At 47.6% G+C, this 142,808-nt stretch overlaps 6 protein-coding genes across 8 annotated transcripts in view; 1 reads left to right on the forward strand and 5 right to left on the reverse strand.

Annotated features, from left to right (window-relative positions):
• Positions 1–1,673: 1,673 nt before the first annotated feature.
• Positions 1,674–45,581, reverse strand: LOC144119543 (kinesin-like protein KIF12). The gene is made up of 17 exons (XM_077652126.1): positions 45,556–45,581; positions 22,572–22,655; positions 21,414–21,486; positions 20,155–20,282; positions 19,483–19,552; positions 18,432–18,566; positions 17,800–17,932; positions 17,254–17,496; positions 14,918–15,036; positions 14,034–14,138; positions 13,614–13,694; positions 9,852–9,997; positions 9,100–9,207; positions 8,484–8,571; positions 7,987–8,108; positions 6,884–7,053; positions 1,674–3,008 (listed from the first exon to the last, which is right to left on the reverse strand). The coding sequence occupies exons 1-17, from the start codon at positions 45,579–45,581 to the stop codon at positions 2,968–2,970; spliced, it is 1,872 nt and encodes a 623-aa protein (XP_077508252.1). The 3' UTR covers positions 1,674–2,967.
• Positions 45,582–48,200: 2,619 nt separating this feature from the next.
• On the reverse strand, positions 48,201–73,163 carry LOC144120615 (uncharacterized). The gene is made up of 2 exons (XM_077653211.1): positions 72,451–73,163; positions 48,201–50,984 (listed from the first exon to the last, which is right to left on the reverse strand). The coding sequence occupies exons 1-2, from the start codon at positions 73,128–73,130 to the stop codon at positions 50,792–50,794; spliced, it is 873 nt and encodes a 290-aa protein (XP_077509337.1). The 5' UTR covers positions 73,131–73,163; the 3' UTR covers positions 48,201–50,791.
• An 11,239-nt stretch (positions 73,164–84,402) lies between these two features.
• LOC144118344 (uncharacterized) lies at positions 84,403–102,411 on the reverse strand. Of its 3 annotated transcripts, none has more exons than XM_077651293.1 (5): positions 102,280–102,411; positions 89,217–89,368; positions 89,053–89,135; positions 87,641–87,730; positions 84,403–84,651 (listed from the first exon to the last, which is right to left on the reverse strand). In XM_077651293.1, exons 1-5 carry the CDS (start codon positions 102,397–102,399, stop codon positions 84,425–84,427), a joined length of 672 nt encoding a protein of 223 aa, XP_077507419.1. In that variant the 5' UTR covers positions 102,400–102,411; the 3' UTR covers positions 84,403–84,424. The 3 variants fall into 3 exon arrangements, with proteins under 3 accessions (XP_077507419.1, XP_077507420.1, XP_077507421.1); XM_077651294.1 differs by lacking the exon at positions 102,280–102,411 and adding an exon at positions 90,837–91,028; XM_077651295.1 differs by lacking the exon at positions 87,641–87,730.
• A 10,274-nt stretch (positions 102,412–112,685) lies between these two features.
• Positions 112,686–137,972, reverse strand: LOC144119544 (Na(+)/dicarboxylate cotransporter 3-like). Its single transcript, XM_077652127.1, has 11 exons — positions 137,863–137,972; positions 135,471–135,610; positions 131,680–131,770; positions 129,852–129,983; positions 127,207–127,326; positions 124,524–124,610; positions 121,694–121,801; positions 120,813–121,011; positions 118,278–118,439; positions 116,710–116,847; positions 112,686–113,110 (listed from the first exon to the last, which is right to left on the reverse strand). Exons 1-11 carry the CDS (start codon positions 137,949–137,951, stop codon positions 112,961–112,963), a joined length of 1,416 nt encoding a protein of 471 aa, XP_077508253.1. The 5' UTR covers positions 137,952–137,972; the 3' UTR covers positions 112,686–112,960.
• A 2,649-nt stretch (positions 137,973–140,621) lies between these two features.
• On the reverse strand, positions 140,622–142,534 carry LOC144119545 (Na(+)/citrate cotransporter-like). The gene is made up of 3 exons (XM_077652128.1): positions 142,458–142,534; positions 141,399–141,579; positions 140,622–140,840 (listed from the first exon to the last, which is right to left on the reverse strand). The coding sequence occupies exons 1-3, from the start codon at positions 142,532–142,534 to the stop codon at positions 140,622–140,624; spliced, it is 477 nt and encodes a 158-aa protein (XP_077508254.1).
• Positions 142,535–142,744: 210 nt separating this feature from the next.
• Positions 142,745–142,808, forward strand: part of LOC144119546 (Na(+)/citrate cotransporter-like) — a 45,493-nt gene continuing 45,429 nt past the window's right edge. The window contains exon 1 of the mRNA XM_077652129.1: positions 142,745–142,808. This exon is cut by the window's right edge and continues 16 nt beyond it. Within this exon, the coding sequence (XP_077508255.1) occupies positions 142,745–142,808 (64 nt within the window).

Genomic DNA, 142,808 nt, shown 5'->3' on the forward strand with positions numbered 1-142,808 from the left:
TACTATGTTCCATTATAAAACTCCATTCTTACTCTCCACGTTGTGGAAATTACATCATTTTAATGGAGAGTTTTCTACTATTTGTCTAGACACGGGAACCACGTCACGCGCGCGTCGTCGTCTGCACATGCGCACACGCGGCGATCAAAATCATCAAAATTATAGCCCGTGACAGCCGCATGAACTGCCAGTGCGAAAAAGCACAGGAGACGTGAGGGTAAAGACGTCGGCTTTATTGTGTACAAATAGAACGAAGCTTTATTTTCCGACGAACATTTTCCTTTGGCACTTTGGTCTGTGGGCAGACCCCACAGCGACTTGTCACAGGTGTGCTTTTTTTCCCTGGCGAAACGCGTAAGGAGAATCCTGTCCGTAGCGGATGATGGAACAGCACTATCACCCGCTACTAGGGAATTTAATTGCACAAACATTTCTTCGACGGGCAGTCGCTTTGTCTCAAAACGCGGCCACCAGAACGTGTGCAAGGCGGGCTTCCTTGAAAGAAAACCGGAGGGACATGTCTAACCGCGCCCATCTTTCCAGAGTGTGTATACAGCGATAACGCTTGCCACTCGGGATGTTAGACGCCTTTTCATAATTTTTTTGTATTTTTTAAACGTCGTATGTGTGGACTCCTCCGCTAGACAGATGCATTTCAAGTTGTGGACGAAGCACTCTGAAGAGGTTACTTCTTGGGTTCTACGATATTTTGTGGATGATCCTGCTGCTTGCCGGCATCCTAATCCTAAACCGTAAAATATTTTGCGGACTCTTAATTGCTCGTTCCAAAATACGTTTGATAGAAAGCTTTAGCCACCTTGCCCCGCAAACGTCTTTCCCGCATGTGGCGGGGCCAGTGATTTGGCCCAAATCAGGGATTCCCAAAAGACCACTGGGCATAACCCAGAGTGCTGACTGAGTGCTGAGTAATAAAAATGCAGCTTTCGTCACAGCGCAAGCCACCTGCGCTTCGCGTATGTGGTGTGGTACCAGGAGAAAGAGGCAAGCAAGGTCACGTGTCTTTCGTACTTTTTTGTCTTTCGTGCCGTGTCTTTCGTGCACGGGCTTTCGCTTAGCAACAACAGCTACTTAACAGAGCAGTGACAGAATCTAACGAAGGTAAGCATCTCGCCACGATGCCATCGTCGCTTTCAAGGATAATCATGTACATCTCGGGTAACAATACGCGGGTTTTCAAGTCAGATTGACTTCACCCAGCCTCAATAAAACTTGTTGCTGGGCGAGTTGGTGGCACATACTTGAAAAAAGGTGTAGCGAAAAAGAGACGAGCACGGGAGGGAGACACGACAAGGACGTCCTTGTGTCTTCCTCCCGTGCTCGTCTCTTTTGCGCTGCACCTTTTTTCAAGTATTTCACCCAGCCTGGTAAGCGTTCTGGCGACTTTGTCTTGAGGCTGCGCGTAAGCAACTGCCCGTGGAGCGAACGTTTCCCGCGGCTAACCTCGGAGTAAGCTCTTGTGCAGTCCTCTGCTTTTACCATTACTTTCCTCAACAGCGCAGGTAACTGGCAATGAGTACTCCTAAATCACAGGCAGCACTACAACCTCAGCGATTAAAACAAATTGAGCTGGCAGTATTTCTCCTAATCAACCAGCTGAAAAAATATTGGTTTCATGTGTGCCTTTGGTAAGGCAATTTTGACGGACGCACGTGCGTATCTTCCAAGTGTAGGTACAGTAAAAATGAGTTAACGAATTGATTGATTGATTGCCAACGTCGTTCTTGACATGCATCATAGCGCTGAAGCAGGGCACAGCGCAGCCCAGTTTGCTTTGTTTGCCCTCCCTTGAAAGCCGTCCATGCTGCCAGCCGGCTTCAATCACTCTTCGTGTCTCAAGTGGAAAAGGTCGCTAGTTAACAAATGGTACACGCATACAGCTCGGCAAAGTTCAAGCAGGTGCCAACAGTAGCCTAGAATTTACACGCAACCGTACAGTCGAATCTTGATGACCCGCAATATGCGCGCTAGAACGGGAGATGAAGTCTTTAGCGCAGAAACGGCGTTGTCACAAGTGACCAGAAAGCGCGACATGCGGTCGGGTGACCAAAAAATCCAAAGAACTCGGTGCTAAAGCACACGCGTTCGACGCCGGAGTCCTTGCGGGGTCGGAGCATCGTGCCATCCTCCACGCCTTCGCCGCTTTGCAGTGTGCTCGGCAAGGAATGACAGGAGGGCTGGATTTAACGCGCTCCGACAAATTTACGGCTGGGGTGACTCTCAAGGGCTCCAAAGTGACACCGATAAGTGTAATAATTCCTTAGTTTCATATTCAGGCTATCACTTATTTTTGACCGCAGCTATATTCTGCGGCGTTTGGGGAACTTCGCGTTATCAAGATTCAACTGCATAATCACGGCAGAGCGAGCCTTCTAACAGTGCGGTTAATTAACGTTGTGCCCTGAACGCAGCCTACAGGATGTCCCAAGTTACTCGAGCGGACAGAGGCGCTGGCCTACACAAATGTGTACGTCTCGTTATAGAGGCGTCTGGCATTTATGGCTGCATGCTGCCGCCGTGCATAATTAACGCACTTACCAGCATGCAGGAGCAACGCTGGCAAGCGTCAACCAATACAGAGCCCAAGTCCGCGAGTTTCCTCTGCACGGAAGTAAGTTACCTCATTGCAATCTTCTGTAGACATCCCACTACCGATCCAAACGGCTCGGCTCAGCTGCCTTTACTATTTCTCTTTGTACCAATTCTTTCTTAGCATCACTTAACTGCTTACGGTCCTGACATACAGCTGTCTGGCTGGCTGACTTTACAGTGGACCCGAGTCGAAGAATTTGGTCTGTTCATTTTATCTTGAACTGTCCTATGGCGCGCAGAGAGATGTTTGCGAGCCATCGACACCTGGTCGTATAGCCAACGTGGGACGTCCTGTGCCCGACGCAACTCTAGGCGAACTTTGGTGACGCGTCCCGCTGCACGATGATTCTCGACTTCTCAGTTCATTCCCGTCTGCGACGAGCTACTCCTCTTCATATCTGAAAGTGGAGCAAAGAAAAGGTTTGAATCAGTGCGCGAAGTTTCAAAACAAGTGCTCTTATCATTGGCGCCGGCTGCGACCTCCAGCGGAGATTGAGTGACGCATTCGTTTTCAGACAAACAGCCCGCACGCCGAGAGCCTACATCACGATAGGCCATTGCGTCCGTGCGCACATATATGAGAACTCTCTGCCAGTCACACGCCGGAGCTGGGGACACCTATGAAATCTGCACAAAAGGACGGACAGCCACTGGACTAATAACTTAATATAATCATCATTATCAGCCTAACTACGTCTATTGCAGGAGAGAGATTTTTTTATATCCTTCCGACTAAATCTCTCCTTTGCATGCTGCGGCCGCCTTATCCCCGCAAACCTCATAGTCTCATCCGCCCATCTGACTCTGACGCTTCCTGCTACGCTTGCCTTCTCTTAGAATCTACTCCGTTAGACTAAGCGACAATCGCTTAACGTCCCTTCGCATTACAAGCGCTGCCCGTGTCCATTTCCCCTAGGTTGCAACTAGTACGTCAACAACTTCTGAGGTATATCAAGTGAAATCATTTGCAGCTGTTAGTCCAGCGGTTGTCTTTTCAAAAGCACCGAAGTTTGGGCCAGTTGGTATTGATCCACCTTGAAAAAGGTAGCAGCACGAAAAAACGCAGACGAAATAGACACGCATGCGACAGGACGAATGCTGCATCCGAATTTTTGACGCTACTCGCAAGTGATACCAGGTGAAGATCCTGCAGCAACTTGAGCGCTGTAGCCTTCTGTAGTCTCTTTTTAAATTTAGTCTTAGTCTATTCAAGCCATCGAGAAAAATTTCAAGAAGTCTATATTTAAGAAGAGACTACAGAAGGCTACAGCGCTCAAGTTGCTGCATGATCTTCACCTGGAATCACTTGCGAGTAGCGTCGAAAATTCGGATGCAGCATTCGTCCTGTCGTATGCGTGTCTACTTCGTCCCCGTTTTTTCGCGCTACTATCTTTTTTAAAGTTGTCTTTCGTCCGGTCTCTGCCTGAGTTCGCTCCGTTGCGATAATTTTTTACCTATGCTCCACTGCGCGTCCACTTATCGCTTTCTTCAACGAGTGTGGCTCGTCGTATACTCTGCTGCACTGCGTAGAGGAAACAGTGCAGGGAGGAAGAGGGGTATTTTTACACACGTGCCAATGCACTTCTTGAACACTTTTAGAGAAAGGGTTTAGGGGTTTATCTGCGAGGTTTATGTTAACAATTGTGTACGATCTACTTGATATGACATTAAAGCTCTTGCAGTAAATGGTACAGTCGGTAACCAGAGAAGTAAAAAAGCAATGACACGCGCATATGCATTGAAGCGCGTCTCGTGGATGTGGAAGGATCGACAGTTTGATGAAATATACCTCTCTATATCCCTATCCTTTTCTGCGGCGCCTTTTGCGTTGCTCAAACGAGCCTCGGTTTCTTCGGTTTCGGTTTCTGCAGAAACAATTAAACATTTCGGACGCAATGAAGAGCTACGGAACGCCACCTGTGTGCGGAGGACCTCGTCATCTCGCGAGGCGCTTTAATTATTTCAAGTCAGCGGAACAGCAAGACAGCGATGCCTTACTGCCTCTGTAAGCAATCGCAATTCCTCTTGAACCGCATTCTAGGGTTTAGGAACCTAATGCTACCCTGCTTGGGCAACTTAAGCGTGAAGTGTACATCGAATACTCCTTAAGCCTTGCTATAAAACATATTTTACGAGGGAGTCGAAGTTATCTGACGTCGCATCTAAGAGGGCCAAAAAAGTCATCAACGAATCGGAGCATATACCTTTAAAACATTGGAACCCGCTTAGCGTGCAGTGAGAGCCTTATCGCGTTCTACTTAAAACAAGTCTCTCAGAGTCGGATAGGCGACCCGATGTAGACACCATTTTTCTGGGGGCAAATGTCACTGCTAAAAGCCCCAAACGTGGAAGCAAGGTGGAACGATAACAATTGTAAACAAGGGGCCGTGCTCTAACGTCCGAAGTACTGAGAATCGATAGCGTCGCCATTCGCGACTGCCAATGCCGGCCTGGAAGCAGGGTAGTAGGTAAATCTTTCTACAGGAAACGAACAAGACAAACATTTCATATCGACAGAAAAATACGACGATACTCCTACCGTCATTAGTGTTTTAATTACAGCTGTACAGTAGCTGGTAGGGGGACGGGTGGTCTATATTTAACGGTTTCTGGCGACGGTGTCACGTTCATCGGAAACAGTTCTTTCCTCTCAAGACATTGTCACTTTGTCTTCTTGCGTTTTTTCTTGGCTGTGTATCTGCCCGCTAAAGAAAAAAAACGCTAGCCGACAGTAAGTGCTTGTGTGGGCGAATTTCATTCGTCCTGCGTCTTTCTGAGCGCTAGTAAGGCCTCAAGGTGGAAAAAAGTTGTTGCGCTCAAAAGGAAATCTAAATTGCACTGAGAGAATTGACAGTACGATGTTTATTTAGGCCATCTGTTGCCAAATTTGAAGATTTCAGTATTTAATTTCACTGCGTCGAACTCATCAGAACAGATATAAAAACTAGGCGAACTGATATTGTTAAAACACCTAAAGAAAACAAGAGATTTTAATATCGTGTCTTGCGCCTTTATAGAACTCGCGAGGCGCATGCTAAACGCCAATGAAAGACGTAACAGTTTAACGAACGTTGTAATTCAATGGACCTATTAGTCCGCTTTAAAGGGACTGAAAACGCTATGCAAACCGTTCAAGGCGAGCAGGTTCATTGGTTGTGTCCCAAAAATTGTCGTTGAGCAACAACAAAACTCGGACCCTAACAAAAGTAGGTATTCTATGACATGAGCAGGTTCTATCTTTCTACAGCGTTTTAAGATTAACAGGGTGCAGAACGTAGAGGATAGAAAAGGCGAAAAAAAATAGAAAGTCCCCGTTAAGCCGTCACATCCGTGACATCATTGAAGTAAGGAAAAAGAAAGTTTTAAATTGTCAGGTTCAACGTCAAAAGGCGACGAATTCAGACGTTGACTGCTCCGGCATGAAATAGTAATCGCTTTTTCATTTGCAATTTTCTCGGCTGAAGAAAGAAAAACAGCCTTTTGTACCAAACAAATGAGCTGCGAAGAGTCCGATTTTGGACTGCACTAAACAAAATGAAGCGTTGAGAAGTTAGTTCGTTTACATGAGCTGAAGAGCGCAGTCTTCACATTGGCGGTGTGCGTTTGTTTTTACGATGCTAGAGCGTTACAAAAGTGACTTATAAATTGTATAATTTCGCCATTTCCGACATTTTTTCTTTTCGGGTGATGATGATGATGATGGATTTTTATGGCGCTAGGTCATCTGTGGCCAAAGAGCGCCTTGGCACAAGCTATTCTCTTCTACTAGAGGTGGGGCCAGAGACCCATTTTCCAAGCATTTCACCCTAAATAAGGCGAGCACCAGGCCAGGCTTGTACCCATTGTATCACCGATGGGTACCCGGCGGCACTGGGGATCAAGCCCCGCACCTCCCGCATGCGAGGCGGATGCTCACCATTGCAGAGACATATATATATATAGTGTAGAGTGAAGACTAAAGTCAAAAGTAGGCTTCGATCAGTCACTAGATCATGACTCTTCTTTTCAATATTTTTCTTGGGCAGCAAAAAAGAAAATTAGGTTGGTGTTGTTCTTGAACACGAAATTTCTGACTCTTTCTTTCAACACATCCGCCCAGGCCTGTGCAAAGGTATATGACTATAATGACAACATTTCTGCGCAGCGTAATAGTTTGAGCGGAGAAACCAGACTGCGACGGGCACTACAGCAGGTGCAGGCAAGCAGGCAGGCAGGCAGGCAACGTGTGATGTCTGTTACGAGCAATCCCTGCAACGCAGCGAGGCTGACGCACCGGCGGGTGAGACCCTGTTGGAGGCGGTTCTCCGGATGCGCCGTGGCGCCAGTGCTGCCACCAGCGGGTGTGCCGACAGCTTCTGGCGCAGCCGGACTGGAATGCCGCTGGTGCCCCACGAGTTGCGCCGATGCTCGTCCTGATCGGGCTGCGGCACCACGTCGTTCAGGCTGCGCAAGTGTGCACAAGTGTAATATCAAGGGGCGCTTTACACAAGTGCGCAGCGCAAGGCAGCCACTAGGATGGTCAGTGAACTAATGCGTGCGTAGTTCGTGCCACTGCGCTTAGAGGGCGTGACACTTCGGCACGGCGAACGGCGCATTCAGGAGTGCGGTTGTCTGCCGCTGAATCTCGACTTACGCGAGCGTAGTAACCCACTGTAAGTTTTTGGAAAGAACCCTCCCGACATGTGCCAGCGAGGTGGCTTTCGTGCGGCCCCGTTTCTCGAGGCCGGCCATCTTCACGCCGCTCACAAATTGCGCACGAAAGTCGTGGTCAATTAAGTGTCCGCTATGTTTCGGAGTGTGGGTCTTTTGATGCACGCATATGGAAGTAAGTGGCCATTTTGTATGCAATGCCGTCAGACATAGTACACACAGCGTGGTGCGGCTGGCAGTATGCGGACTTCGCGTTCTTTTACAACACTGAACAAGCGACGAACACGGCATCCATCGAAATATGCATTTTTCTAATGGACTCGTTTCGAAGTAAGCACAGCACGTGATGAAGGTCGGGCCGTGCACCCAAGAGCATACATATTCCTTGCGTTCCCTCTGCCATCAAAGCTGTACAAATCTGAGGCGACAGAGGCGCTTAGACTGCAACCTAAACTCTGCACGTCGGCGTTGCTCGCCATTGAAAGTGCGTCAAATGAGCGCGCGTTTGCTGCGCTCTGGCAACAAGAAAATTCAAACAGCGCTAGACAACAGGACCAGAAAGAGTAGGAGACAAACACGGCGCTGAACTGCCGCTGAAGCGCCGTGTTGGTCTCCTCGTCTTTCTGGTCCTGTTGTTTAGCGCTGTTTGAGTTTTCTTGTCACCATGGAACACCAACCAACTCGCCCAATCTGCCGTCCTTCTGCTGTGCTCTTCTGTCGTCCTACCTGCTGCCAATCTTGCGTACGGTCGGTGAAAGTTTGGGCGACTCCCTCGTCGACTGGATGGTTCTGTCCGAAGCCGCGCTGCTCTTGGCCGCCTTGGATTCACCACCGCGGCTCCTTCCCGTCTGCGGCGGTGTGGGGAGCAGGATAGCGATGAGCGCGATGACAGTGCAGGATACTACTCCCATGTGCGTCGTCGATTAACCTTGGGAACTTAGTACAGCAAGAGACGGCTAAACAGGTGCTAGCCCACGGGTGATTCATTCATGCAAAAGGCGTACAATAAATAGTGACATGTATGCCTTTTTTTTCGTGAATAAATCAGCTCCTTATATCCTCCATGAAATTGTTCATTCATTCATTCATTCATTCATTCATTCATTCATTCATTCATTCATTCATTCATTCATTCATTCATTCATTCATTCATTCAATGTGTCTCCCTGCCCCTGGCTTGCGGAACAAGGTGTATCCCGGTGTGGGGTGCCAGAAAGCCGTACCTGCGGTTTGGCGGACTTCTCGACTGTGACCGGCCGCTGCTGCTGTTGCTGCTGCTGTTGCTGCTGCTGTTCCGGCTGCGACTGGGACCTGCGCGAGTGGCGTCGTGCCTCAGTCGGGTCGTGCCTAGCGTATGCACGGACGGAGGAAGATAAACGCGGTACTGGTGTTTATTTGCGATCAGAATGATTTTCACGTGTGAGCTTGCCTTCGATTGAAACGCACTGTCCCGCACCATCTCAATGACAACTGGCTGGACATGAGTGACATAGAGAAGGGGACGGCTTCTTCGACTAAAAGGCGGAACGAGACGAGAACAGAAAAGTCAAGATTGCTTACTCCAAACTTTTAACCTGATTACTGATTGCTATTGGTGCCTGATAATGCCCTTTTTTCTTAAACTTTCTAGCAACAATTATCTTATTGGGGAATAGCCAGAGGCACTGTAAAATGCTTCCATGTACTGTTGACGATGCCGGTGACATTGGTATCGGCGTGCTCGTGGTGGCTCCTGACGACACCCATGGCAACATCAAAACACAGGGGAAACACGGAGCTGGAGTAAGAATGACTGACTGGGGTTCCACGCATGCGTGTGCGAGCGAATCCAGCACTCACTTCTCCAGGGCGTCCACTTTCTTGATGAGCCGCTCGTTCTCCCGGCAGACGAGCTCGTGGTCCCTCACCAGCATCTCCCGCATGTGGTGCATCGTGGCGTTCTCGATCCTGCGAGCGAAGGCGCCCCATCGTCAGGTAATAGTTTTAAAAGTACCAACTTTTGTGCAGGGTGCGAGAAACAAACATCTCCTCCACTTGTCACCGCATGCGCGTCTATGACACCACTGCCTATGTCACGTGACACTTGTTGAACCCGTCGCAATCAGACTGACTGATCATCGTTTGCCTGCACCAGTGAAAAACTGCGTGATTTCTGTTTCACAATTATTGGCGAGGCACAGCCGCCTAGCGGCAAAAAGGAGTAATTTCATGGGATACATAACAGCACACGACGAAACGCTGTGGAACAGTAGGATAACGCTGGTTCTTTGGAAATGCAAAACAGCAGTTCGGGATCCTTTGCTGAAAACAATGCTTTACTTTTCACGTTCAAAGTTAGCACCGTGAAAATTATTTACGATCTCCAATGTGTGTGTTTACCTTTTAGTTTAGCTATTGGGGTGCTTCTGAGCCAAAGCTGTCGTGTAGGACGATAAGAATTGCGTTGGAAAACCACCTCTGCTGAGCAGCACGAGTTATTTTAACCACGAATTGAAAGTCCGCAAGCAGCGGAGAGTGGCTCCGTCCGAAGGAAGCTAGGTGCAGCGCGTTCGACGATAATCGGATCTGGCAGTCCGCAGCATGCCACTCGCCTGAGCGCCTCGTTCTCGGCCATGTACTTGTGTAGCAGCGCCTTCTCGTCGCGGCTGTCTCCCGGCTCGACGACGTCGGTCTCCGGCTGCTCGCCGCCCACGGCCAGGACGTTGCTAAGCTGCAGTTGGCCTCCGCCATTCAGCATCTGCAAGAAGTCGTGCGACGAAGTGCATGCTCAAACGGAGAACTTCGATTTGGACGTTCTCATTTCGTTCGCTAATGGTTTCAGCTGATCTCTTGGGAGGCTTTGGTGGGGTAAAGAAAAAAAAGTGCAACTTTCGTTACTTTCAAAGACCCCGCAAACGCACCGCGAAAGAGAAAAGAATTCAGGTTAGCGACTACACTTAGTGGCACGGGCAGGGACACTTTATCTTTCGTTCTGTTTATTGTCCCACAATAATTTTTGTGCTCAGGGGGCACCGTGTCCACCCGTTTTAGATTGGGAGAGGAGAAATGGAAAACTACGAGTAGAGGTCAGTTCGTACGCCGCTCACGAACAGAATAGGGCCCCAACAGACAGCCATTAAAACCCGTTCCAGCTATACTTCCTGCACAGTTTATGAATAACTTTATGAATAATTAACGTTATGCTTAACTGGGCGCCGACGTACGATGGCGTAACGGGCTTTCTCGTTCATTTTCTGCTGAAGAGGAGGAGGCGGAGAAGGGACTTTAATGGAACAGGAGAGGTCTGCCTTTCCGCAGAAGAGGTACGATGCGAGACGAGTTTGCGAGATAGCGCTTGTCTGCGTCGTTCCCTTTCCGTCCCTGGTCTTCCTTTTGAGCTATTTTCTCATCATTCAGGTGACCGTTTTACATCGATGGCGCCTGTGCTGCCACGCTGGCTTTTTTACTGCCTCGGTTTCTCCAAGAGGTGTCGCGTAATTGACAAGATATCGAAGCCGTCTTCTTCAGAGTAAAATGAAGCGTGGTTAAGATGCGTGCTTTGCTAATCAACTACATCAGCAAAGGAAGGACGGAAGCTGATTTCCACTTACGTCATGATTTGTGCTTTCAGCTCTAATATCCACAAATGTGTGCGTGTGCACAAACGTTTGATTCTCAAGTTTAACTCTTCTTGGAGGATTGCAACAAGCCGTTTCATCCAGCAAATTGTGTAGCGTTCGAGGTCCGATAGGCTTACCCCTGCAACAGATGCTTTCACAAAAAAAGCGCGATGAATGGTAACAGGCAATGACGCTTTCGTACAATTATAAAAGCAGTTTTGCTTAGATTTAGGTAGGCTTCTACTTTACATTTTCTCAACTCGCACTGGATTGTACCAAACTGTATTTGCCGACAGCTTTTCTTGGCAATGAAAGGGACGCTACATCGGTGGAGCGTCCGTAACTGTGTCATTCCGACAAATAGTTCGACCGCGCGACGGTCCCGTCTGGCGCGCTGCCTTCCCCGCGGTAACTATACATTCCATCGCTGGGAAACCTGGCGCTATTTATTGTTTCTTGTAACTAGACGTGCTTAGCAAATTTGTTGTAATCTAGAAAAGTGTTTTTTATTTGATACTAAACGTTAGAAGTTGGAAGCTGTGTTAGAAATATGCCTTAAATAACGAATATTGGCGATGTAGTATGTTTTAAGAGAAAGCGTCCACATACAAGGATGCCGTGCCTCAAAAGGGTAACCAAGTCTGCCTGTAAAGCGTGCACTGCCACAGCACTTTGTGTTATGCGGAGAAGCTATACTTTGTTACTTGATTTTTTTTTTTTTTTTTTTTGCAGTGGGGCGGAAAGTACGGAGGCCAAACACGCCGTCTCTCCCTACGAAGCGGTATATACTCCCAAGCTATATACCGCTTCGTAGGGAGAGACGACACGTGTTTTGGCTCCCTATCTGCCGCTCCACTGCCCCCCCCCAAAAAAAAGGGGGGGGGGGGGTCGCAAAGTACAGCTGCCTCGCATAACAGTGTGCTGTGGCGGTGCACGCTTTACAAGCAGAAATGGTTATAAAAGCATTGTGCTCGCCATCGGAAGTGGATAAACTGTCCACAGTCGCGTTACTAAGTTCACAATATGCGTGACGCCCTTAGAGGTGAAGAAATAATGAGCAAGCGTCACATCTACTGATGGAGGTTTTTGGGCTAGTTACTACCATGTATCTGCGCACATAAAATTTTGAAATGCACGAAGAGGAAAGCAGCTCTACTTGCATATTGATTGATTGAGTAAACGTTTATTGATGAGGGTGGTAGCTGGAGCGCTTGTGGTTGGGCCCTCAGTTCAGTGCGTAGCATTCTCTGGTCGTCGGAAAACCACCTCACTGCTTGTGCAACGAATGCAAAAAGTGATACTTATTCACAGAACGTGACAGGCACCCATTAGTGGCCACAGACCCTCAGCAGTGTTTCCGCTCATCTGTACCGTGTCTAGTGTGCATTAGTTTTGTATCGTGATACGTTGGTATTCATCCTTCATTTTAATGCGATAGCATTTAGGCTGTCGTTATGAAGTTTCGTATTTTTCCGTAACGAAATTCCTTGATGACGGACCCCAACTGGCCAATCAGAGAGCACCGCGAAATTATAAATTCCCGAAGACGTTCCGTGATTAATTGAGAGTTCAAGTGACCTTGTGACGTTATCACAACGTGCCCATCGCGGAAAGTGACAACCATCCCAGAAGACTGTGAGCAAACTGCCCACCGTCGCCAAATTCAATGCAGTTGCCACCTGCCCACTGCGACGCTGCGCATGAGCTTTACGGGAACTCGGCAAGAGCAGCATGCGTCACCCAAGCCCCACCGGCGACTGTGCTTGAAACACACCATCTGCCAGGGCAGTGGCGCATTGCTTAACTACTGCACCACTACGCCAGCAGTGAGTGGTACGAGGACTCCCCTTGATCTATGAATGCGACTGAGAGGGCCGTGACGCCATTAACACCACGTGACCACCGGTGGACCAATCAAAGGGCACCGCGAAAGCTGGAAATGTGAAGACCCCAAAAGTTTGGAAGTTGGCCAACCCTAGCAAAATACATTAAGGTGGATTAGTGGGTCCGATTAGCATAAGTCCATATGATAATCGAATGGAAGGTAGTAAACATTCCACAAACATGCCACTCTTGCATGCCAATAAGGGCAATAGAACCGGTTCCAACTGGAGTTTTGGCGGGAAGATCGCAAAAAGAACATTAGACACGCATTACATATTAGAGAAAAATAGAGTAAATCCTATGGCATTTTATTCCTTCAGAACTGACTTAAGAATGTCTTCAAATTTTTATGACATTTGAAGGAATTAGGGCGTTATTTTAGAGTATCAAATCTGCTAAGATGCATTTTTTTTGCCGCTGATAGGTGCCCCGGGGAGACTATAGTCGTCATTTTCTATTCACGCGATGTAAGCTGCTATTTTAATTATCATTAAAATAGTGATTTGAATTATACTCCAGAGAAAGGTGCTTCAGGGAGTTTAAGATTAAGTTTCCAGTGCATAGTATGGTAGACTTTGTTTCACAATGCGAACAGCAGTCAGCGACAGGGAGCTGTAAATTCTCACTCAGTGTAAGCAATCTCTCATGTTATTTCCGCCTGCTAATCTTAAAGTATAAAAGTTAAGACAGCTGCTGCAGTGCTACAGATCACTCGAAATGAATAAATGATTACGGGAGGCCTTTTTCGAAGGCCAGATTTAAGTGTTAGTCGCAGATAAAATCAGAGTTGATGTGTCGCTTCGTTTTCCTTGCCCATGAGTAAGACAAGGCACGCGTGTCATAATTAAGACGAAAAATGTCCGTACAAACCTGTTGACGCAAGTAGCTGTTCTCCATGCGCAGTAGCCGCACCTCCCGGCGCAAGCTTAGGATGAGCAGTTCCCGAGGGTCCTGCAAGCGGACACAGTGCCTTCGCTTCAGGCCGACGCAGAGAGAGGCACATACTCCAGGTGACCGAATAAATGGCCTAAGGCACGTCTAACAAGTGATTCCCCCTAAAAGTACTTTGCCACACGCTTTTCGTATATTCGCCAAAAAACTGCGAAACGTTCTTCATGAAATACCTAAACATTATTTATGAAATATTTTTAAAATCTCTATAATTTCTATTGCTATATGGCGCTCTAGGCGGCAGCGAGGAAAACAGGCACGCCGCTGTGCCTATATCTGCCTGCTTTTTAAGCAAGCGGAATGCGCGCTAAGAACGCTGGGATGCACATGCTGGCTTACCATCCGCACCATGGGCTTTGTTTTCACCCTCTTAGCTCTGGATGCGTAGCGTAGCGTGTTGATTGTCTCGTGAGCGTTGGAAGCGCTTGGAGAAACGCAGGCGATCTGCGTAAAGAGGCAAGGGACAGTACGCTTCGCAATGTGCAGTGAAGTTGTAAATGGTGGGTTGGGGGAAGGTGTTGAGTAAGGTAAACAATAAGTAAGAAGGATCGGTTTATTGAGAAAAATCAAAAGACGTTCTGCACAGCGCCGCACGGGACTCACGAAGTACGTGTCTATGGTGCCTGCACAAGAGAAACATTATTCTTGCGTTTTTTTTTTCAGCGATTATCTAGTTCAATTTTTTTTTTTACATACACGCACGGGCTTTGGAACTTCGCTGTTCTGACATGGAGTACGGTTATTTCAGACCTGCTTTGGTTGCCGTAATTTGGGTGACAGATCTCTATTACCAAATCTGAGCACACAACAAACGAGTCGCTTTAAACAGCGGTAAGAAGGAAAATCAAAATCACGGAAGCGTCTTAGAAGACTGCCATATCATTCCTCTCTGCCAGTAAGGTTGGTAAGGGCTCAATGACGCTGCAGGTGAAATTCAGGGGCAGCTATATCGTATAATGCCCGGGGCAGAACGCGCGGTGATTACGTGACACAGGAATGATTGCCAGCACATATGCGAAGCTCTGTGAGATGCTCGTAGGAAATAGGAAGAAGGACGACTATTTATAAAGGCGTAAAAGTAACGTTCCACGTGCAAACAACCGTTCAGCTATCTTAGGAAGGCAAAGTGTTTAGGCAACATGAAAAGACAACAGCTTTCACGGCCACCATCGTAACCTGACGCGATGCGGCGATGGAGATCCCACTGGACGTTTGTTACTCACAATGAGGGCCATGCCGCTGCCTCCGAGACTGTCGGCTAGAAGCTTGGTGAGCGTGCTGTCCCGGTACGGTATGTGGCCTGTCCTCTTTTTGGGATCTGCCAGGCACGATATGCAGTTCCCTGCCGAGAAGGAATGCACAGCAAAGTGAATGCGTTATTCGCTGCTTTGCACTAACTTTCCGGAGAATCTCCCCGAGTGCTTTTTTGGAGCTTACGCTAGTAACGCTGGCAGCGGTTTCCTTTGGGATGAACCGACACACGTCAGCGACATCTCTGCCGTGCGAACGCCGGGCTCATGGGGTGCGCGAAGAAAACGGGTGTGCACACATAATCGATATGACAGAGTACGCTCACTTTGCCCCACCCAAAAACTAAGATGACTCTCTCTCATTCTCGCTGCATTCGACGTGAAAAGGCATGATGGAGATCGTTCGCCCCCAAAGAAAAATTGCCTGAAGTGAATATTTGCTCTCACTTGAATTCAAAGAAGCGAAAAAAAATGTTGCAGCCATGTCCGTGACGACCGGGTGATGCCAGGAGAAGGATGCATTGTGTGCCGCGATTTACGAACTCTAGCACGCGCTCTGTCTCTCTCCTTAGTTGACGGCCATTCTGCTGCAGATTAACTCAGCAGTGCTTCACAAACACGTACTACCTGACTTTAGCTGCCTCTACGAGGGATTTAAGGCAGAAACTTGGCTAGTTGCTGTTTAGAGAGGACATAGTAGTAGCGCTAAAAAAACAGGGGCGAAGGGAGAGAAGACAACACAACAAACTTGTTATCCCTTCGTTTCTGTTAGTTAGCGCTACTACTATGTCCTCTCTATCTACGAGGGAAAGGCAACGCAGCAGACAGGAACGGCGACAAAACAAGCACTGACTTTCTTTGGCAACCTGGCAGAGTTGCTTCTTTTAGAAGTACCCAAAGGGAAGGCCAAGCGTGAGTATGTTCAGCAATTGAAGGCGACAACCGCCGTCATTTCCAATGTGCATTCCGAGTCACAACGGTTGAAGAGGGCTGCAAATCGTGCTGACGTCCGGGTTGTCTTCTAGGTGCCAAATAAGCTGAACGGTCTTTGCTGGAAAGTGAATTCAGAAGGAGCCAAGCGCGCATCCTGTGCTAGTAAACATGATGCATGCTACGCTGAATGCCAGTCCGGTCTGTTTTATGAGGCACTGCTCGACACTTGCGGACGCACATGTGTCGGCCAAACGGGACGCTGCCTCGATTCGCGGCTGTGTGAGCATGCAAATTGTACGAAGGCATTAACGGGGAGCAACTTTGTATTGCAAGCAACAAGTGCCGACCGCAGCTCGCCCAGACACCTGTCCTGAGAAGTTATGAAGAAGGTAAAAAGCCAGGAAATAGTTGGAGGCCCACAATTCTTAAGAAAGAAAAACAAATGGTCAAGCACACCGTCGGTCCTGCTCATGAAAAAAGAACTGTCATACTTGCGCTCATAGACTTTCCACGAGACGCAAAAGCCGCCTGAACTATTACTTTGGTTTTACCTTAGTGACCACATGGTGTTTTTAATCTCGTTGGTCTTTCCCTCCTTAGTTGGTATATGTTGCTCCCGCCATCACCAGAAATTCGGGAGAGTTCCCAGCCAGAGTCGCTGAGCCAAGCTGCCTGTCACGCTCTGTTCTGCAGAGCCACTCAGTCATTCTCTTTCTTTCTTACGTCACGGATGATGTCAAAACACTATTTTCGCCTGGACAGTGCCATGCGCCACCTGGCGGCAGCCAAGAAAAGTAGAAGTGCTTGTCCATAATTCCTTGTAATGAAATGGAACGGTACAGTAGGCACTGGTCACAGCTCGTGTTGTCGTCTGTTACACCGTCCTTGTTTTTGTTACGCTGTTTTTCTCTCGAATAAAAATGGTACAATTAGCCCAGACCACTGCCCTGACCTAGTCGGCTGTCTCCTCCATGCTGTTTCCAGCCCCTACATCCACCGTCGTTTCTTGCTACACGCAAGTAAGCAACCCTCCTGACTTAAGTTTTTCTTTTTTATGATCTCCATCGGCCAGACTCTCCTTGCCAAACCCTTATATAGCCTTCGTGACGTCACCACAACAGCAAGGGAAAGCAATGGACTCGGCTGATGGATAGAGCAGGTGTCTGCGTGGATGATGGATCGAGTGACAGGTACTATTTATGCGCTTGGAGTGAATGTGCCGAGTATTCGACGGGACATCTGCGAAAGCACGTCGGGCACTGAGCCGATCGTTCCTATGACGTATGCTCCTGCAGCCATAGCGGGCGTCAGCTAAAGACTACAACTACCGGCGCCCTCTGCGGCAGCGGTGAAAACTCGTCGGCGCCGCCACGTACCGAGCACGAGCAGCGACTTGTTGATGTTGTTGGCCTCGACGAGCGTGTTGCCCCGACTGCGCGTCTTCTTGGTCTTCTCCGAGCCGGCGAGATCGACGAGCGACAGCCTCCCTTGGCGCCGGATGAAGGTGTTCGGGTCGTCCGGGTCGCGCATCTCGGAGGCCAAGCAGACGGTCAGGATGCTGTGGCTGCGGCTCGAGTGCTCGTTCATCTCGTGGCTGCGCACCTGGCGGTTCTTGCGGCCTGCAAGGAGGTGGTGCGGTGAATTACTGGCGCGACGGCTGCCAACGTCTGCGAGGGCACTGCAACCAAGATCGATCACTCAAAAGTACATGCTATAGCGAGCGCATGGTTCTTTCGCATGATGTGTTCACGTGTCAGGTCACCCAGCGGTCAAAAAGAGCGGCTGCTGGGCATCTTGTGGCAGCGTGCCGGGGCCCCGAGGCCGTGAACCCAGCGATGTGCCGTGGGGAGCTTCTCCGCTTTAACTGTGAACGCTCATGTGCGCTCATGCTCAAGTGCGGAGGAGTGGCTGGTAGAACGCACCTTCTTGCAGCACTCCGTCCAGGTCGCCGAGGTCCTCGCACTCGACGACGAACAGGTTCTCCGCGTAGAAGCCCTTGTCCTTGGACCACCTCACGGGAAGCGTCTTGTGCGACGGGTTGAGCAGGTCCAGCACCTGTCCCCGGAAACGAGAGCATCACGGCAGGCTTTGACGAGACGACAGGCTGGCTATATACACTAAATTGAAAGTACTTAATTTAATTGCGCGGCTAACTACCCAACAGACATATACTGCCCGTGAACGCAGGGAACGTGTCAGATGAACACGCTACACTATGCACAAATGTTAGTAATTAACAATTCATTTCTTGATTCATTTTTTGCTCCTCTGTCATTGAAAGCTGCGCCTACGACGTCAGTGATAATAGACAGCAATCAATGCCGCTTTCCCGCTTTGGTAATGAATGCGGAACTGATCAACAAAAAGAAAAGAGGGAAAAGAACGCAGCGGAACATAAATCGCAATATTGCCTCAGGCTTTATTTTCGCACGCCAAACATTATGCAGTCCTAACTAAAAGTGCGGCCAAGAGTTTCTTTCAAGCTCGCTGATGAAAAATAAAAAAAATATCTTCTTCCTAAATTCGCAACAGGAAGAGAGAGAGGGGGGCGTACGTGCTCCTTGTAGATCTCCAGGTAGGAGGCCTGCACCACGTACTCGACGCCCCTGCGTTGCGCGATCTCACCGAAGAGGTAGCCGAACGCCAGCTGCATGATGCCCGGCTCGCTGGCCTGCCCGTCCGGCGACTCCTGCGCGGTGACGTTCGGGGCAAATGCGCTGACTGCCCAGCATGCGAGCCCCTCAACCTCCCCCAGTGACTAACCAAGGCTCTCCGAACGCTTTGTTACTCTACCACATTTTGTTCCGCTTTAGCTAGCCTACCTGTAAGAGTGCTGCCACTGTGGCAACGCTGGGTTAGAGCTGAGGGTAGCTGTGTGAGCGAGTTGGTTGCTCACGAGTCATGACAAAACTTGTAGAGCTTGAAACACAAGAACGAAACGAAGGGACTTGTACGTGCGATGAATAAAAATTGAAAGTTAAATAAAAATTAAAACCTAAATAAAACATGAAACTAAAAGTTAAATAAAAGTTGAAAGTTAGTACATGTGTTGTCCACTTCGTTCTGTATTTATGTTTCAAACACTAAAAGTTTTGTATACCTTAGAGGTTCCCACTGTGGGCCGCTGCAAGCTTGCCGAGGAGCCAAGCTTCTCCCCTCGCACTTGCTACTGGGGAGTGTACAGGGCACACCTCTCCTCACTGGTTACGCCGTAGCATGCAAGGTAGATTACTGGCACACAGCTGCAGGTACAGCTGCCCTCCCTATGAAAAATGTCGCATAGAATACCATGAATCTGGCGTCGAAGTCCATCGCTGTTTTCAAAAGGACCATGAGACCATGCCTCACGAGAACCATTTGGTTGAAGAATGGCATCACGTGAGACCTGTGCCAATAGCATGGTTCGCTAAAAGCCAGCGAAACGAAGGAAAATTATTAGCCACGTGAAACGCGGCCTGGGGAACTTCGGCGCGGCGATACGGCTGTGCCACAGAGCTGCCGTATTCCATGCAGCGAGGAAAACGCAGAAACAGTTGTAGGGCCAAAGCCAGTTCACAAATACGCCTGCAGGCATGTGGCCACGAGTACGACCTTCCTCAACGTACCGGTGGTCCGGTCAGGGTGTACGTCTTGCCGGCGCCTGTCTGGCCGTACGCCATGATTGTGCTGGCGAACCTGTGGTGGAAAGCGATGCGCCTTAGCACCGTTATGCCACAGGCGCCGGAAGTGACAGCCGTCACCGCGGGCTGTACACATTACGCATAGGCGCGCAGATGCATGTGCCTGTTCTTCACGTGTACAAGAATCGCGCCTATGGAGAGAGCAATACAACACAAGCTCTATGCATGACCTCATAGTGAATCTCCCAACTCTACTCTGCTTGCAAGTGTTATAGCTTACGAGTATACTGGCTTTCTCATATACACGCTCATTGCACGAAAATCCGTGCCAATTTTGATATGAAACAAACGCGTGCAAGGGAAGGCCTTGCACTTAGCTGCGAACAACCACAAAAAAAAGGTGGCAGCAAAAATGACGCCACCACTGTAGTGCTTCAGTGCAGGCCAACTTTACCTGAAAAGCACCGTCACCATGGCACAGTGCCCGGGTATCATTGTACGATGGAACATAAGACGGAAATAAAAGAATCCACACGTTAACTTGTGACTCTGACTAGGCCAGCCTAGGCGCAACGAATTAAGACGACACGCAGCATGCGAACGCAACTATTCGGCAAAAAGGCACCCCCAATGGAGCTCCAGGGAGGTTTGGCTCACCCGTCGAGCGCCATGTCGATGAGCCGCTTGATGCCGCAGTGCTCGAAGACGTCCTCCTGCGTCGCCTCCGGCTCGAAGACCACGGTGAAAGTGAACAGCTTGGTCTGGCCGCTCACGGGCTCCGTCACCTGCGTCAATCGCTCTTTCGTTCAGCTCCGACAGAGCAGACGCGACGGTTGGTTGGATAGCCGGGGCGACAGACCGCATTCGCACGGCGTTAAGGAAAACCGCCAAGGCAACTTGGTGACAATACATGTTCCACAACACGTTGGAAGAACAAAACTTTGCACAGATCTTGCCCCTGACCCCAGTAGCCGTATATTCCTAGACACTCATTCATAGAGAATCGAAAGCCGTCCCGGGAGGGGCGCGGGAGGAGGGATTGGCTTAGTAAAGCTGTATACCACCTTCCATCATTGGCCCTTGACGGCAAGCTGCACTAAAGCTGGCACGGCGCGTGCAGAAGATGGAGCACAATCGAGCGAAATGCTCATATTACTCCATCCCGGAGAGGAGAGACCCGTGTCACTATTGTACCGGTGCAAGCATTTCTGTATGCATGGCAAGTGGCGCAATCCCGCTTATGATAGTCCGTGGGGAACGCAAGGGTTCCCGGGAAGCAGGAATGCTGCATATGCATTGACTTTTTCGTTCATTGACGACAGCATTAGAAGTGCCGTGAAGGCGAAAATTTTCCGGCCTCGGTGTCTTTGTGAGGCCCCCACCTGCCAACCATGACGGGTGATGTTTGGGGGATTTTCCTCTATCTGCCTGCTGGCTGCCATGGTTGGCAGGTGGAGTTTGGCAGATGACAGGCGCAGAGAGGAAAATCCCTCTCTCCCCATGTAAAGGAGAGGAGGGAGAGGTCTGATAAGAGTGACCAGGCCAAAATTAAATGACTAAGAATGACTGACAGGCGAATGCTATGGCATTTCCTCCAGATAAATCCAACTAATCGCCCTTAATTTTTTTAGAGAACTGGCCACATTCGCAAGCGTGCCCACAAGAAAGAAGGATGGATCGGAATCCATAGATGTTACGATTGTCCGATGAGTGCACGGCCCACTCCCGCTCAGCACACCGGATAGGTGAGACGGGGGGTGCGTGGAGCGGTAGTTTGGTGGCCGCTACCCAACAGTGCCAGTGCAGCCACGGGTTGCAGAGACTGGGCAGATTGGCACGAGCTGACAGAAGATCATTCCACAGCTCTTCACGGCACTTGAATTTTGGCAGGGGCCGTAGGCAAAAGGAGTACTCACGAGCACCTGCCCTTCCCCAGGGTAGTTGAGCGCCTGAGTTCTCGCGTTCTCGTGGGGCGTCAGCGGCCGCACCCTGGTGGCGGCGGAGGGAGAGAGAAAGAGGGGGGGGGGGGGGACAAAGAGAGAGAAAGAGACTGCGCTATTTGAGGCTGCGACAAACAGTGCGAACACACCGCGCTCCATTTGCCGAAAAAGCGTAAAAAGAGTATCGTTTGCTGTGAGCTTGTGAGGAACGTAGCATTGTATGACTGAAAAGATATGTCCTTTGTGGAAAATTAGGGACGTTTCATCATGTATTTGATGTTGTTTGCTTGTACTGTCTTGTGATACTTCCTTTTCCTTTTTTCTTCAAATGTGTTTTACTTTCAAGACGTTCATTTTTGCTGTTGTTTTCGAGGTTAAATTTGTTGGAAGAAGAATCACTGCCCTGTCGTTTGTTTTATTCTTTTGGTGCTGATTTTAATTGTGCTTCTATCGACTATGAATGCAGTATGTGCGTCTCATTTCATGGGTCTGTCTCTGTTGTTACGCCGAGTTGCTTTTCAAGAAGGCAAGTGAGCAAACAAGGCTGTTTTCATTGAGTTAGGAGACTTAATAGTCTGCCATAACAGGTCTTTCGGCGTCTGCTAACTAATAGATAAAAATACAGTTAGCATGCATCAACAACGGAAGGTGTACGCCCAAGAAAGAAAAAGTCTTCTGCGTGCGTCAGATAGAAGCGATCTCTACTACCATTTCTTGCTACGTCCGGTCAAAGTGCGACCGAGATACTGTTTTAGTGGACGCAGCTCTGTATTACGATTGATCGCTGAGATGTCAACCATACCTTTCTTTTAATGCGCCGGTGTTTGTACTAAGAGATGCCATACATATCAGCGCAGTGAGCAGCTAACATGTTCGTCAGTTGTACACTGCTTACGCTTAAGCGAAAATAAAAGTCCCACACAGGTTAGTCTTCAGGGCCTAAGCTGTCACATTAATTAGTGCCTCAGAAGACCAATCATTACTCCCCAGAAACTGATATGTAGGGAGATGACCAGGCGTAGTTAGTTTCTGCACGAAGTATGCCTGTTTGTTATGAGGCCTAAATGCCGAAGCTACTCCTATCTTACTCGTTTCTGGCTCGGAGTGCAGATGCACACGCGGTCATGCGCTCACCTGACGACGACGTTGATGTTGTCCCCTCCGGATTCATCCGGGTTCAGGGTCATCAAAGAGTCCTGGGACGAAGCCGTGCTGGGCCTACGGAGCAGACACGCGAAGACAAAAGTTTTTCCTCTTAAATTACACTTAGGATGTCACTAATCAGCGACGCCCTTTTCAGGCCTCACTTTCGATGTGTGAACGCTGCAGCGCATGCATTTTACGGCTTCTGCCCAGTGCGCCGGTCCTGACAGCAGGAGGGCTTCGTCAGATGGCGTCCCCCACCATGAAGAACGGCAAGCTTTGGGACAATGTACAGTCTTGCCCAAGACTGTACATTTCAATGGGCGCGAAATATGACGTCATCGTCGTGGCAGCCATAAACGTTCAGTGTATGCCTGCACTTTTTTTGGCCATAGCCAGATAATTAATGACTGCAACTCATTTATTTTCTTCCTGGCGTCATTCCTTTAGACGACCTTGGAAAAAGGTAGGAAGCAAGCTGCAGACAAAGTGGACGATGCTTTACTCTCTGATAAATGAATGCCTTCCAGGTCGTTGCAAATAGAAGAAAGGGCGCAAAGTCTGCGACTACATTTGGTCCCAAGTCCCGCCCTACTTTCACAGGCATATACCTTGGTAACAACAGCTCGCCTTTGTGTATGCCAAAACAATACGTGCGTTTGGCTAGCCGAGTGAAATGAAGGCGCGCCAAGGCTGAAAAGTGGCAACAGCTTTGTAGCAAGCGCCACTGCTGTCGTAACGACAAAAGAGAGAGTCTTCTATATCGCTATCTGTTTCTCGGCATCCCACCTGCGAGCTTTGTCCTACCTACAATATGCACACATGGCCCGCATTGACTTCGATCGCTATTCCTCCTTTCAGCCGCGCACGTCTAGAAAAATCACAGGAACAAACAAACAAAAAAAGCAAAGCGTAAAAGCTTCCAGCCCTCTGCGTTATGCAAAAATGCCACAGTTCGCGCGGGAGGCCTGAATATTAGAAGCCCGCGCATCACGCGATTCCGCGCATATGATCAGCGTTATGGATTGTCCGCGCCAGCAGTGTGACATCGATTCGGCGGCAGGGGCCGGCCATGGTTGTATCATTCGAAGGCTTCGAGAACGGCGTGTCCGATAAGCGTGCCGTCGAGCGGACAGTCATGAACACCGATGAAAGTTGCGCTCGAAGCGCTCCCTTTTTATCTGAGTTATTAGCTGGGCACAGTTTTCTGGGAAACAGGATGTTTTTTCTTTACTTTCCTTCCCTCCTCTTGCAGCAACACATGTATAGGCGTTGTTCGGCGAAATCATGTCACCGTAGTCATCGTCGGTGCCGCCCACGCCTACCGCACCCCTACACCTCAACCTCCGCCCCATGACTGCTTACTGTACCCCAGTGCTCCAACACTGTCAACCCCGTACTCGCACACGTGCGTCGTCACGCGTGGGAGTGCGCACGCCTATCTGCCTACACCTGTCTTGTCCGGTTGTTGCACCGGGCTTCTCCCAGAGCTCTTTGATATTACCAGTCACGAAACTTCCCATAGGGCCCATGTTTCAAAGAAAATTGGCGGTGGTTTAGCTCTGGTTAAACCTGGAGTGACGCATTAGCTACAGCTGGCCGAGTGGAACTTGGTCACGTGATCAACCACGTGAAGAACCGCGTGATCAGCCACGGCGCCGCGCCGCCGGCAGCTGCTTCGCACCACGTGACCAACCACGTGACAGCATGGTGGCGCAGCCACAGTGTGGCACGCCGCCAAGCTGAAGGCTCGAAATGCTACCGTAATGTATCTATCGCTACAAAACAACGGTCCGAGTGGGCTGCGGGTTTGCCGATTGTTGTGACATCCATCGTCAGTAATATACAACCGCCCGCGCACTTAACACGAATGGCGGACATCGTGGCTTAGACTGGCGCCAGCGCCATAAAGCGTTAGCCGCTGGGTACGAGATTATCCCCTCAGAAGTCCGAGCTGCTGCTCATCCGAGGTCAACCCGGCCTCCACGGCCATCCTCCCATCTGCATTACCGCTTGTGGCCAACCGATACGCGAAGTATCCACCATTAGGGTATTGGAGCTTCTCATCCAGAGCAATCGGAAAAACACCGACACTCTGGCTAAACTCACAGTCTCTGTCTCGCAGACCATTCGTCTCATTCGTCGCATTACTAATAAACATAGAGGCATGCGAGAGGCTGACCTCCGACGTCTTGTTCAGGCGTTTGTTATCAGTCGCCTCACATATACCCTCCCTTACCTCTACCTTAGCTGCCAGGAACGGGACCGCGTTGACTGCCTTATTAGACAGGCATACAAGGCGGCTCTCCATCTCCCCCACCGGACCTCCAAGTATAAACTACTGGCATTAGGGGTCTGCACAACTGTGACGGAGCTCTCGGAACCTCATCTCACCTCTCAGTACGAGCGTCTCACCCACACTTCCACGGGACGTCACATATTCGACAAGCTTGGAATAAGCTTCGAAATGACCGTCGCCGACAAGGCCCAGCTTCCGTCCCATATCCACAGCAACCTTATCGTTAACTCTCTCCCGAAAAACATGCACCCAGAGTATCATGTCGGTCGCCGCAAGTACAGGGCTATGTCTTTGCATAAAAAGTATTTAACGGATCAGACAGCGGTCTACGTCGACGCCGCCGAATACTCCTATCGCGATGCTTTTTCGCTCGCGGTTGTAAACTACTGTGGATGGCCGTTGGTTGCGTGCTCCATTCCCGTCAGATCGTCTGAAGAGGCCGAGGAGGCGACCATAGCCTTGACGATGGTCTCCACCTCTGCAGAAACCATCTTCAGCGACTCTAAATCTGCGATTCGAAATTTCGCCAAAGGCCGAATCTCCCCCGTCACCCTCTCTCTCCTCCACTCCACCAAGGACCAACTCCGCCCGATCCAGTTGATCTGCGTCCGTGCGCACTCATCCCATCCAGGGAACGAGGCGGCCCACAGTCATGCCCGAGGATTCGTCGACCGGGATGCGGTGTCGTCCGTCCTGCGGACGACAAGAGATCGTATGGCTACATTTCATGACATAACCATGCACTACCGCTTAGGTAGACTTCTATATTTCCCCGCACATATTTCTCTAACCAAACCCCAAGAGGTAGCGTGGGGGCAACTCCAAACACCTTCCCCAACCCCGCGATATATGCCCGCATATACCCTGGGGTCTACTCTCCCGCCTGTCAATTATGTGGCCAACATGCCACTTTATCTCACATACTCTGGGCTTGCCCTCAGGACTCCACTCCGCGAGGTTTGTAGCTCTGGAATCCAGACCAGTGGGAAGCCGCATTGCTCAGCTCCGACTCGGACACACAGATTCGGGTTGCGACAAGAGCCCTAGAAGTCGCCGAACGCCACAGGCTCAAGGCCACTTGATGGGGCTATAACCCCACACCATCTGCTAATTTTGTCGATGAAAATAACCTTTATCGTCCTCCTCCTCTCAGTATGTTTGTGCCGGATGACGATAGGTGGTGCACAGTTCGATTTGACTGCTTTTCCGCTTTTGTCCGATCGCCACGTATATACAGCGCGCTCGAGAAGTGGGGTTTTTTAAGCGTTTCGCTCGCGGCTGCGGTCTCGCGCGACCAGGCAACGTGTTCCAGATTTTTTTTTTTATAGCGCGAATCCAACATTGCGCGCGAAGTTTCCGAAGCTCGCGCGTCTTTCTAGTTTAGTTCCAAGGCTGCCGGTCTTACACAATAAATGTTATGAGCAGTGCGCTGCGCTTAAGGCAAGAAAAAAGCAAGCAGCAGGGCTAACACGAGTTCGTGCAGCTGGTAAGGTTTGATAGTAAATAAATCTGCTGCATGAAATCGTTGGGTTCGTCCTTATTTATTCAGCCTCCGACAGCGCGCACCGGTTTGTTAGGGTTAATAAGAGAGACATGGGAGAGGCATTTGCACTGCAGAGGGTGTAGTCAGGCTGGTGATGATGATGATGATGATGATGATGATGATGATCTCGGCTTCGCACTTCGTCTGCACTGCTCTGGAGAGCAACCATTCTGACGAAGCGTGGCAAAAGGCTTACGGGTTTCCTGAGCAAGAAAAACATTGGGATGCGATTCATTACAACTAAGCTTGTGATGTCTAGGTAATAGCGAAAAGCGATAACATGTGCCCTGAAAAACAAATACAAACACACAAATTTTATACTGTTAGTCTAACCAGGAACACACTAGCCACCGATGCAACGTGTCGAATGGTTAGTGCTGATGAACTGTCAACTCGACGCATCGTTTGTGTTTTGATTGCGTTAATATCTCGTTCCCCGTCTCATTCAGAAATGCTACTTTCGATTAGTGGAGAGTAGCTTAGTAAAAATGTACCAATGAGTCTAATTGAATATTATGTATTTGAGACCAATTGCTCCAAAATCAGTTGCGTATTCGCTACCCATTGGACTCTACCAGTTGAGCCCAACTGGTGTTTCAGGTTGAAAAGAAATGGTCAGCCAAGTGGAACAAATTGCGAGCCAGTTGAACTCGAATGATACGACCCTTGTTTCTAAATGGTTGCCCAATTGGTTTGCCAAAAAGGAAACGAAGTGTGAATCACATTTCGAACTTTTTTTGTATAGAATTTTACCAGGGAACGAAAATTTAAAGAACTCCTCGCTTCCTTGGAAAACATGGCAGGGCGTATAATGCGAATACACGACAACCGCGGGACCTCAAAGTGAGAGAATGGATTCCAAGTGAAGAAAAGCGCAACTTATGGTACCAGAGTGAGATGGGTGAAAGGGATTTGGGAGTTTGTGGGAGTGAACCATGAGCAGCTGGCACAGGGCACTGTTAACTAAAGGAAGATGAGATAGGCCTTTGTCCTACAGTGGACGCAGTTAAGATGGATCACGTTGGTGATGAAAGAAAATCTATTCCCAAACATTAGTATTTCTCATGGATGTATTGATAAGAAAACGGACATAGGCATAAAGGAGGCAACTAGAAAATTTTAAAATCCTCTTTCTGTCATTTTGCTGCTCCGCTAGTATATTTTATTCAAAACTATAGCGAACAACTAAAGTGGCGTATTTACAGACGCAGACGGAATAGTTAGTAGCTGCGCGCTTTCCTTTCATGCTGGAAGCTTCGAAGAGAAGACGATTCTAAACAAGCTGAATCTACGCGTACGCGCGCACACGTACACACACACACCAAAAAAATCAGTCCGGCTTCTCAACACGGAGAAAAAAAAAAGAGTAAGAACGTCTGTCGCCCGCTGAAGGAACACGAAGACATAAAATGAAAAATATAGATGATATCAACAAGCATTTCATTAAACGTGAATTGAATGTGACCTCTTGTTAGCCCTGCTGTTTGCTTTTTGCTTGCCCTAAGCGCAGCGCACTGCTCATAACATTTATTTTGTTGGACCAGCAGCCTTAGGACCACACGGGAAAGGTTCGTGAGCTATGACAACTTCGCCAGTTACCGCGACAAGAAAACCGCAATGCGTTGCCTGGGCGCGCGGGGCAGCAACCGCGTTCCCACTGGCGGCAAGTGGTTGTTTGCAGGGCGAAAGCGCTACTTCACTAGCAATTCCGAAAAAGGTCATGGGTCTCTGAAGCCTCGACCCTTGACCTTTTACCTTTGGCCTTTGAAACGAAATGACTTGGATACGGTGCGGCTAGTGGAAGGTCGTATGGTACAAAAGTTTAAAAGAAATTGTCTTGGAGATGTGATGGCTATTGTATGCTCGCGTGGTACGAAAAGTTTAAATAAAATTGGGGACTGTGTGGGTACTGCGAGGTCACGTTGTATGTAAGTTTTATGAAATAGTCTAGTGTCGGTGATGACAATGTAGTGGCCTCGTGGTATGAAAGTTGCCTTGTATACTGTGTGCATACTGTAACGGTAACATGGTATGAAAATTTAATAACTGTGTTGCTTCTTGAATGGTCACATGATGTGACAATCCCAATGGATAGTATCGTCTCGAAAGTCATACCCGGTTTAACAGCGCTAGAACTGTTATATTTTTCTTTTATTTTCCAATCAATTATCTTTCACAAAACGATGCGCTACTAACTTTCAATTGATCAAACAACACAAATAAAAAATTAATTTTTCTATGCTTTTTATTGGCTTCAGCGACTGCTGGCTTCTTTCAGTACAGTGTCAAAACGAGCTCCTCATTTTCTTACTGTTGTCTGCTCAGGGGTCCACCCAGTGACGACTGCTCCGCCGAGAAAAATTCGCTCTCACAATCATCTCGGGTCGCTGTCACTTAAACAACGCGTATATTATTCCCGACGCTACGCCGACTGCCTTATATGGTCTCCACGTGCCTCTGTTTATTTTTGTTTTTTTCGTGTCCCTGATCCGGCGACGGGAACGGGAATGACAGAGCGCCACCACCGACAGTGGCAGCTACGCCTGCAGGGAGCGACTTTCTATATTTTTCTCAGAACAAACACTATACACCACTATCACCGAAAAACATGCGGATTTCCCTCCGTCCCAGGAATGGCGCACAGATCGATGGCCGTGGGGCGACGTAGGACATCGACAGGGAAAATATGAACGCGTTGCTATAGTTGCCGCAGGCGCCGGAGCAAGGTCACGCACCTCCCCTTTTTCGAGCAAATCTGCATCCTTGGCTCGGCCACCTCCTGGTTCGATTTCCGGTACGGCGCAGTATCGGATTCGCGTTTCTTGAGTGCGACGTTTCTTTGGAGGCGAGTGAGAGAGTGTTCTGGAAAAGGAGGCGGGGGAAACAGCGCGTTCCCCTACAACGGGGTCAGCCGCGTGTGTCTTGGACCGCGATTGGCCACAACGATCGGTCAGGGCATGGAACCGCCCTTTTTTAGGATGACGGGTAGAAGCGACATTGGGGGTGTGCAATAAAAGATACATGACGGCAAAGACTGAGGTCTCAAAGGACTTCGCGGGTTGGGTGCTATAGAATGCCAACTTGAATTATGAACTTCTGGAAGAGAGACGCCTTTTTTTTTTCTTAGTGAAAATGAAAAACTTTCCGAAAACCTAAGAGAACTAGACAAAAAAAAAAAGCTTGGAGAAGTGTGGTTTGATGGTTTCAGTCGATCGCTGCGTAGAAAAGACTGCGTGTGTCCTATTTTTATGTGTTTTTTTTTGCACAGCAATGTCTACAGGTGTAAGTAAAAAAAATAGCACTAGTGACGTGCCACATGAGCGGTAGATAGCAACGCTGGGCGCTGCGATTACGAACACGCCGATACCGAATGTGACAGGTGTGTTCGCAAAGCACGGCGCCGCGCCAACCGCGCGTTGCGATTTTCACCACTTTGTTGACGTCATTATGCTAATTTTTTTTACTCGCGAATAGTACTAATAAGCGTCAAAAATATTTCTTCAGCGGTCGTTGTTTCGCCTTCCCCTTAATCTACTAATAAATCGAGGAATATAATTGATACGAAATGCTGGCGATTCCTCTCTCTATTTTTATTCTTTTTTAGCAATCTGCAAGCAATGCTTAGAAGGAAAGCTCGCCAGCGGTGGTTTGCAGCATATCTATTTGGGTTCGTACGCGTCTTTTCTTTCTCTTTCTTCATTATTCAGCACCCACCCGCCATGAATGTAGTTAAAATACTACCATTACTGACACTACCGCCTGCAGGCCGTCCACGCTGCCAGGAGGGAGCGCCTGTTACAGTATAGAGACACATATCGGTATGCCCTTCCGCTTCTCAGTAACTACACATGAACCTTCTTCCGCTCAATGTCACCGATTCCTGGAAGCGCTAGGAGGAGGAGGAGAACTTTAATGAAACAGAAGAGGTCTGCCTGGTTGTCGGCCTGGCACGCTACTTCAGCTGGAAGCGCTAGGTCGTTCCATCTGCTGCACTTCGCCCAACACTGTGGCGGTTCCTCGATCGTGGTCCTCATGAGGCATGTTCTGGACAGCCTTCATGTGCTCCCGAACCCCGCTTATACAATCTGCGACCCGGACATGGGTGGTTCAATAAAGCTTTCTTTCTCTTCCAATCAGCTCAAGAAAGCGGAGCAACAAGGTCAACGTGGAAATCACAAGCGAGCCTGCGGGGACAGAAACGTGCACCGAAGGCACTCGGGCATACGCCGGTAAACGTTAGCTTGATGGCATCTGAAGCGAGCCCGAGATTGCCACCGGAAGTAGATGTCAATATAGAGGACCAGAGGAAACGTGAAGCGATCGGGATCTTAGCGCAGAGTGCGACAAATGGTGATACTAGAGGGACACTGGCCTCCAAAGCTAGTGCGATACCATAGATACGACGGCTGGTGCAGGTGCGGCACGTGGTAGAACGTAGCAGCAGAGCAACGCACTCGGCGTACCCAAAGACGAACCAGCTGGAAATCGTGGTAAGTTGCAAAAGCTCGGCCAGCAACTACGCTTGCCTAATCGACAGGTTTCGATAGCGTGCGATTACGTCACTGCGGGAGAGGGTGTCAGCAGAATCGATCCTTGGCATTGACGTTCGGCACGTCGCTCGTATGCACATCGAAAGGCAGGCGCGTTGGCGATGCTCGCAAGCAATACTGAGCAGAAAAGTTGGACGTGATTGTGTATGTACAGTCTTGGTCAAAAGTCGTAAGGCCACAACGTTCAGCTGCAGCGAAATGAATGTTCCTAGAATGCTTCGTGTATAGCGGATCATTCAAAACACAAGTAAAGCAGGAAGCTTCTCTACCGCAAGAAGAAACCTTCTGCTAGCATTTCAAGGTCATTCGGTCTTTAATAGCGCCGTAATGGCTCTGTTATGCGGCCGAAGCGAAAAGCCTTTGACATTAGGACTTTTGACCAAGACCGTGCTATCGGCGTCAAATGAAATGCGAACAGCGCAGCGCGTGGCCAAAGGTCCAGTTTACTTCGTCTGCCTGTCGTAATCAGGGACAGGAGCGGTCATCCGGTTTGCGATAGTTTTGCTCTTGTTTTCTTTGACGTTCATTACCTGTTCTTTGCCACTGGAGCACCACGTTCACACTTTCCACCAACCTCAACTTGTTCGGGGCGGTTTGGCTGGCGGCACCGGCCGTGGTCCGCGTAGGTGAAGTGAGCGATCTCCCTGGCCTGCAGCGCTTTGATTATGCTTCCATCATCGTCGTGTTATCAGCGTCTGGCTACGATATGCGAGCCGTGAAAAAGGCCGAGCGGGTTGCGGTCGGTGCCCAACGCGACTTCTCCTGAATCACTTGTTTCTGGTAGTGAGCACAACTTTATCGCCACCTGGAAACCTCGAATACCCTGTAATTGAACATTCATGCGTCAGCGTGCGGCCCGAAAAGAGAGCGTGAATCGCTTCTCTTAACCTTCACGGTGTGCAGCAACGCGCCATAGCAAAGAAACGGGTCCACTACATTTTACAAGAATTTTCCAGGCATTCTGTGGTGACGGACGGCTCGGAAACTTTCTTTGTGTGCACAGAGAGCGGGTTTCCGGCGACGATCAGGCCCTACTTACTGTGGCCGCTGCAGCAGACACACCCACATATCGAGAGGTAAATAACAGTTTATAGTTGTGTGGCAGCACGTCAACCATTAGAGGTCGTCTACACGAGGCTGCTTTACGAAGCCATGTACCGTAGCAGAAGCCAGCGGTATCAGAAGCAAATAGGAAAGCAAGGCTTTTGTCTGCACAATGCCGTGCATCATGAACTACGGAGGACTGGCGTTGCGTGATGTTCCCTAACGAGTCAACCTCTTCAACTCCTTGGGACCAGCGTCAGCGAATCTGGAAAGCCGACACCAGGCGTGCCTTTCCTGCCATATGCGCATGTTCACCCTGCCATATATGAGGTAAGATTTCTTTAATCCAATGGCCATGATATCGAGTATTGCGATACGAAAATAGCCTTTCGTTTTTTTTTCTTAATTCACGCAACCGGTCGACCTTTATTTGTTCATAGCTCAGTCAGACGCTGATAACGCGTAGATGATGGAAGCAAAATGAAAGGGTTGCAGACCGGCGAGCTAAGAGCGCTCGCTTAACCCACGCAGTCCACGGCCGTGGTCCACGCCAGCGATGCCGCGATGTTCAAGTTGACGAGATCGGTGGAAAGTACGAATGCGGCGCTCCAGTTGTGGCAAAGCTGTCGCAAACCGGATGAACGCGCCAGCCTGATGGCGACAGACAGGTGGCTTTGAAAGGTTATTTGGCCACACGCTCCGCTGTTCACATTTTATTTGAAGCTGGCAGTACCTACATCTGGCTTCTTCTTTCCTGGTAGAAAGACCATAGAACTCGCGACATTCCATATACGCGTAAGGGTGGAAACGTTCAAATGCGATGTAGCAAGTCCCAGCAATCCCCGACAGAAAGTCCTGTATAGCGTCTTTCCTGCGAGGTCATCATTTGGTGACGATGGTGATTTAGAAAAAATTACGAGCTGCCAAGTTCTTTAGATGAGCTGCAGTGCAGTGCTGGCCGCATCGCAAAATCCGTGAACATGACGGAAGCTGGGGTGTCATATACTCCGTATACGTGCGAGCAGCGTCGCGTTGTAGTAGCGACGGCTTCTTTGGTGGTGTGCAACACATTCGCGGCAGTGTCATTCCAGAAAAAGAGGACTTTGTCAGGGCCGTGATCATTTCATGTTGTGGGACCAGGATATCCGCGCGCAACAGGACCCAGGTGCCGCGTCTTCTTCATCGGGTATGGCTCGCTCCACATTCGCTCGAATGGGTACCCCTGTTTCTGGCAGCCGAATATTGCTTTGCCCACAAATTTTTGGTGAAGTGAAGGTAGTGCCTTTGTAGCAAAATGGTGGTTTGAGCTAGTTGGTACATATTCACAATTTCACCAGCGCTGCGACTAGGAACAAGAACAGAGAAGGAAGACAAGCGCTTGTCCTTGTCTTCCTTCTCTGTTCTTGTTCCTAGTCGCAGTGCCTTTGTAGGTCGACAACGCTTACTTTCAAATCCCCCAAAAGAAAAATATACCGCCCCAAAACCCCAATACAATTAAAAACGAGAGCGTCGTATTAGAGCCGGTTGCGCGTCCTTTGATCTTTCGTCTTGTTTTACTATGACTGAGAAAAAAGCCCACACTCGTGTTCTAGAGAACCAACTTGAAGCATCGTGCAAACAAGATGCAATGATATACTTAGAGAGACCTATGTGCAACCGCTTTTCGCGAATATACGTTCTCATCGCACCAACCTCTGGCCACGCCCTGAGCATCTTCGCGCAAACATTGTAGTTTTATACACAACACATAATTCACCTGTTGGCCTCTTCAGCATATACAGTGTCATGGATATGATCTCAAACTTGCAAAAAGAATCTCTCTGAAACATAGATATAGAAACCTGCCCACCTTGACCAAGTAGAAGGGAAAAAAATAAATGACGCACTACAGAGACACAACGCTTAAAAACTACCGCAAGACCATCCACTCCGTCTATTCCGCAGTGACACGTTTTCTACCGAAATGCGTGGGTTTGCAAATTAGCACCCTGGAATATTCGTGACATAGGTTTTACGACACGCTGATGAATATCGGGTCCCCACAAAGACAAACAGATCTACCAAAGGCACCGGTTTCAACGGCACCTGTTTCGCTAAGGAAGACAATGAGCCAGAGCACTGCGATCGAACCTGTGCGTACAACAAAAATTGAGCCTCATTTGCATAGCAGATGGACAATTTACAGCCAGTTTTTCCTTGATGGCGCCCAAATGAACGACGGAGGGGCGCGGCTCACTAGTAAACCCAATCGTATTTCAATAGGGCCGACGGGGTTTTTATTTTCCTTGAGAAAACGCGCCAATCTTCACTGCAGTGGCGAAATGCAGGGTTGGTGTTGACATTCTTCAGCACGCTGAGATGTGGAGGCACGACAGTCCGGCGAGTAAAGTGATCCTCAGATGTGCTTCCTCTCACCTCGCAAAGAAGTACAGCGACGTCTGTACCGCTACCCTGACTACACAATTAGAGAGTAATTTACTCATTACAATCCAAATGATCGGAGATTTCTCACAGTTTTCTCAGAGGCTTTGCAACTGAATAAAAATTCATCCTAATCCGGGGATCGAACCTGGGACCACCGCCTGTCCGGGCAGCTGCCTAACCAGCTCAGCTAACCATGCAGGGCGGCTAGCAGATGGTATAGGGTGGGGGCAGATTTGATCAACTCGTAGCGGTAACAACGTATGCCATTTCACTTGTTTATAACGTTGACACGGGTGTATTACCCTGTCACTGTATTCAGAGGAAACCCTCTAAACACATTTTAGACCTCTAATCTGTGCTTAGAGTACTAACCTTGGCTATATACCTCCTCCCACTAAGTGCTTACGCATTCTCAGACCGATCTAAATCGCAGATCACAAATTGCACATTATAAATGAAGATCACAAACTGTTGATCACAAAAGGAGAGAGAAGCATTTCTCTATATCCCGCTTGGAAGGTTTACATGTGTTTGACGCACAAAGGTGCTCGCGTTCTGAGATTCAGGTGGACGGTAAACAGCCTTACGGGATCAAAATCGACCTGAACCCATCGCAAGCGCTGATTTGGGATGAAAGATGTTTAAATCACTCCTGTTGCTAAGTTTTCGCTCTCTTGGGGAGGGAGGTTGAAGGCTTCGCTTGCCGAGGCATCACACGACGACACCGGCTTTTTCGCCGAGTGCCACTGGTACTGCTATAGCAGCAATAATAAATAAATAAATAAAGCCGTGACTGACGCCAACGTATGTGGACAACCCTTTACCAACAAACGCAAAACAGACTCGTCAGACACATTTACCATGCACATATGAAAGCCACTGCCTCGAAACCGGCAAGGATAAGCCGTGAACAACACTGCGAGGGCACCTGTGTTCAAGCGACCCTGAAGCTTACCGTTCATCCGGATCACCCTCCAAGACAAGCTCGCTGTTAATGTTCTTGTCTCAGCGTAGAGATAAGCGGTCGTCAGGAATCTCGACAATGGAGCCCTGTTCAAGGCCATTACATGTAGCTTCACTTAAAAAATAATCGAAAAAACGGTTCCTCCTGCACAGCAGCCGATATGGTTGCCTGGCCACCAAAAAACCATTAGCAACGTGTTTGCTCTCAGAGCCGACGACCCAGCGAAGGCTGCACCGGGAACGTTCGATCATCTTTCGGCCCTTACATGACGCAAAAACAACTTCACAGAGGTCGAACGAAACCGCTGTATCCGGGAAGGCAACAGTGCTAAGCCACACCAAAGGCGATGCGGTCTTCATTAGAGGCGGAGCAGCTGCGTTTTTGTGCCAGTGTCGCAAGGACACCTCGACCACCTTTGAACGGATAACCGCACTGGCTGTTGAAAGCACACCAGTTGCGCAGAGCATGGGACAAGCGGGGCCCCTCAGTGAAGACTCACGCTTGTCAGCGAACAGCTGCGCCGTTTATTACATCACAACTTCAATGGAAACACCTCCAAGTCGACGTGTATGATTTGCGGTCGTTACAACACTCACTATCCCCATTCTAGAGCCCCGAGGATTCTGAATCGCCAACACGCTGCATGTAGCGAGAAGTGGGTCATATTAGACAAACTCATTCTCACGTGGCAAAATTCTCTGCTTCTAGTCATTTCTCACTCACTGTGCAAGGGACCTAACATCGCCTACTCCAGATCTCCTTGTTTTTGGCGCTCAAAATGAGGCGCTGTGCACAGCGCCGCTTCAAGAATTCTCAGGGAACACATCCACGGTGCAAATGAAAAAAAAAAAGTGCGCGAAATATGCTCGCAATGCTCATATGGACGTTATAAGCACTTTATAAAAATGTTATAACTCCCGCTGCTATCGCATTTTATTTTATTCCTTTCGTTTACTCTTTCAAGGCCAGAACAGGCTTCTCGTAGTTTCAGCGGGACGGAATCTTTGACGTACTATAGCACTGCTTATTCATCTTCAGTTTGTGGCCAACACATGAACGTAGCATTGTACGCAGACTTTCGGTGCCTCTACTTCATCACTGTTGGCCGACATTTCAGTTGCACGCTCGTCACGAGCAAGGTGACTTACTAGAGCGCATCCGCTCCTCTGAGAGCTAGAGGAACGCGCAAGGCGCAACTGGTGGTCGCATCTCGAGCGGTAGTTAACCGGGAACCTCGCGCACGCTACGATGTTGTACATGGGAAATGTCCTCATGTATCAGCGCATTCTGCTCTTGTGCTGTGAGGTCGGCGGGCATTAGAGGTATGTGCACGCCACGTAGCAGATTTGATTGCCCAAGGAGGCATCGTTCACCATGATCGCTTTGCCTGCTCTGCTCAGCCCAGATGTGCACCGTCTGTGTTCCAGACCCGCAGAGAATGGAATAGCGGGAGTTGGAACCCTGCCCGCCGCTTGTCTTCAACAGAACAGGTTCACCATCTTGTCCAGCTCCGCAAAGTGTTAGGCGGCAGTCATTCGCGCACGACCAGCGGTGCGTGGCACGATGGTTATGTCGTTTAGCTATTGTGCAGGAGGTCCCGGGTTCGAACCCGGCCGTGATGGCCCTAATTCGATGAAGGCGAAATGCAAAAATGTCCATCTGCTGTGCAATCTCAGCGCACGCTAAGTAATCCAAGATAACGGCAATTCGTCAAGAGACCTCCATTAAGGAGCGCACTATCTCTCTACCTCTTTTCAACTCTTTTCTTCTTCGACAGCATGGTTCGGGTGTCGAGATCGACAAAGACAACTACTGCTCTTCCCTTTCCTCACAGTCTACTATTACTATTGTGTCACTGGCAGATCACTATCGCGTACAGCCCGCTGTCGTCGCGACAAGGTATGTGCACGCGTTCAGTGCAAGTGTCGGGCGGACACTGTTCGGGTGGTGAGCGGGACTGAGGTGGCCACGTCCTGCCCTGTTTGACCAGACGCGGAGTGTGCCAGGCGTGATTATCACGTGACCAGGGGGGTGGCAGTCGCGGGTGCACATGGTGCGACGACAGTGTGTACTCACGCGGCCGTCTGCATCGCTGCGGCACTCCACACGAGCGGCACGCCATCGACTCGTCGAAACGCGCGCTCGCCGCCACGCACGGAGGTGCTACCGTGACATGCCACGCCATCTGTCGAGCGCTGTCGTCAGCGCAGCGACATCGCGCGGAGCGCGTCGATTCTCGAACGTGCCTTGGGGCGCCGCGACTGCCGCCAGACGAAAGATGGTGTGTATATAAAACCAGCTTGTTAATGTTTTTTTTTTGCTTATTGTTTCTCTGCCACTATCACCCGGAAGCTCAAAATGGCCTCCTTTCTAGCTGCTAATGATACCCAAGGTCGCAGGTTCAATCCCGGCAGCAGTGAATGCATTGAAATCTAGGCGAAATCCAATTAAGCGCCTGCACTGTGATTCTAGTGCACATCAAATGATTCGAAGTGTCTAAAATTATTCGAAGAACTCCGCCACGGCATCCTTCATAGCCGTGTTGCTCTGGCACTAAAAATATATATTAACATCTATTAACTCATTCTATTATCTATGAACTCTGTTAACTATTAATTGATTTGTTAAATAAATCAACCAGCCAACCCACCAATCAATCAATCAATCAATCAATCAATCTGTAAGCGCGCGTGATTGCGTCTGAGTGTGCATGAGGAGTCAATCAGCGCGCGTTATTGCTCTTGAGGACGTATAAGAGGTCACTCCATCAGCGAATGCCAGTGCATTTGAGCGTACGTGAGATTGATTGATTGATTGATTGACTGATTGATTGATTGATTGATTGATTGATTGATTGATTGACGAAATAAACCAATCTCACGCGCACTCAAATGCACTCGAACGCGCCCCTGTGCTTGGAGGCCGCACGAAAAGCACAAGCAGTGTTTTAGCCGAATGTTGCCCAAAACCCGCATTAAATTTGCAGAAGTCATCTTATATCGGAACAATTCATCTCGTAGCCACCGCGCTTTGTATTTTGTGCGCAAAGTCAGCCATTTCGTTACTTGATGAACGTATGACTGCCGGTCAGTGGGGCTTTCAAAGCGCGCCTCCTTTCGATTTCAATATTTGCTTGGAATCTGGCATCGAGCTGAGCATCGCGTGCCATGGTCTTTCGGTCCCTTTCTTATTTGAACAACCCGATACACTGGGCTCTTTTCTTTTGTTTTGTTTTATATTTCCCGATCCCTTGACGAGCAAAATTCAACGCACTGACATGGCTTGAAGGCTACCATGGCTAGGCCGGATGAGTGCGCACAAAAAGGATTTTTAAAGCCTGCTTTCGTCTCTCTGTTCCACTGTTTCGAAGCGCAAACGCTCACAGTTCGACGCAAAGAAATCAGGGGATATGAGTGCATTAGCCCCTCTGTCGTCCCGTGCGTTCGCGCTGCAGAAACACCGTAAACTCCTACTGCAGTAGTTTCTGTTGATCGCCAGAGATGGCGCCACGTACACTCAATCCAGAAGGGAGTTAAAGGGACACTGAGGGTAAATTGAAGTTGGCCTCTAAGGACACAGTACCGCATTTTAATGGCAAAATAAAGACACTACATTCACTGAAAAGTGCTTTTATATACTAGAAAAGGTCAAAAAGTGAAATGCAGGTGACGCCACCGCCTGCCGATTTCACTAGTGAATTCTCTGCATCGGCGTAGTTTTTCTTGCGTAGATTCCAGAGACTATAGGCTACACAAGTCATGCACTTCAAAACGCAAGGAGTCCTTTTCTTGCGCAGATCCCAGAGGCTAGCAGTAAGTTCAAAACGGCGATCGCAAAGTCACCTGGCGATCACGTGGAGGTTGCAAGTTTGAATCCTTTGTCGGGAAATTTATAAATATACTTTGCTGGGCAATAAAGGCGTCTTTTGCTGTCGGAGAAACATGGACACACAGAGAAAGGTCCATGGAATCGATTTTTTAGATTTTTACTGCGAAAAAAAATGCATGATAGTATCCTTAGTGTACCTCTTCAACGTGCAGCAGGAGTTAGTTAGTACTTCAGAAAATGTTTGCGTTTTCACCGGCGCACGTTTTTGAAAAAGCAGCCATTGCTTCCTTAGAGACTAACAGCAAAGGGACAGTCAGCCATATACTTTGTCCTCCCAAGGAATAATGATTGGCCACACGGACTACTGCTGCAGTCAGTACAGCTTTACATATTTTTGTCTTGCAGTTACTGAAAGTCTGCGATTTCACGCAGAATTCAACGCCCCGAGTGCCGAGTTGTCTCTAGTTCGTCAGGAAAAGTTCCATAAAGCGTCGCTGGTGTTTTTAAGTTCTTGATTACTGTCTTGTCAAAAAAAAAAAAAATGGCTCGTCATGTGCTCTCGGTACATGTCATACCACCCTTGCGCACTGCTCCAACATCCGACACACGTATATAGCTCTTCCCGGCTTAAGTAGTTGTGCAGTGGAACCAAATACGGTACGGGAGCGGAATAGAAAGAAAAGGCGCGAGAAAAAAATTAACGGTAATTATACAGCTTGTCATGCAGAATACCAGCGGCAGCTGGCATTCGATAATGATGATGCACAGAAAACGCAGCCCATGGGGGTTCTCTTCTCTCGTGTTGCCCACCCTCCTGCCCCGCTCGGCTGCACGCACGCTGTTTGGCGGCGACGACGACAAACATGATTTGCCCTGAAACCTTCGCATTAACAGCTGGCGCTGTAAGACAGGTCATACATGGGAACTTAGATGGTAATGCGGCTAATAATAATAATAATAATAATAATAATAATAATAATAATAATAATAATAATAATAATAATAATAATAATAATAATAATAATAATAATAATAGTTTATTTCCATCACCATGCAGTGTTGGAGGGGATGGGGATAAAAGCGGTTAACGCTTGACAAGGTCCCCACCCCCGTACAGCAAGTGGGCAGTGGCATGCGACGGCACTCCAGTGAAAAAAAATACACAATCACCAATGTGTGTATAAAATCAATAAGGGTTAAAGCAATAACAATAAAAGCAAAAAACGTTCGAAGTATGAATACTAGGAAAATGTGGCATTAAAAATAAAGTAGTCGGGGAGGTCAGAGCTGCTAATGTTTTCTATATCAATATTTGCAGCGATTAATCTATTCAGAAGTGAGGGAAGTTGAAATGTTACCATTTGGCGTCCATAGTTTGTTCTCACTACAGGTGAATGCGGATGCGTTCAAGGCTGCAAAGCTGTTTCGTTCAGGAAGAGCTCCAAATGGGAGAAAAACATTAAGTATTGAAGCAGATACTCAGTGTTTTTAAATATGCATTGATTACTGCCTGTAAGCGTATAAAACGATTAATTATGTGTGTATGGGAACTTTTTTGCAAAATGTATCCCGTCCACAAGAGACCGATGATGATGTCCTGTGTTCACGCAACAGACCAATGCTACAATAAGAGGCGGATATTCTCGTTCGCCATAGTGAAGGGCCGACACTTATCACGGGACGTATGTTCGCTTTGACGCCGGGAAAAAAAAAAAAAAAACGGGCACAGGACATTCAAGACGCTCCAAATGATCGAGTCTCGAAAGAGAGGCCGGCTTCGGGTAATTGCAGGCGTCATTGTGTGTTTTAGCCGCTACCCTGACTCTGAGGTGACACGGCGATTGCTGACCATGAGATCTCAGCATTCGCCTCTACACTTCGAGCAAAGGGCGGCCGCGGCGAAAACAACGGTGCACCCTGTCCCAGATCGGTGCGACCGACGCCCATTCGGAGTGTGTATACCGCGTCGCAGCCATTCACGAATCGCGAGCACAGAAATCATCCGTCGCCCTTCCAACCGCAGACGCCGGTCACACGAGCCGCCGAAGAAGCTGGCCTATCATGGCCCCGGCCCTAAGCAAACACGTCGGATCGCGGGGATGTATGCGCGCGTGGCCCGTGCTGTAAACGCCCGCCGTGCACCTGTGGATCGAAGGGACAAACACGCACACTTTCAGCAGAGTGGACCCCGGGACGCATTAGCCGAGTGGGGTTTCGCGGTGCGTCCGGTCGCTGGCATCGACCAGAAGGGAAAAGGGGGGAACGATCTGCGCACAGCTGCCGAAGCTGGTCGATGGCAAATTAATGCGGCCCGCAGTGGGCCTACACCGGTGCGGGTGCCCCCTCACGGCGTTCGTGCAAAAAGGGGAGACGCGACCTTCGCCGGCCACATTGATTCGCCGGTGCACGTTGGGACGCAGCGGAGGTCGCGACACGCCGCCACGCGCTACCGAATAGGCCGGTCCTTCTCACTGTCCCGTCGTGGACGGCACGGCGCCACTACGCGGTGGCGCTTTAGTGGTACCTCCGCGTTGCGGTTCATCCGGAGCCCTGTTATGAGATAGTTGTAAAACGTACACCGTTTGCAGTGACCACTTAGCGCGCTGCCAACGCGCATGCGCATAAGGCGCCGGCGGGTCAGGTGCAGGCCAGCTTGGATCATCCGCGTATACGCACTTGGCGAATCGCGGTAGCGGTACACGGTAGCGCCATGGTGAAACTTATTAATTAAAACAGAGTATCAATGAAAAACTAGAAAAACTAGAAACGGCCCACAACAATGCTTGTTGGCGACCGCCGCGGTGGCTCGGTTGTGAGGGCGCTCGACTATACTGAGCCGCAGTACACGGGTTCGAACCCGGCCGTGGCGGCCATGTTTCGATAGAGGCTAAACACAAAGGCGCCTGTGTGCTGTGCAATGTCAATGCACGTTAAAGATCCCCAGGTGGTCGAAATTATTCCGGAGCCCTTCACTTCGGTATCTCTTTCTCTCTTCCATATTTTATTTCAACCTTCCTCCCTTCTCTTGTGGCGCAGTTGAGGTGTTCACGTTTAATACAGAACAATTTGCATGGAAAAAGCGACAACCGCGATATGTGTACCTCTACAATTACCACGAAGAACGTGACATCTATGTCACCGCCTGGAATAGGCACCACCCTGCAAAAAATGCCGCTACACGGATGTCTACAGCGCGCGAGTGCTTCGAGTGTTTACCTTAGCACAGATGAGTTGGACCCACCTATATGCACGGCTTAGCGTAAGCTCTTTCCTCTCTGCTCCTTTCATCCCTTTCCACCACACAGCGATGTTCTCTGTGGCAGGGAAAGCAGCCTCCTGAGGGCGCGAGGCAAGCAAGGAGGCCTACCAGCGCTGATCGAATGAAGTTCCCGACCAAGGAGTTTGTCCGACAACTCTCTCGCTGATGTAAGTTCCTAGAATGGCAGAGCGGCAGAAATTGCGTCATCAGGCGCAGTAAGGTGTTCTGACTAGAAATACAAGAAATTCGCGAAACTTGGGCTTCGATTGATTGTTGTTCGTGTCGGATTCTGGTGAAATGGCGCATGCATAGGGTGACGGATTCTGCTCCCGCGGACGAATAGGATAAGGGGAACATCATCTTTGTCCACGTCTGTTCAGATCGGAAGGTAGCGACCCCTCTGTGCTTGCTGACGGGGTCCCTATCGGGGCTGAACAATGCGATGGCGGAGGCTGCCGCAGTGACAAGAAACACCGCTTCCTCGCTGATCCAGGATCTACGGGAGATTTCAAAGTCTATATGAACAATATTCTGTTGAAAGAGGAATCGACAAAACACCATTCTGGCGGTGGCTGTGTTCAGTGTCGTGGCAATCACGCAACGGCCACAGCGGGTCAAGTTTCGAACCTTGAATCTTGGTACTGAGTACTGGTGGTGGTACTGCTACCGTGGGCTGTAGAAAATATTGGCCGCCGTTGCGTTAACTACGTACGGAATTTCAAGGTGGTGTGGAAAAAGAAAGATTCCTGCCCAAAGAATCTGCCGATGATTTCAGTCATATGGCAGTGTTAGAATTCTAATTTTTTTACAGCGAAAACTGTTATAGCTTTGGTTTAGCCATATAGCCTTGTATTGTACCATGGAATCTGCAGCGTCAGCCGTAAGATCTTTATTACTTAGTGAATCCCTTTATTCCCTTAATTAGTTCAACTAAATTGAACTGGAGTTAATTAAATTATCCTAAATTAAATCACCGCCTGCCAACCATGGCAGGTGCCAAATTGAAGAGAGGTCAATTCCCCTCTCCACGTGCGAGAGCTAGGGAAGAGAGAGAGAGAAGGGGGCGACAGGTGGCTTTATCAGATTTCGCTGGTTAGCATGAGCCCTGCTAGGCTTTCTCAAGGCTGATGAGGTCTAAATAGCTAAACCAAAGCTATATAAGTGCTTTCACTTATTAAGGCACTAAGCCGACAAGCTTTACAAATTTTTATTATCTTGTACCACTGTGTTTTGTCTGCGTATTAGACCGTATTGGCATCTTTCACTGACTGGGATTTTTCAGGTCCAGTCCCCTGTGGTTCACATGCGTGGCAATAGCGCGCCTCATATTTCGTGGCACTGGAGCCGAAGCTACGAGCAATTGCTCCTAGACTTGTGTAATTGACCAACTAACGCTTGAGGTCAGCAAACTTGTGGAAGACATCTCCTTGCATTCATGGCTTATCCTCCAGTGCCAACGAATTGTGAAACGGAGAGCGGACAACGACTGGACCCGACCCGCTAGCTCCTGGATGCATGCAGGTCCTGGACAATCTGGAACCTCTGCTTTCATATCTTGCGGCAGTGGACGGCAGCCTCTCCAGACGAGGCTAATTTATGACGACGACGACGATTACGATGATGTGTTGGCTAGTCCATTCGTAACGGACGGACGCCATGTAGGTCGGAGACCCAGCCAAATGCATTAGAGGCATCCAAGTTCCGCCTTGAGGACCGGTAGCGGACCCGGCGTCAAGAAATCTCTTGAAGCATTTGTTTTCAGACTTGGACGACCACTGAGTTTCATTGGTTAGAGGCATCTTTTCCTTTTATATCGTTATTTTTATTCGCTTTTCTTTTGTTTTCTCTTCCCCTCCCCTTTATACTATGCCTTTGTCCAGTTAATGTCATGGCCATGCTCATAGTAGGGGGCACAGCCGCATCGCCAGTAGCATCAGCCTCAGGAAGCACAGTGGCTCCCCCTGCGTAATCATTCGAATGAGAGGAGAAATTAGCGCTTTTTTCAGTAGTAAGCACACGGTCTCAGACACCGCAGTTCAGGTATTGGTCTAAGTTTCTGGCCCACACTGCAACCGCTGCCTACCTGTGTGGTCCATCATATTCGCTGCTCCTCTACTGAGCACTATTCTCCTTACCACAGCGATTTAAATACGCATCGAGCTGCCAGCGTTTCTGGTCAGAGCGCTGCTACTACCTCTACATGCAGTGGAGCACAAACTTCGGTCTGTATTCGGACCTAACTAGCCCGAAACCGATTTGCCCACGCCCTACACCTAAAGGTTCAGCAAAAGTGTCTGCAGACCAGAAGCCATATGTCGTGAGCCATGACCCCCACGGAAATCCAAGTGATTTTCCACTGGCCTGCCTCATACACCAAGGTCACGCCATATATTAACTATGTGGGTCACGCACGACACCTGCTTGCTGTAACTCGATAACAGGATTAATGCTAACTCCAGCAGTGCAGCACTCACTGGCGCTTTCACTCTCATATACCATGATCGCCGAGAAGCCAGAAAAACAGGAGCCGTTAACTTTCAAAAGACGACGGAGTGTCGGGTACCTTACACTGCACGCCGCTGCGTATGACATACGCTTTGCATGCCCGACGGAACTGACATTATTTAGTAAATGGATTTCGTGATGGATAAAGTGACATACTTAAGATAGAACAATCACATTAACTCAACGCACAGAGAGACGGACGCATCATGCGGTGTCCGTGCGTTCGATTGAATCCCTGCAATGACTTTCTCATCGAAATTCCCAGTTTTGATTCACTCGAAACCGAGGTCTTTATCGACCAGCGCTGTAAAGAGTTGGGCTCTTGTACACAGCCAACCCTGCTCGACGGCGAATCGCGTGTCTTCGGGACGGACGCCTGGCCCACCGACTAAGTGCACCACGGGGCCTATAGCGTGTCTGGGGGCATTTTAGCATGGCGCGCTTCGTTTAGCTGGCCGGCGATAAGTGCGTGCGTTTGCCCATTATGCATATGGGTCGAGCGAGGGAGTGACGTCGTCGTACAGGAAAGGCAGGGCTGGCGCTGCGAGCGGTCACTTGCCTGTTGTTCTCGAGCTTGTCGCTCATGGCTGGGCGCGAACCGCTGCCGATGTAGCGAAGGGATTGTAGAGGGGACCACCGGAAGCAGCGGATTTTTGTTTTTCTCACTTCCCTTTTGAACCTTGCTCAGATGCCCTTCGCCATGACGTTTTTACTCGGTCCGCAGGACAGTCGACCGTAGGAACCGCGGTCACACCGCTTTGTTTTGGCCGGCGCGGCGTTGTGGTTGCCAGGAGCAACGCGCTCGCGTCGTGGTCCATGTGCAAGACTTACTGCGCCATCTCTCGCAGTGTGACGCAACCAACTACTTTGTGCCCGCCAGTTTAGTGCGCCCGTTCACAGGCGGCCCACTGTGTTTTACTCATCCTGTGCTGTTTGTTCGAGTGCAATTCTGGGTAATGCGAAGCCGTGACCGTAGGGCTGCCACAGCGGCCACTGGCCAGGGTCGAGAGCCGGTCGGCGCAGTTCGAAAGGGGGCGGCGCAGGGGGAAGGTACGGGACGGTGACTACCGGGAATTGTAACTTCGTTGCGGCATAGTACAAAAAGTGAAAATGCATTGTTTTATCCTGAAAATATAGTCGGCTTGCGCGCTATGTGATGACTGCGGTTCAACGGTCGCCACGTCCAGAAATGCATGATTTTGTTCTGTTGCTTATTGGTCAGGCACGGACTTCGACCATACAAGAGTTTGCGAGACTGTTCGAGATTCTTTACTGGTGTCACATCCGAGCTTGCGGTCCGACCACAACTACGCAATCCGTTACTAGCACCTGCGAAGGAGTGCGAGGGTTAGTGAGGGAAAAGTGTAGCAGACGTGGAGAAGTGTAAGCGTTCGTGGAGGCGAAGTGAATTATTGGTATTTCTCAATTGCGTTGTAGTTAAGTGAACTGCGCAGCTCGGGTGGCTAGAACTATTCTAGCACCAACCGCACCGCACTCCATCGCGGCAGTTTGAATGAGTGCGAGGCGTTGGAAGAGCGAAGGAAAGGAGCCGCATGTGGTGATCACGTGCCGATAACGTCAGTAGCAGTGGAGATACGTCAGCGGATGCGAGACCAGCCTGGATGTCAGTGAGGAGATGGGAAAATAAGACTTGCACCGAGCTGCTCTGCCCGTAGCGACCACACCCCTTTGCTGATAGTTCATGCTTGAGTGTGCGCATTGGCGTGCTCACTGTACATAATAATAACAGAATAATAATAGAATAATAACAGAGACTGGAGCAAATGAAAAGATGAGTAGAATGCCGCCAAGTCGCGCACTGAGTGAAAAGCGTGCATGAATTCAATGGCTGGGAAAACGAAGACGCGCCGAGGGGCATCGCGTACGGCGGGATACAAGCACCGAAGAGCCAGGCATGTTCCCAGGGGGTAATTTTACCATCTTTAAAGAATGTCAAGTGTAATCTTTGTGGAAAAGGAACCTTTTGCGGAGTTTCAGGGAATCTTCCTTCACGGAATGAAACATTCCTGCGAAGGGCGCGAGGCCTAGCGAAGTGCTCAGCGTTGCAGCGATGTGCAAGAGCGGAGCAACAGCAGCGGCCTGAATGAGCAACAATGCATGCAACTAGCAGCTCTACGAAGCCAATGGTGAAAGCGCATCGGTGAGAAGTGAAGCAGTAAGAACGACAAGCAGGGCTGTGCATACGTATAGGGGCAGCATGGAAGAGCCGAGGCCGTCGCCACCGGGATGATCATTTTCCTGCTAGACAAAGATGGCTGCCAGTTTTTGTCTCAGCAAGAACAATGACGAGGAGTGCAGTTGTTATCAAGCCCACTACTCTTATATTCCGCTGCAGCCTTCTCTTCGAAGGATACGTGCCTTAAAAATGACGCAGACATTTGCAGGAAAGGAGTAGATCTGCGGAGTTCCAGGAAATTTTAAGAATCGAACTTGGCCCACTTTTTCCACATTGACGATGTTTTCAACCTGCCGCAGAGGAAAAGGATAGACTATTATTGAAAATTTAACACGTCGCCTAACAAGTCTGCGTGAAAATGTACAGTTTCAACCTTCAAATATTTTGTGACTTGCTGATTTTGTTTCACGTATCGGCAGACAGAAAAACTTGAGCACCTAGCAGCCTACTACCGCGTGCAGTAAATTTCTCTTTACTGATGCCTTTTTTACTGTGCACATAGATGCTATTTTGCATCTCTTGTTGTCGCTGCCTTTTATAGCGCAGGCTTCCACGTACGTTGAATCACATGCGCTGAAAAGACATCCTGTGTAAAGTCAGAACAACTAGTGAGAGTAATTTTAGTAGTCTTCTTTTCCTCTACTTAATTCTCACCCCACTTACAACTCACTGTTTGTAGCTTGATTCAATGTTGTGCAGCTTGTCATGAAACTTCCCGCGCATTTCCTGTGGTTCAACAGTTCAATAAACATTACCAACCACTTAATTAGGTCCGTGAGAATAGCTCCCAGCAAGTGCCAAAGATGCTGCTTCAGTTTAACTCGCAAAAGAAAAAAATGAACGAGAAATGTTAACTGACCACCAAAACGTTCTCAACAATTAAGCCAGTATAGTATATGCACCGTATTCTTTGAGCAACCTTTGGCGGGTTCTCTAACGAGTTTTTCAAACCACCGGCTTTGGAAATGCTGCATATATCAAGCAATGAACAACGAAGACTTGGTGAATGTAGGGGCAATGGACAACTTTATTTACATCTGATGCTACTACAACAGCACGTGCGAAGGAGCTCAGCGAAGGAACACTAGGAGTCAAGACGAGCACTTACACTAATAAACACCACAATTATCGTTTTTCTGATGCACAACATGTAACAAACAACACGTTCAAAGTGTACATGGCATGCTGGTAAGGGCTACACAGTTATCGACAAAAATCATGTTTGTAAATCTGATGAAAAAAAAAAAATACGCGCATCGTTGTTTTCATGCGCGGTCTAAACCTGCGAGAGCCTGGCATTTAGAAGCGTATAGGATTGGGCATGATGGCGAGCGAAATGTCATGTCCTTTCCATGACTTTTGTAGCTTTTTTTTCGCTCCTTCCATGAGTCGGGTTAACCAGGAGGTAAAAAAGAAAATTCACAGGGACTCCTAATTCCATTATGTTTTGGCAATCATTAGCAGCTGTTGATGCCTTTATCGTAAGTGACGTCAATTCTTTCCAGCCAATTGGAATGCTCCGGTCTGGTGACGTCATGTCCCTCCGCCAATTGGGATGCTCCGAACTGATGACGTCGTTTCCCTCCAGCCAATCAGCCAGTGGGAATTCTTCGGTCTGACGACGTCACTTTCCACCAGCCAATCAGCAAATTTAGCTTCTGACGACACATTTTCTTCCCGATGAGGTTTTTTATGCTGTGGCGTTAATAGGTACCAAATGCAACTCTAGGGACCCTTATGTGACGCCTATTTGAGGTGACATCTTGATGTCTACTTTCGACACCAATAAGCAACCAATACCATGAAAGCGAACCATACTGAGGCTAGTTTGGCACAATGAGTGTGTTCTATGAGACAAAGTAGAGTGTGGAGATAAAAAAAAAATAAATTGCCCAGCCCGCACCGCCTATTTTCTATGAAACAGCAAAATACGACTTCCACTACACTCGCAGTCATGTACCTGTTAGAAAAAAAAAAGGAAGGCTTTGTCCAAGTGGCTGTCGCAGCACGCTGTATACTGTGGCGTTGCCAAGCCAGGCAAGGAATGAACTATGAGGCACGAGACAGCGATCACTAATGTGGAACCATAACCTCGGCCTGGGCAAGCGTTACATCTCGCACTCTCTTTTATACATACATAGCCGTGCGTATAATAAATGCGTGAAAAGCGGCGACATTATCAAACGCTAACACATGTAAAGAAGAGGACCCAGAGGCTTGTTGCGGGAGTATCACAAGTAGTACAGAGTGAACCAGCGTGGGTATTAGATATCTGCACCAGTGTCGCAGTGTAGGATAGGAACTTGCTAAGCTCTATGACTGTATCACAAATGCGCAAAAACAACAGGTTCAGTGGAAGCCGTGAAAAAAAAAAAGGTACGAGAAAGAGGTCACACATTTCGAGCTCCCTTTTTCACAAAACCCTGCATTTTTATTTGCCTCCTAGCAATTAAAAAAAAACAACGGTGTGCGCGTGCGCGTACCCAAAATAAAAATCGAAGTATGTTTTTTTTTTGCGCGAAACCGTATGAAAACCTCTTTGCAATCATGATCTTTCTTGCGGGTCATGTGTGATTGAGCTGTAATGGACAAGACGACAAGAAAAAATCGAAATAACTAGTTGCTGTTACTATGTGTACGTTTCCATACGCTACCAAGGTCATTCGAGCAGAGTAACCGAGTTCATGGCTACCTGCGTTTCGAGGTTCAGCGGCTACCCAGTCTATCGGTGTGCAATGGAATCTTTTTATTCGCGTATTCCTGCTAGTTAGAGGCCGAGTTACGCCACCCCTTTTACATGCGGAAAGAACTGTGTCGGAACCATTTCGTTCGAGCACTTAGTTCCCGGTAGGAATTAATGCATGCCCTTCAAGGAATAGAACCTGCCTGTAGATCTACCTTAAACTTTGTTACATCTGGTCTCTAACGTGAAAGTTTAAGACAACTTGTTGGACACCCTTTTTTATTTGAGAGATTCCTCTTCAGCCCCGCTTTCCCGTGTTCCTCAGAAGCACACAAATTTGAAAACTAAAGCCGAAGCCGTAGCTGGGCTTAAGCCTCGAACACTATCGCGACGTCGACGCCCTGATAGCGACAACTGGTTTAACACATTGCCGTTCGCTAGTTGGCTGACTGTTCTTGGAAGAAACAGCTTTAAAAAGGAGATAAGAATGACAACCGCTGCGTTCGTCCTCTGGGCTTTCTTTACAGGGAGGGAGGCGGTCACGTGCCCATCAGTCGGTACGTCGGCGTGACTAGTCTGGCGACGCATCCAGGAATACAAGCGCACTAAAAGTGCGAATAGGGACCAATGGCCGGCACCCGCGTTTGCAAACATTTTCAGCCTGACGTAAACTGGCTATTGTAATTTTCGTAAGGGTGGTCGTCCCCTAGCCTGACGCTTCTGGCCTTTGTCCCGTATGGGACGTCAAATCAGTGTTATGGCGGCATGACATAACTAGAATTGCCGCCACATGTCGCCATTGGTTTCTCTACCCTGTGGCGTCACATATGGCACAGCGAATCACCGTTACGTCGAAATGGTTTCACCAGATATGGCGCCAAATTCGAATGGGAGAACTTTGTGCAGGGCAGCTCTTCAGAAGGACATGCCGGTGCGGAGCACGGCGACCTTCTGCTTCTCACGCTTGATGCACTTTCCCCACCAGGATCGCTTTTCGCACACCTCGCGGTGCTTGAAGACGAAGCACTTGGTCTGCACCATGTTGAAGTACAGCTTGCCCACCATGTGGGACGCCCCGTTGTTGGCCATCTTCAGGCAGCTCCGGAACCTGCACGGAGGAGGGAAACACTTGGCAACTCGCTGGGCTGAGAGCAAGTCTGAAGTTTCATGATGACGCTGCGGAAGACGGGAACTTAGAGGCAAACAAAGAGGCTTGGAATTAGATTAGAGCAGCGCATCGACCTATGATTCCAAGGGCAGTGGGACAGCAGCCGGAAGCACAGCCGGAAAGCGGTCATCAAAGTGGAATGATGGGCTCTTGTCAAAAGATGTGATTGAGCTAGAACAGTTCTTTTTTAGCTTATCTTCTAGTTAGAAGGGTAAGATACGGGATCATTGTGGAGGCAGGGGTATAACAGTGACAAAAACCTGGCAATTGATTAGGAGGTTAGCCGGGATATATAGGGCGGCCTCATCTGCCCCCACACAGGATGAACTGGAGCTCATTAATAATAACCTCTACCCTGCAGTGGACGTATTCTGGCTATGATGACGACCACGACTGCGTAATATACGAGCAGAGCTGTAGTAATCAAATTTGATTTTATACCCCAGGCTCTATGGTTTGCTAAGTAAGCGGCTGTTATGGACGTGGACACCACCCCTCTCAAAAACTTATGGTGACATTAAATCGAGCTTCAGAGTAGTTTGCACTGAGAATCAACATAGGCGCAAAATAAGCTTGCATGAGGATTTTTTTTTTTTTTTGCGGGACTTCATGTGGACGACGCATTTTTAAACTTTCTTTTTGAGTAACAAAAAAAGGGGTAAATCTGGTTCTTCAGCAGAATATTTGGTCGATCAGGCTAGGGGAAGCTCAGTCGGTATACCCTCCTCTCCCTCTTCTTAACTTTCCTTACGCACGGAGGACGCTCTTGGCCTCATGTCCTCGGCGGTCAGCTCGAGACAGCGTGCCAAACCATAAAAGTGCAGACCGAACACCATCGATCCATCTACGCGGGCAGGAATGAGGCGGCTGTAGGTGATTCGGCAGGCTGCCGCTTCCCTTCGCGCGGCTATCGCGGAGGGCACCCAGGCATAGCACACGCGGGGCCCAAAACTCCCCGTCATAACAGAAAGGACACGCGCCGACCAGCCGTGAGACCATTGGCTGCAGGTGACGCCCTCTTCTCCTACTTCGTCCCTGCACTGTCTCCCGGCCAAGCCGACTCCGTCGTCTGCAGCAGCAGTCGCTTTCACCCGCCTGTCGGCCAGGGGGCGACGCTGTATGGCGAACTATATCCGACAGACGCGCCACACTGAGGCGAGAAGATCCCGAATAAGCGTTTTCGCGAAAATGTCCGGCAATTTTCAGACGCCCCTGTTTCACTGCTGCTTATTGTCTAGGCCGGTAACTCCTTACCCCGCGCGCACATAGCGCACGAGAGAAATAAAAAAAAAATGCGCTAAGCTTTCACTTAGGCTGCAAAGAAATTTCGTTGCCTTTGGACGAGCGACTTCGCTTCAGTACCGAACTGTCGCGGCGAGCAGGCGTTGTCGCACTTTTTCTGTCACGATCACTACTGGCACTTAACAAACGAAAGATGTACGTAACTCCGTTCGTGCTGCTAAAAATCGTCATACCTCTGATTAGACGCCAAGGGTATCTGCAACAGCTATAGTCGACGAAGCTCGCGAAAAAAAAAAAGCACGCTTAGCCGAACTCGAATACGCCTTCCAACAATGGCTCATACATCTTCAGACAGATGATGATGATTATGGATTTTTATGGCGCAAGGGCATCTAAGGGCCAAACAGCACCATGTCACAAGACATTTTCGACTACTCAGGGTGTGGTCAAAGACCAATTTTCCAAGCATTTCACCCCTGATAAGCCGAGCACCAGGCCAAGGGAAAGCTTGCACCCATTGTATCACCGGTGGGTAACTGGTGGCACTGGGATCGAACCCCGCACCTCCCGCGGATTTTTAGAAAGAGCCCCCTGTGTAAAGCACGTATTAACTCCATGCTTAACGGCTGGCGTCAGCCATGGCGTTAGAAGAATAGACGCGCCTCTACTAATTCGTTAGCATAGTATAGTCTCTCATAGATGTCAAAGAATAAATAGGACATGAGCCAAATGAACTTTGGGGGACTCTAGTTGCTTATTCATTAAAGTTACAGAATTTCATGCATGATTTTGCCCATAAATATCTTCCAGCTGTTTTTACTCCCGTTTCTACCTTTCTACCTGTTTCATCAGCTTGTAATCTGCATTGCTGTAACTCCGACGGTAACTGCAATAACTTCTTCCCCGTGCGATTGTGTCTGATAAAAAATAAATAAACTCGGCGCTTGGCCTTCCGTACTTCTTGCTTATTCAGACCTAAGTAAGCTCACTGCTATTTGTCCGAAAAGTGCAGATATATTTTATAAATAATTTTACGAATAACTCCGTCAATCAAACAGTCTTTATATACCGCTCAATAAGAATATTCGTTTTTCAGTGACACTCATTAGTGGTAAACGGTAAGAAAAGCGCCATTTATAACTGCAGTGGATGGCGATCAATTTCATCATCTTTATTGCACCCTTTGAAGGGTCAGGCCCTCTTTAGTCCTCTCTGACGGAGCACTCAGTGCGGTAAATTTGTTGAATGGAGGAAGGGAATCACCCACTTAGACGCCTTCATGTATATTCGAGCAGTTTCCGCGACCTGGCTGAATCCCGCACATGAAAATCGGCCCCTTTTATATTCCTCCGAGGACGTGTATCGGCAAATTTGAATAGCAACCAATCTGGCTGCCGCTGTTGTTCGCGGCCAAGTAAACAAAAACCGCGCCGCAACTCCTGAACAGCTTCAGAGCCCGAGGGAGAAGTTTTGCCTCCAGGGGAACGAGGGGGGGTGTCGCGCTTCGCTGGCTCGGAAAGCAGACGACGACGAGTCAGCTGTCGTCTGCCCGCGCAGTGTGCGTGCGTGAGTGCGCGGGCTTTTCCCCGAAAATGTCGATTTGCAGAAGGGCCGATTGCACCGAATGACGGCCATGTCAGCCACGATGGCTGAGCTCGAGCCGAGGGAGGAGATGGGAGGGCTGCGAACAGCCAAGGGGCGGGGCGGCGCAGCCGGGGACAAAACGGCAGCTCCCGCAGACAGTGGCGCCCTCCCCGCGGCGGCGTCGGCAAATAAACACACAGAAAAACGTCATGAGCAGGCCGCCGCCGCCTTTCGCGGCTAAGATTGGAACCGACCTCCAGAAAAATAGCGGTCGGCCGGCTTGCTAGATGAACTTGTCAGTCTTGACCCAGCCGGTCGGCTGTATTCTTTCCGCTCGGTTACGCAACGGCCGAGGCGTGTCAGTGAAAGAAGGCTCCTTAATACATCATTATTCTCCTCGTGTGACGACGGGAGCTCTCCGTGTCGCAACCATCTCCTCGCTCTGCTTTAGCCCAGTTTCGAATGAAACAATTCACCACCGAATCTTTAGTAACGCCAGTTATTTATTTATTTATTTATTTAACTATGCAAAACTTAATATTCTGGTCGCATTTTAGCGAAGCGCGAAAATCGTCTGGCAACAGTTTTGGTTCAGCGCTCTTCACTTCTGTCGTCTGCTCGTCGTCTGGTTCACATTTTCGCCAAGGTAGCGGTCAAGATGGGTGTGTTCGACGGCTACATTGCGTGGTTTTCAGAAACCGTTGCCGACAAGTACAAGCTATTCTGGAAAGCGCATGGAGGCGAGTTTGGCGACGCTGAAAGCGCGAACTACTTGTTCTCCAAGTCAATGGATGAGTCAGACGCGCGCGAGGTTTCTCGACGGCTGAAAGAGCGAGAGCACGTCTTCTTGAGTCCACGTTACATCATCAATTGCGTCCTTCTGGGCACTCGTAGCGTTCCTCAGAAGCCTCACGTGCTTCAAGGAAAGCCGGATGTTTCTCATAAGGACGACAAGCAGCCGCAGGAGCAGCGTGCGGAAAAAGAAGAGCCGCCGGTTGAATGCCTGCCGAAGATGCCCGGACCGATGTGCATAACGGACATGAACGACGGGTGCTACCGCATTCTTTTTAAGCCCAATGCATGCCCTGAAGTCTGTGAGGAACTGTGTGAGCGTTTCCAGAAATGTGACTGAGCACACAAACCGGCTGAAGAAGACAAACGAAGAAAAGGTTTGACTAAAGGATTTTGTGTTGCCGCCGATGCGAGGCCATTTCTTGTTCAACACGTTAAACACGTGCAGCCTTCTTGTTCAGCATTTCGTCTGCTTCTGGCAATCTTCCTTGTTCGTTAACTTCTTCACGCAGAGTTTAAACACATTTTTTTCTTTTTTTTTTTCGTAAAACAGCTTGGAGAGCGTCTCGCGACAGTTTTCGCAGAAGAGACTGACAAAAATTCGGCACCTGTTTGCATTCACAAGTGACTGTTCTCCTTAATGTTTGCGATCCGTTTTCGCCACTATAGTTGAAGAGCGAAACTGGACTGTTCTGAAATAAATGCATATAATTGCGATTTGCGTTTATTTTCTTGTTATTCACATTCACCAGTAGCCGACATACACTACGGTGAATGCGTAGTCGAGCGTGCATACTGTACGTGGGTGGTTTACCAGAAGGACAAGAATTGTCGAAACTGAAAGGATCACAGTCAGAGCCTAGGCCGAGGCTTTGTAATGCTGTTTCTGCGGTTAGCAATCACAAGGTGAGTTTATTCTTTATTTTTGATTATATTTGCCGTCGTGGGTTCGATAAAAAAGTGAGTAAGGTGGCGACAAAGGAATCTAACGACGCTGCGCAGCCAACGCACAATAAGCTGAGCGTCACCTTGTAGTGCCGGGAGTCTCACCGAGGGACGACGACCTTCGCCTTCTAGGCGGTGGGAAGCGACAAAGAGCACGCTGATGAGGTGCCACAAAGGAGCCGCCGAGCCGCATCGCCGCTAGAGGCCGCTATGCGATATTTCGGCGGATTTTTAAGGCTACGCACAAAGGCACGACTGAGGCATCGCGGTACCGTGAATATTCGCTGCTTAGCGGCTTACATTTCACCTCGGATGCGTCCTCAAAAGCGAACACTTGGAGAAACCTGCAGGCTTTTGGCAAGATCAAACGAGAGAACGTGGATTTCCTGTGCTTGGAAACACAGATGTATTGAGGTCCGAGAAAAAAAAAAAGCGGCTTTGTAAAAGTACAACATGGCGGAAGTGACTTACTAAAAAAAAAAAAACGAAATATTGCTTTATAGGTGGAGGGTATTTAAATCGAGGTGATAGTGTCCCAATATTTCAAACTTCAAAGTGGGCGTACAACAGAGTGTCGTGGTACAAAAACAGACTTCAAGAACCTCAACAAAGTGTAAAAGGGCCCCAACTAATGTAACCCAAAGATTTCAACGAAGACTGCAAACAAAAAAACAAACAAAACACTGTGATGGTAGAAAATAACCGCAGTGGTGTCGCAGTGGTTTGAACTCCCGCCTCGCACACGGGAGGTGCGGGGTTCGATCCCCATTGCCGCCGGGTGTACCCACCGGTGATGCAGTGGTTGCAAGCTTTCCCCTGGCCAGCAGGCGTTCGGCTAATCTGGGATGAAATGCTTGAGACGTGAGTCTTTGGCCCCACCTTGTACAAAGACTGCATTGTGCCGTAGCGCTGCTTGCCGAAATCTGACCTTGTGGCACAAAAAAAAGGCATAATCTATGGATGCACGGTCAGCGAAAAGACTCAATAATTCGGACGGGAATGCGAAAACGGACTTGTGCTGCAAGTCTTGAGGGAAGCGTAGGGGGAAATGACTGAGAGTATCAATTTACACTGTCTTTTCAGAACGCGTTCCGTTATGTAATTTAGAGGCACTGTGATGAAAACTCCATCAAATTATTGTTCGCAGTTAAAATTGATTATCAGGATTTTTATGGGTATGTTAACGTTCGTACGGTAGAAAACGGAGAATTTATGGCTGAAAAAAATTTTAATTTAGAAATTTTCCACGCACTCAAAACAATACTCTTGACGTCCTCACCGAAAAGAACTGGTTGCCACCGTAGCCTCTGAGATCCGCGAAATTAAATCGTAGCCGAGGCACACAGTTCAATTGCGAAAACGGCCCTTGAAGGCGACACTTATATTTCGTTATTTGGTCTATTTCAGCTTATAAAAGCTCCGTGTTCGGTGGGAGTGGTCTCTTTGTGACTAGAACGCGGTATCCTATCGATGAAGGCAACTTCAGTTTGTCCGCAGTCTCTCTTTAAGCATACATACGAGAGATAAAAACACCCCAGAAAATGTTTAGCGTGTGCATCAGTGTTCATCTTGAGAGCCGCACGCTTTTATAGGGCCCGTACACGTTACAGCTTGTTACAGGGCTCCACACAAGCTGACTGTTTCTCATTTACGGAAAAATAAAAATGATGTCTTTAGAGTAGCTTTTGTTTGCAAAGAGTAATAACGCCAGCAGTCTAACTTTTAGAGCGTGTTTACAGTACGGATGAGCTGACGAGCTATTTACCAGCTATATAGAGGCAGCTCCTAAAATGACATAAATAGCTGTCACATCTCGCTTCGGGGACGACGGTGAAATATCTGGGACTCGTAGTTTTTTTTTCTGTATGTGTTAAATGCGTCCGGTTAGGACACTCTGCTTTAATGACCTGTTCATTCTGCGGGCAATACATTGGTGGGATCATTAATTGCTGAATTGGTAGAAGCAGAAGGGGCTGAATGGATAGGCACGTGAAACGTCAAATGTGGCGAAAGAAGCCGAGCTTACAGGCGTTGGCTGCCCTACATTAAACAATATATTGATAGATTAGAAAGTGTCCAGAGAAAAGCTGTCCGATTTATTTTCAACAAAAACAGTCGTCATGAATCCCCCACACTGCTTCTGCAAAAAGCCGGCCTCTCTACAATCCACACACGAGCCAGACTGCTGCGGCTTAAGTTTCTGTTCCTCCTTTTGAATGATCGCACAAAACTTGATAAGACTAGATATCTGTTTGAGCCTAACACACGTGTCACAAGAACAAAACATGAAAAACACCTATCCGAATACAGATACCGTAGTTATACATTCAAATTTTCATTTCTCCCACATGTGATTCATGAGTGGAATATGTTGCCTCCAGAAATTGTGAACCAGATGTCCCCTGAAGCATTTGTATCGAAGCTAACAAACCATCTTGAAAATTATTAACAACAGTGTCACCATGTGCGTTTACGTGTATCTTCGTGTAAAATGAAAAAGTTCCTTCTCTGCTGTTTCTCTTTTTCTTTTTTTTTCTTTCGCACTTTTTCATATGTATGTAAACCCGATCCTGTTACGGCCTCAAAGTGAGGCCAACAGTGTGTACTAAATAAATAAAATAAATAAAATAAAGTATACGATTATGCACATTAAGCCATTGCCCCGTCTTCGATCTCCAAGGACCCCTGTCGAATCCGTCAGCATATACATATACTATTACTGTTCCTTTTACCTTCAAAATGCTCCTTTTTCCAGCAATTGACAGCCTGTGTCTTGACCACTCCCCCGTAGTGGGTATGTGCCATCTTTATTTGCAGCCAACCAACAAACCAAACACGCAGAGATCATGCGAAGAACACAAACTGGCGAATGCGGGCCCACGTTGAGCATGCCAAAGGCCGTTGTCTACCCGAGTTATAGTCACTGCATGCTTACGCCTCCTCTTCCAGTTCAATTCGATTTATTTCGCGTTTTTACCAGAGTACAAAAAAAAAATGCGAGGCCAAGCAACAAAAAGCTGCTGATTAGCAGCTTGACCTAAGTTGCTACCCCTATATTTGACAGGTTGAAGGGCGCTAACATGCAGCTTCTCATTGCAACAATTGTAGATGTCTGGATAGAAAGGAGAGATCACTCATACATATGCTGTAACACTCTCATTGGACACAATCAAGCTTACTATTTATAAGCGTACATGGGGACATATTACAGGCAATAAGAGACAACTAATAATTAACACTATTGGACATACATTGATGCATATGTTACACACTGCAATGCAACCCAAGCACTTGGCAAGTCATGTTACCATAATACACATCATAAAAAACGCACCATGTACATTTTGCTGCAATCTCACAGCAGAAAAAAAAAACGAAGTTACGTAAGACTTGATGCAATGAAATGTAAGGGAAGCCATTTAAAGCCACCATTAGATGAAGGACACAGAAATTATCAATACAATGACTTGACTATAAGACGGACTAGAATTTATCTCGAGAACCGAGAAAGGCGGCGAACTTTTCCCTTGCGCGTGAAGTTCTCCCCGAAGATGCTGGCCGCGCAACAGGGCGTACAATTTCCACCAGATTGAAAAATTCCGCTTCGTGCACCGCCACCGCCTCGCACACACTAACCAAGCGCTTTTTGATCGAACACAATAAGTGTTGCCAAACGTCGGAAGACGGAAGATAAACTAACATCATTTGTGCCTCTTGGTTTTTCAACGGAAATTGCTCTGTATCGTCACTGACTTTGGCTAATGACGGCCGTTAATGCAGTTAATCAAACCTTCTTCGTGGTTTCTTTTTTTTTTCTCACAGTGGTAGCTTTTACCAAAATGTTGGCATGATTGGCGGTCCGCACGACGAAGAGGGTGGAAAGGCACCGTTAGGGTCAATTTTTAGTGGTTTGGTTTGGTTTGGTTTGTGGGGCTTAACGTCCAAAGCGACTCAGGCCATGAGGGACGCCGTAGTGAAGGTATCCGGAAATCCCGACCACCTGCGGTTCTTTAACATGCACTGACATAGCACAGTACACGGGCCTCTAGCGTTTTGCCTCCATCGAAATGCGACCACCGCAGCCGGGATCGAACCCGCGTCTTTCGGGTTAGCAGCCGAGTACCATACCCACTGAGCCACCGTAGCGGCTAATTTTTTGTTTTTCTTTGACGTTACGGTTTGGCTCGTACAAAAACTATACTGTTTCCTTTTTTTTCAGTGAATTTCTTGTTTTTGCACCCAGGCTTACCGGCGGTTTTCGCATTTGTGTGAGTCCCTATATTTTACTCTTTGCTTTGTACGATATTCGTGCCATCTTTATTCCGTAATAGAGTACTCCTCGTTTCTTGATGTTGCTGCAGTCACAGCATATATGCGCAGTTCTCATGTATTCGAAATGCTCAACTGCTGAACGCATTTACTCAGACGCCATGACTACTGAACGAATCGGAATGACTGGTCTTAGGGCACGAAATAAACACAGTGACTATTTATTGTCCACACTGAGCGCGTGCAAGACGGAGACGAATCAGGCGTTAAAAACTAGACGATGCGATGCTTTTGGTGACCCGCCGCGGTGGCTCAGGGGTTAGGGCGCTCGGCTACTGAACCGGAGTTCCCGGGTCCGAACCCGACCGCGGCGGGTGCGTTTTTATGTAGACAAAACGCTAAGGCGCCCGTGTGCTGTGCGATGTCAGCGCACGTTAACGATCCCCAGGTGGTCGAAATTATTCCGGAGCCCTCCACTACGGCACTTCTTTCTTCCTTTCTTCTTTCACTTCCTCCTTTATCACTTCCCTTACGGCGCGGTTCAGGTGTCCAACGATATATGAGACAGATACTGCGCCATTTCCTTTCCCCAAAAACCAATTATTATTATTATTATTATTAGTATGCTTTTGGTCATTGCATCCGTAACACGCAGGCCCAAACCTTGAATTTCGCTCAACGGCCATCAACATTCCAACGTCCCCAACTTTTTCTTATAAATATTGCAGATTAAGAATATATCTTGCAAATTTAAAGGCTTTTTTTTTTCTTTTGAACCTAATTAAAAATCCGGGGGCTATACCAGTAGACGGTGATCGCTGGGCAGCCGCGCGTGGTTTGAAGTGAGACCATAAAGACACATCCGAGGGGGTATTGCACGAAGCGGCTCTATTGGGTCGCTCGAAAGCGTTCGAGCTCCGTCAGGGGGCGCTCCCCTCGTCAGCGCAGCGGGCTAACGCGAAAGCACTAGAGACTACGCATACTGCTGGTGCTATGAGCGACAGCCTTCGTGAGCGGTATAGCGCGCCCTTTTATGTAGGCGGCGTCAAGCGGCGATTGTGAGAGCAACGAAGTAGACAGGCGGATGGCATGGCTACCCGATTTAAAAACCGGTGGTTGCGGGTGCCTTAAAATCATCTGTTTATCCTTTCTTTCTTTCTTTTTCCGGATCTTGTTCACATTCTCACGATTTGCAACACCTGGCAGAGTGCTAAATATTTCGTTGTTTTTCTTTAGTGCAGGGCTGAACTAGATCGGGTATTTAATCTTTCCTTCGGAGCGTGTTTTTCATTAAGCTGCCAATCATGGCCCCCTTTTTTTTGTAATAGTTCCTGCCACAGATACTCTCATTTTTTGAAAAAACAGCGCACCTTTAGACACGGACTGAGGCAGATATAACGACACAGCGCTGTGTCGTTATATCTGCCTCTGTCCGTGTCTAAAGGTGCGCTGTTTTTCCAAATATGAGCTACCAACTAGCCCGTTTGACCACCCTTACAGATACTTTTCCAAGTTCGCTCTACCATCCCTAAATCCCAATGTCTTGCGGAGACAAACCATGCCCGCATCTACATCTGGATGCATGCATTCGCAATTCTAGCAGACTATGTTCGGTTATTGCACAGTTGCACAGCTTTTGTAATGCCATATGAATTTATTATACTCTCGAGGAAATTTCATCTTATTTAAAAAAATCCGGATCAAGCTTCAAAAAGCAGCTCACTGGCCTTCTGATTTACATGAAAAGTTTTCTGTATGGCCTGTATAATCAGCTCTTCGATGCAGGTAAGTAGCCGACTCCCCCCCCCCCCCCCCCCCCCCCCCCAATAAACTGCCTCTGCACACCCGGCTCTTCTTTAACGTAATTTTCCCCTTCCATTGCGTTTAATTGTTTATTTAATTGTTTCTATCTTTCACCGCTTGAGTTTTATTTACTGGTCGCTGTTCTGCTTCTTTTCTCTCGTTTAAGGCAACTTTTTTCAGATCCAGATACCTGAAACCCAAGGTGCCAATACCTCGTGCCAATACACATGCTCTTCGATATTTGAGTTCTTTCTATGTTTCCCGCTGTACCTCATGAAACAGCAAAATTCCCCGCTTTATCCCAACTGTCCACAAACACTCGTCAATGCGGAATGTGCGTTTACCCACTACCCACCCAGTCGCACTTACGGCTCCTCCTCTATACTGCAGCATCCCGCGCTCATATATAGGAGGGGCTCACATGCTGCGATTTGGGTTTCCAGCTAATGCTGGTTAATCACATCCTGCATCTTTTAGTCGGCCCTTGGAGGGTTGCCGTGCAAATGAACTTATCTCTCTCCATGTTCTGAACATGTGAACTCGGGCTTCGATTCTGGCAGTCTTGATGCCATAGGTAGCATAAGAGGGCTCTCGCACAGTTTCCGCCCTCGCCGTTAGATGACGTTCCACGTCACACTCCCGGTAATATGGGACGTGCTACGTCCACCACTATGGACGAGGGCAGTGGTGGTGAACACTTTCAAGTTTCGGTTACACTGCACATAAATACTCCCGAAAGCAGAAGACTGGACAGCCGTCGCCGTAGCTGAGTAGGTAGAGTACCGGACGCGAAATTCGGAGGTCGTGGACTAGGGCTCCAACGACGGCATGTGATTGTTTTTTTCTGCTTTCAATTAAATTATAAATTAATTGAACCAGTAATCTTATTTTGATCAACAGCACAAAAATTAATAAAAAAGAACATTCCCTATGCTGCTTGGTTCGGTGACTCTTGGCTTCCATCGCGTACGTCCGTATTTCCGAGCGGGGGAGGAACGCGTCTCCAATAGCCGTGTACGTGGCTCGCGTGCCCGGAGTGAGCCGTATGTGGAACGAACCGTGGCACAGGCGCACCCACGCCTTCGACTTGGTAAAACAAGAAGCCGGTCCGGCTATTGCATTGTATGGTATTTCTATGAAGCTAAGTACATAGGAGTGCCATATTTTCTGTGTACGTGCGTCAGTAGAGACGCTGGACACAGACTCCGTTTTCAGCGGCCTTTTTCGGCCGCCGTTAGGTACGCGGAGCTGTTGAAGGTTTGGTTTTAGCTGGAGGCGCGCAGAAAGAAAACGCTTTGTTGCAAAGCTTTTGTGTTCTTTATTGCTCGGCAGCGGGCGGGAAGGGGCCCGCTCGGCTTCTTTCTACAGGTGCCGCTGATAGGATCAACAGGTCCACCTTGGCTCCCGAGTGTCTCGCTGATCTGCGCTCAGATTACCGCAATGCTTCGGGCTGCTTCCTGTGTCGTTCGGGGTGGACCTTTAGTTCTCTTCGTCTTGGAACGTGGTAGACACCTATAGGTTGCCTCGCAGTTAACTTTTACGGCTGTATAGTGACATCGCCGGAACTGGCCTCCCGCTGTACAGGGTCGTTCAGAGAGGATAATGTCATACCACGTCGGCCAAGCATCCGTTTTAACGTCGTTCAGACTAAACTATATCCAGATAGCTCTTGCTTTTTTTTTTAAAGCCAAGCAGCGACAAATTTTGTGCCACCGACAGCGCCCGACATCCCCAAAGGTTTTCCCGAAAATGTTTGCCAGCACTGATCGGACACCACCTGACAGACTCCCTTGTATCGAATCCCTGAGGGCAATTAAAGTAATTTAACGTTCACGGGTCAGCCAGAATATAACTGACAGTTTTATTGCAAGTTTTGTACTGAACAAATAAAATAGTATGCATTTTGTTGCAGCCGATTTGTACTCTCCTCGCTAGGAAAAAACAAACAAACAAACGAAACATAGAAGAGACCGCCGACAAACACGTCACTACCATGCCTCTGAGCGCAGGCTTCTGGCGGAGCAAGTTAGGACGAAAATGATGGACGCGCGGGGAGTTTGTCGCCGCTTAGCAACAGGTTTATCCAGCTATTTCAGCTCGGACCAATCTGCGGCAGCCTCAGCTGCGTCCGGGGCTGTGCTCTTGAGTGGCCAACGTGTCCCATGCGTGTGACCAATTGTACGCTAACCGTTCAGGTGCACTATAACGGACGTTGTCCAAATGCATCAGAGTGACTCATTCCTTCTTCCGGAGGCTAGTTACGCGCATGCGCTAGGAGAGATCATCCTGCCGCCATGGCCAGGGTCCTGTGCAGCTAGAGACTGCCAGTTGACCTCTACCTTGCCTATTTTGTGCACGTGGTAAGGCATTATAGCCCATGTGTACTATACCCTTGTGCAACTAGCAAGCTGACTATTTTGCTTTAGGCAGTTTTGCCTTTCTTTTCAGAACGGTTTTGTTTTGAGCAAAATGCAACTTTTCGAGCTTTTGCCTAGCGCAGAAGTGTCGGCTTGCTATAGGCAGGCCTCCAGACTGCAGAGATTTAGAATAAAAATTAGAAGTTAATCATATGAAAAAGCCATGCATCAGTACTATTATTGAAATAACCTCAACTGCATAAAGTCCCATCTTGAACATTTCCGAATCGACAAGTGCCTTTCGTAATAGAACGCGTTCTAGCGCAAGTTGGTGCATAGCTTGAGTCTGTGTGCTGTCTTTTGTGCGCTTCATCTACTCAAATCTTTCGTAAGTTCCAAACAGCCAAGCTGCAACGAACTACACTTAAGTTTGGAACTCAGTTCAAAAGCCCTGGTGCCATTCATCATCAAAGACAGGCCCCCACTGCTTTTGAGGGGGTGGGGGGCACGAATCATTGAGCGGCTGTGATACACGGACGCTCCTTGGGCGCGTGGATCGCTCGAAGAGAACGGTCGAGGAAACAGAACGAAGCAACTTCAGCGCCTACTTGCGGTCGACCTTCACCCCGGCATTCTCGCGCTGTACTGTACATTAATAGAAACGGAAATAAAAAAAATAGAAAAAAAAATCAGAAAATTTCGGTTTCGAAGCTTCAAGTGCGAAAATGCGCTATGTTGTGTGCAAACACTGTATTCGCAAGAACTACCCGCATCGAGATGATAGTTACATTATCAAACGCACTCCAATCCAATGCCTTCAAATGCATGGCATGCATGGGAGAGCGGCGACCCGAGTCAGGCGTCTTCACACCGACCTCCGTGTTACGTACACGTTACTTGCTTGGAAAAAGGACTGGCGCAGAGGGGCCACTCACCATCGGTATAAACCATGTCCGACTGATATACAGCTAACTCTGTCCCGTGCCAACGGCGGTCACCACCTTCTCAGCAAATTTCCGAATCTCACGTATCCTATCTGTGTGTCTGTCATTCCCGACAATGGTTCCCAGGCTTCTCTTGGAATCCATTGCGTGTCGTTAACAGAACATCACTTTTCTGTTCTCAGAATGACACATGTACCGGTATCGTGCATATGACGTCATTACAGCTAGTATACATAAGCTCAAGTTATTTCTCTGCTCTACGCTGCTCTCTATTTGTACGTGCCGCCTTCATTTCGGCATTTCGCTAGGCCTTTCGAACTCAACACGACACACTCTCAGCACAGAGAAAACAGTATGACCACCAGGGCATGCGAATGTCCCTCTGTGCGCCACAATCATTCCGCGCGAAGTGTACAGTCGTCATAGACAAATACCAGCGGGATGCGGATCCGTGTTAATTTATTCGTGCGCGTTCATGCAACGTAGTTCACTCAGTGGCATGGAAGCATTAGCTGGGAGCATGCATACTCCACCCGCTGAGACGAATATCAGCTGGCTGGGTAGCGAGACAAAGCAGACATAAATGTTTTTCGACGATTCCGCATTCCGTAAGCTTTTCTCCAGGACTGTACCAACGACCCACAGTTAAGTCGCTCGCGCTATTTCGTCAGAGAGCATTTATCTCCCTGCCCTAAATGTCCCGGACTCGGCGCAACCTTCTTGCTATTGTCTCAAGCCAGGAAGGAATAGCGCGAAATGCAAGAATTTAATGCTATTGATTTCAGAAACGTTTCGTGATATCAATAGAGGTTTATTCATAGAAAGTCGCGCAACGCCTTTCATAAAAGAAGCGCATCAGATTGCAGCGTGAGACGAAGAGCGCGCTGGTTACCGTGCTCTACACTATACCAAACGGCCGCGGAAAAGATTGCCCGAGGTATTCAGAGTCCGCCGTGAAAAGATTAAAAAAAGCTGGCCTTCTCTGTGCTGTGTCTTATAGGTGTTCTAAATGCTCAAGATTTACATAACCTGCGCCAGCTGCCCCGACGAAGGAAACTGTAGTTTGGTTATTAATATGCGGCAGGCATGTAATGTCAGCAACAAATGAAACGCGAAGAGAACTCAAATATCAACACATAAATACAGGCAAATTAGCCGCTGAAGAGGAAATACAAGCGAGGTTGATTAGCGCTTCTAAAAGACAGTCTCCGCGCGTCTTAGCGAACTTAGCCTGCTCTAGGACTGAGTTTCCCCCGGCTAAGACCTTCTTATTTTGTTCTTCGTGCTTCAGTTGTCTTGTCCGCATTTGATTGGTTGTTGAAAGTACAGTCGTGTCCCAATAATTGGAACTCTAAGGGAACCGAAAAGTAGGCGGAGGAAGAGGGGAAAAAAACATTATTTAAAGCCAGCACTAGGGCCGAGTGAAGAATAGTGCCTGCTCCACCAAAGCGCGCTTATATCCTGCCGAGCTGGAGTGAAGCCAAGCACTCCAGGAAGGAGCGGGAGGATTAGCCGGAGTTCGAATTCACTGGAGTCCTTTCAATGTAGATGATCTTGACGAGACGAAAACTTCAGTGCGTTGTTATTCGTTTGCAATTAGCCCAAACAGCAGCACTACTGGCATGTTGATAATAATAATAATTGCTTTTTGGGGGAAAGGAAATGACGCAGTATCTGTCTCATATATCGTTGGACACCTGAACCGCGCCGTAAGGGAAAGGATAAAGGAGGGAATGAAAGAAGAAAGGAAGAAGAGGTGCCGTAGTGGAGGGCTCCGGAATAATTTCGACCACCTGGGGATCTTTAACGTGCACTGACATCGCACAGCACACGGGCGCCTTAGCGTTTTTCCTTCATAAAAACGCAGCCGCCGCGGTCGGGTTCGAACCCGGGAACTCCGGGTCAGTAGTCGAGCGCCCTAACCACTGAGCCACCGCGGCGGGACTGACATGTTGGCTGAGTTCAAATAATCCAAATGTTCGAAGCACGCGAGTTCAAATGGTCTAATGCTTTAGGAGTCCAGATGCTCCGGTTACTCAAATTTTTGGTATCACCACACGTTTGTTAATTTCGGTTAGTATGGCTGCCTGGACACGGAGGCATCCATTTAAATCAGGCTGCAGGTGCCTTGGCGAAGGCATGTCATTAATGGTCGGTCATTACTCTCCTCTCGCCCTGCGCATATATTAATGCGGCCAGATTTCGCAGGTTTATGCTATTGAAAGAATTTGCAGCCGCCTCAGCGCTTCATTCTCTTATGTCCCCCTGGTGCAGTAAAGAATGGCGATCGCGCAAGTTTGAGGCTTCTTCCACGCGTCTGTCTGCGTTGCCTAATACCCTCAGTAAACATCTACCTCCATTGATCTGGTCTGACGGTCTCCCCTTTGTTTCCGTTCTGTGCTGAAACCGAAACAACGATAGATAATTTCTTGCTGTCCTGTTGCCGCTTCTCCTCTTTACGGAGGCACCTGTTAGAAATGCGCCCGTTTCAACAGCTCTGTCTGAGTTAGTCTACTGGATTTGTTCTCTTTTCTTGGTGCTTCTACGGTTGGGCACAGCAATATGGATGCGCTCTCCACCATTCATCCCTAATCAAACCATCCAAAACTCGTGCTTATAAAGTCCTCTTCCCATTTTCAAGCACCCATCTCACAGCAGTCAATTTGTTCTGAATTTTCATCCCCCAGACAGCATTAAAGAAAAAAATTTCTGAGCATCTGTCAGTCTCCGATGCGTCTCGGCCAATCTCCTGCAGTGGGTATGCGCCATTTTTTTCCTTGAGGACAACACAACTATCATCTATTCCTTCCTGTTCTTCCAGCTCCACCTTGATAATGTTGCATTCAACAGATGCTGAACTAGACTACAAAAAATGCTAAAGGCTGACTCTATGAATGTTAAGACAATATGCAATTACGAGGGGGCAGACAGTCGCAGCGTCGCAACGCAAGCGATGCCAGCAAGAACGGCGATAGCGGGCCCGGAACTTGAACGCCGGTGCATGAGAACCGAGTATTAGGCAAGCGCTTCCCGCGCAGGCGTCGCCTGCATGAGGTTCTTTGCAAGGGGTGTGCGTGAGTACTGCAACCGCGACGATACTCCGGAGTAGCGTCGTTCCGGAAAAGGAACGCCAGTCCTGCGTGGACTCCGGATGCCGAGCGTATCGCGTTCCACCAGGCTCCTGTATGCTGCATCCGAACCCTCTGCATGCCAAACCGCGTCATCGAGATCCCCCGTGCCGCAGCCGCTTCGCTCCTCAAGTTCGCGTATGCTTGAGGCGCCCACGGCGTTGTGAATCGTCACACAGCGATACAGAGGGCAGTTGCGAGTTGGTTACTAAGCCGGGCATTAGTAATTTAGCCATATAACCAAAGCGGCAATTGGGGTTAGTTCGTGGAATGTATCATTTCAGTTAGCGTGCTTCTACATCAACCCGAAATGGTGTCAAAACACAAAAAAAGCAGGGGAAGTGGAGGGTGGGGACACAACAACAGATACATTGCTCATACTCGCGTCTATTTTTAATCAAGACAACAGGGAACCTCAGTGGTGGCCTAGTTTGTTGAGCACCCGGCTCCAATGCGTGAGGTGCGGAGTTCGATCTCCAGTGTCACCGGTTACCCACCACTACAAGTAAAGCTTTCCATTGGCCTTGTGCTGGGCTTATCAGGGGTGAAGTGCTTGGGCAATGGGTCTTTGACCCCAACTGGAGTAGACGAAGAATGCCTTTGCCATGCGCTCTTTAGCCAAGCTGCCATTACACCATAAAAAATCATCGTCATCAAGATAGCAGGGCGTGCATTTACAGAATTAAAATTATGCTCATGCCCCGCTAGTTCATGTAACAACAACAGCTGTCATTAAGCGATGCTAGATGTGCGCATTAACGCCCTTGCTAGCGGCGTTAGCACGTATACACCTTTGTCAAAAGTGAGAGAGTCCAAGGGCCTTTCTTCTGGCCCACGCTGTGTGGCTCGTTGTGAGTCGCCAGCGTTGTTACAAATCTTTTGAAGCCGAGAGGAACTTTTCGTTAACCCTCCGGTAGATAGGACTCCCAGATATGCAACAGGAGCCTCTCTACATGACGACATGGAAGTGAACCCTTTGGACTCCGTACTTTTGACACAGGCTGAACCTCTGGTGTGGGTATACAAAGTTTTCTTGGCTGCCTGGCCTGGACTTTGAACACGCATGATTTTGCATATTAACTTCTTGTTGCCGTGATAAAAAAAATGGCTGTGAGCGCGCGCAGTGTCTTTGTTGGTCACCTCAGATATGTCCATTGCTGAGCCATACAGTTGGTGCATTTGCGCAAAGGTTTGTGTAGTGTCTTCTTAACATTCTACGCCGGTGCTAAAATAGCTGAGCACGATTCGAGAAGTGACAGAGGCCCCTTAAAGAAGGCTCTGCAACGGATACCATCGATCAATTGTTGTGACGTCGCGGTAAACCGCTTTGCAACCTCTAGCGAGCTCTTGTTGGCGTCTGTGGCAGGTGGTGGAAGGCGGTTGGCCGCGACGTCATGACAATAGCTCGACGGTAACCGTTGGATCGTCTTCTTTGAGGGGCTTTTGTCACTTCGTATTTTAGTTGCATCGGGTATAGTTGGCTTTCTGTTTATTCGGGAATATACCCGCATTTTTTTCGTGTATGTGTGCGCTTGGCTTAATGTTCTTGTAGTAGCGCGCTAAATGAAATAAAATTGTTCACTATAATAGGTTCAACTGAATATGGTGCATAATACAAGCACTGTGGCCGCCACACGACACCAGCATCGTTCGCGAGGCTCAGACGAGGCGGCCGCCGGGCAGGGACGACACGCGCGGGTCGAGGCGCCAACCCTTTTAACAGGAGTCAAACGGCGGGCAAGCGCACAGCTCGAGGTCGCGACGGCGTTCGTCGAAAGTGCAACGCTCGACGGATTTCTTTCGCCGCTGAAGCAAGCCACGAACAGCACAGAACACGAGTGGTGGGCGACCGTTATAGCACGTGCGGAGCGTGAGCGCCGTTGCCACCGATCAAGAGGCGTCAACGCATGGGCACGTCTTCCTTCTTTCTGCCCCTTGGCGAAAACATATTGGAGCATGACACCTGTACCCGCCGCGGTGGCTCAGTAGTTAGGGCGCTCGGCTACTGATCCCGAGTAGCCGGGTTCGAACCCGACCGCGGCGGCCGCCTTTCGATGGAGGCGAAACGACAAGGCGCCCGTGTGCTGTGCGATGTCAGTGCACGTTAAAGATCCCCAGGTGGTAGAAATTATTCCGGAGCCCTCCACTACGGCACCTCTTTCTCCCTTTCTTCTTTCACTCCCTCCTTTATCTCTTCCCTTACTGCGCGGTTCAGGTGTCCGCCGATATAAGAGACAGATACAGCGCCATTTCCTTTCCCCAAAATCCAATTTGCATTTGCATTTACATGACACCTGCGCACGTTAATATTCTCCTGAAATCGTGATCTTCGTCGTTGTTGATGTCATTATAATATTCATCGTCATCCTAATCATTATCATCGTCGTCGTTGTCATTGGCTCTGTGACGTCCACTGTAGGATGAAATATTTTCCCCAGTAATCTCCAACTATCCGTTTCCTGCATCAGCTACGACCACGCTGTCCCCGCAAGTTTTCTGACCTCACCTTTCCGCCTGACTGTATATTTAACGTTTTCTTCCTCTTGAAATTCACTATCTTGTCTTAAGAGACCATCGGTTACCTTGCTCACTTATTCTTGCTAATCTCAGGTAGCGTATCATCAACTCGCTTTTGTTTTCTGACCCACTATATCTCTCTTTCTCATAACGTTATCCCTATAACTTTCCTTTCTATAAAAGTATCTCGTTGGACTGTCCTCAGATTAATTTAAAACCTTTCCATCAGCGTCCAGGTTTCGATCACGTATGCGTCAGTATTGGCAAGATGCTACTAGCATGTACTTTTCTCTAAGGAGTAACGGTAAGCTGCTGTTTCTAAGCTGAAGACGCCTGCTTAACACATTGCGCCCCATACTTAGTTACCTGGTTATATTTTTCTTGCGGTGTGGGACTGCTGTTGCAACTTGGCCTACACGGATGATAATAATTATATTGGTTTTTTTGGGGAAAGGAAAATGGCGCAGTATCTGTCTCATATATCTTTGGACACCTGAACCGCGCCGTAAGGGAAGGGATATAGGAGGGAGTGAAAGAAGAAAGGAAGAATAGGTGCCGTAGTGGAGGGCTCCGGAATAATTTCGACCACCTGGGGATCTTTAACGTGCACTGACATCGCACAGCACACGGGCGCCTTAGCGTTTTTCCTCCATAAAAACGCAGCCGCCGCGGTCGGGTTCGAACCCGGGAATTCCGGATCAGTAGTCGAGCGCCCTAACCACTGAGCCACCGCGGCGGGGTATACACGGATGAGCTCTTTACAGCTTCCAGATCTCTAAACTGATGACCTCTTCTATGCGCTTCGAGGTTACTTCGTCCTCTTCTTAAAGCGATGGATGCATTAAGGAATTCTACGGAGTAGGGCCACCGTTGCTGTCGTAGTATGTCCGATCCAAAAACTATGGTGTTAATTTGCAGCCCAAACATAATTCAAGAAAATACTTAAAGAAACAATGGATTGGCAGATTTCTGACCATGTTTTTTGTGCTGCTGTATACACTCTGTATGTAGCGGGCACCTAAGAAAGCTTCGCAAGAGGAACGTCGGTTGAACTGGGTAAAATAGTTATTGCAGCTTGCCTGCAATAAAATGTACTTGCTGCCTCCTATGTTCAGTTCAGGTAATCATCCGAAGAGCTATATGTTAATCTTAAAAAGGTAACATCTACTGTGGTTACTTTACCTCCGGTTGAGTTCCTTGCGCTCCGGAAATGATAGAAATGATGATTCGGAGAATACGAATAATTTATTTTTGTTCCTCGCGTTTAGGCAAATTAATGAAAAACCGGGTGCAGGACGTTTGCAGAATTTGAACATATTTATAACCCATGGCAAAAATTTTGCGCAGGTGATACAGGGTACCTTTCAGAGCGCAAGGCATGATTGTCTAGACCGCTAACATAAGTACGCATTGCCGGTAAGCTTCCTTCCCTTTCAAATTCCACCTCACTAAAACACCATTAGAATATTACCGTTCAACGCTCATGTCGCCGATAACTCAACCTGTTGAAAAGCACGTCCAGAAGCTGCACTTGGCAAAGGAGTGCTATTTCTGAGCTTTGAAAAGAAACTCTGCTGGTCTTGGTGTAGTCATGCACAGACTGTGACACCGCAGTCAACTCACCCATGATGAATAAGCCTAGCGGACTGTTCGGATGTTGTTCATCAAGCGCTGTTGTAGTCACTGGATTCCGGTCTCACCAGATGCTTGACAACGGCACTCAACACTACGTTCGAGTATTAGAGTGCCACCCGTGCTCAACACGGGCCCAAAAAAACATGCATGACCGCCAGCGGCAGAGCGTGAGAAGGAGCGGGTTACTGACCTCTCGTCGCACTCGCAGTGGCTGAGCGTGTGCAGCCGGTAGTTGAACAGGTGGAACTTCCTCTGGAACGCCTCGATGGTGAACGGGCAGTGGTCGTGCTCGCGGCAGCAGCGGTCGGCGCGCGAATGCGCGCCCAGTTCGTTGAGCTTGCGTGCCGAGCTCCCCGAGCCGCACCAGTTGGTGCCCGGGTAGAGGAACAGGTCCCTTCTGCGCCTCCGACCGCCGCCTCCACCGCCGTCTTCACCTCGCTGCAGCCTGCGGCAGGCCCTCGCCAGGCGCCTCCATTGGAGCAGCTCCTGCTGCCGCTCGTCCAGGTCCTCGACGTCCCGGAAGATCCTCACCCCGAGGCAGCCCGTGGTTCCGTTGGCTCCGCGGGCGCACTCGAAGTCGGCCGAGAAGTCGTCGAAGAAGCGCTCCAGGGACTCGGCGTCCCGCAGCATCTCGCACTGGGACAGGCGGCCGTCCCGCAGCACGGCCTGCAGCAGGCGGCGGCCGTCCGACACCTGCCTCAGCAGGAGGGACTCCTGCGCCCAGCTGTCGACGGCCGTCAGGTCACCGTGGTGGACTCGCGTCTCCCGCGTGCCGTCGTCCGTGCGACGCTCCACGACGAAGCTGGGTCCGGTGGCAGCCCGCGTGGCCGCGAGGGCCGCGAGCGCGGTGAGCAGCCGCACGCTCCTCATGGGCCGCCTGCGGTGTGCGGCGCCTCCTCCGGAGACTCCGCTTGGCGGCGCCCCTCCCCCTCCTCCCCCCTCCTTCGGAGGAGTGCGTCATCCCGGAGGGGAGGATGCTCGGGGCGTCCCTTCAGGATGCGCAGAGAACGCCGGCCGGCCTGCCTCTTTCTTTCTTTTTTACTTTTTTCTGCGTGCATCGCGATCGCATCCGTGATGAGAGGACGAGGCGCAGTTATCGCGGAAGGACGCCCAGGGTCTTGCGTCAACCGAGTACGGATTCAAAATGAAAACGACAATAACGACTGAACGTGCTTCCTGTCGCTATGTAAGTAAAAAAAATGCGTACAGTCACCAGTACGGAGAAAAACAATACCATATTTTGTTGAGCTGAAGCATTTGCTAAGCGCGAGCTGAGGAAATAAAAACATGACAAAAAGAAGCCGTAGCCGGAACATAATTAATAATTGGTTTTGGGGGAGAAAGGAAATGGCGCAGTATCTGTCTCATATATCGTTGGACACCTGAACCGCGCCGTAAGGGAAGGTATGAAGGAGGGAGTGAAAGAAGAAAGAGAGAAATAGGTGCCGTAGTGGAGGGCTCCGGCATAATTTCGACCACCTGAGGATCTTTAACGTGCACTGACATCGCACAGCACACGGGCGCCTTAGCGTTTTGCCTCCATAAAAGCGCAACCGCCGCGGTCGGGTTCGAACCCCGGAACTCCGGATCAGTAGTCGAGCGCCCTAACCACTGAGCCACCGCGGCGGGTAAGACACATTTGGTTCTGCTTGCTTTTCATCTCGTAATAACCTGCGTCGTTTCTGGAAAAGGCTGTAAACAATGCATTGAAGCAGAATTGATATATGAGCTAGTTGGTATTCCATTTTTCAAAAATTATATAAAGCGCACTTAGGACAACAGACAAGGGAGACCAAACAACACAAGCGCTTGTTTGATCTCCCTTTTTCGTTGTCCTAAGTGCGCTTTATATAATTTTTGAAAAACAATGCATTTTCGGAAGCGAAACAGATTGTCGCATCGCAATCGTTTAGGCGATTAAGTAGCAAGTATCTCACTATATGATTAGAATCTTTCGTGTGGCAGCTATCATTAAGTCGAACTTGTAATTCTTCCCTTGAGTTGGTGTGCCATGAAAGCCCATGCTGCAGCTAGCCAATTATTATGTTTGAGTCTTTAGTGGCTACGCGCACTAAAAAAGAAATTGCAGGGACACCTAATTAATTTGTGTTGGCAACGCAATAGTATTAGTAGTAGTTGATTTTACCGGCAGTGCCGTTACGCCTGGTCTGGTGACGTCATTTGCCTCCAGGTGATGGGCGAATTTTATGATCTACCATGCATTTTGGCCCCATGGTATCGCATTAAAAGGAACAGCAATGATGAGTTCCTCAAGGGGAAAACAATACTGTGCTTGTAGTGACATTGGTTGTGGTGTTGCATATTCGTTGTTTCGTTTCGAAGTGCAATTTCCAGTGCCCTGTTTACTGAAATGTCTCTTAGGCAAGCTTTCAAAGAAAAAATAAAGGCAAAAGATCAGGCGAAAATGCGATATCAGACAAGAAATACAGAGCATACATAATGAGTACAGCAAATACTTTTCAGTTCAGAAGTTCATAATTGTCGCGCAGTTGCAGACATTATGCAGACATGGCGCACGGGTTGCCTGCATAGCGTTCTTACCAGAAGTAAGTCAAAATTTGTGCTCTGGAAAAAATCCGGCCGTAGTCACCAGATAGCAAGTGAAATTCAGTACCATATTGGCACCTCGGATGCCTTCTAGCTGTCACTTCATACTCTATATTTGACGCCACTACCTTTTGGGATTAGGTCACTTTTCTTAAACTATCCACACATTCTTACGTCTGATTCTCAGAAACGTTATAGCATTTCACGAACGACGTATATGACGTGATTTATGTCACAATTTCTTGCTGAAAATATTCACTTTCTTTCCTGAATCCTTTAGAGAGGCGTGCACTGCATTGCACCTTACTACGTCGCCATGACGTGTGCACTGCACCGGCTGCATTGCAAAGGACTGAAATGGAAGCGCACCATACGAACGTTAAGCACGAAGCACATACATCGGTGCCCTAACGTGTCTACAGCACCAATAAATTATGAGCTAACGATGCGATAACTCGTTGGCGCCATGTCGTTAGCGTCATTTGATGTAGCGCTCAATATGAGATTAGTCAGCTGCGCCATCATGTTGGCGCAGACATACCCAGGCCCCATGAGCTTCACCAAGTTGTCGCTGTCACAGAAGATTCCTGTAGGCGTAGCTCTTAGCGGGGCCTGAATGGCTGCAGTGACTATATATAGTATAGAAGCACATATATCCGAAGTTGCGATTTTTTCGCAGCCGACAATTCCTCGTATGAAGCAACGAATGTGCTCCCAACGACTAAAAATAAAATTATCTAATTGATTTGAGTATATAATCTGCCCTGACAGTTTCCATTGCGAAAATCACATCATCCGAGTTCAGGGAGCGAATTTTTTACGCACGAGTCATTCTGAACGTCATAAGGCGTGTATGCTTCGAAGAACGCCGCTGAGGAAAGTGCGCTAGGTATACAGTTGAGCTCACTTCCACCGAACCTGACGGTTGTGGGCAACGCGTTCGTTGTATCCGAAGTTCGTAGAAACTAAACTTTCCTTGTTACGTCCAAAAGTTGCAAAGTCAAGCGTCTTTAAATTTATTAAAACGTCTGTTATGCACGTCTGCTTCTTCATGCAGACCCTATCACAGCGCTTTGCAGAGAAAGGCTCTCAAGAGTGGTCACGTAATTCTCGTCGATAATCTTTCTGTCAACTAGCTACTTTGTGGATGTAGTATTTATACCAATTACGAACTGAGCGTTCACAGCAACTTGTAGTAGAGCGGCCTCCGCGTATCCGATCTTTGACGACTTTGTAAGGATGCGGCGACGAAGACAAAGCCGCGCACGTGCACGCAGAACGCATCATTAGCACTTGCATGTTGCCTCTAAACTGCAGAAGCGCTGGAGTTGGAAGAGTATCGGGCAAGCGACGCGTGCCACTTGACCGGCTGGGCCAGCAAGTTTACATCCTGACTGGATCTAAGTTCTGAGATCGCTGCCATACCCGCCGCGGTGGCTCAGTGGTTAGGGCGCTCGACTACTGATCCGGAGTTCCCGGGTTCGATCCCGACCGCGGCGGCTGCATTTCTATGGGGGCAAAACGCTAAGGCGCCCGTGTGCTGTGCGATGTCAGTGCACGTTAAAGATCCCCAGGTGGTGGTCGAAACTATTCCGGAGCCCTCCACTACGGCACCTCTTTCTTCCTTTCTTCTTTCACTCCCTCCTTTATCCCTTCCCTTACGGCGTGGTTCAGGTGTCCAACGATATGTGAGACAGATACTGCGCTATTTCCTTTCCACAAAAACCAATAAAAAAAGATCGCTGCCAGTGTTTGATCACCGTCCTCGTGCAGAAGTTTCGCTTATAAATTTGCCCCTGTGTCGCGCCCACCACAAAATGGGCTTCGACTTGGACCAGAGAGTAGATACGCATGCACCGGTTGACATGGCAGCCCGTAGGTGTGCGCTTGGTAGGGGATTCAGTGCCACCTTTTTTGTTTATTTTTCGGGGCCTCCATGTTGCTTTGGAAAGGGGTGCGGGGTTTTCACGAAAGCTGAGAAAAGCTTTTCGGTGACCAAGTTGGCGGAAAGCGCGCGTTTTTTTTTTTAATTTATTTATTTCAGGGCCGAGTTTACGGCGCCGCCTCGTTCTCTCTAACCGAGTAGTGCGGACCCGGTCGTTCGTCACGTTTGAAACGCCGTGCCATTGCTCTAATGCATTATCTGAGGGTACCACCATCATCGTTCGTAATATGCGAATTTTCGTTATAACTGCGGCTGTTGTAGGTGAGATGTGTGTACTGTGGCGAGATATGCCATGCCTCTCAAGACTGCCGCAAATCTATTCATGGTTACGAGCTCAGTCTATAGTAATAGCTACTTGTCCTCTTGCACAATGTGCCGGCGGCGCAGACAGAGAGGTAGAGAACCGGGATAGGAATGTTCGGAAACGCTTTCGCATTCAATACGGGCTTTCCTTCGCCGCGGCCAAGAAATAAGGAAAACCTACGACGCAGAAGAAAAATGGCCGATCTCGTTCGCCGTTTCTTCTGTGAGGGGGTTCCCCCGGTATACGTCAACAAATGAACACCGGTGCAGAGGGGGCGACCAACGCGGAGAGTGGGGGGCGTCGCCACCTGCGCGGAATGCCATAGGCGGCGCAAGATCAGCGGACAAAGGCGCCGCGCAGTGCCCCGCTCGGCTTCTGCGGTGTCGCGGAGTCCATCGCCTCCTACAACGCCCCTTTGTTGGCGGCTGAGCCGTGGCAGACCCGCGCCTGGCGGCGGCCTACAACAGGAGGCCCGATGCTGCACCGACAGCGGCTGTCGGCTGCCCGGCCGGGATAAGAGCGGATCTTGGCGCCTTGTGGCCGAGTCAGCTTGTTAGCGGGATCAGCTGACGGCGCGGATTATCCTTCGGCCGCACCGCTGCATGATCTGCTACCCGGCGGCCGCTGGTGCCCGGGCTGTCTTGCAGCCGCGCAAAGCTGCCGGGCGATGATGGCGTTCGTGCCCGCCTTTCGTGCCGGCAAGGAGTATTTATTGGCCTATTTATTTATTTGCTTGTCCATTTATTTATTTCACTCTTCAGACCAGAGGGCGTCAAGTAAGCGGAGTGATTTCAAAAACAACAAACCACGGTCACCAAAAGAAATAATAAATACAATATAAAATCAACACTTCTAATTACAGACTGTATACGTGCATACCTTTTATTTATTATCTTCGGCATATTGTCTTACGATCAATACGCACTTCATTTCCCACTCTAATCTACAGCACTGTTAAAAATGAAATGAAAATGAAATTGGTTTGGGGGAAAGGAAATGACGCAGTATCTGTCGCATATATCGTTGGACACGTCAACCGCACTGTAAGGGGAGGGATAAAGGAGGGAGTGAAAGAAGAAAGGAAGAAAGAGGTGCCGTAGTGGAGGGCTCGGGATTAATTTCGACCTCCCGGGGATCTTTATCATGCGCTGGCATCGCACAGCACACGGGCGCTTGAGCGTTTCGCCTCCATCGAAACGCGGCCGCTGCGGTCGGGTTCGTACCCGGGAACTCCGGATCAGTAGCCAAGCGCCCTAACCACTGAGCCATCGCGGCGGGTCTATTTAAAAAGTTACATCTCCCTTACTTACCGTGGTTTCAGCTGTCTTCCTTCGCATGTCTAATTGTACAGTGTTATGGTATAGTCGGCGACTCTGCGTTCTCAACGCTATGCCGTTCCTCAAGCAAAGCAACCGGCTGTCCCTGTCACACTGCGAATGGAAGGTTTCAGTGCTCTGAGGTGAACTTGCACTGTAACGCCGTGCCTAATACCGGCATTATGGCGCATTATAACCCCGACTGGTGCTGCTCCACGGAACTCGGAGGTATGGCACCGGCGTTTGAAAACTGCACTCCAAGAAGCATTCATCATCATCATCAGCCTGACTACACTCACTGCAGGACAAAGGTCTCTCCCACATCTCTCCAATTAACCCTGGCCTGTGCCAGCTGCGGCCATTTTACCTTCGGAAACTCTTTAATCGCATCCTCTAAACTCGAAATATTAATTCTCGCTAAGTTACCACTCATGCTTACGCGCTGAAGTCACGAGAACTGGCTTAAAAATATTTGGTTTCTGTCATTATTTGTGCTTTGCAATGCTTTGTTTTCCACTGGATAACTCCCACATTCAATTTAAGTCGTCACATGCGCTTAATATTGTTTCGCTATTTTGCCTCACCTCATTCGCTGCCTTCGAGTTTATCGCGAACGCACGCACGGGCTCCCAGCTGACGGGCAGCTGTAGTTTCCCGCTGGGAGCTTCGCTTCCAAACCTTTTACAATGCGTTCCTTGAAGCGACGCCACCGCAAGGTCCGAGAGCCTTAAACACCGACCGCCGACGGCGTACTGATGTGTGGGACTCAAGAGCACTGCCCGCGGAGTAGGTCCAGTAGTGCCCGTCGCTGCCGTTGTGCGTTTTTTTTTTTTACTTCGCCATGATACACTCAGCGAGGTGGCGCGGGCGTCTAGATCTGCTCCAACTTAACAGCTGCTATACGATGGCTCCTGAATGCAGGAACTACCAGCGTTGTCTGTAGCAGCGTTAACATGGTCCTATACTTCCCGTGAAATGTGTGAAAAAATGAAATTAAAATTGGTTTTTGGGGAAAGGAAATGGCGCAGTATCTGTCTCACATATTTCAATGGACACACGAACCGCGCAGTAGGGAAGCGATAAAGGAGGGAGTGAAAGAAGAAAGGAAGAAAGAGAGGCCGTAGTGGAGGGCTCCGGGATAATTTCGACCACCTGGGAATCTTTAGCGTGCACTGACATCGCACAGCACACTGGCGCCTATGCGTTTGGCCTCCATCGAAACGCAGCCGCCGCTGTCGGGTTCAATACCGGGAACTCCAGATCAGTAGCCGAGCGCCCTACCCACTGAGCCACCGCGGCGGGGCATAAAATGTGTGTTATGCATGTTTTCGTGGGTTTGAGGCAGCACGTTCTGAATAGTGGAGATAGCCTTTGGCATGTAGTGATGATAGAGGTGTTTTCATAGCATCACTTTTTTGTCCTGGTTCTTTCATGCTGCATTGCCTAATATAATCACACGTCACTCACTAAAACTAACCTGTGCTATAGCGTGCAGAATATTTGTGTACCTGGTCTTGATTTGAGTCCTAAGTCACTTCTGCAATATTTTAACGACATCTAGGAAATTTAGTAGTAGCAAAAAATACATGGTTGCCAAGGAATATTAATTAAATTACAGCTCTGACACAAAATTGCTTAAAATATGTGAAGTGAATCGCACAACTGAACTAAAAATCAAACCAAATCAAAATTTCCACAATCTATATTTACTATTGCGTACAGCTTGAAGCGGCCCAGAATACGAGCTGATTTGATATAATTGATAGACATATAAGTGGATTATTACAATATTCCCTCAACTTTAGCTTACCTGGCAAACGCCGTGTTCGCACCGTTGGCCTTCCCCTCATAAAGTATGGCGTTCGTCTCACTTCCGGCTCTCGGCCTTCTGGCATTCTTGGAATGGCAACTCGATCATCTCGATTTACTTGAGTATTCCGGAACTTCCGCTTCCTGCATAGAAGAGAGCAGATAAATGCGTACATGTAGTCTGCAAAGCATCCGCGTACCGTTCACGATGTACGAGGTTTAGTTTGGTCACTTTTGTGGAGCGCCATTATTTCGGAACCTAAGCGGTACTGCTTCATCAGACTTCGCGCTTTAAAGAAACTGTGAGGACAAATTGAAGTTTGCTTGTACCTACAGATTTTCGTGTTCTGATGCTAATGAGGCCGCATTCTCTGAGAACTGTGCTTTTATAATCTTGGTAGAGTCGCAAAATGAAATACAAGTGCCACCACCACCGGCCGTTATTACAAGCAACCTGTGATGAATCTGCATTTTGTGCGGTTCTCTGACGTCTGGCTGCAAATCCGTTCACTTTTCTACTTTTTGGTACTGACGTCACAAGTATGCATCGAGTAGTGATGAAAAAAGGTTTTATTTTTAATTCAAACTTTAAGAGTAATCAATGCGTCTTTTGCTGCAGGCAGCCAAAAATAACCACAGAATCGTCTTTTATCAGGAACATAGATAAATTGAGTTGCCCTCGGCATCCCTTCAAACTGTAGTTGTAGCCGCTGTTGTGCACTGTGCTGCAGATTCATACTAGCTGGAGCACTTCCCACAGTTTCCGTCACATTCCGATCTCCTCATCACTGATTTTTAGTCTGCTGTGGACGGCGCAGCCGCCGTTCACAGGGCAATGTTTGGGAGTTTTTCATGCTTCCTCACTATCTCACTTGTTCGTAGAAGAATTTTTCAATCCTTGAAGAAAATTTCAGCTCTGTTCCTGAGTATTTCATCCTTCCACTGCATTCCAGGAACGCTGTTGTTCGCAGTAATATTATGTATTCGGGGCTTTTCTTTAGCTGAGGAACTTACAAGTTATAAACAAATGAGCAAGTTTCTGTTACCCACTAGAGCGTTTGAATTCACGGCATCTGGAACTCACTTGTCGCAAATGGGCAGGCAGTGTAAGACGATATACCACTGAAAGCGTTTTTTCGCCATTTTTATAACTTTGTTCCTGATAATGCATTGCTTAAACATCGTGACTTGTAAAGCACTTCAATTCTAAATGCACCTCGTTTTATCATTATCTCAGTCTTGTTAACTCTATAAAACATTCTAGGAGGTACAATTTGTCTTGGCTCTTAAGTCGTGGTGCGTGCGGAAAATCGTGTGGCGCGTGGGCACGGGCTCTTAACGCTTATGCTGTTTTCTCTGAAAAGCGTCAGTTTTTGGCGGAATCCCCGCATTTGGAAGCAACGAAGAGTAACCCAGTGTGCAAGGCAAGGTCAGCTTGATATCACCACCAGCTTGATATCACCGCCTAGTTTTTGGATAGCTCTACCTTTTCACCGTTTCTCCTATGAGGTCTGAACTTTGCACAGCACTACAGAACAGCTAAAAATTCGCTACAGCGTTGCCAGTCGGGTGATGTACTCTTCATAGATTGTCAATTGGCCGCTCCCCTCTGGGCTTCCCCCATCCTGCCGGGAAGCACTGGCCATGTTTAATCAGGTCGTCGTCTTTCCAAGGCAGGCAGATGGAGTGCAGTTTGTCCGTGAAGTGAGCCGACATGTCGAGCTTCACCAGGGCAAGCTCGTAGTTTCTGTTCACATGCGACGAGTTTGGAGGTGAGGAACACCGGCGCACGATCAACCATGTTCGATCTGGTTACTAAGATTTTAAATGCGAAGGCAATTCTAGAGATGCATCTTACCATTTCTCGGTTTGAAAAAGCGCGTGTGAATAGCTCGGTTAAAGCCTCAAAGATAAAGTCGAATATTGCTCAACTTGTCATAAAAGAGCCAGCGAAGCACCACGTAATCGAAAACGTTTGCACCATCCATAGCACTTTTTTTTTTTTTGAGATGTCATGGCGTAGTTTTGAAACACTGTCACAATTTATTTAGCACTATAGCGTCTCACTGGAATCTGGCAGTACAGTTAAAATCAAATAAATGCGTTCACGTTAATATCTTTATATCCGGTTATGTTTTTATTGTAATTTCCGCAAGCCGACACGCACACTAGTAATGTTGACCAAGCTGCAGGAGCCTCGATTTCGACGGCGTCTGGGCTTCATCACGCGTCACGCGCGTTGCTGCACAGTAGTGAGTTTTGCCTCGTTTGTTTGCTTTATGGTTTCGTTTTATGGGGGTTTAACGTCCCAAAGTGACGCGGGCTGTGAGGGACGCCGTGGTGAAAGGCTCCGGAAATTTCGACCACCTGGGGTTCTTCAACGTGCACTGACATCGCACAGCACACGGGCCTCCAGAATTTCGCCTCCATCGAAATTAGACCGTCGCGGCCGGGATCTAACCCGCGTCTTTAGGGTTCTTGCCTCCTTTGTGTTATGCAAAAACGGGTGTGTACTGCAAAGGCCATGCCGTCGCGTAAGTCCTAAAACACGACGTTGGTGCCTTTCTGAAAGCAACCGTCACGTCCGATCATGGACAAGCCAACCTGAAATAACGGAGCGACGAGAAAAGAATGCTATATGTTCTCATGATTTCTCGATGCAACCATGGGCATTCAGACGAATCCTTGGAACACAACAAGGCGTAACAAAGGTATGTACAGGGTCAATCACACTCAGAGGGAACACGGCTCCGCGTGGCCAAGTACCTGCGGAGTGTCATTGCATCTAACCCGTTTATGAATCACTGCAGAGTGGCACACGAGAAGAAGGACCTTAACGCGGTGCTTCGCGTCATCTGCCCCTCTTCACGGGTTTGCTACCAGCTAAGTCGAAATAGTGTTCCGCGTGTTCGCAGCCGCTCGGAGCCGTGTTTCCTGTAAGTGTGATTGCCCCTGTACTTCGGCTCGGTGAGGAGGAGGAATTTATTTTATTGGGACAGCTGGAAGCTGAATAGGGATGACTAGACGAGCGAAGAGCCCAAAATGAGGGACCGATTGAGCAAGCGTAGCGATAGCACAGTATTCGCTTCTTCTTGAGCACAGTATTTTGCTCTTGTGTAGACCATATTCACCATAAGTGCGAACGTAAACGGCATTATAATGCTTATCCGAAAGCTGTCATGGTATATGTTGTTTGGTGACCCACAGTTTGGTGACTACCTTCATGATTGCATACCGAAATCAGATGTCACACGTAAAAACGCATGCACGTTCCGCATCACAAGCGAAGCAGCAGCGGGTTGAATACGTATGCATACTTACGCCGGCACGGACAGTTACTAAAAACTGTTGTCAAGCACGCTGCTTGTGTGAATTCATTTTTAATAAGTTCTAAACGAGATGTCCTTGCAGTCTGCTTTAAAAAGCATGGACAGTGCGCACCTGTCTAGTAGAAAATGCTGAACATCGGGGTTAATGTGTGTGGAGTATCATTAACAAGCAGTCTAAAGGAAGAAATGAAGCATAAGGTCTGACGAAATGCCATCCTTCCAAGTATTGAAGGTCATTTTAAGAATAATATTCAGAGAACAAGGCTTCCTCATGGAAGCCGAAACGTCCGTTTTCTTTTGACTGAAACCATTGGTCGGTGTTTCCTTTTTTCGGTTTAAATGATCCACCTAACGGGAACTATGTTACTGTTGATCCCCGTCCAGCAGTGCCCCAACTTGACACTTTGCTAAAAAGCGAGACCTAGTCCTCGCTTTTGTCCAGAGCACATAATAGTAACAAACAGGCCTGATTGGGTTGGTGCAGTATTGTAAGAACAGAGCTTGAGTCATAACAGGACGACTTGAAACGAACCTGAAGCGGAGATACAGTGCCGAAATGCAGTGCCAAGACAGAGTATTCGCCGCGGCAGCGTTCATTTGCTCAGTGCGCCGGCCCCTGTTGAATCCCTGCTGCAGCGCCACCATTGCTCTGTAAGCTTAAATGCATGTCCGCCTGCGCACTGAGGTACCAATTTACTCTAAGGAAACCTAGGGTTCCAACTCAATCGAGAACCTTGCTTTTCTGAGTGCCACATAACCTTCAATGTTACTTTGACATCAAAAAAATCCTTGAGTAAGTAAGCCTTCCAGGCCTCTTCCATGCGTCTTGTCTGTCATACTGTTTTGTGACTTAGAGAAGATACTGCAGATGCACGCTAATAAAACAATTTTTATCAGCGTCCGATTTCATTCGTGTCATAAGAAGGAGTGTATAGGTCGTAATTAATGTCGGCACTTGTATCTTCGTAAATTGACGGTGGTGTCGTTGCACGAAGCCTGCACTTCTCCGAATAAAGTACATGCGAGGCTGTGCATTTGCTGCTGTAGAATACCCGGCAGCTATCCTCGGGTCCTCGGCCGACGTAACTGTCTTTCAGGTACATCTCGCAAATGGGCGTCTCTGCAAAACACAGCAGTGATGCACCCGAAATGAGACACGGTAAATTTATAAACCTTCATAAAACACGTGGAGAGCAGGGTAGACGGGATGCTTGGCAGCACAAGGTTAACCATGGGCGGGAGGAGAGCCTCAGCCCGTTAGCCAATGTTTCGACAATTGGTCTTGCTTGCGAAGACGTATCCTCTTGTCGAAATGGCGCAGTAAAGCAATTTCATCCCGCCCCTAGCTGACACTGTACTGTCAAGCATTTTTTTTTTTTTTTTCAGTGATAGCTGTATCCGAGAGTTCTGTGTTACGCGGCGCCGCCGTCGACGAAACGGTCTGTCGTACGCGAACCTTCGCTTTCACCAGCCGCCTAAATATAATATCGCGCGTCTGGGCCGAATCCATGAGGAATATCTGGGACGAGTAATGGTCTCTGTCGGGGGTATGCAATATAGGTTTGCTAATGACGCTCTGGTTTGCTGATGACGCTGCATCATTGAATAGCTCTGGAAGTCACTTTCAGGAAATGTTTGAAGATCTGAAGAGGCACTGCAGAGAGGTAGGTTTGAAAATAAGGCATGTGTGTGTGTGTGTGGGGGGGGGGGGGGGGACCAAAATAAGTTAGTGTAATGCCTGGTAAATTTTTTCTAAGTAGCTCTTGTGCACAATAGTGCAACACAGGAATCATGACAGATTAGAAGATGGATAAACTGAGCAACAGCATGTTTGTCAGACATTTCCATGTGATGAATAGTAGCCTTGAAATATCAGTGAAAAGAATAGACCTAGTGCATTCTGCGATGGCTCAGCTATGAGGAAGAGACTTTTTAACACATAAAAAGTCTGCAATGGAAACTGTGAACACCTCAAAACGTGGTGGCAAAAGAGTGAATGTGCAACGATAACGGGCATGAAGATAGCAGCATAAATTAGACGGCAGACATGATACTTAAGGAAACGAAGTGGTGTAGGCCCGGTATATGTAATTCGTACAGAGGTGAGCACACTTTTCTACAGCGCTCAAGCGGTGTTTTACTCGGGAAAGGAACCAAAAACTTGAAGGAGATACTGAGTTTCTGAGGTTATAAAGATAATACTTGCTCTCGGGCGCAGGCGATGGGACATGCAAACCGTGGAGGCAAATGCATCTTCCCTCTAGTAAAGCAGCTGCGTTAAAATTTGTTTTTATTTTCTCCGTCGCACGCCTCTCGAACGCTGTAGAGAACCGTGCCCACCTCTGTACAACAGACAATCAGTGTTCAGTTGCAACAGCAAAACGCATAGTAAGAGGGAGTAAATATAGTTGCGGCCTGCAAGAGGTTGGGTCGTGTCGTAATAAAAAAAAAAAGTTCAATGATGAAATTGGCTGTGGTTTTGCACAAGGCAGGATTAACAGGAGATTTTTGGGACATTTCTTTGTTATGAAGTGGGTTTCATCCAGCGGGACATGATTACGCAACTACTACTGGTCAGTCACAACCAGGAACAGCTGATTTCCCGTTGTCATTTCAGATAGTTTTAAGGCAATGCATGATAGAGCGAAACAGATTTGAGGCTGGCTTGTGCATTAAGCAAGTTTTCTTGCATCGAACAACTTCACAGATAGGAAGACAAAGCTGGTATGCAATACCACTTCGAAAATTCAGCTGTTGGCCTTAAATATAAAGCAATTTGTGAAGTGCTGCTTCAACTTCATTAAGATCAGTAATTTTGATGGTTTTCATGGTATTAGAATTACTAAAACCTTGTGCAATGAATGGCTGAAAGATTAAAATATCACTGCAATAAGACTTCTGTTCTGAATGGGGTGCTGCAAATCTCAAACCTGCAACATCAAGGGCTCTGATCAACAATGTATGAGTGTGCTAATGGAAGATTATGCACAATATTCAACACTGAGAGATGTGGTACGCACATATTTCTATCCTTAAGTCATTAAATCTTAGTGCTGTGAATGATTTAATACACTCGGCGACAACTTTTTTGGCAATGAAGAGAAAGCTGCATAGGCGGAGCGTCCGTAACTGTGTTACTGAGCCAAATAGTTTGCTTGCAAGACGCTGAGAGCCTGGACACCCATCGCGTTACTCCCTGCGTGTTTGCTTCGCTCAGTCGCTATTGTAGCAGGCGCCTTCTTAGGCAACTTCTTGTAACTGGACCGGTCTAAAAAATTGTATAATAATTAAACTGTTTTTCCAATGGCTGTCTAACGTTAGAAATTGGCACTTATTTTAGAAATGTGCCATAAATAGCAAGTATTGCCAATGTACTAAGTTTTAAGAGGAAATTGTTTACTTGGGACCAGGTTCTATATTATATTGTGCAGCAATACAAGGCGTGCTCCGGCTCTGTAGCTTTTGCTCTATTGCTAGGTAAACCTGTCACAAAATATATTTGCTTAAGTCAGTGATCACAATCCTGTAAATGGGTGATGCTATTGCCCGCACTCACAGTCATACTTCGAAAGCTCGCTGAATTACGCTAGATGCTGTTAGGCCATTTGGTTGATAGGAAAGTTTGGAAGTTGTGGCGAGGCATCACAATAAGGTTCCTTTTTGTCGCTGTTTTGACGTGCGGGCCATCTGTAGTAGAGCAACAATCCGGAATAGGCGAATATCTTACCCTACCTTTCATCTTGTGCATGAAAAGTCTGGCAGAGGCGACGCTTCAAAAACGGTTCTGTCGAAACATCGCTTTTCATGTGACGCTACAAATACAGAGAATTTTTTTTTTAATTCGCCTCAACTAAACAGAAACCAGTACTATTTGAGAGACTTGAGTTTTGGCAGGAATGGCGGAAACGTATAACGGCACGTCCTAAGATGTTTGTTAAGACCGCCGCGGCTAGAGAATGAACGGTTTTTGATGCGGTCATTTTCTCTTCCTCTCGAATCAGCGAACCATGTGAGCAGAACATCACCGCAACTCAGGTACTGTGTTGCACCATTTCAAGCTAGTAACGACGAAATTCCATCGGTTACTTTGTCTTACTCATTTTACTTACCCCTGGCCACGATATTGTTGTAGAGATTCACATAAAACACACTACAACCTCTTCCATCCCAGAACATCAGAGTATGTTGCTTCGTCAGCTCTAAAAGGTAAGGAATAACGAATTCAGTAGCCTGTAGGGTGCGAAGAAGGCAGCTGACAAATCGCTTAACTTAACACACGAATAGCTTATAAACACGTTTAGGACCAAAATTTTTCCAGCTGCTTTTGCGATATCACTTGGCATAATGCGTTCCGGCTACCGTGGGCAGCAGCACGTGAACGTAATAGGTTGCAGGCTGTTCGCGAAAATATGCATTGGACCTATTTTTGAAGCGAAAATCTTCACTAGGCTCGTCAACACCGGGCTTCGTGTGAGCCACACTACATATTTGCCACAGCTGCGCATGCGCGAAAGGTATACCCAAATTGCAACCCTACGTATGAAACCTTAAGCTAAACCACGAGCATCGCCACGAAGCTTTTCGCTTCGAGATATTCAGGCTTAACACTTTAGCTAAACCTCAGCCCAACTTTTTGTTCACATGGCTTATATTAAGGGAAGTTATAATTGTTTCACTTAGCTTGCCTTTATTTCATTTATTTTCAGCAGCTTCAATATAGTTAAGGTGAGTGCTTTCTTCTACAAATAAATTCTTGTAAATAAATATAAATATAATTAGAAATACAAACAGAAAATACAAATAAAGGCAAATAAAAACATTATGTAAAGAATGTGATAAGACCACAAAGTTTTGGTTCCTTTTTATCGGTCGCTTTCGAAGTGAGGTGTACTAATATTTCGGAGTGAGGCGTACTATATTTGCATTTTACATCAACTTCTTCGCATTACGCACCTCAGCTGTCGAAGGATTTACCGCTAGCGGAACAAAAAAAGTCCAGAAGCTTAGCTTTACTGCCGGTCACATTTAGAAAAGGTTTGAGAGATTTTGCAATCTTTCCATTGCCATTTAAAATCCCCCGGAAACGATTATGGCTGCAAATACCTCGAAGTTTGTGAATGTAGTTAACGTACTTTGGACAAGTGCCGATTCTTTTTGTGACGGCCTCCACGGCACTTAATGCCCGCCTGGCCCTGTACACTTGTAAGGAGTATTACAGGCAATATAGCTTCTTTTAAAGAAGCCGAAAAGCTTAGAAAATTCACTTTTTTAGCTTTGCGAAGATAAAAGCGACACAAAGTAGAACAAGAAAATGGGCAGCTAGTTCTTTGTTGCGAAATTCTGCAAGCATCATGATTAGGAAACTATTCGTGACTTATATGCCCCTTTAAAAGCATCATCTCACGCATTTACTTGCAGGGGAAAAATCGCAACAGAGTGGTCTACTGCCCCATTTTTTTCCTCTTGAATTGTATCCGCTGCAACATTACGTGGACCAGCACTGAAGCGTCTAAATACTCACTATATGGGTTCTCGACCAACATAGACACTGGTGGCTCTCTGCGCCACCTCTTCAGAAATTTTCCGGTCAGGGAGACGTTCCGTCTGAAGTTGCAATGAGCTTGATTTAAGTAGGCTTCATTGATGGCTCATACAAAAGCTTGTCGGAAAGAAATATATACGTACTCTCCTGCAAAGATTTCCCTGAACGTTTGCGTGAAATTGTATTCCTCCGTTGAGATGTTCTTCATGGTGTTGTATATACAAGTATACATAGTGGTGTCCTCGCCAGTATGCGAAGTTTGATAGAACCACAGCCTTTCAGTGGTGTTCAAAACCTGCAAGAAGAATAAAAAATTTCTATTTAAACGCGGCGTTTTTTTTTTGCCGGTTCATATACATATTATTTGGAACCGCAAGTGTTACCTGGATCTAGGGGTTATGCAAACTGATCAGTAGATAAATCTCTGACAGGAACGACTCCAGCATGAAGGTTCTTAAACCGTGGGAGATTGAATTTGAGAGAAACCCAAGTCCAAGGCAAGAAACGGGAAAATTAAAATTACAGATTGGTCATAACATGATTTCCCTGCAGTGATGTCAAAGAATGGCAGTAACAGCTTCATGCAAGACTAAATGCGGCATAATTAGGCGAGCACCTTTCCCTGCCAACATGGCTCAGACCTGCCTGGATTACTTGAGAGTACTCGCCTTGTACATTCACGCGTCTGCAGTATCTCTTTAACTGCGTCCCCGCTAGCGTGAGCCTAGGGTTAGATAAATGGGTTGTCTTGCGTGGATGATGCCAACAAAAAAAAAAACCGTTGCTGTCGGCTAGAAAAACAGGTTTGTTTTAGTCATATTTACCTACACACTTACTCCAACTTTCTGTGTTCACATGGTAAACAATTATATTTATTTAAAACGCTTGTAGAGACTCAAAGCACACCGTAAACCTGCTGTTTTTTGAAAAGCATACCTTTGTTTTGAGCACTTATGTTTGCAAGGAAGCAACTGAAAACCCAAAGCAAAACACGACTGTGGACTATGTTAATACATATGAAGGCTGTCCAGAAAACACACGTGCTACACACGTTGAGATTACGTCTGCTTTGTGTAAAGCGCGAAAAACAATTTCATAAACTATCGCACTGGAGATTACGTGGCCTGGTGGTTCTTCGGCGCTTTATATATTTCTGATTTAAACATTTTGCGCATCCTCCGCGTTTACAATAATTTAATTATTAATTTTACGTATTATGTATATAATTTACTGCGCGTAAAAATGCTGTGCTTGCTCAAGGTGACTGCGAACAATACTATATTTAGTTCCATCCCGACGCCCTCTGCCACTTATCTTTATGACCTCAGATTATTTTAGCTGAAACACCCTGTATATGCGTGTGCAGGGGGGGGGGGGGGCGCAAATTTATTCTTAACTTTTGTGATAACGCAACAAAATAAACCCAAAGATTGAAAATATTTGATATAAAAAGACGTACTCTGTTTTACCAGTTGCATGGAGTGGCAATGGTGATGAGTCTGTGAAGCTAAGAAATGACAATACTGCATTTTATCCGCAAACTATATTAGCCTCAAGGCATATTAATCAGTGAGAACGGAGAACAAGACACATGTGCGTACAAATTACGTAGCCGGGAGAGCAGTGGGAAACAGTTACGCTAAACCAGTAGTGACTAGAAACGAAAAGGTCAAAAGGCAATGATTTCTAGCACGTAATTCCACCTTGAAAAATAAAACACATTACAAGACACGAAACACTTTTGTTGAACATGCGCACGGTACCTTTATGATGTTTAGCTCGCTTATATCCGGTGTTCCATCTGATAGCTCTATGTCATTTCCGTTGGAAAGCTTAGTTCCCATCATTGGGAACCCGAACAAAAGAGCCAGATATAACTTCATGTCGACGAACGGTTGAGTGCTCTTTGAAGCGGGGCGAATCGGCCAGCTTTTAAATAGGAACAACGCCTTAGTGAGGCAAGTGGCCCGTCGTGCAGAGGTGTCACCAAGAAATGAGCATCGTTACCATGCGCTCATGCCCTGTGAAAGCGGACTATGTGGAAAATTGTTTCCTTTGCGCAATCTGAGGCACTCTGTTAGCTGCAGCCTTTCCTGTCTGTCCCAGTTGTTTCGCCACCGGGATAATGCATTAGCTGCAATCTTTACTTTCAGTTTTATGTACCTCACCAAAACAGTGAACATATTCATAAGCCTTTAAACATTCTATCCGCGAAGGTCTGCGCTGAGCAGCGATTGTAAATGTGTGACACTTAGATTTTAAATGCGTGACACGTGACACTTAGTTTTCCATACTTGCCTCTCTTTGACGAGGGCCGAAATAGCGGTGTTTTGTTGTGATCTATCCGTTTCAACAAACGACTGAATTGTTTGACGCGGACGTTTTTTACTTAAATGCATCGCAATTTTTTGTTGCCTTTTAATTGTAATCACAAGATATAACAGCTTCAGAAAATTCCAGTGGTAGAAAAGGGAGAGTGAAATGCCAGCATACTCATTCGCAAAACGACGGAGAACAAGTGTCCCGCACTCTGAACAATGCTCAGCAAATGCTATGTGCATCACCAAAGTGCTGCTACACAGAAAACATCTTATAAATTCCTGCAGTATTTGCGACGACAGACCTAAACAGGATGCATTCCTATGCGTTGGTACATGACGGATGAAGTATTTTTTCCTGACTCCAGGGACCTGCGAAGGCTGCCAGTGTATGCGGAGCAGCCTGGCGTCGCTTATTGCAAGGAAATAAAGCTTATTCTCAAAGGAGTGCAGGCATTCGTGAAACGCTTGTTCGTAATGCGTTGTTCGTTCGAAGACACGTGATTATTTGCCACGAATACTGATGCCGTTGTTGCCGACGCTACGGTGGATAGTTTAAACTGGCTCAATGGCGCTGGCTGTCGTAGTGATTCGGTTTCTTCAAGCTATATTGTTGTTGATGCCAGGAGACAAGTAAAAAAAACAGAGAAACATAACGCAGCTTAAAGGAGCACTGAGGAAAGATTGAAGTTGTCCTGCACCAATGTAATGCCGCATTATAACAGGAAATGCGCTCTTTTCACTAACAACACCTCTAAAAGGTGGCAAAGAAAATAAAATTGGTTTTGGGGGGATGGAAATGGCGCAGTATCTGTCTCATATCGCCGCGGACACCTGAACCACGCCGTAAGGGAAGGGATAAAGGAGCAAGTGAAAGGAGAAAGGAATAAAGGTGCCGTAGTGGAGGTCTCCGGAATAATTTCGACCACCTGGGGATCTTTAACATGCAATGACATCGCGCAGCACACGGGCGCCTTTGCGTTCAGCCAGAAACAAAATTCAGGTGGCCCCACCGCCGCCCTATTTTGCTAGTAAACTTTAGTGTGTCGACACAGTTTTCTCGGCGCAGAAAGGTGTATTGTAGATATGAAAACTGAATGACGCAAAAATAAATTAACATGCGATCTATGGGTCGATCTGACGGTAATGCTTGAGCACGGCTCGAGCCACACGCGCTTTCTTGAATTGTTTGATTCTTTTACTCGTTGTCGCTGCCTGCTTTCGTTTAAGCATGTGGCGCATAGCCCACGCATGCTAAGTAGCGGTGGCGCAGCTCCGCCCTCTCCACTGTTCTTCCCGGTGCCGCGCCCGTTCCCACGGCAACCGGCGCCCTCTCCACGTATTACGGTATTCCTTTGCTGCACGGACTACACCTGCTCTACAGTGGTGGCTTAGTGGGATGGTTATTTCTGTTCCGCTCCTTTTTCTTTTATCGTTCCTTGTCGGCCTGAGCCGACGGACTTGTTTTCCTGACAGGGCCCTTCTAATGCTCACGCCTTTAAAACATTAGGGCTAATGGCAATTTCACGCGTGCTAATTCGGATCATAAACGCTAAGTGGTCCACTTTGTGATTTTCCTGTTGTTGCACTTGCTTTTAATTCTGCTGCCACGCATGAATGCAATCCGCGATACACCAGTGGTGTTGTAGAGGCCTTCTCCTATCAGCCTCAACCTCCAATCTGCAACTCTTGAGTTGCTGGACTATTAAATTTTGCTTTTGGCTTGGCTACAACGGGTGCTTTATGGTGTAAGGAATGTGCTTGCATGGAACTGGGCACCTTGTGCAGCGCGTTTGCGATCAGCGCCCTGGCAGCATTCGTCTTCTATTCGACTGGCCGCACATTGGTGGCTCTTGCCTGTCGCATGCGTGCAGCGTTCCAGCCTCGGAAACGCGACGCTCAGCTTTGGCTACATCCATGGCTTTCCAGCAACGCGACTGATGTGCCACGCGTACGCTGGTGACTTTTCATGAAAACTGCTGTGGCTTCTACTGCTCAGGTGCGCATGATGCCTCACCACGCGCTAATTTCAGGATGTTGTCTTGAGCTGCATTTCAAGCCGTTTGGCGGTGCCTTGTTGCGGCCGCGCACATTGCCTGACGACGAAGAAATGAACCCGAGCCCCGAGGCACAATACATGGCGTGGTCACGCGATTCTGGACATATAATATGGTGGAGCGGCCATAAAAAGAATGTAAACCAATAAGCTCCTGCCTGCACCACTGACGTATAACAGGCTATGCGATTCTGGACAGTCGATGTTGACAGCCACTACTATCGGGAAGCTTTGCCTTGAGAGTTAGTGCTCAAAATAAAAAAATAAATAAAAAAGGAGGCCGCCGCGGTGGCTCAGTCGGTATGGCGCTCGGCTGCTGACCCGAAAGACGCGAGCTCGATCCGGCGGTCCAATTTCAATGGAGGCGGAGTTCTAGAGGCCCGTGTACTGTGCGATGTCAGTGCACGTTAAAGAACCCCAGGTGGTCGGAATTTCCGGAGCCCTTCACTACGGCGTCCCTCATAGCCTGAGTCGTTTTGTGACGTTAATCCGCCATAAACCAAACTAAAAAAAAAGGCGTCGCGACATTGCAGAAAAGGCTAGCATTTTAACAGAGAGGTGATGCTCGACAAGCACGTGTGAAAGCTGTCCTAATGAGCATGAGCAGGTTGCACTGAACAACGAAGTAAAATAAAATAAAAAACAATTATTCGGAAAACGCTCTTTTGAAGCTCAGCGCGCATGAGCAGTTCTAACGACTTAAGGGTCCCCATATTTTCTGGTCGCACATGTATTAGCGCATGTTAAGAAATATGAGTGTGATTAGCGACGAACAATTTCTCATGAGCGGCAGTTGTAATAATCTCATGTCAAGACAAGGAAAAAGACGAAGTCAAACTTAGGTTTGGCTTTGCTTGCATTCAATGCAATTTCATCAACCCTGCCACCAAGAGCTGCCAATTAATCCCTCACTGGCTCATGCCTCTAAAGCTGAAAATGTGAATAATGGCTGGACCACAACATGTATTTAGGTTCGTCAGCCACAAATGTATACACAACCTGTTCAACGCTTGTCACAACTGCCGACGTCTTAATTGCGCGAAAGTATATGATGCGAGTTGTTACTTTAGAGTGAGAGTGTGTGTTTATTTACAATAAAGGGCAGAGAGGTCTGCCTGACTTGCCATTCTGCGGCCTGCTACTTATTTACTGCAACACATCGTAATTTATTCGATAATTTAATCGCATTGCCGGTCGATGTAATGTTCATTGTCTTGAGCCACTGTTATCCTTTCATTTCAGAAGTCCGTCTCGCATGCGGAAGGTGCGGGGTTTGATATCCAGTGCCGCCGGGTATCCACCAATGATACAATGGGTACAAACTTTACCTGCCTGGTGTACGGCTTCTATAGAGAAAAATGCTTGGGAAATGGGTCTTTGACCCCACGTTGAGAAAAAGAAAGTACCTTGTGTCATGGCGCTCTTTGGTCATAGATACCCTTGCGCCATAAAAATTCATCATCATCATCATAACTATCCTTTCAGAAATAAGTTTTGGAATTGCAAGCAGGTTAACCGGCCGCGGTTCGGTTTCTTTGCATCGTGCGCATAAAATAGATAGCTAGAAGAAAGAAGAACGAAAGATGAAAACGCATTGTTTCACATGGAATGATGAAGCACGCAGCATCGCTGCTTTTCTTGCAAGCCCGGTGGTTGAAGGCGCAGAGCTATGTTATGCGAATCACTTAAGGAACGCATGGTTGCCATGCGTGAACAGGACTACAAAAAAAAGCGAAATAAAAATGTCAAGAGACCTTTTTTCCTGGGGCTTCCAACTGCGCGAAAGGCGGCTAGAGTGCTTCAGTTCACGACTGATATTTTTTGTTTGCTTGTCAACTTCTCGCCTGAGGGCTACGCATGATTGATTTCAGTTCAGAGAAAGCATTCACAAGTCACGCACAGCCCAGCAGTAGAGCACGTGATTTCTTTGCAACAATGCTATGCCAGGAGTGTCACGTCCTAACGCAAAGAAAAAAATCCACACGAAAAGTTTCATCAGCTTACCACGCTCAGTAAACATGCCGGTAGTTTAATGAACAGTTTACAGAATAATGGAACTAGGAGGTCATTGCACTGATGTGGTAAAACCATTCTTCAGTGAAGCACAATTATTACAAACAATTAGCAGTATTTTTTTTTCTCACTTTCCTTCATTTTTTTTTTCTTTGGTGCCAGAGGGAGGTTGTGCCCAGGAAGGGTAACGGGTTTAGGCGGCAGCGCTGAAATAACTGATGACGTGACTAGAAACGCTTTTGCTAGATATTACTGGACCACTATTTCAGAATTGATAGGCTATCTGCTCCAAATGTCACGCACTAGAGAAAACAACACATTTCGCTTCGTCTGCTTATATGAAAGGCTGCAGGTAATATTATGGAGTACGGGCAGAAATAACTGAGAACGCAGATTTACAAAGGCAAGTGACTTTTCATTGCATCTACAAAAATAAAACTGACGTGGAGAGTTTCAAAAGGCCACAACTACATAACCGATTAAAAATTTCCGAGACACTTGGGCAACTAAAGTGTTGAGAGGCGAAAGCCGCTTCCAGAAAGTTCCACTGCTGACACAGCGCAGCGAGGGGGCATCTTGACACACCGTCTGCCCCAAGGGCGACTGCTGACGTTTTTTTGCATAGCACTATGCGTGGCCATAGACGGTCTTTGCATTGTTTTTTCTCCGACACTCAATCACACAAACCGCAGCACCTGTCAATCAATACCAGATTTCCAGAAAGTTCCACTGCTTTTCACACGTCACACTGTTCCAGTGGCTATATCTATCACCAAATTATGTATATTTAGGGGATCTTATTAGCAGACAAAGTTAAGGAAATTAGGGGCTCGTTTGATAAACTTATGAAGGGAGCCAACAGTCACCGAAACCGAGGTGCAGAAGGGAATGTTTAATTTTTTTAATGTGTAGTGGGATATTAATACTTAGATTAATCCATTCCTTAAAGAAAATTATTTATAAAGCAGCAGAAAAAACAACCATACCGCCGGTGGGATCCGAACCCACGACATCCGAATATCGCGTCCGGTGCTCTACCAACTGAGCTACGGCGACGGCTGTCCAATCTGCTGCTCTCGTGGGTATTTATGTTCATTGGGTGTAAGCGAACCATGAGAGTGTTCACCAGCGCCACCCTCGTCCATAGCGGCGGACGTGGCACGACCTGTATTACCGCGAGTGTGACGTGGAACGTCATCTAACGGCGAGGGCGGCAACTGTGCGAGAGCCCTCTTATGCTACCTATGGCATCAAGACTGCCAGAACCGAGACCCTCGTTAAGCTATTAGCAGACAAAGTTAAGGAAATTAGGGGCTCGTTTGATAAACTTATGAAGGGAGTCAACAGTCACCGAAACCAAGGTGCAGAAGGGAATGTTTAATTTTTTTTTTAATGTGTAGTGGGATATTAATACTTATATTAATCCATTCCTTAAAGAAAATTATTTATAAAGCAGCAGAAAAAACAACCATGCCGCCGGTGGGATCCGAACCCACGACCTCCGAATATCGCCTCCGGTGCTCTACCAACTGAGCTACGGCGACGGCTGTCCAATCTGCTGCTCTCGTGGGTACTTATGTTTATTGGGAGTAAGCGAACCATTAGAGTGTTCACCTTAAATCATTCTTAAATGTAATTACGCTTAATTACACATTTTTCAATCTAATCTGAAACAAATTTGACGTTTTCCCGACCATTCTGTGACAATTTTCGCTCTGCCATGACGACTTCCAGTGGATGTGACGTCACACTATTCCCGTGGCTATATCGACGTCCGCACTAATTCGACAAAATTTTGACATTTCTCACTATAATTAAATAATTAATTATTCTACAGTCATCAAACCTGGCTTCTAAATTTATTTTTTCCTCCTCTATCTGAAGTAACCATTCTTTTTCTGCTATCTTTTTTAGTTACCGAGTTAAACGTGTGACACCCTCTGCGAACGGACGGACGACAGTATGAGCCATTAAAGGCTTTCGCCTTAATAAACAACAGTTCATGCAGGGTACAGTCCGCGCTTTAGAGCTCATGATTATCTTGGCTGCCCGTATTGTTGAAGCTTGCACTGCTATTTAAGGCTGATTTATTGACCTTTTTTTATTTATTAAAACGCACGAGAGCGCTTGGCGGGCCGGCCACCTAACGTTCCCTAGAGAACTGAAAACTCCCAAGGCAAGGTTCGCATCTGTGCGAGTGTGATTGGACATTCTCCAGAGAGACTTACATGAGCCCTGCACTTCGTAAAACTCGCTTTTGGTGACATTAAGGTCAGGAGTGTTATGAAAGAGACATCTTCAGTGATCTGGCAAGATGCATTTTTGCCCCTTAGTGCGCCTTGTGCACTGCATGGAGTTGGTGGTAGATATCTTCGATGCACTTTCAACTTATTTTTGTGCCTGACCACAATATTTATGCTTCCTTCATTTAGGTTACATGACAGCTCTGAAATTATGATGGGCACCACAATTCAAACTTGACAAGTTGGGCAGCCCAGTACCGGACATGTACTCCATCTCAGAGCATATATCGCAGTGGAGTGCAAACTGCAACCGCGAGGAGGCGGCTCCCGCAAGTGCGCTGTGTAGACGTATTCGCGGGCCAAACAATACTGGGAGATAGACCTGAACAAACGCAAACTGGAACAAGAAATCAAGGGCGAAACACAAAAGACAGGACTAGCTCCATTGTTTCGCCCTCGTTTTCTTGCTCCAGTTCGCATTTCTTCAGGTAAATTTCATAACTATTAACCATCTCAATCTACAGCCTTGATGAAACTATTAGGAGCTGTTACTTCGCTATCGTATTTTCCACTCCATTACAAAAACTTACGATATAGAATACACACCACACCTGCCCTGGAGGTAACCCTTTTCATATGTCCTGGCCCGACAAGCGATGTAGGGCAAGCACGGGCCTCAGTCAGGGTCAGATCATGCATTGCGAGAAAATTGTGCCGCCAAAATGATCTTACTGAGCACTTAAATGTCAGCGCTCAATTTTATTTGAAATCTCATTATAGTCGGGGTAAGAAGGATCAGTAGTTAAGTCATCGAGTGGAATTGGCGTTGTAACAGGATCCCTGCACTCCTTGCTGTAAATCAAATGCGGTCGGGCACAAGACTTATTGTAGAACACCTCACAGCTGTATTCTGGCCCGCTATCGACGTAACTGTCCAATAAGTAGAGCTCGCAAATAGGGGTTTCTGAAATGCAAAATTTTAATGTAAATGGCATGAGGAAAGAGAAATATGTCATCGTAAAATCACGTCATTTATCAACTCGTAGCTGAACTGGCGCGGAGAAATTTCGCTAGAAAAAAAAAAAGCACGGATGCCAGTCTAGATGAGAGGGCCTGACTATGAGCTCTGCATTGGTACAAGGAGAAAAATTGATAAAAACTGTGTTGATGACAGTGCTGCTGAGAAGGGCCTATGCGCAACAACATGAACAGCAGGCGTATGTGCAGCTCCCAGTGAAATATGTGCTCTTAGAAGCCACTGAATGCTTAGGCTACTTAAAAAGTGGGCCCGAGTGTGGCTATAGACATAAGTACTTTCAAAGCTCTGTTCACTGTAAAGGTAGAAGTAGCATTAACTTCACCTTACCCTCCCTGCTTTAATCCTCAGTAAAAACTCAAGATTTCTCAGTATACAAGCTAGCCTTCGAGACGAGTCTTCAAAACCTGAGCTTGAGACTTCAGGAAAAAGCGTGAATTACTGCTTTTAACAAATGTCCTAAAAGCAGCACACAGTATGAAACACGGACGATAATACATAGCACAGACAGCACCCGTCTGTCTTAAAATCTGCTGGATGTTGTAGTTTGAGTAAAGATTATCGCACGTTGAAATGCACATGTGGGCCCTAAAGAGGGGCACACATGATGCATGCATATCATCCGTTAAATATATTTAATTTTCTGATTTTGTCAATGGTAGGAATACAGGCTACTAATATACAAAGATGAACGAATTCATAGCCGGAAGCCAGTGTCGGATTCATCCACGTAAACAAAAATAAGCAAGGCGGAAGACTGCACACACGAACACAAAAAAAACAATTACGCACTTAATTCACCAGCACCAAACAAAGTGAGCCTACAAACTGTTCACAGAATAGTCAACGTTGCATAATTAACACGATAATGCAAATAGAGGTTCTGAAATAACAGCTACACGATTATAAGGCATCAGGCATAATACACTTTTAAAAACAACAAAACATTCAGCATAATCTAAACCCACATGTCTTAACCATTGCGAGAGACCATTTCGAAAGATCGCTCCATAGTTCCCTACTGTGCACATCAGGTGCTGCTGACCAGAGTCTTTACGAAACTGTATCATCAGTCTTCCGCTGGGAAGCAGCACGTGAATTACTTTGGGGGATATTTAGCACTGAAGAAAAATTCCACGAATTAGTCGCCCTTTGGGCGGCTTCAGCAGACATGACATAGGCTTGTTGGTATGCAACCCTTGATCGCACAATTAACTTCTCTCTTATAAGAGCACTCATTTAAAGATCATCAGACATGGACCCGTCGTGAACTTCCTAAATGCCGCCTTAGAAAGAGACATGCCTGCGCCAACTATCGGAAAGCGTGAATAACCAAGTCGAGCGTTCATGAACGTCCGATTTCCCACCAGACAGTATATCGGTGATTTGCGAGAGCCTTTTGCGTAAAAGAAAGCAAAGCAAAAAAAGCGGTTCAGGGACAGAATAATAAATCTATACAAAATAGATTCGGTGGAAAGTCGTCCTCATTTACTGAGGGAGGCTCGCTAGCCGCGCCTGGTGAGCCAGTGCAGAAGGCCGTCAACGCTGCTGGCTGAGCCGGTTGCCGAATCTGTTCTGAACTGAGCGAGCACTCCAACTCGCTCTTCAGGCTTCAGAGTCGGGTGTGCAGGCGCCGGCAGCAGCGCCGCTACAATTCTGTTACTTCAGAGATGTTCGACAACCTTAAGAAGATTGCCAGTTGTTACAAGTTTACTGCAGTCTTCTCTGCTCATTCAAATTGACAAAAATTTTCCTGACGACGACAAAAATAAAGCACCACGGACTATCAAGCAGGACATGATATTCATGGATTGCGTCACCAAAATCTTGTACTTAATTCTCCTATGGTGCAAAAAAAAGATATATACATCGGTTACCCACCGCGGTGGCTCAGTGGTTAAGGCGCGCGTCTACTGAGCCAGAGTACCCCAGTTCGAACCCAACCGCGACGGCCGCGCTCCGATGGAGGCGAAACGTAAAAGGCGCCCGTGTGCTGTGCGATGTCAGTGCACGCCAAAGATCTCCAGCTGACTGAAATATTCCGGAGACCTCCATTACGGCAGCTCTTTCTTCTTTCACTCCCTCCTTCTTCCCTTCCCTTGTGGCGCGGTTCAGGTGCCCACGAGATATGCGAGACAGATACTGCGCCCTTTCCTTTCCTCAAAAGCAATTTTCTTCCTTTACATTCGCCGCGGTGGCTCAGTGGTTAGGGCGCTCGGCTACTGACCCGGAGTTCCCGGGTTCGAACCCGACCACGGCGGCTGCGTTTTTATGGAGGAAAAACGCTAAGGCGCCCGTGTGCTGTGCGATGTCAGTGCACGTTAAAGATCCCCAGGTGGTCGAAATTATTCCGGAGCCCTCCACTACGGCATCTCTTTCTTCCTTTCTTCTTTCACTCCCTCCTTTATCCCTTCCCTTACGGCGCGGTTCAGGTGTCCAACGATATATGAGACAGATACTGCGCCCTTTCCTTTCCCCAAAAAAACAATTATTATTATTATTATTCCTTTTTTTTCATTTTAAAACAGGCCAATGCTTTAGTGATAGGGCCAGTGAACACCTTAATCTGGTGCGGGGTGGCAGAAGCGTACATGCTGCCATTCGTTGTCGGGCTTACACATGCAAACTTTCGTTTGAAAGAAAGTTTCTTGGCCACGCGAAATAAACATGCTTGAATATGAGATAATTGAGGCTTTTCATATCAAAATGCGGGTGACAATTGTGCCATCACGCCGTCACTGTCAGTGCAAGAGGACTGGCGTTTTTGGAGGACTGTAATTGCCTCACACGGAACAAACTCTGAATGCATTTAAGATTTGACTTTTGCCGCCGAATAAAATCACTTGGAAGTTCAGCGCTTGTCCTAGCTTGTAGCTTGTATATTTCTCATTTTGCCGTCTTCGTCGTCTTTGCGACGCGATGATACTGCTCCATGTAGTGTAGTAAGTTTATGAGAGACAGCGCACACTAATGGCATTTTCCAATCGGCGATTTGGAACAAAATTTCTCGCTTAGCGAACTCAAGGAGCATGTTTCATTAAACGATTTGAATTCAGATCCTCATTTCTGATGGGACCATGACAGACATTAGGCTCCTTCGCGGGACGAAGCTCCGAATCACCAATTGGAATACGGCATAAGACGAAGAGGCGCATTCTTTGTGCGCCGTGGCTTACACTTGCGCTCTGAACTTTCCGCTAAATGCATGTTCCAAAGGCGCAACAGATGGCGCTATCGCCGTGGATTTTCGCTTGATTTTCGCCATGAGGCTGAAACCTGCTCTGGCGCCAACATGCGCGGTCGCGTTCCCTCTTGAAAGCAGCTTCCTCGAGCGAAACAAAGTGAAGGCAGCCCCTGCAAACGTCGCCATGAAGGCGCCTATATGAAGCGTCACCCATATGTCGCCTCTTCGCGAAGTGCAGGTGCCTTCGCTACAGCGCTGTGGCATAACATGGCACAAACACCGCGGCAACGCAGTTTAAGCATGTGCAAGACCACTTCTGCTGTCAATAAACTAGAAAGAAAGCGCGCGAACTATACCTCGATGATGTTCAGTTCGCTTAGGTCTGGCGTGCCATCCGTTAGCCGTATGTCGTTCCCGTTAGAAAACTTCACAATCGTAAGTGTGCACCCGAGAAACAGTGCCAGATAGGGCTTCATGATGTGGTAGTCTGTTTCTTGCTGCCGGATGAGTCGCGGAGCTTTTAAATACTCTATAAGTGATCCCCGAATAAAAGTAAGTGTCGCGGAATGTGGATCTGTCACAAAGGAAAAGAATGTGCGATCGTGCTTTTACGCCCTGAGAAGACGGTTGGCATGAAAAAGCACTTTGTTTCGATCAACAGGACGCACACTGCTAACAGCAATGTTTCCTGCCTGTCTCGGTCGTCGCTCTCGAAGAAGACTGCGCAAGCATGATGTATTGGGAAAAAGCTTGCTTTTGCATTCCTGCACACATTAAATGAGCAAACACGTAAAATTTATGAGTATAATTTATTTCGTTTTAAGCATTAAACAAAGAGTAGAATGGGCAAGAAAAAACTAAAAAGAAAATTGCCCGTGTGCAGTAAAGAGTGGGAACGTTGTCAGTAAACCTGGTATCCCATGCGTTACTCAGCAATGCCAAATAGATCATTTCATGTCGCGGTGAGAAGTACTGCCACGAAGCATTGTGTTTTTTATGCTCTCTATCGCCGCCGACTCTGTCGTTCACTGTGATTTGAGGGCTTTATCTAAGCTGGAGATTCGTGCTGCCAATCCCGCAACGCATTGCCGTTGCTACTACTGCCTCGCCTCATCATCATCATCGGTCTGACTACGCCCACTGCAGGGCAAAGGCTTCTTTCTTGTATGTCCAATTAACCCGGTCCTTTGCCAGCTGCGGCCACCCTATCCCCGCAACCTTCTTAATCTCATCCTCCGCCCACCTAACCTTCTGCCGCCCCCTGCTACGCTTGCCTTTTCTTGGAATCCACTCCGTTACCCTCAAGGACCAGCGGTTATCTTACCTTCGCATTACATGCCCTGCATAAGCCCATTTCTCCCTCTTGATTTCGACTAGGATGTCATTAACCCGCGTTTGTTCCCTCACCAACTCTGCCCGCTTTCGATCTCTTAACGTTACACCTATCATTTTCCTTTCCATAGATCTCTGCGTGAACCCTTTTTGTTGGCCTCCATGTTTCTCCTCCTTAGATGAGTAGTGGTAAGACACAAGTGTTTTAAACTTTTCTCTTGAGGGATATTGGTAAATTGCCATTAATGATCTGAGAGGACCTGCCATATTCGCACCACCCCATTCTCATTCTTCTAGCTATTTCCCTCTCATGATCCGGATTAGCGGTCATACCTGCCGTAAGTAGACATATTCCCGTACCACTTCCAGCACCTCGCTACCAATTGAGAACTGATGTTGCCTTGCTAGACTGTAGAATATTGCTTTGGTTTTCCGCATGTTAATTTTGGAACCCACCGATTTGTTGTGTTGGTGTTAACTATATCATTAATATGTTATGCACCTGTAAATAGTAGAGGTCCCAGAATGCTGCCTTGCGGAACGCCGCACCGGATTGCTTTCAGCTCAGATTTAAAGTCATTAATTTGTACCTGCTGCTGGCGATTAAGCACGTCGCTCTTCAAAAAGGACCAAGAAGATACAATGAAAACCCTAATATCCTAACTTTTCACTAAAAGTTATGTATTTAATGTGATGAAATGCTTTATAGAGGTCGATAGGAAATGCGAACGTGTAATATTTACGCTGAAAAGAAATACGGAAAACTCTTGAGGAAGGATAGTGTCGAACAGCTACCCCAGTCCAGTGTACAAAATTCCCCCAAAACAGTCATTACCTATGTTGAAAAAATGATTCGCCTCTCTCGACGAGCCGTTGCCTAGATCACCGCATAGAAGGAGGTCAACGTCGTAATTCGCGATATCAAGAAACAGCTTTTCTCCAGGCTGACATGAAATCTTCCCAAAAGTATAGACGAATTCACCACAGGAGCGTTCATCATCAAGACGACCCTTAACGCCCGACCACACCAAAACAACGGCACTCTCCAGGTCATATATCAGCAAGCCACGCGGACACCACAACCTTCAACACCGCCAACATACGGACATAATTCGCGAAATCATCCGCGAAGAGCAGCGTCGAATGCTTCCATCGTCACATGCTCCGGCAAAAAATAAAGTCGTTCGCGAAGAAGTGCGAGACGCCAAGGGACAACATGTACGTACTACTGGGGGCAAAAGTTTCCGTGACGACAGCTCTAGGAACAACGTCTAGTGTAGCTACACCTCACTACCCAGTCGACTGATGTTGTATCAGGGCATTAAAGGCCTAATGCTCCTTTTAGTAGCTTGCGCTAGTAACAGTGCGTGTCATCCCAACGACAGCAGACGTCTGCCCGTCCAACCAAGGTTTGGCGAGCAGCGCTCAGCAAAGTACATCTAAAGCATTCCCGATCGGCACCATCTGGTCTGCTTTCACTGTGGCCAACACGGCCACGAAATCAGCCTCTGCCATTACAAGCGAACGGGACCGTGTGGCTTTGCTACCGACGCACTGCGCCCAGGATCTGGCCAACGCTTAAGAGACATCGAAGAATACTTGCGTCAAGATGGATACGTGCCAGGCAACCCATCACAATGCAAAAAAAGACGAACTGCGCAACAAGAACACGGACGAAAGGGAGGCAGACACACACTAACGCAGACTTACAACTTTACTAAAGGAAGGAATACAAGGCAAATATATATAGCGATCCCAACGCACTTCAAATATAGCGATCCCAACGCACTTCAAATCTGATTTGAAGTGCGTTGGGATCGCTATATATATTTGCCTTGTATTCCTTCCTTTAGTAAAGTTGTAAGTCTGCGTTAGTGTGTGTCTGCCTCCCTTTCGTCCGTGTTCTTGTTGCGCAGTTCGTCTTTTTTGCATTATGATCAACCAACTAGCCCGACAAGTCCTGTTGAACCCATCACAATCACCGCCAAGCCCTTGCTTCATACTGCAACGGCGCAGCTACGCAGCTGCCTTGCAATGATGATGATGAAAAACTTTATTGGTCTCAGGGGGTCGTGAAGCCTGGTCTGGTCATTTCTCTCAGTCCAGGGCACCGTTGGCTTCCCCGATTGCCCTCGCCCGTTGGATCAGCTAAAGCTTTTCTAGCTGAACAGCGCTGGTCATCTTCCAGGGACATCTTCCAGCCCCCGTAGGGAAATTAAAGCAACATTTTGAAGACAGTATTGCTTTAAGGCGGAACGACCAATATCATCCAGCGACGACGACGCATGATGACGCCGCAACTATTTCAATGACGACGCACCAGAAGGTGAACCCGACAGCGGGGCAACGCAGCTCCAAGACGACGACGCCACTGAGAAAAGGCCACCACGATACTCCCGAGCCACGATTCCTATACCCGACGAAGCCATGACTCGACCACAAGACCAACGTGACCAACGGTTAACGCCTTAAGGTCATAGGCATGCATAGAAGCCTCAGCACATGCCACTGCCGCGGCACAAAACGGCCAGTGCCGAAGGCTTTGCCCACCAAGCTCGTCACACTCGAGCCGGTGACGTAGAATTGAAGACATCCGGCGGTTTGTCGCTCGCGATAGATTCAGAAAGTCAACCACGTCGCTCACATGCCATTTTAAATAGGAAATAAAAATGTTTTAGACAATGCTCCTCTCAATTACTGGCCGCCGCTGTGGCTCAGTGGTTATGGCGCTCGGCTGCTGATCCGGAGTACCCGGGTTCGATCCCGTCCACGGCAGTCGAATGTCGATGGAGGCGAAATTCTAGAGGCCCTTGTACTGTGCGATGTCAGTGCACGTTAAAGAACCTATAGGCAGTCTAAATTTCCGGAGCCTTTCACTACGGCATTCCTCATCGCGAGTCTCTTTGGAACGTTAACTCCCATAAACCACAAGTCTTTTGATAATTGCCTATCCTCCTTGTATAGGCACACAAATGAGAAGCCAACAGTCACCTAAACCAAGGAAAGCTAAGGGTGTGTTTCAAGTTTTTTAAATTTATTTTATTGATCAATATAAAATTAACATGGAAAATCGACACCACAAATAATAACATTAATACATCCACACGCTTTCCTTTGTTTCGATGAGTGCTGGCTTCCTTGACATGTTTGTCATAATGACCTCCTCGTCTTACTACCCTTGTCTGTTGGCACAGGCATAAGTATGCATTGCAAGCCTTCCGCATACTCTTTGCGCTTTTGAAATTTTGTGCCTCTACTGTTTTAAAAAAAAAGGCGACATGTGGAGTACGAAGCTTGAGATATCTTCAAGAATGTTGTACAGCCATAATGTGCACCACATGTCCCTTGTAAATTCGAGACACTAATTCATACATGCGCTGTATTCTTCCGGCAACATAAATGTAATTTTTTTCTCAAATTTTAAGTGTTAAGTCCCGAAGCGGCACATGGGCTGTAAGGGCCTCCGTTGTAGACGCATCCATGCGCAGGTTAATTTTAACATGCGCTTGCATCGCACAGTACATGAGCGTTTTCGCAAATCGCCTCCATCGATACAGTAAGAAGTTTCTCTTTCTCATTTCGACAGTGGTAGTTGTATTGGGTACTTCCACCGAGCTAAACGGAGTCAGAAAGCGTAACTGAAATCGCAGTGTTGCATCTGCGAAAAACGTGTTCCGCAATATGCGCCCACATATCGCATATGTCGAACGATGAGCTCCTAAGGCTCGAGAGCTTTCTCGCGGCTGTCGTAATTTTTTTTTTATTCTGGGCATTCAAGGAAAAACATAAAAACTTGCCTTAAATTTCTTGCCTAATAATCCGCAGCATTCAGGGTGTCCAAAATTAAGCTTTTCAGGTTTGTTAAAATTGTGCGCAAGGTAATGCTCACGTATCCACCACTTCTCATAAGTTGTAATGCCAGGGGGACACAAAGTGAGATGCTAGTTGTCACCGTTAGGCATTTAATTAACTAAAATATCTTAATGAACATTCCAGGTGCTGCAGCTGAAGTGAACGTTCATATTGGAAACCTAAAGGTGGTCGCATTTCTAGGGTAGTCCATTCAGAAGAATTTTTCTAGAGCACGCATGTTCGAGATATTCGCCTCCAATATTTCGACAGATTTCGCATAACTACGCATGCAAGGCGGTTGCAGTCAACGCTAAATTCCTCCAGCGTGACGCGGTTGTTGCGCCGGGCGTTTCCATCATTTCGATGGTAAAAATTGAAAGACAAACAGTTATCAGCTTCACGTTCGTTCTACACCGTCGGCACAACAAACACCACTTGACACTGGGAGGCGTTTGGTGCCGATCTTCAACGCATTGCATGCGCAATTACGCGAATCGAGCTGAAAATTTGGAAGCTAATATCTTGTAACTCGCATGTGCTTGGAGAAGTCTACCAAATGAAACTGCGTTGGAAAACGAGTGCCTGCTAGTTTCCAATATAAATATGTACGCTTACTGGAATAGCTAAAAAGTTCAATAATTGATTTTAGTTGATCAGATGAGTGACAGTTATAATTATTATCTCCAGTTGTGATCCCCTGGTCGCATAACCTATGTGCAGAGGTGGGCTTCACGTACGGCTCAGCGCCTGATTTTAAGAAATCTGTAAAGCTCAGTTTTAAACACCCTGTAGTACAGCTACCGCTTCCAGCTAGCTGGATATCTAGTGTCATGCTGCTACTAGCTGCTCGCGAAGATGAAACATGTTTCGCTGCGTTGCGTGCGATGTAAACGTTTACGGACTTAACTCTGGACAACCGCAGCGGTGGTTTAGTGGTTTGTTTGCGGGAGGTGTGGAGTTCGAGCCCCAACGCCACCGGGCGCCCACTGCGGATACAACGGTTGCAAGCCTCCCCTGGCTTAGTGCGCGGCTTCTCTGGGGTGAAATTCTTGGGAAATACGGCTTTTAGCTCACCATGCACAAGGTTTTTTTCGTTTCCTTGACGAAAGAACTTTGTTCAAGGCGATTTTGGCCACAGGAGCCCTTGCGCCATAAAATTCATTATCGTCATTAGTTCTGAACATGTCTTTCTTGCCCTGGCAACTTTTTCTTGCCGGCTGTGTACAAAGAGGTGCTTGTTGTGAGTGTGACAGCAAGCGTTCAGTCACGCTGAACTCACGAAGGGAACACGTGATCTTTTTGCAAGAGTGCTTACGCTCCAAGGGTTAATGCCCGCATAAAACAGAGGGAGGCATGCTACCGGGAAATCTGGATTCCGCCAGTTGTCAAGATGAACGACCAATTCAGTCAATAAACAAGCATTTATATTTTTAGCGCAACAATATGGGAGCCGAAGGCTGTCGATCTAAAACGCTTTGCGTCATTGTCAACCACCACGCGGGTTGTTCCCTTCAAGTGATTGGGATCGAAAAAATGGCAGCGGAAAGTAAACGAAGACATCGAAGAAACACACAGACGAGGACACATCAGGAGCAGCATCGTCCTCGTCTGTGTGTTTCTTCGATGTCTTCGTTTACTTTCCGCTGCCATTTATTCGATCATGCACCAACTAGCTCAACAATCCACCTTATTAGTGATTGGGAGTTTACCAGAGAGTGGGAGCTCTGAAGAATGCGGCATTTATGTACTGTCTAGCTGCGCACAGCGCTTGGAGATGAATTCTTAATTTACTTCATCGTTTTTTAACGATAGCAATTCTAATAACTTCCCTTCTTTAAAGGTGCAAAAAAAATCACAACACGGTTACAAGCATGTAACGTGAATGTTTGAACCTTACCTGTGGTGGTACTGCAAAGACAGTTTCAGAAATATGTTCCGTTTTACAGCGACAGCTGTTAAACGGCCGTTCCTGGGTTTCGCGTCGCAGTAGTAGTAGTAGTCGTCGTCGGTGCGTCGTCATGGGAAACCACTCGGAGGTGTGATTACCCTGGAAGGAGGAGGGTATGACGAGCCACCTGCCAACCAAGGCAGGTGACGGGTGGCATGTGGCGAGTGGCGTTGCGTAAGCCGACGCCAGCGACGACGGCGCGAAATTGAAGAACGAGCTAATAAGCTATTCCCGGAGAGAGCATCAGAATGTAGAATAACCAGGAGAGTCAGTGTAGCTGCTTGAACACTTCAATTAAATGCAGCTGCTTGCGCACTACCACTGCGATCTTAAAATGAGCTATGCTTCTTCATTGATTGTGAGTAAGAACACGAAAATCACTCATTCGTCTTATCGTCCTGTGTCCGCGGTTTTCCTTTCTGTTTTGTAATGAAGCACTCGTCCTGCGCTTTCTCGCTTTATACACGACACGGGTGCACAGCAGGCCGCCCTAACGCTCCTATGGCAACCGCATTGTTTCACATTACCGAGTGCGATAAAAACTGGTTTTTGGGGAAAGGAAATGGCGCCCTAACAGTCTCACATAACGGCGGACACCTGAACCACGCCGTAGGGGAAGGGTTTATGTAAAGGAGGAAGTGAAAGAAGAAAGAAAGAGGTGCTGTAGTGGAGGGCTCCAGAATAATTTCGACCACCTGGGGTCCTTAACGTGCACTGACATCACAGAGCACACGGGCGCCTTAGCGTTCCGCCTCCATCGAAACGCAGCCGCCGTGGTCGGGTTCGTGCCCGGGAACTCCGGATCAGCAGCCGAGCGCCCTACCCACTGAGTCACCACGGTGGGTGAGATAAATGCGTTTATCATTGTATATAGACAAGTGAAAGCTGCAAATTCAGGGTGCGTGACAAAGCGAGGCGTTATGCTCGTCGCTCACTTCTAGAAACGACAGGTTATTACTCGGGGAGTGCATTCCTGAAATCACGTGATTGCTTGACAGGAATATTGATGCCACGGTGGAACGCTGGAAATGATCCAAGCAGCTGGCTGTCGTAATTATTTATTAATTCCTCAAAGTTCCACAAGAAACAATACATGAGGGATGGGCAAAGAAGCAGGCATTAACACAAATACAGATGATCTTCGATGTCAATTTTAAAGTAACTGAAGTTGATGATGGTAGCCATTTACGATGGAAGGTGCACCGGCTAAGCTACTACTTTACACGAACAATTAAGCGAAAAGTTGTCCCCGCGGTGGCTTCACTGCTGCTGTTCGACTTCGCGAGTAGGCTGTCAATCGGTTAGCACAGGCTTAGCACGCGGCGGCTTTCTCGGCGGCCGGGCGCGGCCATGGGGACAGCTAGCCAGAATGCTTCCCTCTCCCGAACATATGGTGCGTTCAAGGGCTATTGATAATCGGTATGAGCCCGAATCCTATCGGCTACGCGTTTCCGCCCCACGCACAGCAGAATTTTTCAACTGCCGACGCTTCTTCTCATGCTAGCGAGCACGTCGAATCTCGGCTTCAAACTGCGGTAGATTCGACGGCGGTGCGTCTGCCACGGCGAAGAGGCTGCACTTCCTCCACGACCTCCACTCCGAGCAGCAGAGGAGACGAAGTGGCTACGGGCGCGTTGCGAGCGCCCGTGAGGCTGACGAAAGATCGGTCACGTGACCAGAACCTGCACACGCCTCGCGCTTCCGTCGTCGTTTGCATTTGAGACCGCCGAGAGGATACACAATGTCTAAACAACGAAAAACTCCGACTTTACAGCCTCCCCCGACTTCGAGGCGTTACATGGCAGAATTCTTACCCTTTCTCCACCTTTCTTAAGGGAGCCTCTACCCGGCCACAAAGCCCTAATAGGGCACGCTCATCTGTATCAGGATAATACGTAGGGCACATATGCATTGAAGGACAGACTAAAGGCCTGGATGACAATAATCTACGAGGTCTGACTGACGGCAAGCCTGCGACCTGCGTCGCGCCCATCCCACAACACTGGGAACCCTGCGCAAACTCCCCTTCATACAAGCATGTTTCAAAAACAGGCTCCCATTCAACTGGATAAAGGTGACAGTGATTACAAGAAGAGAGTCACGAAGCGCACGGAATTCACGTAAGGTGTATCTGGTATCGCTGGGGCCCAGAGCGTTAAGATTTCTCAGGGTGACGTGCTCCGTGCAGCCGGTCTTGTTCTGCAATTTTTCCGTAGCAATAGTAACAATAATTATACTATAGTAATTCCCATTTAAAATTACTCCCATTAATAGAGATCACTCGAATTATATTTCTCGGGACAACACTTTTTCAAAGTCGTTTCACATTTTGTTTACATATTACTTCTCCCCCTGTCCTCTATTCCTGTCCCCTCACCTATTTCATTTCATTTCTCCATTCTGCCTGCTGTCCTTTATGTCCACTGCCCCAGCTCAGGTGCTTCAGTATCGATGGCAGATGCCGTGGCTAGCAAAAATCTTTTCCTTCCTTTTTACTATTATTTTTAATAAAACCCCTACCACCACCACATTTTGTTGCACTGTAGTGACTGTTCCGACAGTGGATGCAGAGAGCCCACTGGGGCGCATGTATTCCTGTTGTTAATAGGAAGAATGATCAGAAGCATAGCTCGACTGACCGAATCAGGTAGTTAATTGGTTTTTTGTGGAAAGTAAATGGCGCAGTAGCTGTCTCATATATCGTTGGACACCTGAACGGCGCCGTAAGGGAAGGGTAAAGGATGGAGTGAAAGAAGAAAGGAATTTGAGGTGCCGTAGTGGAGGGCTCCGGAATAATTTCGACCACCTGGGGATCTTTAATATGCACTGACATTGCAAAGCACATAGGCGCATTAGAGTTTTGCCTCCATAAAAACGCAGCCGCCGCGGTCGAATTCGAGCCCAGGAACTCCGCATCAGTAGCCGAGCGCCCTAACCACTGAGCCATCGCGGCGGGTAATAAGATAGTTCCATTCCCGTGTTTTTAATCAACACCAGGGTAAGGCAAAGAGAAAGCATAGATGCTTAGTCACTTTTATTTCGAGTTTCATGCGCTACAATGGCAGGGTCGATGCATCTTTCCATTTGCCGTATTTCATAAATGGCTATGAACGGAGCTCTCCCTGAAGCTTCCGCGACATAGACTCGTTGAGCAGCGCTTAGCTGACTATAGTGCAGATATTTACTACCGCTAAAAGGAATACGAACAGTCGTATTGGGATACTTTAATTTCCATTTCACTGCCGACATCTATGCAAGATGGCTTTAATCACCATGTGTTTGTTCTTAACATTTTTTACGATGCTCTATTATGCATGGTTTCCTTTATAGACAGTTTTTTTATGGGGGCTAATGTGTCTTTAATAACGAGGTATGACTGCGATAAGAACAACAGCAACAACAGTAACTGTGTGACATTGCCATTCGCCCACTTGAACTGGCGAGGGGAAAGGTTGCCCCCCCCCCCCCCCTTTATTTGAACGTTTGATGCTATGCGAGCGTTCTACACTAACTTTTTCGAGAGAATCTCGTTTTGGAACCGTCACGCAAAGTTATTAAGATGCAGATTTTGACGTTCCTTTGAAGTGAACCAACAAGGCACGTAAACGACCCTTCAAGGCCCTTCAAGGCACGTAAACGACCCTCCGGTCGGCTCCTGTCCGGGCGGATCGTTGCAAAATGGTGGTCAAATGAACATAAGTTTCTCAGGTGACGTTTACGTGCATGTATTGTTTTGAAAATCGGATATCGTTCAGTCTGCCTTTCTGAACTTTTTAGTTAGCAAGTCGTGGTAATTCGAAGGCATGTTAGGAAAGCTGATATTACATTCGTGTCTTTTAACGTGGTTGTGCGTGAAATGATGCTGGTCAAATCTAGGCGAAATATCCTACGAAATGGGACCCGAGTTAAGCTATGGGGAACGGCGTAGTGCTGGTGACGTTCTCCGTGGCCCACGATGGAAATTCTCCAAGTTCCATCGTAAAGCGTCCCCAACTGAGGATCAGAGCCACGCAGACGATGATGCTGATGATGGTCATGACCACACCTGGATAGATCTGTTGAGGAAGAAAACGGAATAGCAGGCAATGAGGTTTGTTGGAGTTTCAAATATCTCAGGTTTGGGTGCACTACTGGATGCCACGCTAGCAATGCTGTAGTGGAGACAGATAACATGGTTCAAACAATAGCACTAACAGGCGAAACAGACGACATACGATGCTCAGATAGACGGACACTAGGCACTGACTAAGCCTGTTTTGTGGTTTTCTTTCTTGAAATGCAAGCAAGTATAAGGACACAACGAACAGCCTAGATGCGTATTCATGAGTAGCATAGTGAATTTTTTTTTCATGCACACTCGTACAAGTAAAGGAATGCTAGGAACAGGAACGCAATTCAACTGATTAAACGCTTGCTTCTCATTTCATTTCCTTGCCGAGAATAGCCTCACCGCTGCTAGCGAGAGTGCAGTACACACCCTGAGCAGGAGTAGATCCGTTACGATTCTTCAGAAACAAAAAGTCTAGCATAGCCAGGAGCTGAACCTTGCACCTTTCAGTCTTTAGACGCACGCGTTATCTCTTCAGAGCATCTGAGAAAGGCGGGATCGCTTTTAAATAGGTGTATATGCTGCAACTATAGACTCTCGAGACTTCTTCCTCTGTACGTTTTGTGAACTCCAGAAATCCAGCTGGCCAATGTTCCACATATGCTTGCCGCGTTAGAGTATGCACAGCTCATTAAACGATGAAACAACTCAGACACTAACTGCACAACTCATAAAAACTTAAGAAATATTGTTATGACGTACGGTACGTTCAAGACCTACCGTACGTGAGCAGAGATCAGTGGCTTCGTATTGCATATTTTACGCGGCCATGCACGACCACATGAGCCCACTATACTGCTCAGTCTTGTTTTCTAGGCTCTAGAAATCATCGCACACTCTCGCACTTATGTCTACCTCGCTTGCTCAAAGGAACCCGACAAAGCGTCCCATGTTTGGACAGGCATCGTTGTGTCGCCGACTGAATTGGTAGCTTTCTGACCTCCATTATAAAAATGGTCTATAGGCAGTCTGTAGACTTCATACCATCTCTATTGCCTTTCTATAAATATTTATTTTTCTCTATACGTAATCAATACACTGTCTATCGATAAAGGTCTACTAAATGTGTATGGTCATAAATCTATATATTGTCGGTAGACTGTCTATGGGATTTGTATTGCTTATAGACTATTCTCTAGTATTTGTCTATAGACAGTCTATCTACTTTATAGACAGAAGTCTCTGGACACTTTATAGACTGTCTAAAAAGTTTGCAAGGGCTGTGCACTGCGGTATGAGGTGGTGCAGCGTTTGTGACGTCAAATCCACACCCACAGAGTTTTAAAAACGAACGTGACCTGACCCAAATCTTTCTCTTCTATTCATAAGGTTCATGCTGCCAAAAATCCATACTACGTTGTAATTTTGAGAAAGCCATCTTTTGCCGTACCGTTTTCGCGCTTTGCCTCCATCAATTTTTTGTTGATATCTCAACAAATAAGAGCCTCAGGCTCTCCTCCTTTAGGCTCTCCTTCCGCACTAAGCTATATTAAACCCTGCGGGGCCAGAAGAAACGTTCATCCTACCGCCCGCGATGTTTGCGTCTATCTCAGCCAGGGCCGGACCGCCATGGCAATGCAACATTTTGAAATGACCCAACATTTCTGGGCGTAAATGACGACTCCAGCTCGAAATTGTCAACATCGCTAAACTTTGCAGCATGCCTCTGCAGGCCGTTTTGTACGCATGCGTGGACGTGGTCAGATGTCTAAGCGGTAGCAGTCCAGCGGTTCCTTTAATAATAATAATAATTGGTTTTGGGGGAAAGGAAATGGCGCAGTATCTGTCTCATATATCTTTGGACACCTGAACCGCGCCGTATGGGAAGGGATAAGGGAGGGAGTGAAAGATGAAAGGAAGAATAGGTGCCGTAGTGGAGGGCTCCGGAATAATTTCGACCACCTGGGGATCTTTAACGTGCACTGACATCGCACAGCACACGGGCGCCTTAGCGTTTTTCCTCCATAAAAACGCAGCCGCCGCGGTCGGGTTCGATCGCTCTCATTTTTTGTAGCAACGTTCTATGCAGCTGTGTGTTCATAGTGCCGTCACGCCTACTCTTACAGACGCCGCTAGCATACTTTTCTACGTGAATAGCCTAATACCGGGAGGGGCGCGGAGAGCTAGACAGAACTAGAGTAATCGGCATACGTTGAAGCACCAGTAACTGATGCGGTTCCGGCATGCTTTATCTGACACCCCTGATTACTTCGAACAAGTCACGCTTTTGTGGCCTTCGGGCCATGTTGAGAGGCCTCAGCCTCAGGCAGATGATCAGTGTTGCTGTTTGTTCTGACCGTTTTATTAAAGAACGCTATTCGAAAAGCTACCACTGATTCTTTCCCCACCTGGGCCAAGACTTCACTTTATTCACCTTAAGGACCCCCTTCAGGGGGTATTACATAAGGGGTGGGTTAATATGTTGATCAACAAGTACAAGTCATTTCTTTGAAATAATTGCTTAGCGTATCTGAAAATGCAGACAGGTGTGTGATGGCAGCGATATCGGTGGGGAGGCCATTCCAGTCCACAACAGTTCGGAGAAAAAATGAACCTGAAAAAGTTGCTGTACGCGACACAGGTCGCGCGATCTGAAACGGATGGGCAGTGCGGTGAGATATGCGGTTCGGATGAGTAATGTAGGGTGGTTGATTTAGAGAACTATGGAAAAACTTGTGGAGCAAATAGAGGCTGGCAATGCGGCGGCGGTCTGCGAGGCTTTCAAGAGCGGAATTCTTCTTCAGAGCTGAAACGCTGGTGGTATATGAATATGCAGAGTGAATGAAACGAATGGCGCGGTTCTGAACTGATTCGAGTGCATTTGTTAGGTGTGCATGGTGTGGGCTCCAGATGGGGCTGGCGTACTCAAGTTTGGGTCTGATGAGGGTTTTATAAGCGAGAAGCTTCACGTGTTGCGGCGCATGACGAAGATGACGTTTCATGAATCCTAGAGATCTGTTAGCAGATGATATGATTGTGGTAATGTGTGTTCGCCAAGAAAGATCGCTGCAGAGGGTGACACCAAGATACCTAAACGATTGGACGCTTTCTATAAACGAGTTAGCAATGCAACAATTCCGCTTCTATTCTCCTTTTATTGGTTACAGCCGTCGTCATTAGCCCCAACGAAGAAACATCTCTGTCGTAGCCAAGATTCGCTAGTCACAGTGCAGGATACCAAGGTTGGAACATATTAGAAGAGAAATATAGTGGGAGGACAGTTATAAATGCGCGAGCAGACAAAGACGAGACAGCACCCTTGGCGACATTTGTTTTCTTGCTGTCTCACACTCGCTCTGTTTACGTAGTTTTAACTTCCCTGGACAAGAACCGGGAAGCCCGCAAGTACGTTTTACTAGAAAAACGAATCACGTTCATTCTACCGCCTCTGTATACATTGGCACTGTTTTCGTCGCCTCTTAACCTAACCTGCAGAGGCGCCAGACATCTCATTCTGTGAAAGACGGTCCTCCGGTCTGCTCTTCGAAAAGTACGGTCGTGCAAGGACAACGCCCTGTACTGTCCGACGGCGCACACCCGACGTACCATGTCCCGACAGCCCATGCCTCCCATCTCGTAGACGAGGGCGTTGGGCGGAGTGGACGCCGGCAGGAGGAACGAGAACGAGCACGCCAAGGTCACGGGCATGGCCAGCAACATCGGGTGCACCTTCAGACTGACAGCCTGCAAGGAGCCCGGGCATGCACGTCACATTCGGCACAGTCGATCGTCATTATTAACGCAAGAGCGTTATTGGCCCCACCCTTGCAGAATTTTTAGACAGTCTATAGAATGTCATTCTGGGTTTTTTGCGCAAAAGACACGACACAAAAGAAACGAGGTAGATTTGTCCTGTCTACCTCGTTTCTTTTGTGTCGTGTCTTTTGCGCAAAAAACCCAGAATGCTTAGGCACCAACTAGCCTGCAAAAACATACTCGCAAGTTATAGAATGTCTATAAACTTCTGTCTATAAAGTCCATACACTCTCCATAGACAAACCCTTGAGAACAGACTATAGCCAATTCATATCCTAAAGACAGTCTATAGACAATCTATAGAATTATAGCCAGGCACATTTAGTAGACTTTTGTCTATAGACTATGAATAGACAAAAAGTAGTATCTATAGAAGGCAATAGAGTCTATAACAAGTCTATAAACTGTCTGTCTATGGACCATTTTTGTAATTCAGCGGAAAACACGGCCGCGTCATCGTCGGCGGCGACGCCGTGAGCGAAAAAAACTCCAGAGAAGCAACATAGGTGTGCCACCTAGGCCACCCGACCTTATGACGTCATCACAACCTGCCTACTGGTCTGTGAGCGAACTGCCCACCGTGGCAGGTGGCAGTTAATGATTGATCGCGAGAGGTTGATCGGGAAGAGAAACCCGGGCCCCACCCGTGGCTGTGCTTGAAACTGCTTGTGTCGGGGCAGTGGCACATCGCTTAACCGCTGCACCACTGCTCCAGGAGTGGTACGGGGACTCCCAGCAGTCTATGAATACACAGTAGAGAGCTTCCGATTCTGCACATATGGGCACTAATTAAACCGTGAACGTTATCGCGTCGTATACGTTTAAGGCGGAGCTCAGGTGTCCCCTCCAGGTTTTTTTTTTTTTGCCCGTCTTGTACAAAGCGCTGTGGCCAGATCATATGCAGGGCTCGAACAACGAGGATGTCCGCGTAGACTTTGAGGACTTTGTTTCTTTTTCGTGGCTCTTTGTCCTCTTACAGATCTTCCAACTCTTCTCTCCTCTCAACCACTTCAGGCATTAGGCAAGTCAAAACACTAATCGCCATTGTGTCTTGTGCTCTTCGCTCTGGTTTTCAGGCGATCGTTGAATAGTTTTTAGTACATCACACCATATATGAGGACTGAGTAATTAAGCGCACAGTCTCATACTAAACCCAGTAAGGTTAATACTTTACAAGTGATAACGATCAGTGTTAGTTATGAGTAAAATTAATTTTTACAGCCAGGAGATTGCATAGTAAGGTACGACAGCACAGGTGTCAGATCGGCATAACCCGCTGCCTATCCATAATGTCGAACCACTAACAACGGTTCGTGTTAGCCACTATGCACGGATTTTGCTGGAATGTGAACGCATACCGTGTCCAGTACCACGGGAATCAGCATCGTGCAGACGCCCGCATTGCTGAACAGTTGCGTGAGGGCGGCCGTCAGCAAGCATAGCACCGTCACAATCAGGGTGTCGTCGAGGCCCCCCAAGTTGAGGAGACACTCCGCAATTAAATCCGACAGCCCGGAAGCCTGAGAAAGAAATCGGAAAGAATGCGGCCCCAATTCTGAGCACTGAAAGTGCGTGAGGCGTCATATCAGTCTATCGGTATGAGAGGTCTGTGATGACCGGTTAAGGAGTTTTGGTGTGTACCGGGGCTTAAAGCGAAAAAAAAAATCTTACACGTTTATCATTTGCTTCCAGAAGTTAAGACCAAGCGAAGTCGCTTGCGTTTCCAGCCTTATCAACGCAACTGATCACATCGTAATAGAAGTAAAAACTGCTCTAGTTTTTACACAAACCACACAGAAATACCAGACAGGACGGGTGTCCGTCCTGTCTGGTCTTTCTGTGTGGTTTGTGTAAAAATTAACGCTGTTTTTACTTTTGTTACACAATGTTATACCAACTAGCCCAGCAAGAGGTACTGATCACATCCACCGCAAATAAGTCTCGGCGACAAGTCTGGGCTGCTATTAATTGTGATAGATTTGGTCGTGTTGTCCTGCTTGAATTACGGCTACCGCTTACTTCATAAATATCGTCATAGCACCAGGCCATCTCCCTTGCCCCTCGAAGAGCCTTCACGCATTTCACGCCGCCTACATAATCAGTATAGCATTACACGCATTTACGGAAGAACCTTAGCATTCAATTCATCTGCACTTCCACGTGCCATTATTCTTTGGAATGATCTTCCCAACTGTATCGCATCTATCGGCAACCACCAATCATTTCAAGACCAACTGCACAAACATTTTCTTTAACGACATTGTGTCTTGTTTCAGGTTGTTCTGTGTCCTTGGTCCCCTTTTCTTCTCGTTGGTATTTTACAAAGTTTTGGTTTCTTGTGCAATTTCAGCCATCTGTATGTTTTTTATGACTACTGCTTTTTCCTTTTGATGCCTATTGGGCACTTGCGATGCATTCTTGCTACTAATTTAATTTTTGTTGCTCGCGGTGATGTATGTCTTTTAGTTACGTTTTGCCCTGTATATTTGTAATTGTGTTTAATTTTTGCCTTGTATCACGCGTTGTTTTTAATTTATTCTTCCTATTTGCTTAATCTATTGTTTTGCCCCCCTTACTCAATGCCCTTCTGGGCCCTGTAAGGTATTTTGAATAAATAAATAAATAAACGTGTGCAATCTATAGAGGACATGATAAAGAGCAATCTCGTTGCGTGGGCGTCGGTCTATCATGATAGCGGATAATGAGACAAAAGAACCCACCATGCAGTCTAAAGCGGCCGCTGTCTAAGCTCTTTTTTTCACGCGGCCTCTTCACTCATTCACAACTATCTCCCACTGCCTTCTTTCGAGCTTCATTGGTTGAAATGAAGCCACCAATGTCTAGTGCGCTCGAGCAGTTCATGTTTTGTACAGGTGCAAGCGACAGACGGCGGAAGCTGCGAAGCACGCACCTGCCATTTCGCATGGGCATTTGGTGCCTCGTGAAAACGGATCACGCCTGCATCACGAGATTGCCTTTGTTTTTTACCGCTTTTGTGGGTGAGAGGCGAATTTTCGCTCACTCATCAAAGGCGCCAAATCTTGTGAAAATTTTCTGAAAGCGTAGCCGTCAGCCCATAAACGACAACGCTTCACCACATGGCCAAACAGGCACATTAATTTCGTGTTGCAAATTAACGCCATTCATTGTGGCCGTCTTGAGTATTTTCGTGCACAGCAGGTGAGGCGAAACGAGAGGAAATTATAGATGCGATGACATACGAGTGTGTTTCATGTACGTGGGTTCAGCGCGAAGGCTCGGACCCAGGGCACTTGCCCCGTCATCTTCTCTTCCGTAATAATATCATTCCGGCGCTGGTGTTTGGTCTACGAAGCTGAATAACAGGGACGAGAAGTGTGAGAATATTTACTGCGCAGCTGTCGTCAGGTGGGACACACAGTATGCTCTGAGCTAGGGCGCTTAGCCCTATAAGACTGTGGGAGTCAGGCATCAGGATACCAACAACGTGCGCGGAGCAATGCACTGTCTGGAGATTCAAACTTTCATAACTTCAAAGACTTTGTTTCTTCCTTACGAAGAAAAAGGAAGCTGAGGCAAAAGGCCTGTAACGCCTGACGAGACCTCAGCTTCTTTGTACAGTTTTCAGTACAGTGCAGACGTAAAAAAAATGAACATGTACAAATCAAACAAACATTCAACGTATTACAGAACAAAGCAAAGAGAAGGAGGCTCGCGCATTGCATGAAACGCGATCACGGCGATCACGGCGGCTTCGCTTGCGCACAGAAAACAAATAGGTGAAATACGCAAGATTTCTCAATTATATCAATACTGTTCAGGCACAAAAAGGGGCTGTACTTATTAGGTAAGTCAAGATTGTGTCCTATTGGATTAGAGGATTGTGTCCTCCCTATTTCGACTGCTACGATTACCTTGGCCGCGTTGGAAAATGTGAGGCTCCCGGAAATCAGGAAAATGAGGTTCCAGTAAAACTTGGGCGCCATATGGCGCCAAGTGAGGATTGGGTCCAGGGGCTTCAATGGGTTGTTGAAGGCTTCGGTCTGTCGAGAACTTGGGATGACGAATAGCGGCATGCACGCCATCAACACGCCAGTGGTCACGCTCACCTGCCTGCGAGCGCCACGGGTGGGGGTATAAAAACCGCTGTGCTATGGTAAAAGGGAATAAAATTTTTGTGGGGCCTATTTTATAGCAACCGGATACACGAGAGGTGACTAGAAGTGGTGAAATAATCCCAGATATAGGTATGATGAAAACGAAGCAATTTCCAAGAGTACTTCGATAGGAATTCCGGATGGATCGGAAACACAGCGAACAACAATAGAACCTGCTCTGCACGTTTTGGAAACGCACCGCAGGTGATTAATAATATGAACAGCACACTCATTGCCGTGTTTCTTGAAGTACTGTCGGTATCTTCTGAAGTAAAATATTGGCAATATCTGGAGCACAAGATCTTTGAACAGCTTTCACAAAAATTCGTTATAAATCCAACTTAAATCTTCATTCGTAAGCTGGTAATCTTCTTTTTGTATTTCACTTCTGATGGGTTCGGGTATGGACCCTGACAATATGGGCACAGGCAGAACGGTACGTATTTCCCTATACCTCGTGTTATAAACACAAGGTGTGTTTTACTTCTATACGTGGCAGTAGGAGCTCAAGAAAAACGAAATCAGCTGCCATTAAAGCATGCGAATGATTCCGCCTCCACAGGCTTGTGAAATCATATCTTATTCCAACTTCTGAAACCTTGAGGCCTGGCTTTTTGCGGTTTGTGTCAGCCACTCACTCGTCCTCAGGCAGAAACGCCGTCCAGCTGAAGCGGGAGTCGCGAAACCTGAACAGCCACAGGTAGACGAGTAGCACCATCAGAAGCAGCACGGCGAGTTCGTCAGACCTGCAGCGTCGGGAAATACGCGCTTTGTGCGTAGCATCCTTTTGACATAGTGCAATCTTGCGTGTAGCGGCATGTGTAGGGCCCACTCACACACGTAATTTCAAAAACGGTGGGATTCATTTCACGCCTCAACTTACAAGCAGTTTCAACTGCCAGATACTGTCGATATCACTTGCAAGTCAGACTGTCGATGCCATTTGCAAGTGCCGTTGTCAGCGACACCTTAAAGCGTCCATTTGAAGCCAACAGCTTCTACGAATAAAGTCAAGCTGAATTCTTGAGATTTCTTGACGAAAAGGGTTCAGCTTAAGTTAAGCACAATACAGCGAACCATGGAAAGAAAAATACTATGGGTAGCGTTAAGAGACCGGAAGCGGGAAGAGTGGGTCAAGGAATAAACGCGGCTTAATGACATCCTAGTCGAAATCAAGAGGAAGAAATGGGCTCGGGCAGGGCATGTACTGCGAAGGCAAGGTAACCGCTGGTCCTTAAAGGGTAACGAGTGGATTCCAAGAGAAGGCAAGCGCAGCAGAGGGCAGCAGAAGGTTAGGTGGGCGGATGAGATTAGGAGGTTTGCAGGCGTAAGGTGGGCGCAGCTAGCAAAGAACGGGGTTAATTGGAGAGACATTGGAAATGCCTTTGCCCTGCAGTTGGTGTAGTCAGGCTGATGATGATGGTGATGATGATGATGATGATGATGATGGTGGTGGTGGTGGTGGTGGTTGTGGTGGGGATGATGAATGATAGCACCTATATTTGCGTGGCACCCTCAACCCCTTCGCTCAACTCCTTTCTCCCTGAAAAAAAAAGTTACAAAACGTGCAGAATGACACGTGTTTTCTCAAAAGCCACCTATAGCTTAACATCGTGCACATTGATTCAGCTGTGACTTTAGAAACAAAGACGCACATGTTCTAGCTTGTATGTAATAGTTAAGCGCGATATCTCCATTATTCGTGTTTTTTTTGTTAGTAAGCAACCGTCCGCGAACCTGTCAACGCTAGGACGCTGATCTCGGAAACATTCATGAAGTTCTACGGCTGGCTACTATATCGTCTCACTTACACTACAATAGAGACATTCAGTGATTTCAATTCCTTGCTCAAAGAACATAATTATTCTCTCTGAGGAACGCGGACGACCTTTCTCCGTTATGAGCTATAGCTACTGTGAAGTGCTTCCTCAGGCAAGGGTCAAGCAGAAAAACCAACCGACCTTTCTCGGCGACAAAGAGAAGTGAAGAGCATAAAATGCTCAATGGCTGGGAATGTGACAGAGCCATGCAGTAGGACGCGTTGCTGTAGCTAAACCGAACGCATGAAACTCTCACGGGATTGCTTTGTGATCATGCATTCACGGTTGCAGAGCCTATTGTGCATTAATTTCTTCGAAATTAGAGTAGAATCTCCGCTTAACGGAGGTGGGGATGCTGGAGTCACGATGCTCAATTCTTTGAACGAGATAAAATTGCAAGTGACAGGAAAACTGCTACGCTGCGTGCACAATGGTCGGTTGTGATTGTTTTCGGGCCCACGAGTACGACTTGAATGCGTTTTGAAAGTGCTACGAAATATATTTAGAAACGATTTCGTGCCTTAATACACAGAAGAAAAGCTATTCACGGCTCCAGTGGCTTGCACAATGATTTATCGCTATAGATTAGCAAATGCTGCGTAGTACCGACAGCTCAGTACCGACCATAAACATCTCCCATACCATTAGCTCTCAGACATGAACAGCTAAACTTTTTTTTTGTTTTAAAAAGCGCCGCGAAGAAGCTTCCGGAGCGAAAAACTGAGACCAATTAAGGTTTTATACGCCATGTGAATTTTGAATAGCACAGGCAGTACCAATACCGTTCCCTTTATCTTGTGGAAAAATGACGTCAGATTAACAAGAAAAAAATATTAAACAACCTATTGTTCGGACCAAAGGTGGAGCACCGGCTGCCACAGGTAGCCGGTACCGTCTATTTGTCTTCTTTAAAATAGGTAATGAAGACGTATTTTTTTTAACAATCTATGTAGCCTGTAAGAAGGTTCTTAAAAGTCTGCGCGCTTTAGCGGGGCGAGTAACACAAATACGGAGTCAGTAGATTGACCGAGATTGATGTATTGACTTTTTATTCGCTGCAGTAATGACCAATATTGTAAAAGCAGAAAATATGAGGGCCATTTTTAAACAAAGACACAAGAGTAACAAAACAAATCTTAATAAAGAGAGCCGCCAACGATTCGTTAAAACTGATTTCTACTTTCATTGCTCCGAAGCAGCAGCCGCAGACACAGGAAGCGACGTGTCTACGTGATTCAAGACTGATGCGGTCGTGACCTGGAAGTAGACAGGCTCTGAACACGAATACGCCTACACTAAAGAGTGCAAGCTGTCTTCTTGCGCACACCATTTGTGTGTGCTAGAGGAGAGCTTACTCTTTTTTTGTTATTTTCTGCTTAGAGTGTACTACCGGATACGGGCCGGTATACAGGCTGAGGCAGCAACAGTTTTCTATGGCACTTTGTAGTAAGCAGGCGCGCTGTCATTTTTTTTCTCTCGTTGTCACTGATTTGCGCATGAAAAGTTATGTGGCAGTTGTATTAGTTTTACTGGTGAAGGCTAAAGAGAAAACAAGAAAAGGCCTAGCGCTTTGCCCGAGAGTACTAAGCACACAAGAGGACTTTATAGCCTTTCAAACAGAGCGCGTATAGACCGCCGTTAATCCTACCTTATCCGACCGAGGCCCAGGTAACGCCTCTCAATTTCGCGTTTTATCTTCTCCTGCGTCGCCTTGGTTCCTTCCTCCTGTTCGGACCTGCGAACAAGTGTTGTGATCATGAATTTTTATGGCGCAAGGGCATCTGTGGCCAAAGAGCGCCATGGCACAACGTATTTTTCGACTACTCAAGGTGGGGTCAAAGACTCATTTTCCAAGCATTTCACCCCAGATAAGCCGAGCACAAGGCCAGGGGTAAGCTTATACCCATTATATCACCGGTGGCTATCCGGTGGCACTGGGGTCAAACCCCGAACATCCCGCATGTGAGGCGGATGCTCAGCCACTAGGCCACCCCTGCGGTACAGCAAGCGAGTTGTTGACGGAGCATGAGACAGTTCAATTTCTATACGGCAGCAAAATTAGCAATACGCGGTGGGCACTTAAAAAAACAGAACTTGTGAGTGAAAGCAACTGTGTGGTTTGAGAGACGAATAGTCGGCAATGTACTCGTGAGTTGAAAATGACTAGCTGCATTCTATTGTTTGTTTTTCCCCACAGATTGTCTTCAGATAACCTAAAAAGCAGAGGCCGCCTCTGTGCAGCTACATCGGGTCATAGAGCTTCGTCATTTACTTAATATGATGTGACCTTCTTTTAACATATTCGAGTTCGCTGTAATATAGACGCAGGGAACCTTTACACCAGCTGAACATAAAAAAACAAGGACATAGAATAAGACAGACAACACGAGCACTCGTGTTGTCTGTCTTATTCTATGTCCTTGTTTTTTGCGCTTTTACGTTCAGCATGGAAAACCAACTCGCCCAAACGCGGCCTTGTACCTGTTCATGACTTAGCGAGCCGAATGACATTAGACGAGCGCCTCGACCTCTGTAGTTTGTGAACAATCATGAATAGCCTGCCAGCACCCAGTTTTTCTTTAGAAGGCTCCTGAGGGCACATGTATATTTATTTGTTCTTCACCCGCAGCGAGAAAAGAAATGATAGCGATACACGCAAGCAATTGTTTTAATAGACAATTTTGTGTTGATATTTTTCCCGTAATTAAATATAGCAGGAGGTAATGCGCAGGACATACAATGTGCTCAGCTGGCAACCGCTTGATTGATTAGAGAAATAGAGGCAGGGAAAAGAGAAGGCGTTTAAGTTGAGACGCATTCAGATGGCCGAACACGGAGCGGTTTTGCTCACGGACCGGGAGTCACGTGACATCCTGCTTACGCTCTGTGAGTCCGCTCCTGGTCCGCGAAGCGCAGTGGGGAGAAATGCCACAGCGTTTCTAATTCAGAAATGCATTCTTGTTTTCTGACGACCGACGAGAGAGCCCTCGCGCATGCTTCACCTGCTTGTCGCCATTTTTCATGACCATTTTTGCAGGTAATGATAAGAGGATTGCACTCGACGACAGCTCTTCTTGGTTATGGAACGAAAGGCACAGGTAAAGATCCTCTGCCACTGTGTCACTCAGCCAATAGTTCGGAAGCAGGACGACCGACTAGCATGCTGCTCGCTGTGTTGTTTTTAATTCAGTAGAATTAGAGTTCTGGTCAGGAGCAAAATTCGCCGCCGCATACGACGAAATTAGCTGATTGGTCGAGAGAGGTCACGTGCCCTTGTTACGTCGTCACAGCCTGCCTACCGTGGCAGGTGGGAACCTCGCCGCTGGATTTTTACCAACCTTCTCACCGTGGCAGGTGACAATTAATTTAATGATTGGTCGAGAGAGGTGACGTTAACTTGCGGAGTCATGAGGACCTGTCTGTCATAGCATAGCGGATACCTGCTATTGTAACTAGGAGTAAGAATATCGTGGCTGATGAACCGACTATTGCAAATGAACTGACGCAAACACACACAAAAATTTCAAAAGAAGCCGCCACAACTGTGTATAATGCTCTTGTATTTCAGTCTTTAGGCGACTTAAGCGCCCCCATAGTTTCTTCGCTCCGTCGCTGGAGCAGCTTTCGCCACCTACCGGATTTTCTGGGAACCGGGCATGAAGTAACTACGCGTTGTAATTAAATAAGCTATTTAATGCAATTACGTTAGGGAGCCTGTGTCGCAGAAAAGACGTCGTCGGCACCGGCGTCGTTGACCGTGAGCGAAATATCCAAGAAAAAGTCCCTAAAGAGGCAGATGGGCCACCTAGGTCACGTGACCTTGTGGCGTCTTCACAACCCGTCCACCTGATAGTGAACAAAGCGACCACCGTGGTAGGTGGCTGGTAAATTAATGACTGGTCGCGACAGGTTGCTCGGGAATGGCAGCGTAGGTCGCACATGCCCCACCGGTGGCAGCACCTGCCATCGCAGGGCAGTAATAACCACTTAACCACTGCACCACTGCGCCAGGAGGGGTATGAGGACTTGCAAAGATGTATGAATTCAAAGTAGAGACTGACCAATTCCGCATATATGGCATTACCTCATTAAGGCTACCGCATTAAGGTACGTTATTGGCCGAGTTGGTGACTGAACATTATGAAGGAGAAGCGCAAAAAGAAAGGAACCAAGGGCCACTTAGAGCGACGGGCTTCAGAAGATTGCTGGAGTAACGTGTGCGCGACTGATTCTAGCTAGCACTAGTTCGCAGTGATATTGGGTGACATCCCTGACATACAGTGGGCTCAGCTTAGTGATTGGTAATGATGGTGGTGAATAAAACTACTTACTGTATATGTCTTAGGCGCCAACGGCAGGAGGCCCAGGCAGCGAGCAAGCAGATCACCACCATGGGCACGTTGGTTAACATCCACGTCCCTGTCTCTAAGCGGGGAGCGCTGGGAAATCTCCTGTGAGTAAAGGAAACACTCCCGGTAACTCACCCAGTAAGAAATGAAGAAGGCCGGTGAGTAGCAGTGTTCGCTCGCTGCATCATCCCGCCGCTGGGGCTCAGTGACTATGACATCCTGCTCATGAGGATGAGTCCGTGGATAGGACTCCCGTAACGGTGCCCGTACGTCGACGGAAACGAATAGCAAAAGCGTCTGTGTTAACCAAGGCGCACGTTAATAAACCTTTCGTGGTTTATTTTTTCCCTATAGTAGGATACAACTCAAGAACGCAGCGGTTTTTTCCCTTCAATGGACCCCCTTCCAGCCAACGGCGTCGGCATCCCTCATGACCCTGCTAGCATGACAATGCAGGGAGCGGCGCCGCAATGCAGAGAGGGGCCTATCCCCTATCATAGAAGAAAGGGATTATCCCTTTTCATCTAACCCTCCCGGCTTTGTCACATTAGCAAGATCTTCGAAATCGGCCCTGCCATTGGCTGGAAGCGGGTCCTTTGACGGGGACAATCGTTGAGTTCTTGAGTTGTATCCGACTATAGCTCGCCACTATGGCGCACTTCATAGCGCTATGTATTTGTGCATCTAGATCTACCCTTCTACTAAATGGTTCAATGGCGTTACGTTGCGATTAGGTGATGGTATTTAAAGACGTTGCATTCAAATGAAAGCTTAAATGCTCTTCTTCGCAGGATAATCTCACATTTCGATACAATCAAACCTGCATCTATTTGCTCGATCCACCAGGACTCCATTCCAGGCGTGCTTTCATGGAATAAGCATCAGTAAAGCCTTTTGCGTTGGGTGCCATCAGAATAGAAATTTCAGCATTACTATTGGTGTCAAATACACCGCGACTGAGCAAAGATGGCTGCTGAAAATATTGCTGGCTTTAAAAAAAAACTAGCAGCTCGGTTACAATTCAGAGATGCGAAATTAAGCGTTAAGTATTAATCGTATTTATGTTGAATATCAATTATGTAACGTTTATTGCGACCACCAACCACCAAACTACTTCGCAGCTGGGCCCAATCGCCTTCCCTTTCAAACACTCATCGGTGTTTACAACATACACGTGACCGGAAGTGAGCCGAATGACATGTCGCGGGGAATATTGCACGCATTTGAATGCATAGTTGCTGCATACGACGCGTTCTGATCCAAGACAGCTTTAGCTTTGCTGAGGAGGATTAACATAGATCACTATCTAATCACCGGCTACCTGCTGCGCATGCGCAATGGTAGGTGCGCACAAGTACACGTGAGTGCGTGCATACTGACAGTGACCGCGGAGGGTGCTGAACAGCGTCGGGACACCGGTGCGCAAGCAGTTTATGTTTCTTTATTAGTGTGAATGTGCGTGTGAATGTGGCCCTGTATATTGTTGTTCATATATATGAGCGAATAAAATGTGTGCATCTAATGTACAATAGTATACTCGGTATTTAAAGCAACATCTACGTTGAGCCTGTTAAACGGCGAAGTAGTAGTAGTAGTAGTAGTAGTAGTAGTAGTAGTAGTAGTAGTACAAAAAGAGTTTATTTATGACAAAAAATGTACAAAATTTGTCCCGGGTGAGAAGGCTAAAGGCATTTTCGCCTGACGAGGCCATCCCACACTTAACAGCAATGGCAACCACTATAGGCATATCCGAACACATTTGCAGAACAGTACATCGTACTACAACCAGTATGTCTGCAAGCACACAAAGAAAACAAATGGAAAACCCTGAGAACTGTGTGCATGCTTCTGCATATGGGAGAGAATAAAAGGGCAAATCTGAAAATAGAACAGATTCCCGAATACTTTTTCCACGTACATAAGTGCGACATATCAAAATATCATGCACGACACAAACGAAATTGTGTCACTTGTTATTCCGTTAGGTAGTACATATGTTTTAGTGTTTTCTTTATCTTATGCAGTGATGGGTAGATCGATAATAATTCAAAGATCGCTGGACATTGATTCAATAAATGTGTTGTTTGCGTACATAATCTCTGATCACAATAGTTGGTGCGAGTACTCATAAAAATTATGAAATAAAAGAATACATGTGCAGGACAGAAGGCTTCAATTTTTCTTTTTCTACAACTGTCCACCAGTGGAACGCTCTGCCTTCTGATGTTGTGGAATGCCTGACTAAAATCCTTCTTATCAAAACTAAAGCACCAATATTAGTTGAACCAAACTCCTGTGCGCGCGAGGTTGCGGGTGTTATGTTTAATTCTTTCTTATCAATTTATTTTGTTTTGTATTTTATATCTTGTCTGCTGATATAAATGGTTAGCACGCTTGTGCTAACCACAGTTATAACCACAACAATAACCACTAAGGGTAAGTACGGTAGCACTGCCCAGCTGGCAGCCAGAGATTTTGAACGCCTGTAATGGCGAAATGAGCTACACACTACAAAATAGAGAATCTAGAAGCACGTCGACGTGGTTACACTGGGTCATTTTCCGATCGAGGCCATGTGAGTTATAAAACGAACAAAACACTCGGTTCCTCGCGGAACATAGTCGTACCTTCTGTACAGCTTCCTCAGTATGATGTTGGGCGCCGTTCCCATTATGGTACCCATGCCTCCAATGCTGGAAGCGTACGCCACGGACACCATCAGCTCCCGGCGTAAGTCCTTCAAGGATTCTTCGCTCATCCTGCCGTTTGGGGCAAAAGAAAAGCAATGGTACTACTTCAGAATAGCGCGCTGAAGGCCTCTTCGCATCAGGTAGAAGATCAGGTAGAAAGAAAAATCAGAGGCATGTCGGTGAAAGATTAGCAGGCATCAATATGTCAACATACCGTCATTGATTCTACATGATAACGAATTGGGATTTTTTTTTTTTTTGAAAACTGGGATTGATTTCCACGAAAGAAATTCTGGGACTGTACTGAAGCTTTGGTTTTTTCCATAAAATACCAATTGGAAATGCAACGCTCATCCGGTCGTGCTTTTTTACTATATTGTTCGTGATGCGAAATTCTTCTGTTATGTCTGTTTTATTCCTGATAACTGCCTAAATAAAGAAAGGGCAATCCTCATTGTACAGCTTTGCGCCGCCGCATTTCATGACACATGCATCGTTTTTCTAGAACTCCAGCACACAAACGAACGCATTAAACAAGCATTCAGCTTTCTCGCATAGCGGTTAATACTGAAGTTTAATCTTACCCAGCAATTCAGGACAAAAGCATTTTTGAGCGGGAAAATGTTTATGAACGCAATTTTTTCATATTATGTAAGATTTCACTATAACAATCAATATGTCCGCAGATCGTGCGGCGGCAGTTTTGTTATTTTATTCTATTCACGTTTTTGCTATCGTCAAAAGCGTTAACGTTCCCCATTAGTTTTCTATGGCAGTCTCAACTGTTCTTAATTAAGCGGAAGTTCAAATTAAGCAAGTTCGAATTAACGAGTTGCATTTTACTTGACAGGCAATTCTCCTGAGTGTTTTTCTAAGCCTTCATTGACCCTATTCCTGTTTCACCGTAGTCGTTTCGACTGCGAAGCATACAGGGATGTGCGTTTTTATCGTGAACACTTGAATAAATTTCCCCGCCTCAACCGCTGGCTCATTTGCCGTGAAACTGCACACAGAGCTTGCGTATTATGGTAACTTTTGTATCGTAGCAAGTTTGACAACGGTACTTACTTAGTTGAGCCGTGCATGATGCGAAAACATAATCGTCTACGTAGAGACCGGCAACCAAAACCCGTAGACGACGCTTTTTCGCTGAAGGGCGGCAGTGGCGCCATCTGTTTTCGGCAGTGGAAAGCGTTACGACAAGGACGCCTAGGTGAGCGTTGTAAACAATAGAAAAGGAACCAGCGAAAATGGACGGAAGACAAGAACAAAGGAGGCACACACCACAACGCTCTTCTATTCTTTGAAAGGTAAAGCCTCGTTAAATCAGCTGTTCTGATTTTTTCTCCTCTCAGTTAGCCGAAAATGTTGTAAGCGCTTCAGTTGAAGCAGACGAAACGGCCGGAACGGCATATTCAAAGGGCCCGCGCTTTTTGCAACGCTCGCCTCAGCGGCCTTCTCGTGACGCTTTCCACTGCCGAAAACAGATGGTGCCACTGCCGCCCTTCAGCGAAAAAGCGTCGTCTGCGGGTTTTGGTTGCCGGTCTCTACGTAGACGATTATGTTTTCGCATCATGCACGGCTAAACTAAGTAAGTACCGTTGTCAAACTTGCTACGATACAAAAGTTACCATAATACGCAAGCTCTGTGTGCAGTTTCACGGCAAATGAGCCAGCGGTTGAGCGGGGAAATTTATTCAAGTGTTCACGATAAAAACGCACAATACTGTATATCCGAAAGCAAAGTATTACTAAAGACATTTACCCGACCAAACTGGCCATCATTCTTTCTTGAGCTCTCTTGTAGACATCGGCGACGTGCCGCGTTGAGCCGGCTGCAGCGGCCGAAGCGATGCCTGCGCAGGAGCGAAGGCATTCAACGTTATCGAAAAATAACGTGCTTGCTTTCAGAAACGTGTGTGATTCAGTGAGTGCAATACCCTTCTACCTTGCTGCTGTACCTCTCGTGTTACCAACATTCGCGGAAAACATTCTACCTTCGCCTGTTATATGCAAGACGAAAAAAATTTGCCGGCACAGCACGAAATATAATGCACCTTGCCGTAAAGGAGCTCACTTTAATGAGGATCTGCAAATGCGCCTTCTTAAATAAAAGTTGCATTTTCATTCTGGAGGGAGAGAGGCTATATTTCAACATTATTTATCATGCACGTGTGACAGCAGTGCTGAATAGAAACACTCATGAGATTCATCAAAAAAAAAATAGGACCGAAAGGTTCAAAGCTTTAGGCTTAGAACCGAACCATAGAAAGGTCTGCTTGAGTTCTTATGTGTCTTTTGACACATCTCCATCGTGCTGTCCACCATGGATATTCATAACTAGCAGTCACAGCCCATTCGTGGCAGAACGAAATGCCTTCTAATTTTCTCAAGGCATCGCTTGCGGATGTAACCCACATCGATTTCTATGTACAGGTCATTAATATCTTTGGATGTCGTTGTCTCCTACATTCGCCTAATTAATTATTTTATCAGTAATTATTTCCAGCGCCTTTCAGCATGTTCTCTATTTGTACTGTTATCTAATTTCTGTCTGTTTTACTCACGAGAGTACGTTGTGCAGTTAATGACTAAAGAGCCGGTAAATAACTCGACTTCGCTAAAGACGACGTGCTTTAAGAACAAACAATACGACATCAATAGAAACTGCTGTCCTGCGGAGCTCGAAACAGTTCTGGGCAACGCAACATGCCAGTGCCGAAGTTAGTACCAACACATACTGAGCAGTCACCATATGTAGGGGAAAAACGCGACACAAATTTGCAAATCATCGGCATTATTTTATTTCATAGATATAAAAAAACAAATATGTTGAGTTATTCCCATCATCCTGGTCCCACGCTAATTATAGAAAGTACTACTGAATAGCAACATAGTGAAATTCTGTGAAGCTTAAAAATTCAAAATGTCGCATTTTGTCCAACCCCATGAGGCAAAGTGAGACAGTGCATGGTGCCAAATGAGACGCCCTTCCAAAATATACATATCACTCATCCTTGCGAAGAATGGACACAAAGCTGACTTTACGGACACGTAAACAATCTTTGAGAACCTGTTCGAATTCAAGACATTGTACTCAGAACGAACGCGGTATTGCTTTGTTCCACGGCCCCCTAAACTGCACGTGCTTCCGCCGCCGGGCTCTGCGTGAAGCCTGGTTACGTGAAATTTTGAATTTCCTTCATTCTTCGTAGCTTCTTCTGTTCTAGCTCATGAGGTTTGGTTTATGGGGGTTTAACATCCCAAATCAACTCGGGCTATGAGGGACGCCGTAGTGATGGGCTCCAGATAATTTCCACCACCTGGAGTTCTTTTTAACGTGCACTGATATCGCACAGTACACGGGACTCTAGAATTTCGCCTCCATCGAAATTCGACCGAAGCGACCGGGGTCGAACCCGCATCTTTCGGTTCAGCAGCCGAACGCTGTAACCACTGAGCCACTGCGGCGGCTTTTCTGTTTCAGTGTCACAGCTGTTGCTCTTTAACTCAGCCGTGTTTAATGGAAATGCTGTTTAGTTTGATCTGTAGAGCGTGAAAACGAGGTGGTGAGCGTGATTGTACAGGCGAGACGGAGCAGCACTTGCTCCATTTTCAGAATGTATTCTCAAAAAGCTGTTCATGTCCTTCGGGCAGAGCGCGACGCTGAAGTTCGCAAGGTGTTAGATATAGTTTCTATGTCAACTATTCTCTCATTTTCTTCAGTGTTGCAAGGTGGCGCCTTCAGAAACAGCAAAATGCTTTACCGTATAGCACTGGCCCTGCCTGCGTCTTTCCAGAACTTTCTTCACTATTTCTGCGCGCTAGTCGGCATTCAGTTTTTTTTTTCGTTTGGTACGTTCAGAAACGTACAAAACTAAAAAATAAATGAATGCCGACTAGTCAGCGTAATAGCTTTACTGCTTGTACTAAAGCTCTGCCCATGTTATACCGCTCTCTAGCAGATATCCTAGAGAGCGGTATAACATAGGCAAAGCTTTAGAACAAGTAGTAAAGCTATTACGCTGGCATTAGTTCCAGCAGAACATCATAGCACAGTGTTTTTCTTCACACGTAGCCTGCTGTTAAAATAATTCTCTCATAATTACCCAGTGCTAAAAAATTCTTACACTTTGCATACGATAAGACCAATTACTAGTTATACCTGAACAGCGACGGTAATCTTGGATGCCAGGCAGACTGAACTGCATAGTTCTGAAAAAAATGTGACGCGCAGAATTTTCCGCCTTTTGGGTCATCTTTTGCGCACAGTGGCTCAATTCAAAATTTTTTTCTCTCCCTAGGTGCAACTAATCTGGTCAACCTTAAAAGCACTTGTAGTGGACATGTGGGGAATTAGAGCACCCAAATATCAAGTTAATTTGCTTGCTCGTTCAGAAGGTAAGAGGCGCTAAGCAACAAAATGTCCCCTTTTGCCTCCTGCTACGTTTTTCCATCTCTCCCCTAAGCGTGTCAGCGACGGGGTGGTGCTACAAGCAGCTTGTACATATTGCTGTAATGTTCTGACCCGCAAATTGTTTTGTTTGAAATTCAGACTTCGTAAATCTAGAAGTGGGTGCTGATATTTCATTACTCAATGAATTTGCTGACTACGCGCAAGCTTGGGTACTGTCTCAGTAAAAGGTTATTTGCCTCAACTCCACGACAACATCTGAGACAAGCTTTAGGTTATAATGACAACAACGTAAAATGAGCACAACAGACAGCACCCGTCCTTGTCTGCTATATACCCCACCCGGGAGGACTGGGAGGCGACCCTGCTCGGCTGCTCTGGCCTACAGGCTCAAAAGGCCTTGGTTGAGCGTGCCCGGGCAGCGGCTGACGCCACTGGGGTCCCGTGCTAGGGACCCCACCTAGTGTTTGTGAGGGCCGGCCCCTTAAGGGTCAGTCCAATCATAGCTCGCTGTGAATACTATTTTCTAGTCATTAAACGTCTTTCACCACCACCACCACTTGTCTGCTCTCCGTCTGTTGACTCATTTTTCCGCTGCTGTCATTATTTCTAAGCATGTACCAACATGTCCAATTCGAAGCATTATTCAAGCTTTAAGTAGTTCTCCGCGGTGGCTCAATGGTTACGGTGCTCGGCTGCTGACCCGAAATACGCGCGTTCAATCCCGGCCGTGGCAGTCGCAAATGCGACCGCCACGATAAAGAACCCCGGGTGGTCGAAATTTCCGGAGCCTTCCACTACGACGTCCCTCATAGCCTGAGTCGCTTTGGGGCGTTAAATACCCGTAAACCATAAACCAGTCAGCTTTAAGTAACTTTATGGCCATAACATTTTGATACTGCCGAAATCTCATTGCGAAATTGCGCTGAAGCATGAGCTAGAAAAAGATCTTCATCCGGCTTGTATCCCAGATTTGTTTGCTAACGTTGTAAGCAGAGCTAACGCTTTCTAACGTTGTAAGCACAGCTAACGCTTTCCGCAGTAGGAAGGCCTCAAAATGACGGCCTTACATCGAGATGAACGTCGCAAGCAACTCGTCAACTGCGAAGAAAGTAATGGACGCTTAATTAAGGGGAACTCACTCAGATCCCTCTTGAGTCTGGTCTGGCAGCGCATCTGCTCGATCACCGCAATCACCACGGGAGCCACGACAGCTGTCGACGCCGTGTTGGGAAGACACATCGATAGCAGCGCCGTGCTCACCATGAACACGAGCAAGAGGCTGGAAGTGACAATTTCATTCTCGAGTGAATCATTTCGCCATTAGGAGAAAAACAATAACACCCACATACTTCCCTCCCACGGCAAAAAGACGCCAATCCGCACTCTCTCGAGTGAAGGGCAACTCGAAAGAGCGCCGTAAACCACTCTAAAGTATTCCCAGCTTTCGATGGTTCTTTACTTAGTTTACATTTATTTAAGTAGCGATTTTTATTTATGACACTTGTAGAGCCGGAAAAGTACTGTGCAGGTTGTTGATAAACCATTAACTGCGCATTTTGGCCTGATCGAGACTTACCGTATCACCTGTTACAAGTGCAGGATCTAAAACTTGAGCGGACACTTTAGCCCCGCCTTGAGGGTATGACGCAATAGCGTATATGGCAGCGGCCGGGGTTCCTCTTTGCGTATCACTTCGTAGACACGGTCATACTCTACTTTACAACCATAGATTACGGGGAGTCCTCATACCACTCCTGGTGTAGTAGTGCAGAGTTGTTAAGCGATTCGACACTCCCCTGGCAGGTGGCTGTTCCAAACACAGCCACCGGTGGGGCTTGTTGCTGTCCGCGAGCGACCTCTCGCGACCAATCATTTAATTAACTGCCACCTGCCACGGTGGGCAGTTTCCTCATAATCCGGTGGGGAGGTTGTGGTGACGTCACTAGGTCACGTTACGTTGCCCATCTAGGTAGCTTTTCTCAGATTTTCGCTGAACGGAACCCCTACAGCGCTGTCGCGTTAAAACAGCACTCCTGAATAAAAAAAAAAGTCATCCACGCAGCTATGGGCTATGCACATTCGAAACAACTGCCGCAGTAAAGCCTAAGGACAATAGCACGGTGTAGTATACCTAGTGTCCTTGGTATACTGCACACACGGAGAAAACCCGACTTCGCCAGTGTTCAGCGCTGCAGAGATTGCATCCACTGCAGTACGCGAAGACTGAAGCACAAACTTACAAGCGAAACACATTTGTGTTCATGCTCACTAAAGTTAGAGCATTTCTCCCTCTCCCATGTAAAATTACTTTTGAAAAAAAAAACGCTACCCGACACACAAATTCCATGCGAAGCACGCCCACTTCATCAGATTATGACTGAAGTCATATTTTCAACACAGGACAGACTACACATCCCGATCCCACCATTGGTCAATTGTGACCAGAAGGGAGCAAGCAGCCTGCGTTACGCCCATCTCACAGGCTGAGAAATCCTCGTGAGATGCTCCCTTTACAACCATCGCAGCAAAAACGGATTAGTGAGCGAAAATGGACTAGAGTGCATTTTACCATGGTAAAACCGGTGCCTAGAGCCCCTGAACATATGGAGCTTACTACCTCGATGGAAAGAAACCCGAACAGCCCGGCGCCAACATGTGCCTCTGTTGGAAGGAAGGAAGGAAGGAAGGAAGGAAGGAAGGAAGGAAGGAAGGAAGGAAGGAAGGAAGGAAGGAAGGAAGGAAGGAAGGAAGGAAGGAAGGAAGGAAGGAAGGAAGGAAGGAAGGAAGGAAGGAAGGAAGGAAGGAAGGAAGGAAGGAAGGAAGGAAGGAAGGAAGGAAGGAAGGAAGGAAGGAAGGAAGGAAGGAAGGAAGGAAGGAAGGAAGGAAGGAAGGAAGGAAGGAAGGAAGGAAGGAAGGAAGGAAGGAAGGAAGGAAGGAAGGAAGGAAGGAAGGAAGGAAGGAAGGAAGGAAGGAAGGAAGGAAGGAAGGAAGGAAGGAAGGAAGGAAGGAAGGAAGGAAGGAAGGAAGGAAGGAAGGAAGGAAGGAAGGAAGGAAGGAAGGAAGGAAGGAAGGAAGGAAGGAAGGAAGGAAGGAAGGAAGGAAAACGTTTATTGAGCTCTAGAGAGTAGGGGAGCAATTTGGCGGAGTCAGGTGTGTCGTCCGTCTTCTTATCAATGGTCGTCTGCCCCTACTCCAGGGCTCCGCTGGATGCCGCTGCCAGCTGTGCTCGCCGGATTAGCCCAAGTTGGACGTCCTGACGGTCGCTGGAGGGCATTCCTTCCCATTGCTCCGCACTATCACATAACGTGGGCCTGCCAGAAAATAGAGGTGCCGCTGTTGGAATTTATTTTCATCGCGCTTTTACCTGGGTGGTAGGAAAAAAACGTTAGAGTCATCCTAGAATGTATCACGGACGAGTCTAGGGTCTTTTTGCTGTCACCGAAGTAAAAACGCGGTGAAATTCCAACAGCGGAGCGTATTGGCGTCGGCTTGTTGGCGTTTCTTTCCATCGAGGGAGTGCATGCGCTGTACCTGGAATTGCTGGTGCCCAGAGCGTACAGCATGCGCAGGGCCACACGCTTCGCGAGCCCAGTCTTCGTCAGCGCGGCGACGAACATCATGGAGCCCAAGAGGACCGTGCCCACTTCCTGCGAGGAGGATGTGAAAAGCGTCGAGGAAGCGATCAGCGCCTGAGGCGTTAATTGACTGGACTTAAGCCACGCGGTATAGAGTTCGCTCGAATCATGGAAGTACCAAACAATTTAGGAGAGGCTCGCCGTCACCATTTCTACAACCGGAATGAAGGGCTCCACCATGCCAGTTGGCCACAAATTAGGGATCCGAGAGCATATATAGCGTCGTCTCCGTTGGTATAGCAAATCATGAGAATGCGCAGCGCTCTTGGGGGGCTGCAGCTACTGCGAAAAACCTCTCCCACCTCGACCAGACAAATCTCTGAGCTTGCTGCAAGTGTATTTTCCATGACTACGTCATTGTTGTGCCAAAAAATAGCAGTGCTGCTATTAGAAAAATTCACATGAGTTCCGGGAGCCTTTCTGTAGCCTCCGGTGTTTTTCCTCTTCCAACGATGGATCTATTTCACGGAATGTTTAGCGGCACTAGGCTATCTTCGACAACTGCTCTGCATCTGTTCGTTGTTTTGCACAAAGCTAGGCGTGCACAAACGGCGTAATCATCTTTTCACCGTTCCATGCATCGGCATGCGCGTTGTTTCGGCGTCGCGACTTTTGGCCGATGATGCCAGAGGCCGCTCGTGTCAAGCGCTGCCGCATGCAGTTAGAGAAACCATCTATCATTCGAGACCTTCGAAGGCACGCTTCTATTCGCATAGCCTGGTCCTATATCCTGCGCCCAGCTGCTAACGTTTCCGACGGAAAGTTTAGCAAAGTTAGGCTCTGAAGTCCTGCCCTAAAGTTCGAGAAACGTTTACATGATTCCACTGAGAACGGAGTCTTAAAACATTTAACGCTTATAAAGACCAGCGGCGCGCCAATCAGCGCACGAAAGGGCCGCAGCTGGCCTGGATTAGCTGGCTGAACAAAACAAAACTAAACAATTGGCGAGTTTTCCCGACCTAGAGGGAGCGCTTAAGTTTATCCAATATGTCGGCGCTATGGAAGACTGCTTCTCAGCGGAGGGTAGAATAGTGGTAATTTTAAATATTCACGATAAACTCGCGGTTGTATCTCGATGGTGGTGACTTAGGATGGGTCAACCTATCAATGCTCGACGATATAAACAGCCGGCGTTAGTGCGGAGCAGTGGACGGTGGGCACGTGCTTTGGAGAGAATTTGTAATCAGTAACATCGACGTTGCTTATTCGTACAGCTGGTGAATGAGAGAATTAGAAGCGCAGTTTCTTGCATTTGGCACAACAGGTAAGCAAGGCATACGCAACGGTCATGTGCCTTGCGCAGAAAACAAACCAGAGACGTTCTCATTGTCGAATTAGTGTTAACGGGTAAAGCTGCCCCAGTTTTGCGTTTTCTCATGCTCATAAATGTTGATGCCCACGCGCTGCTTTAGATGCTAACGTAGATTATTAATCTAGTGTAGAGGTGGAGGGCAAGGACAGTATGGTATGAACTTCGCTGCGAAATATTTTCTTGGAGCAACCGCGCCTTGCAATCTCTGTTCTTAGGCAGTGGAGGAGGCACGTGACTAATGTGAGGCCACTATGGCGCAATATTTTCGGCCGATTCAATTCCTTTCTCACCATCCACCTGTCTCAGTGAGTGTCTTCAGTCACAGCGAAGGCTCACGTTATATTTTCATTATGACACAAGCTAGGGTGGATGTGCAGGAAAATTAACTTCGTGCCGCAAGAGGCATGAAACACGTTTTGCAGCCTGTCACGCGCAGGTTGTTTATCAAGGGCCCTTTTCGTGCGACGCCTCTTATGTTTGGCAAGCGGAGCGATACATAAATGATAATTTCACACAGCGTGCTTCGTCCCTAGATGCAGCTGTTGCCCCCAACAGCAACCTGTCGCTGCACTACAAAAGCTGCTAGGGTGTTTACCATTTTTAAAGCGAAAGCTCTGCTCTTCACACTTCAACTCCAAAGGTCAAGTTTGTTGCGCGTTTGACCTTCAGCCGGCGGAGTGGTGGTGTGGAAAGTGACGTCATACCACGTGACTCGCTGGCACAGCCGCCACAGCTGCGCTCGCTCGGAGCCTCGTCGCTGTTGTACCACGTGACTAGCGGGGCTTATAACAGATGCTTCGCTGGCGCTCGGTCGCTTAGTCTCGCCATGGATGAAGCTCGCACCGGGCCGACTTCGGCGCCAAGCCATGCTAAACAGAGCTTTCGCTCGTATCACTAGGTTTAACAAGCACTCAACCTCTGCTAGTTTTTTTTTATCGGTGCGTCATCCTTAGGCATTACTCTGATGCATGGACAAGAGATATCTTTGAAGCCTGTGCTATCACGCGTAGAGCGGCATCATGTGTTGCAAACATTCAGTCTCGCTGTGCCGCCATGAGTTGGCGTATCTTAATTTATGAATTGCGAACCCTGAGCACTTGCTTTTTGGCGATGTTTTCTGTTCCTGCTCAAGCCTCTTGAGATGTATTTATGTGTTTGCGCAATGAATGCAGCCAGAGCTCGTGTGCGTCTGTTCTCTGCTGTCTCTTTTTTTTTTGCGCTATGTTCCTTCTTAAACTAGTTCGCGGTACCGCCGCAGCGTGGCGCCGATTTCGTTAAAAATCACCATTATATCGGGACTGTATTTCAGCATAGCGACAGAGGTCCTCCGATCATCGTCACGCCTACCGCTGCGCGCATGTCACGGGTGTGCGGCCGACAATATTCGAAGATGGCATCAATGAATAACATACGTTGAAGTATGAGGTGGTGGTTTCTTCCGTGGAGAGAATGCCCAGCAACGGGAAGAGAACGAGAGGCATGAGTGACGTCACCCCCAGCGGAAGCACAGCCGACACCCAGTAGATGGACATCCACAGCATGACGTAGGCGCACAGCATGGGCTGCATGGTATAGCACGCAACTGACAACTTGCTCAGCGCACAGATACGCCACCTGACGAAGCAGAGACCTGTGCTATCTGCCGGCGAAGCACAGGCACTCATTGGTACAGTATCAAAACAACAAGAAAACCTTAATGTCTACTAGCATAGCTATATATCATGTATATTTCATTAATTTTCACAACCGGCAAAACATTAATGCGCTCTGTGGTTGTATACGTTCACGTTTGAACAAGCTGACCGCTCAGCGTTCAGGAGACGAATATACTTGGGCGGTACATCCGCCCTAAAATGTATACGGCCCAAGGAGTTTGCTTTTTAGGCCTGCTGTATGCCTCGTTATGCGTACTTAGCTACCGTAATCTCTCGAAAGAGGAATGGCTTCACGTACTTAATGTTCCCAAGCTTTGGACTTCTATATTGTGTATGTGTTAGAGAGCCCCGGTAACCAGCTTAGAAGCAAACCTCTTGGTCTGTATACTTTTGGCGGGGGCTGTACCTCTCAGGGGCTCAGGGCATACAACAAGGCAGCTGAAATGTATCCATCCTGTGACTCACCTTGTGGCCTATGTAGACCATGGGCACAAAGAAGAGCAGGGGAATGGCCATGATGATGTGGCTCGACCAGTGCAGCAAAAATGAGGCCACCATGAGGCAGCCCGACGATGGCCGACATCCGGCGGGTTCCGAAGATGATCCTTCTTCTCTTCTTCGCCTCTGCGAGTGCACGTGGGCTTTCCTGCGCACCCAGAAGGCAAGGTGGCAGCAACCGAGATGATGATGGCGCTGTAACCCGTTCATATTTGGCCCCATCCGGCTGCTAAGGAATACGAAATTCTTGCTTGCTCTTCCTCGAAAGATTCGCTTACCGCAACAATAAGCTGACTAAAATGGCAGCTTGACTTTTTGGCAGTGTCTCCAGCACACATAAAAATATAAGCAAGGGGCTTAACACGGCCTAAACCTAAGTATACAAAGTGAAAGAAGGTTATGCGTAGTTATACTTGTCTAATTTCGGTCTTGCTAGGCTGTGGTGTAGCCGGCAACTAGACGCGTCTGGGCGTCTGTAACGTTGAGTACGTTCCGCACACTGGATAGGCAGCGCGCCCACCCTGACACCCTGGCAGGCGGCAGTTAATTTAGCGGCTGATCGCGAGAGGTTGCTCACCAAATGAACACTGCGACCCCTTGCTGCAGTGCCTCGTGTCTGCCGCAGTGTTGTCAGCGCTAACGCATGCAGCCCACATCTCTCTCTCTTACACCACCCGCCACGTACCTCAAAGCGCGACTGAGGCGTCCACTCAACCAGGGAGCCAGTTATACGTCCTTCCTTTCCTCAAAATCATCTGTGTCTAGAACGGTGTCAACGCCAACGCAAATGAACACAATGAACGCCGACGGCCCACAGAAACAGAGGCGAGCGGTCGGTTTCGGCGGCAGCGGCAGCGTCTAAGTGACGTCATAGCTGTCACGTGGTTTCTCCTCGGTTCAAGGTCAAACTCGCGCACACGGCGAAGAAGCTACGCAGGGGAGTAGTAAAAAGCTTTCGCTTTAACACACTGACGACCGAGTAAATCAATAAATGAAGGAGCAAGCATTGGAGATGTCTGCGCTTACTCCTGGGCTGCCATTAACAGCTTTCGCTGTAAATGTGCTTGCATCGGGTCCTGTGTCGCTTCCAGTATAAGCGACATGTTTCCCACGACAGGCTGCTTCTCTCGTGGTCTAAAGGAACTGTGTTGCGGTTAATTGTGTCTTCAAGGCTAAGCCGATAACCATCACATGTCGGTTCCTTCGGTCGTCTTATCGACGTTCACAAAGCGCTCACCTTCTCTCGTTCTCACCTGCGAACTGCCGCCCGAAAAAATATACAATCACTGGAGCTGACGCCCCGCAAGTTAAAGATGCATAGGAACGCGGTACACGAACTGCGGGGCAAGTGGCACCCACCCCGGTTCCACTCGGGGC

This window comes from Amblyomma americanum, chromosome 2, assembly GCF_052857255.1.
Source record: "Amblyomma americanum isolate KBUSLIRL-KWMA chromosome 2, ASM5285725v1, whole genome shotgun sequence".
Taxonomy (NCBI): domain Eukaryota; kingdom Metazoa; phylum Arthropoda; class Arachnida; order Ixodida; family Ixodidae; genus Amblyomma; species Amblyomma americanum.

What these genes read in the sequence shown, in the direction of transcription:
- LOC144119543 (XM_077652126.1), bottom strand. Translation starts at nt 45,581, where the DNA reads ATGAGCGACAAGCTCGAGAACAACAG. An exon ending in AGAAGTCCGCCAAACCGCAG is followed by an intron (nt 8,109 to 8,483) that starts GTACGGCTTTCT and finishes ACACCGCCGCAG; the next exon opens with ACGGGAAGGAGCCGCGGTGG. An exon ending in CAACAGGGTCTCACCCGCCG is followed by an intron (nt 3,009 to 6,883) that starts GTGCGTCAGCCT and finishes CTCCACTTTCAG; the next exon opens with ATATGAAGAGGAGTAGCTCG.
- LOC144120615 (XM_077653211.1), bottom strand. Translation starts at nt 73,130, where the DNA reads ATGAGGAGCGTGCGGCTGCTCACCGCGCTCGCGGCCCTCGCGGCCACG. An exon ending in CACTGCGAGTGCGACGAGAG is followed by an intron (nt 50,985 to 72,450) that starts GTCAGTAACCCG and finishes TCCTCCGTGCAG; the next exon opens with GTTCCGGAGCTGCCTGAAGA.
- LOC144118344 (XM_077651293.1), bottom strand. Translation starts at nt 102,399, where the DNA reads ATGAAGCCCTATCTGGCACTGTTTCTCGGGTGCACACTTACGATTGTG. An exon ending in GCGAACTGAACATCATCGAG is followed by an intron (nt 89,369 to 102,279) that starts GTATAGTTCGCG and finishes TTCTTCTTGCAG; the next exon opens with GTTTTGAACACCACTGAAAG. An exon ending in AGGGAAATCTTTGCAGGAGA is followed by an intron (nt 89,136 to 89,216) that starts GTACGTATATAT and finishes TTGCAACTTCAG; the next exon opens with ACGGAACGTCTCCCTGACCG.
- LOC144119544 (XM_077652127.1), bottom strand. Translation starts at nt 137,951, where the DNA reads ATGATGTTCGTCGCCGCGCTGACGAAGACTGGGCTCGCGAAGCGTGTG. An exon ending in GCGTTTCTGCCTGAGGACGA is followed by an intron (nt 121,012 to 121,693) that starts GTGAGTGGCTGA and finishes TGGCGCTCGCAG; the next exon opens with GCAGGTGAGCGTGACCACTG. An exon ending in GCATGGGCTGTCGGGACATG is followed by an intron (nt 113,111 to 116,709) that starts GTACGTCGGGTG and finishes CTTCCTCAACAG; the next exon opens with ATCTATCCAGGTGTGGTCAT.
- LOC144119545 (XM_077652128.1), bottom strand. Translation starts at nt 142,534, where the DNA reads ATGTCGCTTATACTGGAAGCGACACAGGACCCGATGCAAGCACATTTA. An exon ending in CTGTTAATGGCAGCCCAGGA is followed by an intron (nt 141,580 to 142,457) that starts GTAAGCGCAGAC and finishes CTGGGTGCGCAG; the next exon opens with GAAAGCCCACGTGCACTCGC. An exon ending in TGGTCTACATAGGCCACAAG is followed by an intron (nt 140,841 to 141,398) that starts GTGAGTCACAGG and finishes TATACCATGCAG; the next exon opens with CCCATGCTGTGCGCCTACGT.